The sequence below is a fragment of the Prionailurus bengalensis genome, chromosome E3 (assembly GCF_016509475.1).
Source record: "Prionailurus bengalensis isolate Pbe53 chromosome E3, Fcat_Pben_1.1_paternal_pri, whole genome shotgun sequence".
In the NCBI taxonomy this organism is placed as follows: domain Eukaryota; kingdom Metazoa; phylum Chordata; class Mammalia; order Carnivora; family Felidae; genus Prionailurus; species Prionailurus bengalensis.
The window spans coordinates 37,438,233-37,577,930 of record NC_057357.1 but is presented as its reverse complement, the minus strand read 5'-3'; the positions used below and the strand labels follow the sequence as shown (position 1 = coordinate 37,577,930).

The 139,698-nt window shown below is 48.5% G+C and overlaps 6 protein-coding genes across 7 annotated transcripts in view; 2 read left to right on the top strand and 4 right to left on the bottom strand.

Moving 5' to 3' along the window:
- SEC14L5 (SEC14 like lipid binding 5) overlaps positions 1 to 33,086 on the top strand; it is a 45,516-nt gene extending 12,430 nt beyond the window's left edge. Inside the window, exons 3-16 of the mRNA XM_043560625.1 lie at positions 4,047 to 4,196; positions 4,598 to 4,729; positions 7,381 to 7,509; positions 8,166 to 8,358; positions 12,329 to 12,441; positions 14,258 to 14,447; positions 17,009 to 17,097; positions 17,189 to 17,259; positions 18,736 to 18,907; positions 23,752 to 23,886; positions 24,960 to 25,094; positions 25,456 to 25,683; positions 26,600 to 26,778; positions 29,323 to 33,086. Of these exons, the coding sequence (XP_043416560.1) occupies positions 4,047 to 4,196; positions 4,598 to 4,729; positions 7,381 to 7,509; positions 8,166 to 8,358; positions 12,329 to 12,441; positions 14,258 to 14,447; positions 17,009 to 17,097; positions 17,189 to 17,259; positions 18,736 to 18,907; positions 23,752 to 23,886; positions 24,960 to 25,094; positions 25,456 to 25,683; positions 26,600 to 26,778; positions 29,323 to 29,431 (2,025 nt within the window). The 3' untranslated portion in view covers positions 29,432 to 33,086. The remainder of the gene's footprint in view (positions 1 to 4,046; positions 4,197 to 4,597; positions 4,730 to 7,380; positions 7,510 to 8,165; positions 8,359 to 12,328; positions 12,442 to 14,257; positions 14,448 to 17,008; positions 17,098 to 17,188; positions 17,260 to 18,735; positions 18,908 to 23,751; positions 23,887 to 24,959; positions 25,095 to 25,455; positions 25,684 to 26,599; positions 26,779 to 29,322) is intronic.
- Positions 33,087 to 39,053: 5,967 nt separating this feature from the next.
- NAGPA (N-acetylglucosamine-1-phosphodiester alpha-N-acetylglucosaminidase) lies at positions 39,054 to 47,315 on the bottom strand. The gene is made up of 11 exons (XM_043560622.1): positions 47,169 to 47,315; positions 46,627 to 47,082; positions 46,061 to 46,200; positions 45,004 to 45,112; positions 43,802 to 43,930; positions 43,098 to 43,303; positions 42,946 to 42,993; positions 41,805 to 41,933; positions 41,501 to 41,632; positions 41,351 to 41,414; positions 39,054 to 39,853 (listed from the first exon to the last, which is right to left on the bottom strand). The coding sequence occupies exons 1-11, from the start codon at positions 47,252 to 47,254 to the stop codon at positions 39,643 to 39,645; spliced, it is 1,710 nt and encodes a 569-aa protein (XP_043416557.1). The 5' UTR covers positions 47,255 to 47,315; the 3' UTR covers positions 39,054 to 39,642.
- A 3,769-nt stretch (positions 47,316 to 51,084) lies between these two features.
- CE3H16orf89 (chromosome E3 C16orf89 homolog) lies at positions 51,085 to 71,031 on the bottom strand. 2 transcript variants are annotated; one of them, XM_043560624.1, is made up of 8 exons: positions 70,725 to 71,031; positions 66,225 to 66,374; positions 65,020 to 65,170; positions 63,810 to 63,927; positions 61,407 to 61,542; positions 60,642 to 60,746; positions 59,235 to 59,321; positions 51,085 to 51,246 (listed from the first exon to the last, which is right to left on the bottom strand). In XM_043560624.1, the coding sequence occupies exons 1-8, from the start codon at positions 70,933 to 70,935 to the stop codon at positions 51,173 to 51,175; spliced, it is 1,032 nt and encodes a 343-aa protein (XP_043416559.1). In that variant the 5' UTR covers positions 70,936 to 71,031; the 3' UTR covers positions 51,085 to 51,172. The 2 variants fall into 2 exon arrangements, with proteins under 2 accessions (XP_043416559.1, XP_043416558.1); XM_043560623.1 differs by lacking the exon at positions 51,085 to 51,246 and adding an exon at positions 56,286 to 56,634 and having other exon boundaries at positions 70,725 to 71,025.
- A 4,342-nt stretch (positions 71,032 to 75,373) lies between these two features.
- ALG1 (ALG1 chitobiosyldiphosphodolichol beta-mannosyltransferase) lies at positions 75,374 to 85,650 on the top strand. Its single transcript, XM_043560619.1, has 13 exons — positions 75,374 to 75,616; positions 76,537 to 76,614; positions 76,730 to 76,833; positions 77,290 to 77,438; positions 78,920 to 79,009; positions 79,315 to 79,425; positions 79,854 to 79,975; positions 80,168 to 80,206; positions 80,519 to 80,578; positions 81,388 to 81,498; positions 82,702 to 82,816; positions 83,714 to 83,789; positions 84,869 to 85,650. Exons 1-13 carry the CDS (start codon positions 75,409 to 75,411, stop codon positions 84,998 to 85,000), a joined length of 1,395 nt encoding a protein of 464 aa, XP_043416554.1. The 5' UTR covers positions 75,374 to 75,408; the 3' UTR covers positions 85,001 to 85,650.
- Positions 85,651 to 86,191: 541 nt separating this feature from the next.
- Positions 86,192 to 100,396, bottom strand: EEF2KMT (eukaryotic elongation factor 2 lysine methyltransferase). The gene is made up of 8 exons (XM_043560621.1): positions 100,272 to 100,396; positions 97,969 to 98,031; positions 95,992 to 96,072; positions 94,749 to 94,850; positions 90,038 to 90,171; positions 89,656 to 89,951; positions 88,081 to 88,230; positions 86,192 to 86,336 (listed from the first exon to the last, which is right to left on the bottom strand). The coding sequence occupies exons 1-8, from the start codon at positions 100,365 to 100,367 to the stop codon at positions 86,236 to 86,238; spliced, it is 1,023 nt and encodes a 340-aa protein (XP_043416556.1). The 5' UTR covers positions 100,368 to 100,396; the 3' UTR covers positions 86,192 to 86,235.
- Positions 100,397 to 101,948: 1,552 nt separating this feature from the next.
- LOC122471173 (ectonucleotide pyrophosphatase/phosphodiesterase family member 7-like) lies at positions 101,949 to 133,276 on the bottom strand. Its single transcript, XM_043559464.1, has 5 exons — positions 133,027 to 133,276; positions 115,174 to 115,319; positions 107,867 to 108,493; positions 105,498 to 105,778; positions 101,949 to 102,003 (listed from the first exon to the last, which is right to left on the bottom strand). The coding sequence occupies exons 1-5, from the start codon at positions 133,274 to 133,276 to the stop codon at positions 101,949 to 101,951; spliced, it is 1,359 nt and encodes a 452-aa protein (XP_043415399.1).
- Between the last annotated feature and the right edge of the window lie 6,422 nt (positions 133,277 to 139,698).

Sequence of the window (139,698 nt, the reverse complement as noted above, 5' to 3'; positions counted from 1 at the left end):
CAGCATTTCCAGACTCTTGACGCTTGTGATGTAGCTAAAGTCCCCTGAGGGGCAGGGCAGAGTGGTTCAGGGCTGAGGTCTGGGTCAGACCGGTTGCTCTCCAAACCCACCACTTCCTGACCGTGTGATGCCTTCCCAAACCTCCACTCGCTTATCTGTAAAATGGGGAAATTCTAATTCCCATCTCGGGGCACTGCAAAGAAATGCAGTTAGCGCCCTAAAAATATCATAGCAACAATGTCTGACACTGGACCTCATAACCCCAGGGACTCTCTGGCTGGAGGTATGCCATTGGATGGACTCTGTATTTTGGGGCCCCCGCCTTCTGGATGGAGCCTGAGTTCTGGCCGTTCCCCTCACCAGTGCCTGGCATGTCTCCATCGATGCAGCAGCCATTACTTACTTGAGGAAGGTAGCACCTTCCCTTTCAGGGTCAGGGACAGTTGTGCCCACGCACCCATCTGCTGCCGCCCAGCCCTCTGCCCTCCGCTGTTATCTGGGGGCTCCAGATGGAGCTCTTCTGACAAGAGGTTTGTTACAACAGGAAGTCAGCCTTCCTTGGATGCATGCGTTGAATCCATGGCCTGTCACTCCCCTCCCAGGACACCTTTCTGGGGCTTTTTGGATCACCAGCAAGTTTAAGTTATTTTTTTCTTTGCTTGTGAGCATTTATTAGCCCTAGTGTGTCCCAAGAACTGAGACAGGCATGTGTGAGGTCAGTGCTGTGGAAAAGCATGTAGCCCAGGCCTCTGGCACACAACACACAAGCTAGTACGTGGCTAAAGGATGTGATAAATGGTATTGAGGAAATGAATGGGCTAAAAGGACAGAATAGGGAAGAAGACAGTCTTGCAGGGGAGAAGGTGGGGGAAGATGTCCCACAAAGAAGCACCAGCACAGATGAGTCCCTGAAGCCAGAGCATCTCTTCAGCCCCCTGGTCCAGGTGTCCTACCTCTCTGGAAACCCCAGTTACTCAAGCCTTCTTCTTCCTTCACTATCAAGTAAACTGATTAGTGGTCCAAGCAGACGGAACGGCCAGTGCAAAGGCTCTATGGTAGGAACAGGTGGTGGGCACATGAGTGTCCCGGGGCTGACATTAAAAAGTACCACAAAAATCGGGGCGCCTGGGTGGCGCAGTCGGTTAAGCGTCCGACTTCAGCCAGGTCACGATCTCGCGGCCGGTGAGTTCGAGCCCCGCGTCAGGCTCTGGGCTGATGGCTCAGAGCCTGGAGCCTGTTTCCGATTCTGTGTCTCCCTCTCTCTCTGCCCCTCCCCCGTTCATGCTCTGTCTCTCTCTGCCCCAAAAATAAATAAATGTTGAAAAAAAAATTAAAAAAAAAAGTACCACAAAAATAATAAATAAATAAATAAATAAATAAATAAATAAATAAATAATAAAAAGTACCACAAACTGGGTGGCTTAAACAGCAGAAACTTTTTTACTCCACAGTCTGAAGGCTAAACGCCAGAGATCAAGGTGTTGGTAGGGTAGGTTCCCTCTGCAGGCTTGAAGGAGAATCGGTTCCATGTCTTTCTCCTACCTTCTGGTGTTGCTGGTAATCTTTGGAGTCCTTGGCCGGCAGAGGAATCACCCAAACCTGTGCCTTCATCTTTATACTATATGAGTGTCTGTGACCAAATGTCCCTCAGTCATATTGGATTAGCAGTCTCCCCCCCCCCCCCCACCCTAGTATGACCTCATCTTAACTAATTACATTTGCGACGACCTATTTCCAGATAAGGTCACATTCAGAGGTACTGGGTAGGACACATGAATTTTGTTGGTGGCGGGAAGGGGGCACAAGTGAACCCATAAAAATGTGTTTTAGAAAGAACAAGGTCGGGGGCACCTGAGTGGCTTAGCCAGTTAAGTGTCTGACTTCGGCTTAGGTCATGATCTCACAGTTTGTGAGTTTAAGCCCCGCATTAGGCTCTGTGCTGACAGCTCAGAGCCTGGAGCCTGCTTCAGATTGTGTGTGTGTGTGTGTGTGTGTGTGTGTGTGTGTGCCCCTCCCCTGCTCACACTCTGTGTCTCTCTCAAAAATAAATAAACATTTAAAAAAGCAGAAGAAAAGAAAAGAAACAGCAAGGCTGGTGTGGCTGGAGCGGAGTGAAGGTGGCTAGTGGGAGAGATTGCCTGGAGCCTGGCTGGCCACAGCAAGCAGTGTGGGACACATTCTGAGCATCTAGGCCTGTTCTGACTACGTCATTTCATCCGGGGAGAAGGAGAGACTGTAGAATAGTCAGAGGAAGTGCAGAAACTCAAGGGCAGTGTGGCCGCCGCTAGTAGGAGTTGAAGTACTAAGTGTGGAGAAGGGGGAAATTGTGACCACAGGGCCCCAGGGACAATGCCTGGCTGTTTCCCAGCTGCCCAGGAGAACAAGCGAGCTGCTGAGCAAGGTGTTCCTGAAGGAGTGGGGTACTGGGCCACAATGGGATTCAAATCCACATTCACCAGTTTTCATTGTGTGACCTTGGGTTAGTTACTTAGCCTCTCTGGGTTCCAATGTTTTCATTTGTCAAATGAGGATGCCATTCAGAGGACGAAATGGAAGAAAATGCACAGCTGGAGGAGCACAGTGAAGGCTCCTTGAGTGCCAACTGCTCTGAGACAACATCTGGTGACCTCCTCACCATCCCATTTTACAGATGAGGAAACAGAGACTCAGAGAGGGCAAGTGACTTGCCCAAGGTCCCTCAGTGAGAAAGTAGAAGAGACATGAACTGAGCCTGTCCAGTTCCGAAACACGCACCCCTTTCCTTCCACATGCTTTCAAAAAATGTCAACATCCCTCTGCCTGTCACAGAGGTGGGCCCAGGCCAGCGCCTCTGGCTCCCTCCTGCATTGGATCCCAAGGAAGTACTCAGATAGGGCTGGTCAGGAGCAGTTTTTGCAGACCCGTGTTCTGCTGCATTTGAGTCTTGTTGCCTGGGGAATGAAAATTCTGGTTGTCTTCAGTGAACCGCCCGGTGAGCTTGAGCTTGGGTTTCATACTCTGGGAGGCGAGCTTGGGATATACCCATTTTCCAGGTGGTAAAACAGGCTTAGAGAAAGAAAGGATGTGCCTCTGTCGGGAGGAAGTAGAATTTGCCCAGCACAGAATTTGCCCACTTCCCTTTGTCCACCAGGCTATGCAGGCTTCTGATAAGTGCCTGCCTACTTAGCACTCTCCCCTGGGGAACAGAGGCTCCTTATTCTAACCCTGGTGTGTCTGCTGTGTCTGTACAAGGCAAGCAGCTTCAACATATGGCAGGAAGATGCACTGGGCTGGCCTTGTGGGGCCTGGGGTGACACTAAGGGCACCAGGCACAGTTCCATCTCTTCCTTGCCCCTCCCCCGCCTCTGCCCTTCTGAGCTGGGAGGAGCCGGGAGGGATGGGGGAGGAGGTGCGTGTCCTCAGATGCCTGCACTATTTTTGGAGCTGCTTTGATCCTGATTCTGGGGCACGTGGACTGTGACAGGCTCTTGGAGCAGACCCCATTTGCATACAGTCGGCTATGGATGCCGGCTTACCCAGGAGGCTCCTACCCTGGCACTTCTGGAACCGGGCACAGACTCTCGTCCTCCAAACTGGATGCCTTGTATTTCTTTTGCTTTCCTAACTGCCAGGGCTAGAACCTCCAGGACAATGTTGAACAGACGTGGCCAGAGTGGACATCCTTGCCTTGTTCCTGATCGTAGGGGGAAAGCATTCCATCTTTTGGCATTGAGTATGATGTTAAACTGTGATTTATCAGGTTGAAGATGTTCCTTTCTATTCTTCATTTGTGGAGTGTTTTTATCATGAAGAGGTGTTAGATTATGTCCAGAGTGTTTTTCTGAAAGATGCCTTCTTTTAAAATGTTCCAGGCAAGCTCACTTTTTCTTCTGAGGGTGAAGTCTCAAATGCAAATCCAAAGAGTGAGTTGCAAACCATTGCTCAGGCACTGGTGTGTCACAGCTCTTAAACAGGTGTCTGCTCTTGTAAATGAGACCACAGTCCAGCAGGAGGGAGGAGGCTAGAGCCCCCAGCCCCCTTGACACTCACTCCCCCTCTGCCCCTAGGCCTATGAGAAGCGCTTCCCCACCTGCCCGCAGATCCCCGTCTTCCTGGGCAGCGAGGTCCTGCGCGAGTCCCGCAGCGCAGACGGGGCGGTGCACGTGGTGGAGCGGAGCTGCAGGTTGCGTGTGGAGGCCCCGCGGCTGCTGCGCAAGGTGGGTGGGGAGGGGTTCCCAGAGGTGCCGGGGGACCCCACGGAGGAGGGGACTGGAAAGGGGGGGGATCTGGGGGCGGGCTCAGGTGGTGAAGCCAGTGAGTATGCATATGAGTGTAGGTGCTGGTGGTACACGTCCTGGGGTTGAGGTTGGGGCCTGCGGAAAGGGGGGGTCGTTCTAGGTCGGAGGGCAGGTCTGGGAAGGACAAAGGCCTAGGAGCTAGGGACTGGGGCTGGGGCTGGTGGACAGGCTCCGGGTGGGGCACAGGGGGTCTTGGGGTTTGTGGGTGTTGGGCTGGGTACGGGATACTGCTGGCTGGTGGGCAGGCGCGGGGTCTTGGGGTCTTGGTGAGTCTCGGTATCCAGCAGCCCCCACCCCCTTCGCTGCTCCTTCCCTTGCAGATTGCCGGCGTAGAGCACGTGGTCTTTGTGCAGAGAAACGTGTTGAACTGGAGGGAGAGGACCCTCCTCATTGAAGCCCACAATGAGACCTTCGCCAACCGCGTGGTGGTCAACGAGAACTGCAGCTACACTGTAAGCCTGCGTCCTGCCCCCTTCCTGCGTCCCGCCCTCTTCCTGTGTCCTGCAGTCCACGCATCAGCCTAGCTGCCTCTCCCCTGGCCCCAGGGCCTTGTCGGATAAATTGCAGGACACTCACTTACATCTGCAATTCAGATACACAGCTGATACTTTTCTGTTTGTTTAAATAGTCTCAAATACCGCTTGGGACATACTTACCAAAATATTATTCGTTGTTTATCTGAAATTCAAATATGTCATCCTGTATTTTATTGGGGAAAGCTGTCAACCTGCCTCCCCCTCCCTCTTTGTCCTTTTCTTCCTCCTTGAAAGGGAGGCTCATTTACGTTGTTTTTTTTTTTTTTTTAATTTTTAATGTTTATTTATTTTTGAGAGACAGATCATGAGTAGGGGACAGGCAGAGAGAGAGGGAGACACAGGCTCTGTGTCCGAAACAGGCTCCAGGCTCTGAGCTGTCAGTACAGAGCCCAACGTGGGGCTCGAACCCACGAACCATGAGATCATGACCTAGGCCAAAGTCAGACCCTTAAACGCCTGAGCCATCCAGGGGCCCCTATAGTTTCTTCATCTGTAGAATGGGGTTAATAATGACACCTCCCACAGGGGTTATGGTGAGAAGTAGGGGAAGAAAAGTATCCGAAACCCCTTAGAAGAGGGCCTGGCACATACCAAGACCTGTATGTGTGTTACCTTCTCAGATCATTAATAGTAATTATTATTATTCTTCAGTACACACTGACTGAGCATCGACTATGTGCCGGGCACCCAGCCAGATCACGGACTAGTCCCCCTGACCTTTGTTCTCACAAGGACCTCCATTCCAGTGGCAGATACAGACAAGAAAAAAGGTCAACATAATCTTACAACTTCACGAATACTAAGAAGGGATCCAGAAGACAGGATTAGGGAAAATAAGAGGAGAGGCACTCTGTTAGGTGACAGTGTCCCACTGAAGCCACCAAGCTGAGAGCTGGTGGATGAGAGGGCTGGGAACAGAGTTCTGGAGTGGGAACAGCATGTGTGAAGACCCAGAGGTGGATGAGTGAAGTCTGAGAATGGGGGCTGCAGGGGCAGGGTCCTGCTGCCCCCGGGTTGGAGTGAGGGAGGAGTCTGGAGGCGTTTGCTGGGATGGAGCCCAGCTCTGCCACCTCCTTGCTGAATGATGTTGGGCAAGTTGCTTCCCCTCCCCAGGCCACCCCTTGCATACCTGTCAGCAGAGCCCACCTCATCCGGTGCTGGCTGGAGTCTATGAGACAATGTAGGTAAAGCTCCTTTAGCCTGTGCTAGATCCCCAATGCTAGTTTTCATGATGATAACTCCAGTGTCGTAATTATGGTTCATTAGAGCCTTCCCTATGGGGGGGAGGTGGGGAGGGTGGGGCACTGCCTTGTGTATCTGTCCCATCCCCAGCATTTGGCATGGTGCCTTGTATACAGCAGGTGTCCAGTAAATGCCCATTGCTTTTTCTTTCCACACATCCAGCTCCTCTGGGAATTGGACCCAGAATATTCCAATGCTTACCTCTAGGGAGTTGTGTGGGTGGCAGCTTTTTATAAATCACTTTTAGTGCATTTATAATATGTATTTAGTGCATATTTCTCAGCATGAGTTCTACCAACCGCTGAATTAACGTCACTGAGGCTGCTTGGGAAATGCAGGTTTTCAGGCCCTGCCCTGGACCTATTTGGCCCAGGCATCTGCATATTTAAATTTTTTTTTTAATGTGTATTTGTTTTTGAGAGAGAGAGAGAGAATGAGCTGTGGAGGGGCAGAGAGAGGGAGACACAGAATCTGAAGCAGGTTCCAGGCTCTGAGCTGTCAGCACAGAGCCCAATACGGGGCTCGAACTCACAAACTGTGAGATCATGACCTGAGTCGAATTCGGATGTTTAACCGACTGAGCCACCCAGGTGCCCGTCATCTGCATGTTTCACACACTCCCTGGTAATACTTCTGCCCAGGAAAGTTTGAGAGGGACTAAGCCTGGGTCTGCATAGAAGCTCTGTCAACAAAGTTTGTCCGTGTGTGTGTGTGTGTGTGTGTGTGTGTGTATTTGTTTACAATAAATATGTAACATAATAAATACTTTAAAATATATATTTAAAATATGTAATAGTTATATATAACTTACATATAATTATATATTAAGTACATTAACTCATTTATAAAGTTTATTTTGAGGGAGAGAGATAGAGTGAGAGATAGTTGGGGAGGGGCAGACAGAGGGAGAGAGAGATTCCCAAGCAGGCTCCACACTGTCAGTGCAGAAACTGATGTGAGGCTCGAACCCACAAACCATCAGATCATGGCCTGAGCCGAAACCAGGATCCAGTCACCCAACCGACTAAGCCACCCAGGTGCCCCTAAATATATTATTCATTTAAATATATCATTATAGAACAGTTTTTAAGGGACAGGCTTGCAGATGCCAGACCCACTTCCTTCCAGCCCCTCATGAGAAGGCTCTTTGTTCTCTAACACTTGGCATTGTTCTCCGGGTGGGGTTGCTGCCCCCCCCCCCCACTCCGGTATTGCCATGCTGTCCACGGCATGCTCTGGTTGGGCCCAGATCACCAAGAGAGCCCTGAGAGAGGGCACTGCATCCCCCACAATGAGACTTGTCACTGCGGCTGCCTGGCTTTCAGGTCCACCCCGAGAATGAAGAGTGGACTTGCTTTGAGCAATCAGCCTCGCTCGACATCCGGTCCTTCTTTGGCTTCGAAAGTGCCTTGGAGAAGATCGCCATGAAGCAGTACACAGCTAACGTCAAGAGGGTAAGGGGTGGGCTCCATCAGTCACAGGGAGGAAGGTACACAGACCTCAGAGCCTGGTTCAAAACCTGCTCTGACACCTGACAACCCAAGTGACATCAGGCAAGATCGATCCTTAACCTTCCTTGGCCTCAGTCTTTTCATCCATAGAGTGAGTATCCTAACAATGACCATAACACACAAGATAATGAGTGGAAACCACCTGGCCTGAAATGGGGGCACCTTAATCATTATCCAGATGCTCCCTGATGTTTGGGGCTTGTGTAGTGATCTCTGGACAGAGGAGGGGCATTCTGTGGTGCTTTTTCCTGGTTAAAATTGGTTGCTGTGTAAAGCTCTCAGACCTGTCCCCGAGAGGCCTTTTTGCATGATGAAACGGGTGAAATTAATTTCAACAAAGTATTTTAACCCACATGTTACCTATAGAAAACCTACCAATGAGCTATTTTACATTCTTTGTTCCATCCTAAGTCTTGGAAATCCGGTTCATATCTGATGCTCACAGCACATCTCCATTTGGACCAGCCACATTTCAAGTTCTCCGTAGCTACGTGTCAGGGGTGGGGCTGCAGCCAGGTGGGGGTGACTCCCAGGCTGATGAGGTTATCCCTGCTCTCCTGCCCTGCGGCTCATGTGCCTCTGGTCTCTCTGGCTTCCAGGGGAAGGAGGTGATTGAGCATTACCTGAACGAGCTTATCTCCCAGGGCACCTCTCACATTCCCCGGTGGACGCCTGCCCCCGTCCGAGAGGAGGACGCCCGCTCCCAGGCTGGGCCGAGGGATCCGGGCTCCCTGGAGGTTGACGGGCCCATCGGTGCTCCAGGCTCTGCGCCTGAGGTGGTGGTTACAGACGGTAGGTCCCTGTGGCTGAAGCCAGCCGGCCAGGCCTGTACCCTTGTGCCCCCCACAACCGCCCCAGTCCCTGGAAACCTGCTTTGTGTTTGCTCACTCCGCGGGGGAAGCGTTGCTGCGGGTCCCCTTGGGAATGGGTCTACGAACTGGAATGACTCAGCTTCCGCCCTTTCCCGCTGCTTTACCCTCTCTTCCTTCCTTCCGGCCCAAGAGCCAGAACTGGTTTATTTCTAAATCAGGAATTGACCTGATCTGGTGCCTCAGGGCTGCCCTTTTCTCTGGTTTCATTACTATTTTTAATTATATGAGTAATGTATGGAGATGGTAGAAAGAAATATTCAAACTTCTTGGAAGATGTAAATGAGGAAGTAAGACTCTTTTCTTCTCTCTGGAGGCAATACTAATTTTGTGGTCATATTTCGTGAAACTACCTAGGCATATATATGTACATACATATACACACATGTGTATATACAGGCATGCATACCTGTATAATTTATGCTGAGCCAACATTACACATTCTACTTGATGTTTTGCTTTTTTTCATTTACTAATGTTGCTTGAACAGCTTTCTATGTCAGTGCATCTGTTTTAGCACTTTGCGGTATTTCATGATGTGGCTGCACCATAACTTATTTATTAATAAACATTTATTGTTGGGGCGCCTGGATGGCTCAGTCAATTAAACGTCTGACTCTTGATTTTGGCTCAGGTCATGATCTCACGGTTTGCAGGTTCAAGACCCATGTTGGGCTCTGCACTGACAGCATGGAGCCTGCTTAGGATTCTCTCTCTGCCCCTCCCCTGCTCGCTCTCTTTCTCTATTGCTCTCTCAAAATAAATAAATAAACTTAAAAAATAAACATTTATTATTATTTTTGTTAGTTTATTTATCTAGTCTTCTCTTTATGGACGTGAGGTTTCCAGTTTTTAAAACATAGAAATAATATAGTATATCTTTGTACTTAAGTTTACTTACTTGTTTTGAGAGAGGGAAAGCCCCAGCTGGGGAGGCACAGAGAGAGAGGGAAACAGAGAATCCCAAACAGGCTCTGCACGTGAGTGTAGAGCCTGATGTGGGGCTTGAACTCATGAACCATGAAATCATGACCTGAACTGAAGTCGGACACTTAACTGACTGAACCACCCAGGTGCCCCATTAAGATTTTATTTTTAAATAATCTCTACCTCCAACGTGGGGCTTGACCTCACAACCCTGAGATTAAGAGTCACATGTTCCACCCACAGAGTCAGCCAAGCACCCCTATAGCATAAAATTTTTACAGTTGAATTGCTGGGTCAAAGGTTATATGCAGATAAAATTTTGGCAGATTTACCAGTTAGGCCTTCAAAGATTGGTTGTACTAATCAACGTTCCCCCAAAAGTGTGTGGCTATGTCTATTCCTGACTTCACTCTGGCTCCCCACGAGACTATTATTAAATGTTTTAAACTTCTGAAAGCAAAAAGTGACCTCTAGTAAATTAGTGATTAGGTCTTTCCTCATGAATGAGGCCAAATATTATTTTCTCATGCTTAGTGACTCCATATGGCTTTTTTGTGAATCTCTGTTCTTGTACTTTGTCTGTTTTCCTATTTGCCCATTGATTTCTTTCTTTTTTTAATTAAAAAAAAATTTTATTTATTTATTTTTGAGAGAGAACGAGACAGAGCACGAGTGGGGGAGGGGCAGAGAGAGAGGGAGACACAAAATCTGAAGCAGGCTCCAAGCCGTCAGCACAGAGCCCAATGTGGGGCTCAAACTCACAAACCGTGAGATCATGACCTGAGCCAAAGTCGGAGGCTTAACCAACTGGGCCACACAGGCATCCCTGACCATTGATTTCTCATTGCTTTGTAAGAACTCTTCATATGTAAGGCAATTAGCCTTTTGTCATATTTTCGATTTTTATTGATAATGGGAAACGTTTACAATATAATTTTAAATAAATTAAAAAAAAACCCTAGGACACAAAAGTACACATACTCCCTGAGTTCAGTTTTAGCTCTGTGCATTTGTGCTCATGATGATTCATTCTTTTGGGGTCACTGAAATGTCAGGCTTGGCTTTCTTAGAGATATGCCACATAACCAGTAAATTACATCTGGGGCATTGTGTAGGGAGAACAAAATTCATTCATTCACAAATATTTATTCTGTACCAACTCTGTGCTAGCTGGCTGCTGCTGTATGTGAACTTTTAAAATATTTAAAAAATTAGGGGCGCTTGGGTGGCTAAGTCCGTTAAGCGACTGACTTCGGCTCAGATCATGATGTCACAGTTCGTGGGTTTGAGCTCCACGTGGGGCTCTGTGCCGATAGCTCGGAGCCTGGAGCCTGCTTTGGATTCTGTGTCTCCCTCTCTCTCTGCCCCTCCCCTGCTTGTGCTCTGTCTCTGTCTCTCAAAAGTGAATAAACGTTAAAAAATTTTTTAAATATTAGAAAAATTAAAACTTCTGCCTCTTCTTGCACACATTGTCTGGTGGTCATGACTTTTACCCTAATTTTGCACCAGGCTTTTCCTTCCTTCGCCCTCTGCACTGTGCTCAGGATGGCTGGAGAGAGGCAGAGTCACCCCCCTTCCACCCTGCTCTGAATCACTGAGCCTTTGTGCTCAGGAGAAAAGGGCCTTCACAGCCGCATAGAGGCCGGAAGGATGCTGGTATCTCCTGTCTCCCTTGTGTTCTCTCTCTCATCCTGTCCACTCCCCCTTACCGTCTCCAGCATCTCCCTTTCTGAACACTCTGTTTGAGGGGTCTGGACGCCACCTGTCCCCACATACCACCAGCATTCCTCCTGCTTCTGTTTACCCAGATGCCTGCTGACCTCCAGCCCTGGACTTTTTTTGTTTTAGAGGGAACCATTGGGTCCTGCTGCTGGAGGTACACACATTCCATTTGTTTTCTTATTGTGCCACCTGAACACAAAGAACAGGCTACACTCATGGGGGCTGCTCTTTGTGGACTGTCTACCCACTGCGGAGATGCTAACATGCTGGTGTGCCTCACCATGCCAGCATCTGCCACCTCAACAGTTAAGAGTGGGCAATGGTTGGGGCACCTGGATGGCTCAGTCGGTTAAGCTTCTGATCTTGACTCAGGTCATGATCTCATGATTCGTGAATTCGAGCCCTGTGTCCGGTTCTGTGCTGATAGCTGCAGCCTAGAGCCTGCTTCAGATTCTTTGTCTCCCTCTCTTTCTGCCCCTCCCCTGCTCACACTCTGTCTCTGTCTCTCAAAAATAAATAAATGTTGAAAAACAAATTTTAAAGAGTGGGCAGTGGGACCTCAGGTTGAGCCCAGCCTCTAAATGCCTGCACATGCTGACCCCCAAACAGCCCCATTGTGCAGGACAGGACTGAACAGTGTTTGGAATGATCCGTGCAGCTCCCAGGCTGTATTTTGGGGTCAGGGCTCTGTCTATAAAAGGCCTCGAGCCCACAGAGGGGCTGGGAGGTGGGAAGGCAAAAGGAACTGTATTTACTGACCATCTCTTGTATGCTTGGTGCACCACATGCATCCACTCGCTACTTAACCTGTCTTGGCCTCAGTTTTGTCTTCTGTGAAGTGGGGACAGTAGTGTGCCTGCCTCACTGGGGCGTCGGGACAGCTCACTGAGATGGTGCATGTCTAGAAACATGAGTGCGTATTGTTAATAATCTTCAGAGATTGGGTAGCTCCAGGGGGTGGGAATTAGCTTGATGTCCGAAGTCAGAGGAGACAAATCACTTGCCACTGTGAGATCCAAGCTGGCCCCACCATGAGTTTTCAGAAACCCCTTGGAAAGGGCCAGCAAGACCAGAAGATGTGGAGCCCATGTGGCTGTTCTTGGGTGAAAGGGCCACCGTACGCCTTGGAACTGCATTTCAGATCTGAGGCGGCCAATGCGGCAAGGGTTCCAGAAAGGGTAGACCATGTGGTAAAGAGAGTGGCATCGCCCTCTGGTCCTGAACGCCTCCACCTTCTCCTGCAGGGGACAAGTTAGATGCAGACTACATTGAGCGCTGCCTGGGTCATCTCACACCCATGCAGGAGAGCTGCCTCATCCAGCTGCGACACTGGCTGCAGGAGACCCACAAAGGCAAGGTGGGTGCAGAGCTGGGGCCTATCAGACCATGTTCAATGACAGCCACTCACCCCAGGCACTGGGGGAGGAAGGGCCAGGTAAACAGGCTGATGTAATCAGCAGTACTGAAAACTTGGATTTTGCCTTCTTTTTATCATGTATCGTCTCATGTATCTGTAATGCATGTTGTGCATACCGTTGATTACAGGGTTTGTCATCCTTTGCACTGTTGACATTTGAGGCCCGACAGTTCTTTATGGGGTGGGGTGTGCCCTGTTGGGTGTCGCAGCATCCTGGCCTCCACCACTAGATGCCGGGAGCTCTTCTTCCCCAGTTGTGACAACCCAAAACGGCTCCAGACTCTAAGCCCCATAACAGGAATGTCCACCATGCATGTAGGTCCCAAGCATGAACTTGACCTTCAGCTCTGTTGAATGAGAAATTTGAGCTTGCCCTTCTTCCCTATCCCCTCCCCATGCTGCGTGTGTGTGGGGTGCAGACAAGGAAGTTGCTTTCATGTTGAGCTGTGATTTAACCTGTCTGCCCATTTTCTCATCTGTGAAAGGGGGATAATGCTAGCATACATCACCTAGACTGAATTACAAGGGACGATCCAAATAAAATGCCTAGAGTCATGTCTGGCTCGGATGAGGACTCAGGGCAGGGGAGCCTTTACTGGGGCTGGATTTCTCTTGCCTGTCAATATTTGCCCGAGGGAAGGAAGGAGAGCTGGCAGGGACTTGTCACCTCGGCCTATGAATTAGACTCTGGGTTATATGTGGTAGGAACACAGCTTGAGTCAAGGCAAAAAAAAAAAAAAAAAAAAAAAAAAAGGAGGGGGCTATTTATTGGCTCATATAACAAACTGTTGAGAGGGATGTATTAATTTCTTAAGGCTGCTGAAAGAAAATGCTACAAACAACAGAAACTTATCCTCACAGTGCTGCAGGCCCAAAGCCTGAAATCAAGGTGTGGTCAGGGTTCTGGAGGCTGCCTTTTCTCCAGCCTTCTGGAGGCTCTGAGAGACAGTCTGTATCATGCCTCCGCCTTCCTGGCTTCTGGTGGCTGCCACAGTCCTTGGCTTGTAGATACGTCATTCCAGTGTCTGCCTTCACCATCACGTGGCCTTCTTTCCTCCATGTGTCCTGTGTCTGTGTCCAAACACAGGAGGGCCCACCTACTCCAATATGACCTCACTTTATCTAATTATATCCGGATAGACTCATTTCCATATAAGGTCCCATTCTGAGGTTCTGGGTAGACATGAATTTGGAAGGGACATCATTCAGCCCAGGGGGCCATGCAGCCTGTCTCAGGGATGTCCCGAATCAGGACTCCCATGCGGTCGGGGCCTCTGAGCTCTTGTATCTGTTTACTTCTGCTTCATCCCCGCCAGACTTACTTCCTCGTTGAGCTTGGAGCTGGGGCTCCCCATAACCTGCAGGCTCACCTTTACCACCGCAGAGAAAGGGCTTCACGTCCTGTTCTTCTGATTTAAATTGTCTAAATGCTCTGATTGGATTGTGCCACCGCTGAGGCCATGGGAGTGGAATGCTGACTGGCAACACCAGCTAAAACCGGCGCTGGTGCTGGGGCGTGGGGAGGACACGTAGCTTCCCAGTAGCAAAGAGATGCCTGAAGAGGGAGAAATGTCTGGCAGCCCAAACTCACAGATTTTCACTACAGCCCGCCCCTTGGCTGTGTCGTTCGCGGTAGAGTGTGTGGTCCTTTTCCCAGCTATATATTTTGCAGAGAAGACAGGAGAACTCATTTTCCACAGTCTTCTCTACTGGGTGAGGGACTACCGTTCTATAGGCTTTACCCTTCTTGTCTCAGATTCCCAAAGATGAACACATCCTTCGGTTCCTGCGGGCTCGTGACTTCCACCTGGACAAGGCCCGGGAGATGCTGCGCCTGTCCCTGAGCTGGCGAAAGCAGCACCAGGTGGATTTCCTCCTTCAGACCTGGCGACCCCCTGCTCTCCTGGAGGAATTCTATGCGGGGGGCTGGCACTACCAGGACATAGGTGCGTCCCTTTACCTACAGAACGCATAGGGGGCCACTTTTCACATTGGGATCTTATTATTTTTCCTTTTGACTCTTCTGGGCATCTGGAGATGTCCTTGGGGTTCACCCAGCCATGAGGAAAGTAGGGCTGGAAGAGACATGTGGGCTTGAGGCAACATTTCTCCATGCAGAGGCAGCATTAGCCCACCCTTACTTCTGATCATGGGGACCCCCACACATAATGGCTGCATGGGCATGCATCAGTGCCCTGGGGATGCCGTAGCAAATTACAACAAACCGGGTGCCTTAGAGTTGTATCTGGCAACAGTTCCGGAGGCAAAAACCTCAAATCAAGGTGTGGGCAGGGCTGTGCTCCCTGCGGTGAATCTCTCTCTGCCTCCTCCAGCTCCTCATGGCCCCAGGCGTTCCTTGGCTTGTGGCTGTATACCCACACTCTGCCTGTCTTCACATGGATTCCTTCTGGGTGCCTGTGTGTCCTCTCTTCTTATAAAGACCTCAGGTCACTGAATTTAGGACCCATACTGATCCAGTAGGATTTCATCTTGAGGTCCTAAACAATCTGATCTGCAGACTATTTCCAAATAAGATCACATACAGAGGTTCTGGGTGGACGTGAATTTTTGGAGGACACTATTCAACCCGCTACAAATAAGTTCTCTCTCATTTTTTTTTTTTTAAAGATAGGTCTTCTCTGTAGTTTTTTTTTTTTTAAATCTTTATTTATTTTTGAGAGAGAGACAGAGTGTGAGCAGGGGAGGAGCAGAGAGAGAGGGAGACACAGAATCTGAAGCAGGCTCCAGGCCCTGAGCTATCAGCACAGAGCCTGACGCGGGGCTCGAACTCACGAACCATGAGATCACGACCTGAGCTGAAGTCGGATGCTCAACCAACTGAGCCACCCAGGCGCCCCTCTCAGTTTTTTATTAAACTGCCCTTGATGTAAAAATTTGTATATATTGATTAGGGTGAGAGGTTGACTCTCCTAAACGACCAGTTGGAACACTTTAATATATAGTCAATTCTCATTATTCATGGATTCCATATTTGTGAATTTGCCTCCTCACCACAATGTATTTGTAACCCCCAAGTCAATACTCAGGGTGCTTTTGCGGTCAATTATGAACACGTGTGGAGTGGCAAAAAGTCAGAGTCATCTGACCTGTGTGTCCCCTGCTGAGGTTGAATGAGATGTCCTTCATTTTTTCAGTTCTTACACTGTTAACAAGAGTCCTTTTTAAAGTCTACTTAGTGCTACATTTTTTTTTTTTTTTGCATTTTGGGGGTGATTCTGGTGCTTAAAATGGCCCCCAGGCATAATGCAGGAGTGCTGGCTAGTGTTTCAAAGCCCAAGAAGGCTGTGACTCATGGAGAAAATGTTAGATAAGCTTCCTTCAGGCTTAGTGTGATGCTGCTGGCAATGAGTTCAATGTTAATGAATCAACAATACATACTCAATAAGGTGTCCTTAAATAGAAACACACAGAGAACAAGGTTATGTATTGATCAGTTGACAAAAATGTTGTGTCTAGAGGCTCGCAGGGACCTTACCCCATATTTTTCCTGGAAGCAATGCTTTAGTACTTCCTGATTCAGTGTTCAAGGTGACTTTGGAAAACATCGCTACCATGAATAACAAGAATCGATTGTATTAGTATGTAACTCCTTATTTTTCCTATTTGCTTTGCCTGATAGAAAGCTACGAACCAACGTCATCCACTCTCTCCATACTCCTTCATAACATGGTTCATATTTTCTTTTTTAAAAAGCTTTAGGGGTGCCTGGGTGGCTCAGTTCATCCAGTGTCTGATTCTTTTTTTCTTTTTTTAATGTTCATTTATTTATTTTGAGAGTGAGAGAGCCTAAGTGAAGAAGGGGCAGAGAGAGCAGGAAAGAGAATTCCAAGCAGGCTTTGCACTGTCAGCACACAGCCTGATGCGGGGCTCAATCCCATGAACTGTGAGATCATGGCCTGAGCTGAAACCAAGAGTCGGTTACTTAACCAACTGAGCCACCTAGGCACCCTAAGCATCTGACTCTTAATTTCAGCTCAGGTCATGATCTCACGGTTCATGGGATCGAGCCCAGCATTGAGCTCTGCGCCGACAGTGTGGAGCCTGCTTGGGATTCTCTGTCACCCTGTCTGTCTCCCTGCCCCTCCCCAACTTGCACGTGAGCACGTCTCTGTCCCTCTCTCTCAAAATAAATAAATAAATAAACATTAAAAAGAATTAAAAAAAATAAAAAGCTTCCAGATAAACGTGTAATGTTAGGACAGGTTTTCAGAGATGTTGCTAAGGCCATACAGAGTTCCCACATGCCCCTCACCCAGTTTCCCCTGTGATGTCAGTCTGTGTCCTTGACTCTTGAACATGTTGCTTCTATCACCATAACTGGCATCAGTCCCTCTTGGGAGTGGGTAGAGCATTCGCAAATAAACAGACAGGAGGGGCAGGCTGAGCCACAGCCTGGCACTGCCTTCTCCGAAGAGAAGTTTGGGCCTGCCCTCTCACCAGCACTCCTGAAAAATGTCCCTTCTCTTTATGGGGCCTCCCTGCAAAGACGGCCGCCCCCTCTATATCCTGCGCCTGGGCCACATGGACACCAAAGGCTTGATGAAGGCTGTGGGGGAGGAGGCACTGCTGAAACATGTGAGTAGGGGTCCTCTCTCCCCAGACCCCAGGGCTGCCTGTGGGGGGAGCAGCCAGGTGAATGTTTGCCAGCACATTCTCTACTTTCCAGGTTCTTTCCGTCAACGAGGAAGGACAGAAGAGATGTGAAGGGAACACAAAGCAGTTTGGCCGTCCCATCAGGTAAGAACCCCCGCCAGGAGAAAATGCCCCTGAAAAAGTAAAAACAGCCAAGCTTCACTGGGCATGGACTCAGCACTTTACAGGAATGTCCTCATTTAATTTGTTCAGTGATCCTGTGAGGCAGGACCTGTTATTGTCCCTGTCCTTTATGGAGGGGGAAACTGAGGCTCAGAGTGGCTGTGCTCATCCCAGGTTGTTGCCAAGTGGGTAAGTTACTGTCTGCCTCGGTCTCAAGGATGTTACGCCCTGGGCCTTGCTTTTTGAGGCCAATTCTGCCACCCCAGGTAGCACCTTGACTCTGCCTCCCAGGCAGGCGGACTCAACAGGTGTCATGGCAATCCGGTAACCCTCGTCCGACTTCCCCAGACTCCTCAGTTTCCCGCATGAGTACTTAGGGTGGCACGAACCTTCTGAACTATAGCTTGCTCGTCTATAATGTGGGAATAACATCATGAGTCCCAAGGCGTCTTCGTAGATTATCAAAAGCCACGTCTGTTGAGAGAGAACACAAATGTGTGTGTGTAACACTTGCTGTGCAGCAAGTGCTCGTTGAAGTACCTGCCTCACATCCTCCTTATTACAGTCTGGGAGGGAGGGGCCAGTGGGACCTGCCACTTTTTATCCCCAAATGGCCTGATCTTTGTGAAAATCGAGTCCCTTTGCTGTTTGGAGCCTTTCCTAAGGGGATGTACATTGACTGGGCTGGGAAATCGATCAATAAATCAGGGTCCTGATCCAAAGTGGAATTCACCTGAGATGGCTCAGATGACAGGGTGTCAGGAGGGACTTCTTGCAGTGGTGTGGATGGAAGGATCAAAGGCAGGATGGAGGGGCTCCCAGGGATTAGCCGCTGCAGTAGAACACTCATTTTCCTAATGAATTAGTCCTGAGGAAATGGAGGCACAGAGAAGTTAAGTAACTTGGCCAAGGCCGCACAGCAAACGGCAGCGCTGAGATTTGAATCCAGGGCGTCTGGCTCTGGAGTGAGTGCTCTTGGCGCTTACACTCTATTTAGCAGTCGGAGCCTTTTCAACGATTGGTAGCAATGACTTGCTTTGAAGGAATGCACTCTATGGCCTGTCCTTGCAGAGAGCTTCACATATACTATCTCATTGAATCCTAACAATTGCTCGAGATGTTACTGTCACTGCCACTGCCCTGATGAGGAAGCTGCCTGTGTCACACAGCTCTCGGGGGATGGAGGTGACACTTGAATTTGGGTGACTAGCCTTAGAGGCCATGCACTGAGCCTCCTCACCACATGGCCTCCCAGCCTAGGGTTGGGGTGGGGGGTAGGATCCACGAGAGTGTCCTACGGCCTCCGCCCCTCTACTCCCAGCCCTGGCTTCCTGAGCCTCTCTGTCCTGTCTGCCAGCTCCTGAGGCCCCCCCCCCCCCCCCCCCCGCCAACCGAGGCTGTCGGGGGCCCCGGGATGTGGCAGAGCAAGCTGCAGTGAGGGGGCCATCTCTGCCGCAGCTCCTGGACCTGCCTGGTGGACCTGGAGGGTCTCAACATGCGGCATCTATGGCGGCCGGGGGTGAAGGCCCTGCTGCGGATGATTGAGGTGGTCGAGGACAACTACCCTGAGACCCTGGGCCGGCTGCTCATCGTGAGAGCCCCCCGCGTCTTCCCGGTGCTCTGGACGCTGGTGAGAGCAGACACCTGGGCCAGACCCCTCCCCCGTGCAGGCTGAGATGGGGTGGGGGAGTTCCCTCTGCCTGCTGGTTCAGTGTCATTTCTTCTTCTTCCTCCCTCCTCCTCCCTCCTCCTTCCTCCTCCCTCCTCCTTCCTCCTCCCTCCTCCTTCCTCCTCCCTCCTCCCCCTCCCTTCTACTTCCTCCTTCCTCCTCCCTCCTCCTCCTCCCTCCTTCCTCTTCCACCTCCCCCCTTCTTTCTCATCCCCCCTCCCCCCCTTCTCCCCCCCTCCTTTCTCCCCCATCCTTCCTCCTCCTTTCTCCTCCCCCCTCCTTCCTCATCCCCCCTCCTTCTTCTCCCACCTCCTCCCTCCTCCCTCCTCCTTCTTTCTTCTCCTTCCTCCTCCTCCTTCTTCCTTCTTCTTCCTCCTTCCTCCCCCCTCCTCCCCCCTCCTTCCTCCTTCCCCCTTCTCCTCCTCCTTTTTTCTCCCCCATCCTCCCTCCTCCTTCCTCCTCCTTCCTCCTCCCTCCTCCCCCTCCCTTCTACTTCCTCCTTCCTCCTCCCTCCTCCTCCTCCCTCCTTCCTCTTCCACCTCCCCCCTTCTTTCTCATCCCCCCTCCCCCCCTTCTCCCCCCCTCCTTTCTCCCCCATCCTTCCTCCTCCTTTCTCCTCCCCCCTCCTTCCTCATCCCCCCTCCTTCTTCTCCCACCTCCTCCCTCCTCCCTCCTCCTTCTTTCCTCTCTTTCCTCCTCCTCCTTCTTCCTTCTTCTTCCTCTTTCCTTCTTCTTCCTCCTTCCTCCCCCCTCCTCCCCCCTCCTTCCTCCTTCCCCCTTCTCCTCCTCCTTTTTTCTCCCCCATCCTTCCTCCTCCTTTCTCCTCCTCCTCCTCCCTCCTCCTCCTCCCTCCTCCTCCTCCCTCCTCCTTCCTCCTCCTTCTTCCTCCTCCTCCTTCCTCCCCCCTCCTCCTTCTTCCTCCTCCTCCTCCCTCCTTCCTCCCTCCTCCTTTTCTTCTTCCTCCTTCCTCCCCCCTCCTTCCCCCTCCTCCCCCCTCCTCCCCCCTCTTCCCTCCTCCTCCTTCCTCCCCCTGCCTCCCTCCTCCTCCTTCCTCCTCCTCCTCTCCTCCCTCCTTCTCCCTCCTTCTTCCTCCTTTTCTTCCTCCTTCTTCTTCTTCCTCCTCCTCTCATCCCTCCTCCTCTCTCCTCCTCCTCCCTCCTCCTCCCTCCTCCTCCTTCTTCTTCCTTCTTCTTCTTTTCTTCAACATTTATTTCTCAGAGACAGAGAGAGACAGAGCACAAGGCAGGGAGGGGCAGAGAGAGAGGGAGACAGAATCCAAAGCAGGCTCCAGGCTCTGTGCTGTCAGCACAGAGCCCGACACAGGGCTCGAACCCATGAACCGTGAGATCATGACCCAAGCCGAAGTCAGTCGCCCCACCGACTGAGCCACCCAGGCACTCCTGGTGGCATATCTTCTAAATAATAGCTTTGCTGAGATGTAACTCATCACGTTCACTCTTTCCAAGTATAGAATTCAGTGGTTTTTAGTATATTCCCAGAGCTGTGCAACCATCCCACCTTCTAGTTCCAGAACATTCTCAGCACCCCCAAGGGAAACCCTGTACCATCAGCATCCTTCCTCTCCCGGCTTCCCAGCTCCTGGCAGCCATCAGTCTGCTTCCTGTCTCTATGGATTGGCCTGTTATAAATATTTCACAGAAGCGGAATCATGCGAGGCATTTTGCATCTGATTTCTCTCACTGAGCATAATGATTTCAGGTTCATCGTGGTGTAGCCTATCAGTACTTCATTCCTTTGTATGGCTGAATACTATTCCACCATATGGACAGACCATGATTTATGTATCTCTTGTCCTGCTTTGTGGACGCTAGGTCACACTCAGAATTGTATAGCATTCCTGGGGCTCCTGTGAGCTGACTCTGAGGAGTGTTGGGATCCTGTGCTGCAGGGATTTGAAACCTTTTTGCCCAAGACCCACAGTAAGAAATACATGTTATGTTACAACCCAACGCAAACACACACACACCTGAAACAGATCCGCAAGCGATGGTTACATTAACTATGTGCAATATCCTCTTTTCTTTCTCTCTCTCTTTTTTAATGTTTTACTTTTGAGAGAGAGACAGACAGAGCATGAGGTGGGGAGGGGCAGAGAGAGAGGGAGACACAGAGTCCAAAGCAGGCTCCAGGCTCTGAGCTGTCAGCACAGAGCCCGACGCAGGGCTCGAACTCATGGACTGTGAGATCAAGACCTGAGTTGAAGTCTGATGCTTAACCCACTGAGCCACCCAGGCTCCTCTCTTTTTGCTCTTTTATTCCATTCCATTAAAAATAAGCTAATCATGGAGGTGCTTGGGTGGCTCAGTTGGTTGAGTGTCCAACTCTTGATTTTGGCTCAGGTCATGATCCCAGGGTTGTGGGATCAAGCCCTACATCAGGATTTGCAATGAATGTTGTGCTTGCTTAAGATTCTCTCCCCCCCCACCACCACCCCTTTCTGCTGCTTGCACATACTCTCTATTAAATTTTTTTTTCTCAGATTTAAAAAAATTGGCTAGCCACACGTGCTAAATTGATCTCACAACCACTATCAGGTTGTCACTGACAGTTGAAAACCACTGCCTGGGGGCTTTGCTACTGGTCCACAGGCCAGTGCAGAGTGCCAGCCCCCCACCCCTAGTCCTGCAGACCCTGAACATACCCGGTGCCCCGAGGATTCAGTGCCCAAGAAAGCCTGGAAAGAGCTGCTATAAGTTGAGGTTCAATCAGGATAGAGATTTGAGAGTTAAGTGGATTCAGTGTTTCACTAAGCACCTACTGTGTGCCAGACACCTTTCCAGGCCCTGGGGATTTGGAGTAAACAAGCCAGCCACTGTATCTCTCCCCAACTGTGACAGGGCGGGGAGAGATAAAGCAGATAACGTCACACAAGGAAATGCTTCATGGTTCCCTGTGACTAGGGCGTGAGGCCTACAGGGTTCGTGGAGAGGCTGAATCAGGCAGGGGGTAATGCAGGTGGGCAATTTAGACTGGGAAACTGAGGAAGGTCCCTCGGAGGAGGTAACAAGTGGCTGAGACCGAAGGAAGGAGCAGGAGTCCTTCAGGGAAGGGTGGGGAGGACAGGTGGGTCAGGCAACCCACGCAGTAAGCACAAAGGCCTGGAGGCAGGACTGTACGTGATGCTTTTGAGAAACTGAAAAACCAGTGCAGGGTGGCTGGAACAAAAAGGAGCAAAAAGGCCGGTGGCCCTGGCAGAAGCTGGGAAAGTGCTCAGGGACTGGTGCCTGCTGAATCCAGGCTGTGGCAAAGGTGGGACTTCATCCTGGGGCAGTAGGGAGCCATGGAGGGTTGTCAGCAGGAGACGATGTGAGCAGACTTCTGGGACAGAACGTTCTCTGGCCACTGTGGCTACGTCAGGGCCTTGCTGGGGCTGGGCTGGAGAGCAGGAGCTGCAGGAGGGACAGGCAGGACCTGCCACTGAAGCTTTTTATCTTGAAATATCCTGAACTTTGTGAAAATTAAATTCTTGCTGTTGGGAGACTTCTAAGAAGATGTGTATTGGGTAGGGGTGGGAGCCAGTCATTCAGGGTGCTGGCCAGAAGTGGGATTCACCCCAATGGCTTAATGGGGACATAACATAAAAGAACTCCTTGCAGAGGTATGGGCAGGATGGAGAGGCCCCAGGGAGTAGACCCTGCAGTGATCCCTGACACCCGGGGGTGGGGGTGGGGGGTTGGTGGTGCCACGGGAGGGGATGGCATTGTTACCAAGCCTCATGAGAGCCAGAATGTGGCAGGGGATGGGGGGGGGGCCCAGGGGCAGTGAGGCAGCAGGGAGTGGGGGAAGAAGTACCCTGGCCTCTCTCTTTGTTCCCACCTCCTGCTGCTGTACCCCCTCCTCTGCCCAGTGGCCACACCAGATGGAAGCCAGTGGCACGGAGCCAGGTTGCCGAGGACGGCAGGTGACTGCTTCCCCGGGTGGAGGCTGAAGGAGAGTGACCACACAGGTGGGATTCCCAGTTCCTGTAGCATTACTTGCTCAATTGGCTTGTACCTTGCCAATGCTAAGTCCTTCCTTCCTTCCCCAACCGTGTGTTGAGTCAGACACCACACCAGCATCGTGGGTGGGGGGGTAGGGGTTGCCATGAGAAAAAAAAAAAAGGATTGACATGCAGTTTCGAGTTCGGTGTTAAAGTATTTTCCATCTGGGGCAAACAAAATAGGATCATCCAAAGAGTAGAATATTATTCAGCCATAAAAAGGGATGGAGTAATGATCTGTGCTACAAGGTGGATGAACCTAGAAAAAACATCATGCTGAGGGAGAGAAGCCAGGCACAAAAGGCCACATATTGGAGGATTCCATTTCTATGAAATATCCAGACAAGCAAATCCATAGGGACAGAAAGCTGACTGGTGGTTCCAGGAGCTGGGGGGAGGGGACTGGGGCGTGACTGCTAATGTGTATTAATGTGTAAAAGGAATGGGGTTTCCTTTTGGGGTGAAGAAGAGTCTTGGAATTACAGGAAAGTGGTAGTTATACAACATAGTGAGTGAAATAAAGCCACTGAATTGTTCACTTTAAAAGGGTTAATTCTTGGTTGGAAGAGCATGCGACGTTTGATCTCAGGGTTGAGTTCGAGCCCCATCCACGCTGGGTGTAGGGATTAGTTAAATAAAACTTGAAAAGAAAAGAAAAAAGAAAAGAAAAGAAAAGAAACGAAAAGAAAAGAAAAGAAAAGAAAGGAAAAGAAAATGGTTAGTTCCTTGCCACGTGAATTACATCTCAATAACAAACAAAAAACCAAAAATACCTTTCCATCTTGTCTCATCTCCCCCACTTCAGATCAGCCCCTTCATCAATGAAAACACCAGGCAGAAGTTCCTCATCTACAGTGGCAGCAATTACCAGGGCCCCGGAGGCCTCGTGGACTACCTAGATAAAGAAGTGATCCCCGACTTCCTTGGGGGAGAGTGTGTGGTGAGTGTGTGGCTGCAGGCCCTGGGCTGTGGCCTGGGGGTGGGGGTGGGGGAGCCAGGGATTGCTGGGGCAGGGCTGCAGAGGGCCACGGAGGCTGGAGTGGGGCACTCTGTCATGTGTGTGGGTGCTGGTACCTGGAGAAGCCATGCTTTCTCTTTTCGGGGGCAAGGCTTGTTTTAGACGCTTCTCCAAAGAGAAGCGAGTCCTGTCCAAAGGAGGGGCCTTAGCTTGGTTTTTCAAACATAGTGATCCAGATGGAAGTTTCTAGAAGACCAGAGACCAGGCCAGTCAAAAGTTTACCCCGGTATTCCCTATGCACTTCGTCGCTAGGCAGCAGTCAGAGTTTACCTGCTGACTTTGCGCCCTCTGCTGCTGAGAGAGGTGACTCAAACATCCCAGTGGCCTGAACCCCGGAGCCTGTGTATCCAAAGGGATTTATTCCCAACCCACATCCTCACAGAATGGTTAGATGGGCCAACTACTTCAAGGAGAGGCAGCCACAGACCCCTTTTACTGCCTCCCCTTGGGGCTGAGATGACACAGGCAGGGGTGACCCTGGGTCACAACTGTCTTATCTCATCTGGCCATGGGATGAGGGCAGGCCCCTCTTCCTTGTCTAATAGAATACCAAACTCCAAGCATACATGATTTCTGAGTAAAAAAAGGCATTTCCTAGGAATTCTGCCAATTTGAATCTCTCCACTTGTTGAGGTACATACATGTGATTTATGTTTAACAAATGGGCCTGTAAGAACCAGCATGGTAATAAGAGACTTGAGCCTGGGGGCCCTGATAAACATGGGTTTGTGCCCAGGCTCAGACACTTTCTGCTGTGTGATCTCAGGCAAGTGGCTTGACCTCTCTGGGCTTCCATTTTCCTCCTCTGTGAAATGGAAATAGTAAGAGTTCCTACTGCATTGTGGTTTTGGAGATGAGATCATGGGAGAGCCCCTGTACCGTTCTCACTTTGGGGTTGCTGTTGTGAGTGCAGTTTCAGGGGTCACAAAGTACCCTTCTGTGGGTCAGCCAGGCCGGCTGGGTCCTGACCTGCTACTTTCGTCTTTATCCCCCAGTGTAATGTCCCCGAAGGAGGGCTGGTCCCCAAGTCCCTCTATCTGACAGAAGAGGAGCAAGAGCACACAGACCAGCTGCGGCAGTGGAGAGAGACTTACCAGTCGGCCAGCGTTCTCCGAGGGGCCCCCCATGAGGTGCTGGGACCTGGCCCGGGAGGGCCCACCGGGTTGGGGTGGGGTCTTAGGTCAGGGTCCCCCAAAGCAGACCCTGAGACAAGAGTTCTTGTGCTAGCGATTTGTTGAGGGTGAGCTCTGAGGAGAAACCTGTAAGGAGAGGTGGGACAGGATGGGTACGGGGAAGGATACAAGCAAAGGGGCGGTGCAGCCAAGTCCCCTGATCCCAGGGGAGCACTGGGCTGTGCAGAGCATGGCAGATGGGCAGATGAAGACCCAGGTGGGCACCCACAGCACCTACTGCAGCTGACCTCCCCATCCCGGCTCCCCACTCCTGGTGGGATTCCGGGTCGGACCCTCAGACCGTGCCCTTCCCATGCAGGTTGCCGTGGAGATTCTGGAGGGCGAGTCAGTCATCACCTGGGACTTTGACATCCTGAGGGGGGACGTGGTGTTCAGCCTGTACCACAGCAAGCAGGTGCCCAAGCCTGGACCCCAGGAGCCTGGGGCCAGGGCCGGCGGGCAGCTGACGGACAAGGGCTGGGTCCTAGGTGTGGATTACAGCCGTGTGGAAGCCCCCCTTGTCTGCCGGGAAGGGGAGAGCATCCAGGTTCGAATTCCTTTGTTCATTCATTCGTCACTCAGGATTGAGTGTCCACTGTGTGCCAGGGTTCTGGGAGCACCAAAGTAGATGAACTGCATATGGACTTTGGCCTTGGAGCCCCTGTGGGATGGGTGGGGAGAAAGACAGACTCAGACAGATCCAGGACTCTGGGGACCTCCCAGGACCCCAGCCTCAGAATCCCTGGGACTCTTGTCAGAGATGCAGATTGCCAGGGCCCATGCCAGGGAGGGGTAACTCAGACCCTCTGGGTGTGAGGCCTGGACCCTGCATCCCTCACCCTCTCCCAGTGATTTCTGACTTGTGAGCTTCAGAAGCTATGCAGCAGAGACATGCTAAGTCTGGGAACGGAACTCAGATGCGTTGTGGAACATGAACACGAGGCCCCCTGCATTCTCCACTCTCCAGTGCTTGTAAGTCTCACATCGCTGGCCTTGCTCGCTCTCTCACCCGTACCGCACACACAAGCTCTGATGAGCACTGCAGATCTCTCTGAAGGTTCCCTGAGCAGCACACTGTCTTGCACCTCACACACCAACACCCCTAGCCCTCATTCTCAGCGTCCAGGCCCTCAACTAGCTCTAACCAACCTGCCAGCTCCCTGCCTGAATCCCTGCCTGGACCTCATCTGCAAATCACGCTCAGCAGAACAAAAGCCCAACAAAGTCCAGGCATTTAATTAAACCGCACCTGTTGCCCTGCAACTACAGCCCTCCTCTCCAGGCCTCCACTCCCACCAGATTTAGAGGGAGGCTCTCAGCCCCCAGGGATATGGGGGTAACAGCAGAGGGGCCAAGGATGACTTCGGGAGGCCCTGAGAGGAAGACTGGCTGGTGGATCCGTTTAGTAAGGGGCTCCTGTCCCCAGGAGGACCAGAGCCTCAGGCCCGGCTGCTGTGTTTCAGGGCTCCCATGTGACCCGGTGGCCTGGCACCTACTTGCTCCAGTGGCAAATGCACAGCCCCCCTGGCAATGTGGCCTGCAGCATCCCGGGTGTGGAGGATGTCCTGACGGCCCTGCACAGCCCTGGCCCCAAGTGCAAACTCCTCTACTACTACGAGGTGCTGGCGTCTGAGGACTTCAGGTAGGAGGGGCTGGGGAGGGAGAGCCTGGGCAGGAAGGGTCCTGACTTCCCTCTAGGCGAGGCCCACAGCACTCCTGAGGCCCCTTCCGTCTGGGCTGGGGGCACTAGATTCACCTCCCTCACTTGTCTTTGAGCTTATCCAGGGGCAGGTCCCCAGCATTGGTATTGTTAAAATTCTCCAGTGGTTCAGCATGTGTGTGAGCAACCAGATTGAACACTGTGTCCAAACTCTGCCTCAGCTGCAGGATCTCCCTTTAAAAAATTTTTTTTTAATGTTTTTATTTATTTTTGAGACAGAAAGAGACAGAGCACGAGCAGGGGAGGGGCAGAGAAAGGGAGACACAGAATCCGAAGCAGGCTCCAGGCTCTGAGCTGTCAGCACAGAGCCCAACATGGGGCTCGAACTCATGGACTATAAGATCATGACCTGAGCCAAAGTCGGATGCTCAACCGACTGAACCACCCAGGCGCCCCATGGATCTCCCTTTTAAATGAAATCCTGGACAGAAGCCAAACATACCAGATTGATTGGTGGGGGAAAGGGAGACCAAGGCCCTCCTATTTGGACCTCCCTGTATTCCTAGAAACCCATAAAAAAAGGATTTGGAATGTTCTAGAACATTCTAGAATAGTGTCACACAGACAACTCTCTCCAAGTGTTGCTTTCAGAGAGGCAGGAAGTGTAGTAGTTAAGGCCTCCAACACTTCCTAATTGCTCTGTGACCTCAGGCAACTCACTTAAGCTGTCTGAGCCTCAGGCTTCCCATCTGTTACATGGGGACTACTGAAATCCTGGGTCATGGGGTTGTCATGAAGATGAAATAGCTGGGGGAAGCCTGCCCTTCACCGAGGCATACAGTAAGCCCTTGATAGCAAAAATGAAACAGGGTGAGGACATGGAGAGTTTCTTCAAGGCCTTACATTTTATCTTTTAAAAATGAATGTGATTTTGCATCCTGCTTCATGACCTATCTATGCTTGTGTCCTTCTAAAAATAATGCTTTATATTCTTTACCATGGAGTCAAATTGAGGCTCCAGGAGGGTGTCACATCTGTATCCATATCCTGGGTGGAGCTCCAAGTATTGTAGGGGCACATACAGCCCCCTGTGAGAAATACCGGGCCACTGTCTTTACTCCAAGAGAGCCCCACAGCCTGGGAGGGCTGGTGATTTCCTCTTTGGGAAGTGGCCTGCTTTAGCTGCTGGGCACCAGTGCAGGGGAGAGACATGCAGACACAAGCATTGGGGGCTGCTGGCCTCCAGGAGGGCAGGTGGGGGCCTAGAGGGGGGCAGAGCAGATGCTGCTTGGCAGCCTGTCTGGTCAGCTTGGGGTAGCCTTGCTGCCCTGCCCTTCAACAGCCTCGCAAGAAAACCAGTTCAAGGGCTATTTCCTGGGTGTCCTCAGTAGGCAGGCATTGGGCTGGGCCCCGAGGGACCAGACAGATAGGGCCTGCCATCGTGGAGCAGGAGACCACATGATCACACCTGTGCATAACAGGAGCAGCAGTGGATGCCATGAAGGCATTCCAGCCTGGGGTCCTTGCCCAAGGTCAGATAGCTAGGAGGTGTCAGAAGCCTCAACACAGGGTGTTGTCAGAGCCTGGCACAGGCCTGGCACAGAGCTTGGACAAGGGGCCTGGCACAGGGTGGGCATGGGATGTGGGGGAGGTACCTGGGAAGAGACACTGGAGTTGAGACCTAGGTGGCGTGCACATACATCATCTGGGGGGTGGGGGGGGGTTGTCACAATGCAGATTCTGCAGCTCTGGGGCGCAGAGAGTCTGCAGCTCTAACAGGCTCCAGGAGGGGCTGGTGGTGCTGGTCCCCACACCACACTTGGAATAGCCAGATCCTAAGGCTTCACTGGCCAACCAGGTAACTACCACCCACAGGTAGCAATTTAAACGTAGCTATTACAGTTCAACAAAAATAAAAAAATCAGTTCCTCAGCTGCACGAGCCACATTCTGAGTGCCCAGTAGCCCCATGAGGCTGATGGCTGCTGCAGTGGACAGCACAGCTGTAGGACACAACTGTCATCGCACAAGGTTCTCCTGGAGAGTGCTGCTCTGAAGTCTGGAGTAGAAGTTAACTAGAGGAAGCAGGGGGCAGAGAAAGTGCTTCTGGCAGCAGGTGGAGACCTTCACGGCTTCCCAGACAGGGGAGGCGAGTGTCGGAGATGCTGAGAGGAGGCTGCAGGGGTGGGGTGGGGTGAGGTGAGGCTAGAGATAGGGTCAGAAACTGCCCAGGCTATACTAGATCCCCAGGTCAGGGAAGCCCCTGAATGGTGTGTAGCAGGCTGGGCTCTGTGTGTGGGGGTTGGTTGGGGGTGGGGCTGGAAAACGGGTGGAGCCTCGTTTCTCACCATAACTCCGCTTGCGTTTTGCTCTACACTTGCCCTGTGCGCCTGGGGTGGTTACCAGCCTGGTAGAAAGAACCCTGGGGCCTCATTTGCAGCATCACCAGCTTTTCCACTGCTGTGCGTGGGCCCCAGGGCCGTGTCACCCCAGAAGGTAATGTGCACACAATGCCCTTCCTCCCCAGGGGCTCCATGTCCAGCCTGGAATCCTGCACCAGCGGCTTCTCCCAGCTCAGTGCCACCACTTCCTCCTCTTCTGGCCAATCCCACAGCAGCCCCCTGGTCTCCAGATAGCTGGGACTGAGCCCTGTGGGGCAGCCCGCTCGCCTCCCACGTTTCAAGTGTCCGTGAGGTCTGGGACCACGTGGGCTTCAGCCCTGGGTCTGGACACTAAGTGGGGGCATCTGGAGCCGATGGCAATGATCCAGCTCATGCACTCTTCAGGATGCAAGACAGAACCATCTCCTTTGGGCTTCATGTGAGGAAAAGCCAAGGAATGGTTGGGCCACCTTTGGGCCTGCCTGGTCTGGGAGCTCAGGGATGTCATCAGGCTCAGCACCCCCTCTCCACCTCTGGCTCTTTCCCTGGGGCAGCCTCCTTCTCAGGTGCCTTCCCCACGCAGAGGGCCCCATCACCATTAGGCTCCCTCTCTCCTCCCAGCTCAGCTGTGGAAGAGAACCTCTCTCCCCCAAAGTTCGATCCAACCTCCCAGAACTGAGTCTAATCAGTCCGTCTGGGTCCCACACTAGTCCTTGAACCAATCACAGTTGCCAGGGGAACAAAGAACACAGACTGGCCAGTAGGTTTCTGTCTACGATCTGGACCAATCACCATACAGGGATGGGGTTTCAGTGATTGGCCTACCTGGACCACATGCCTGTTCCCGAAGCCAACCACCTGGTTTGAAAATCATAAGGAGGTTGCCTCTAGGAATACTGGGGTACCCGACAAGAAGAGGGAAAGAATGCTGGGTAGGCAGAAATGATTGGCGTTCACATCTGATTCCCTAGCGATGCCCTGTGTCCCAGACATGCATGGTGAACAGTTATATGAGTTACAGGCTCCACTATCTGTGGGGAGCAGCCCACCCTGGATCTGAAATCCATTTTCCCAGAGCTTGGCTAGGAAGGAAACCTGACCACCATTGACTTGAGGAGGGTGGAGAGGCCCAGGCAGTGATGAAGTGGCTCTAGCTGTCTTTAAACTCCTCTGGAGGTTCTTTTCTTTCTTCGGAGCAGTTTAATTATGAGTTTTTTGGTTGTGAGTCACAGAGACCCACACAAAAGGGTAACCAGTCATGAGCACATGTAATTGGCCAGTCCAGGATCTCTTGCTTCAGGTAAGGCTGGATCCAGGACCTCAACATGGCATCAGGACTCCCCTTACGGGGAGGAGGAGGCTGTGACTTTGTTGTGTCTGCCCTATGGCAAACCCGACCCCTGGAACCTGCTACTGATAGACAGACGTTCCTTGAGTTCTGCATGGGAGAGTTTTGGGTATGCTCGGGGCTTGAGGACACTTCTCCTTTCCTTTCCTGGGCTCCCAAAAAGGTAACAAGTCACAGGTTACCAACTGGCCGACGGCAGTCTGATCTGGCTTTTGTTTTTGCCTATAGAGAGATTGAAAAATTAGGGCATTTCACACAGAGATCAGGATGTCTAGTTTCCCTCAGGCATTTGGGACTATTGGCAAAATGGGGCCACTGTTGCCATGTAAAGGCAAGACAACTGTGTCTCCTGGATGGGGGCCACCCCAGTCCTCACCCGTCTATCAACCTAGTCCACATCACTCACTCACATCAGCCTAGGAGGGACCTCACTGATAGGGCTCCTTGGGGGGGCCAATGTGGGGCTGAATGACTCAGTGTTACTCTTCTCTCATAGCCTTGCTTATAGCTGGGGGCGGGGGGTCATCTCTGGCCAACACCTGCAGTCACTGGGCCTTGCCTAAGGGGTGGGTTTACAATCATGGGGTCCACGCCTCCATGCAGTCTCAGCGTGACAGGGCAAAGAGCAAGGACTTCCTTGCATACCAACCTCAACCCCAAACCTGGAGCAGAGGGAAGGAGTCAGTTTCTAGAGACATCCTTCTCCCTGCAGGGAGGGAGGGTTATCCACTTCTGTTTGCTCCTCAGGTATAGGAACAACACCCAAAACTGCATCCTGCATCCAGGTGTGTGTGCACATGAGGGAGAGAGGTAGGGGGAGATTGGAGACATTCTCATAGCTCCCATGTCACCAGACATTTATCACTGAGCATCTGTGATATCTTCACCTGTCTTGAGATGAATTTCTAGCTTGCCTCTAAAACCCAGGTGTGCCCTAGAAGCATTTTTGAGCAGGCTTCCCTGGCATTCCCCACACATGAATTGTCTAGGAATGGCACCAGGGAAGGATGGAGAAGCCTTTCCTTGACTTGGGGTTATATGTGGCTTGACAGCTGTTACCTGGATCTGCTCTGAGCAGTCCAGCCTTGACAAAAGGGATTGGACTCAGACCCTCTCATTTCTCCCCTTGAGAGCTCCTTCTTTCTCCCTTGGGAAAGCTGCAGCTCAAACTTCTTAAGCAACAAAGGGAATTTTCCCTGGGTCCTGTAACTGGGATGGCTAAGGATGTGCTTGCTGAAGGTATTGCTGGATCCAGGAGCCCAGTGTCCCCAGGCCCACGCGTTCATCCTCTCAACCTCACCCAGGCCGCCTGGCTCTGTATCTCTTCTCACACTGGCCTCATCCTCTCTTCCACCTGGTGGGAAAGGTGGCTGCCAGAAGCCCCAGCCTACAACCACAGGGCTCACAATCTCTAAGGCTGAGAGAGACGTTCTCTTTCCATCTCATCCCACAGAAGGCTCTGACTGGCCCTGTTCCAGTCGAGTGCTTGCTCCTACGGATGTACCAGCCACGGGGCTAGGGGTCCTGTGATTGACATTTCCTCCAGAAGCAGCAGTGGGATACAGGTCACCCCAGGACAAGGGGAGCTGGGCCAAAGAAGCAGCAGACGGCCATGGTGGCATCTTCTGCAGTGCCCCTCACTTGCTGGAGGTCTCTGGGGTCCATGCTGGAGCATCATTAATCAACAGGTTTCTCCTACCTTTGGGAGGCTTGAAATTAAAAGCCTAAGGAAGGGCTGCTGAATTCCTGACTTCTGCATTTCCCTAGACCCCAGGGCTAGAAGCTCCTTGGCTTGGCTTCTTTATCTTGTTCATTAACCTGTGGTGAGCAGGACAGAAACAACCCACTAGCAATAGGACCCTGCCCATGCACTGTGTTTAGAAGCCTGGGTCTTAAAACTTAGACATGGTGAGGTTCAAGCCCCAGCCTTCTTTTCAGTAGCTGTGTAACCTCCAGCAGGTGACTTAACTCCCCTGTGCCTCAGTTTCCTCATCTGTAAAATGGGGGCATGCCTACCTCATTCACTGGGCTGTAGTGGAACAAAAAATACCAGCTGTGGAGTCCACAACCCAGTGCCCAGCACACAGAAAGCACACGGTAAGTGTCAGAGGTTATCCTGATGATTTAAGGCTTCTCGTCCAACACTCCAGACTCCTTCCTGAGGATGCCCGCCTGTCACTGTTTTTCACGGGACAGAAGGCTCAGCACCATGTGCATCCGGAGGAAAGCGGGTGTCAGGATATTATTTCCCTCATTTCCCATTTAGAAACTGCTTGCGTTTTCTGGGCAAATCCACTAAAATGGAAGAGCATCATTTGGAGTGCTATTTCCCCCAACTAGCTGGAGAACGTTCTCTCTACAGGCTCAAAGAAGGGGATTCTGAGACATTTTTCCCCCCTACCCTGCACTCTGGAATTGCTTCTCCTGTAAAACGAATTGTTTGATGAGAATATTTTTAATTCTGTTCTACACACTCTATTTTAGTCAGTAAAACCTGATGTTCCTTGTTCGCCTGATCATTTGCTCTAACCAAAAGCATTAAACGTTTTAGATTTGGGTATACCTCAATTGTCTACTTCCTGAAACCCTAGAGGTCTCCCTGGGCTTGTTCAAGAATTACTCTGCTGTTGTTTATAAGACACAAAAGCATTTTCAACACGGGTGATATCACCTTCAAAGTGTTGCAAGTCGGTTCTTGGCGGTGGGGGAGGGTGCACACATAATATCACATTTTTATATATAAAGCACAGATATACAGTAGTTTTCTAAGGCTGCTGTAAGAAATTGCCACAAACTTAGTAGCTTAAAACAGCAGAAATTAATTCCCTCACAGCTCTGGAGGCCAGAAGTCTGAGATCAAGATGTTGACAGGTGTTCCCTCCTGACACTAAGGGAGGATCCTTCCTGTCTCTTTGAGTTTCTGGGGGCTCCCAGAACCCAATGGCTTGTGGCTGTATTGTTCCCATCCCTGCCTCTGTCTTCACATGTCTTCTTCCCTGTGTCTCCTTTCTTATAAGGACACCAGTCACTGGATTTAGGGTTCACTCTAAATCCAGTATGATTTCACCTTGAGATCCTTAACTGATTATATTTGCAAAGACTACTGTCAAAGAAAGTCACCTTCTAAGGTTCTGCGTGGACATTAATGCTGGGGGGACACTATCCAAACCAATGCATATGCATAGGATGCATAAACAGATAAATGTGCAGTTCATCAGTGGTATGAAATGCAGATCCCTGGGCCCACTCAGCACTGCCAACTTGCAATCTCTAGGATGGGTTGCTGGATTCTACCTGCCAGCTATCCAGGTGAAGTTGAGGGCCCTGCTGTCCATCTTTCTGGGCCACTCTGCCCTGTTCTCTGGGGTTTAACCCAAGTACTAGCATTATTTCCAAAGACATCCACAGTCCTGAGGTTGGGCATGGGTTTGGGGCCCTGACCAGGGCACCACCTGTCTTTCCTGTGAGCTTCCTTGAGACACAGAGCTGGGGTGCTGGCTGCCACATACATCATGGGATTCTGAAAAGGCTCTCTTGTTTTGGAGCAGGAGACCAAAGACTCACTTGGGAGAGCAGAGGAGGTGTGGCTCTTTTGTGTGACTGAACAGGGCCCACCTGTCTACACCGGCTTCAGTTACCCAGCCCTGCCAACACATCCAGTTGATGGAGAGGAAGCAGCCTTTGCCTGCTTTGGTACAGTGAATGCATTCATTCTCTGGGACTTTTCCATGATTTCTCTTTCCATGGGCGAGAGCTCTCAGAGGACCAGCCAGCTGACTCCTGCATGCATTGGGTGTTGAGAAAGACAGAGGTCCCTAGGGCAAGCCAACTGGGATCAGATCTGAGCCCTGAATCACTGCTGACGTCTGTCCTGGGCTGAATCGCCTCCCAGGAAGCCCCCTGGGGTTTGGGTGACACCCAGAGAGGGCAAAACACACCTGGGCTTCCTTGTGGCTCAGAAGCTGCCTCTGGGACCCATTCTTCCTCTGAGGCCAGGGGCCAGGTCCAAAGCAGACCTCTGAGGTCTCCATAGAGGCAGGTCTCAGGGCACCAGAGTTGGGAGTTTGGGCAGGGCCTGGAAAGAGCTGGAGGAAAAGCACCAGATTACTCTCAGGGACACCAGAGGTGCCTGCGGCTTTTAAACTTCTCCCCAGCCCATTTTCCCCTCCTCCACTCAGTGCTCATCCCCAAGGCATTCCTGAGGAACGTGGGTAACCAAAAAGCATAACTTGAAACCTCTGACTTAAGAATTCCCTGGAGCCCAAAGTTTTCTGGGACACAAATCCCATTTGCAAATACAATGAAAGCTGTGGGCACACTTGAATGGTTTCCATTTCAGGGCTCCTAAGAGCCCTTGAAAGCCTACCCACTGAACCCAGGATTGGAACCTTTTTCTGGAGTCTTTCCCGATGCTAAAGTTTTATACAGAGCATCCCAGCAGCCACATGTCACCATGGCAACTTGCCCAGCACACAGGACTCTGGGGGTTCCAAGTCAGGCCACCAAGATATCTGGTCCACATTCTGTGCCCAGGGGCCTTCCATCACTACCATGGAGGCATATGGGGAGAGATCCTTGCCATAACTAGTCCATGTTAATCCCCAACCAGCAATCCCAAAGCTAGATGACTAGAGCTCTTGTATATTTGTGTCAACACATGTCCCTACCCACTGCCAGAGGAAGGCATCAGAACCTCAAACACTTTTCTGCCTCTGGTCCATGTCCCATCTAAGCTCCGCAAATGCCAGAGTCCAAAATGTGCCTTTCCTGGAACAGTACATTATGGGTGTCAGACTCTTTGGGTTGCCAGAGACCCCCCAAATCTAACACAAATTGCCTCAAGCAAAACAAAACAAAAAACAAAAACAAAAAACACAACAGTGCCTTACTGGTCCATGTAATTGGCCCCAAAATGATACTGGTATCAGGTATAGCTGGATCCAGGGGCTTAAATGATGTCCTCTCTCTGGACTCGATTCGGTTCTTGTCCGTGTTGGCTTCACTCTCTTTCTCCATGTGGCCCACACCATGGCAGGTGGGCAATCTCAGCAGAAGTGTCTTTCCCCAAATTCTAGCATTAGTTCCAGGGTGGGCTGTCATGAGTTGACTGGGATAGATGTCTATCTCTGACCCACTCATGCCATCTGGGACTTGAAGGGAGGGGATGGTACTTGCCAAACCACAAGGATAGAGAATGGGGGAGAGGTAGTACTCTACAGGCAATGAGAGGGAGGCTCACAGCCATGGCTCTCTGTGTCCTGCCCACCTTCCCAGGGCATTCTCATTACCACTGGGAGGCATCTGGATGCAAGAAGCTGCAAGTTTCTGATGGCTACCTCTGGTTGAAGCATCCTCAGCCCCTGTGTCGGGCAGGCTGGAAGTGCCAGAGAGTTACCCCCCCAGAAGGAGCCCCGGACCCAAGATGAGTGTCAGCTGACAAACACCCCACAGGAAGCCCAACTCCAAGATGCCCTCTGCATGCCCCCCGAGTCTCTGGGAATCAAGCCTGGCTGTCCACAGTGGGGGGCTGCTCATTAATGCACTGACTGCCTTTCCTTCCCCACCTCACTTCCCTGTCCCCCATCAGGGCTTCTTGCGGTCACCTCCCAAATAGACTACTTCCCCTCACATCTTTGTCTCAGGTTCTGTTGCTGGGAGGGATCTAGCCCAAGACAGGGCATTTACTAAAAGGACAGGCCTAGATGTTGGGCAGGCATGATAGATACCCCTATACAAACAGGGAGGGTGAATGTATCCTAGTCACTGAGCCAGGGACCCCTCTGGCTCACCACAACGGACCCTCTTCAGCTCCCTCTGGCCTGAAATCCACCAAGCCCATGCACAGTACTGTACCTTCCCAACTCAGCTGCCAGCAAAGCCAAGGACAGATGGAGATGCCCTCTGAAGAGGCCAGAGGTTTCCGGACTAGGGTTTCTACAGCCTGTTGCCTCAGAACCCCTGGAGGTGCTCCCAATAGATTCCCAGACCCTCTGCCCCCAAGATTTTGATTCGGTGGGTCTGGGACAGGATCTGCAATCCTAGAACATTCCTGGGGACTACCCTCTGACCTGCATCCACGCTTGGGAACGGTCTTAGGAATATGCCACTGTGATGCGAAGGTGTCTGGGAAGTCCTCCATCCTGTCACTACTTCCTACCCTTGAACACTGGGAGCCAAACATCCAAGTGGCCCAGGGGCCAGCTGTGCACTGAAAGAAGGTAAAACACACAATGAGACTTCCAGGTGGAGTTGAAACACATGGGCCCTGGAGGAACATGTCAAGTTGGTTGTTTACATTTCTGGAAGGAGGAGTTAAAACTTGAAGCTTCCTTCAATTTGCCTGCTTCCCTGGATAAGCAGCTACCCTCGAATTCCTGCACATGCTGTGAATGCCGCCCCTCCCTTCCTTCCAACCTGGGTCACAAACCCAGAAGAGGGGCTGAGCTAAGAGGGAGAAATTACAGCAGCCTGGTCAGGGGTACCATGGCCTTTGGGTGATGGTTCACTAGGTGTGGGTTCAGCTATGCCCAAGAATACCAACAACTTGGTCTGTGGCTCCCACCATAGAACCCAAATGTAGCATCTTGGAAGAAGTATCACAGGCTGGCACAGCGGCTCTCAACTCGTCCATCCCTCCATCTTTGGGGGAGAGACAGAAACACACACAGGCCCACAGACACATCCCTGCAGGAACTTGGGAGTCTGGGAACTGGCCTGTGATACTTCACTTCTCTGAACCAAATTCTTCCTTTCTAAAGTGAAACTAAACCAGCAGTACAGTAGATGGACTGCAGGATGGGCTCGATTAGCCTCCTGGACTCATGTCCCTTGGTATCTCCTCTAAGGGGTGGAGTCTGTCTCCTTTCACCTTGAATCTGGGGACTGACAGAACGTGGTGAAAGTGAGGTCACACCAGTTCCGAGCTGAAGCTTCAAAACACCTTGCAGGATCCTCTTCCAGGATCCCAGTCCCCACCTGGATCCCAAGGCTGAGCCAGCTTCCTGGAGGATGAGGCACCGGGGGGCACTATGTCATCAGCTGGGGCCACCCCAGACCAGCCCCCAGTAGGCCCATTAGCTGACTGCAGACAAACCAATGAGCCCAGCTGAAACCACTGATCAAGAGAATCCCCTAGCTGGCCCTAGAATCATGAAAAATAATTCTTCTTCCACAAGAAACAATAACTGGTTGTTGTTTTAAGCTGCCAAGTTTTGGACTGGTGATGCAGCATGAAGTAACTACTAAGTTATACCATGTCTCAGTCTGCTCAAGTTGCTATAACGAATACCATACACTGTGCGGCTTGAACACAACAGACATCTATTTCTCACAGCTCTGGAGGCTGGAAGTCCAAGAGCAGGGTGCCGGCAAATTCAATTCTCGGTGAGGTCCCACTTCTTGGCTTGTAGACAGCTGCCAGCTTTCCGTGTGTTTACACAACCTCCTCTTCGTGTGCATGTGTGGAGAGGGTGCTCTTCTCTTTCCCCTGTAAGGGCGCCAATCCCGTCACGAGGGGACCATGCGCACGACCTCATCAAAACCTAACTAAACCAAAGGCCACCTCCTAATACCATCACATGGGTGGCGGGGGCGGGGAGATGTTAGGGCTTCAATACAGGATTCTTGGGGAGACATATTCAGTTCCTAATGTGCATGAGTCTACTTGAGGATCTGCTGAGAGCACATCCCCCACCCCCAAAATATCTGCTGAACACAGTGTAATGTATATCTGGGGGGAGGGGGTCGGGGGGCTGCCAGACACTTCCTGGAAACCCTCTGGGGCCACAGGTTACAAACTCAGATACTCACAGGGGTGGCAGGTCACAGGCCGCTAAGGTGGTGGTGAGCTGGAGAAGGCAGGCCCAGATGGGGACTGTGGATTCTCAGCTCTGGCAAGATGTTGCCCTGGAAAGGCTTCAGCAGGGGCTGCTGCCTTGCCCTCTTTTAAAAAGAATCCAGGAACACCTGGGTGGGTCAGTCGGTTAAGCATCCAACTTCGACTCAGGTCATGAGCTTGAGGTTCGTGGGTTCCAGCCCTGTGTTGGGCTATGTGCTGACAGCCTGGAGGCTGTTTCGGATTCTGTGTCTCCCTCTGTCTGCCCCTCACTTGCTTGCATGCTCTCTCTCTCAAAACTAAATAAACATATTAAAAATAAAAAGAAATCATAAATCTTAAGTTGTTAATCTCTTGATTTTTAAATGCTGGTAACTATTAAATCACAGTGGACTAAACCTTTTCCTTTCAAAGTGTGGTCCAGACACCCAAGACCTCGTCTTCACCTGGGCGCTCGTCAGAGATTCAGACTCCCGTATCCCACCCTGGGCCAGAATTGGCACTTGAACAGTATCTCCAGGTGACTTGTGTGCACCATAAAGTGAGAAGCCCTGAATTAAACAAATAGATCAGGGAGCTCGAAGTACTTTGGGCTGCCTTTTTATGACCCATGAATCAAGTGAAGTAACCCTACATGTTAAGACCTAGGAACAACCAGAAGTCTACAATTCAGGATTCAGATGCCACCCCGGGGATCCTTTAATTACATCAATTTATTCAAGTGGTAGAAAAACTGTCTTGGCGGCTGGATGCCAAAATAGAAAGCTTGTAAACATGATTTCATCCCCTGTCCCCTCCAAGGAGCTTCCTATGATAGGAAACAGAATTCTAATTGGCAAATTCCATGATGAGGTCTGTGGAAAAGGATCCTGTGACGTAGCCATCGTCTCTTTAGTCCACCCCTGCCCAGGGGGGCTGGCTGGACCCTGCCACTTGGACATGGTGCGGTCATGGCGAGTTCCATCGCTAACAGCTCCTGCTTCAGGAGGCCGGAGGCTCTTGGGCAGCAGAGCAGCCCTCACAGGCAGCAGACACAGGCAGGCAGGGAAGGAGCAGTCTCTCTCCAGGGAGCACTGTATTGCTAGGGTTGCATGGGTCACAGCAGGTGACCAGGTGAGAGCCCAGGGCCAGATGAGGGGCTGAGGCACAGGTGCTATCAGAAGCTTGGCTTGGCACCAGGGCTGAGATCACCCAGATGGTCAGCGGTCCTGAAACGTCCCTTGTGGCAGTCAGACCGTAACAAAATGAGCCTTCAGAGCAGGCTTTGACGGGAAGCTGGAGGCTTCAGTCCTTGAAGGGGTTGTGGGCATCACCCTGCTGTTCCTTTTCCCCGGCCAGGAGCTCCCCATTCATCTCCTGCAGTGGGTGGTAAACATAGGCCCCATCCAGATGCCGGCTCCGCTCTGCTCTTGAACCAAGGAGCAAGGACACGTTCACCACCGTGCTGATCAGCAGAAGGAAAACTAGGGCCAAGGTGAGGGCCAGCCAGGTGGTCCTGGGTGCAGAAGAGAAAGCCAGAACAGGCGGTTGTTGAGGAGTGCTGCAGGGGTTTCCCTCCCTCTCCTCCACCAGAAGGGAGGCACAAAGTCAGGGACCTCCAGGGGACTGTCCAGGAGCAAAATGGGCCTGGTAGGGCCAGGGGCACATTCCAAACCCATGCTCCAGGAGCAGCAGTGACAATCACCGTGTGGGATGCAGGCCAGCACTGCCACATCCCCTGGTATTTCAAGAGAAACCATGAAAACAATTTTTTAATATCAATGTTACTGATTTTCAGATATTGTAATAAATCTTAAATTTTTTAAAATTATGCAGGCCAAATAAAAATACAGTTGGGGATCTAATGATGATGTGGACCACAAAGGCTGGTCTCCGTTCCAGACACCTCAAAGCAGAATGTGGAGAACAGCACCCCTGCCTCCCTCCTGTGGAGCTGGCGAGGGCTTCCAATGATCCTTGCATTCCTTCACGTGAATCTGTGGCCAAAGCCCTCAACACAAAAAGAGACACACGCAGATTGCTGGGGGGCATGGTCGTTAGCCCCCCATGGCTCCCCTTCCTTCCCCAACAGCTGCCAATGGGTTCTATGTCTGCACTGGGGAGGAAGAGCTCAGTCTCACAACTGCGGAGCCCGAACTTAAGACTGAGGCCAGGGTGCTCCCAGGGCCCCTGTCCCCGCTCTGGGTGCATTTTCAAAGCACATTTCTATGTTTTTTGTTTTTTGTTTTTTTCAGGTGTGGCTCTGGCCTTTCAGAGCCTCACCCCAGACTCACCAGGTCAGGACCTCCAGGAGGGACCTGGGACCTGCATTATTGATGAGACTGACCCAAAGGACAATGCCAGGAGATTTTCATTCATACCCACACTTGATTCTCACCTCCAACGCGGGTGGGGCTGGGCTGGCACCCAGGACCATGAGGTGAGAACTACCTTTGGGAAGTTCTCAAAGCAGGGTCCCCATACCAGCAGCATAGCATCACCTGGGATAGCACCGGGAATGCAGATTCTCAGGCTCCCCCAGCTTACTGAAGCAGAAACTCCAGAGACAGAATCCAGCAATCTCTTTTAATGCACCCTCCCAGAGGTCAAGTTTGAGATCCACCTCACTAGAAAACAGACATAAAGCCCACTACAAGGAGCACCCGGAAGTGCCTGAGGAAGTATGTGAATTCCTCAGGCTTGGCACTTGTGTACCAGGAGCTGAGAAAATAGGCCATGAGTCTCACCGCCAGGGAAAGGAACCCCATGCCCTGCCCCACTCAACTCCAACTGGGATGATGACTGGGGTCCTTCTCACCATTTCTGAGGACCACTTCAGTGGCTGTGAGCATCAGCTGTGACACCCTCTGTGTTCACAGTGGAGAAATGTCATCTGGGTGCCCAGCGGCCACCTCCTAGCCCTGCCTCATCCCTGAGCAAAGGCCATACCTCACAGGTGGAGGGAGGGGGGATTTCTTCCATCCCCGCCCCCAAGTCCCACCTAATCTCCTACCCGGTGAGAAGGGAGAGTTCTCCTGTCCTCAGGGTGGCCTCGGATGGCCGGAAACACTGCTTCACTGTAAGACACCAGGTAGAGGCTGAGAGGCTGGGAGGGGAGGGGTATGTCCCCTCCTGCCCCCCGGGGATCTGGGAGGAGCCGCACCTTGGGAGAGGATGCTGTTAAGGGCTGGCGCCTGGGCCAGGCTACAGCTGCCGGTCTGGGGGTCACACGGACACTGGTGCTCACATTCGCAACGCCTCTGGCAGCCTGGCCCGTGCCAGCCGAGGGGACACTCTGCGGAGAGGAGGTACAAGTGGAGGACGCCTCGGTGGCAAGGCCTCTCTCTGCACTGACAGAATGGACCCCAGGTGTGCACAGAACTGGGCTGAAGCACAAGTGCCCCCCAGGCGCCCCCAGGCTAGGCCCTGGAGGTACCCCTGGGTGGCATGGGGCCCATCTAGCTTACCCTGCTCACAGGTATGTCCAGTGAAGCCAGGAGGGCAGGTGCATGTCCCCCCAACTGGGTCACAGGCAGCTCCATTCTGACACTGGCACCTCATGGCGCAGTCCTCCCCGAAGGAGCCGTTGCTGCAGGCTGGAGGGGGGAAGGGGGGAGTCTTTTCAAAGTCCAGCCCTGCCTTTGCTAGGCTGGGGGCCAAGACTGTAGACAGATTTCAGTCACACCCAGGACCTGTAGGCTCACGTATTCTTCCAACAGAAAGTTACGGACAATTCTACTTCCAGGCAGGCCCTGAGGCTATGCACTCATGGAGACTCTCGTCTAGATGGGCAGATGGCCAGTGAGCCGCAAAGCAGATATGGAAGTACAGGTGAGGACAAGTGCAGGAGGGATGGGACCAAGCGCAGCAGCAGACCCCGGGAGGGGGTGGGATGGGCAAGCCCCCGAGGGCAGGGCACTTAAGCTGGGGGTTCGCAGAGCAGAGCTGGGTCAGTGAGTAGAGGAGGCTCTGGAGCACCCTGGCAGGTCAGGCTGAGGAGCTCATTTCTTCCACTTACTCAAAAGGAAGCCCTGAAAGATTTCAAACTGTGGATGGTTGCAGTGGGTTGAACTGTGCCCCCAAAAGATATGTCCTAATCCTCAGAACCTGTGAACATGACCTTATTTGGAAATGGAGTGTTTGCAGATGTAATTAAGTTATAATCTTTAAGAGATGACAGCATCCTGGATTTAGGGTAGGCCCTAAATCCAACGACCTGGGATCCACGTAAGGAAATGGACAGACACAGGGAGAAGGCCGTGTGAAGAGGCAGAGACTGGAGTAACGTGGCCGCAAGCCAAAGAACGCCTGGAGACACCAGGAGCTGGAAGGGGCAGGAAGGAGCCTCCCCTAGACCTTTTGGAGGGAGTGCCGGCCCTGCAGACACCATGAGTTTTGCAGTTGTGGCCTCCTGAACTGTGAGAGAATGAATTTCTGTTGTTCTCAGCCATGCAGTTTGTGGAATTTGTTGTGGCTGCTGCAGGACATCAATGCAATGATTTAGTCAGGTGAGAGGAAGACATAGGGAGCAGGATAAAAGCAGCTGCCACACTTGCCCTCTCCCCATGTGTCCAGGGCCGGGGAGGCAGCTGGCCTGCTGGCTTTTACCTTCACTGCAGTTGGACCCCGTCCATCCAGCTTCACAGCGGCAGCCAGCTGCCAAGACAAGACCAAGAAGGCCAGGTGAGGGATCAGGCAGGGCCAAGGCAGTGAGAGCTGGGAGCCCCGGTCACAGCTGCCTCCCCAGAGACCCCACTCACTCTCTGTGCAAAGCCCGTGCTGGCTGCAGTTGGAGGGGCCACAGTCCAGCTTGTTGCAGGCAGCGCCCTGCCAGAAGTGCCCCGTGCACTGGCAGCGCCCCTCCACACAGGTCCCATGGCCGCTGCAGTCAGGCGGCTGGCAGCGGGGCTCGTGCAAACACACCACAGTAGACACGCGGCGCGGACAGCGCCACATGTTGTCCTGGCTGCAGGGGGACATCGTGTGTGAAGAGAGGCCATGGTGCTGGTGAGCCCCAGCTAAACCTTCTACCACCTATTGTAGCCCCTGGGGGATGCCTCTCTCTCTCCACTGCCCCTTCTCCAGCCGCTTATAGGTTCATCCCACCCTGACAATCTCTTCCAACCCCAGGGCCTTTACACATGCTGTTCTCTCTGCCCAGAAGGATCTCCCAGCCCAGCCCTGCCACCTCCCCAACCTTTAGATCTCAACTCAAGTTCCATTACGCTCAGAGAGGTCTTTCCTGACCTATCAACCCCCTTTCACTGGTGTGGATAGTACTCATACACTATGTATGATTCAACACTCTTCTTGTAAGCAGTGAGAAGCAGGGATCTTGGCTCTTTCTGCTCACTGCTGAATTCTCAGGGCCTGGCACATAGTAGGTACTCAATATTTCCTAAATGAGACAGCTGGGGAGAGACCTGGACTTAAGACCTCAAGAAGGGGGCTCTGGCATGCTTACCAGTGATCTGATGGGTAACTGGCCAAGGTCCCATTGAGCACGAAGGTAGCGGAGCCCCCTCCATCGAGGTTGATGGCGTTGACCACATCCTGTTTCAGCAAAAACTCTGCCATCTCCCATAGGTTAATGCTGCAGCATAAGAGCATTAATGCTGACCATGTCCACCAGCGTTTCCAGTTTAACTGGTCTTACTTTCCATGGTGAACAGTATCACACTTGCTATGGCAGACAAATTTCTAAGTGGGCTCCCCCCAATAATGGCCTGTCTTAATCCCTGGGAGCTGTGAATATAATGGGAAATCACTCCCATGACTGTGTTATCTTGTACGGCTCAGCTGTCTGCAAGTAGGGACACTGCCCTGGATTATGGGTGGGCCCGATGGGATCACAAGAGTCTTAAAAGCACACCTTTCCCTGGCTGGTGGCAGAAGGTGAAGTGAGAGGTTTTAGAAATACAAAGGGGACAAAGGGATGGGACACATCTTTGCTGGCGTGAAGACAGGGAGGGTACATGCATGGGAAGGAATGTGGGCAGCCTGAAGGAGCTGAAGGTCCCCTGGCCAACAACCAGTGAAGAAATACAGACTTCTGTCCTACAACCACAAGGAAGTGCATTCTTCCAACCCACCAAATGAGCTGGGAAGAGGATTCTTTCCCTGAAGCTCCAGATGAGAGCCTGCCTGGAAAACAGCTTGATTTTGTCCATGGGATACCTCAAACACAGAACCTAGTTGAGCCCTCCAGACTTCTGACCTACAGAACTGTGATCTAACAAATGGGGGCTGTTTGTGCTTGTGTGTTACTCAGCAATAATAAACTAATACACTCTCTTCACAGAGAAAGAAACTGGCTCAGAGAGGCTGAGCGACTTGTCTGTGGCCACAGAGCTAGTGGACAGCAGAGCTCAGACTGGAACAGAGGTCTTCTCCCTGCTAACTTTGTAATTACTTCCTATTACCCCATCTGGAGCGCAGGAGAGAGGAGGCCTAAGTTGGGGGGATGGAGAGGAAGAGTGCGGAGGATGAGGAGTTCTCAGAACTGGGGCAGATGTAGGGACTCTTTTCGTGTGGGAAGGCAGGGGACATATGGATATGAACATCCCCAGGGAACAGCTGGGAGTCAGAGTGGCAGTTGTTGGTGGGCTGAAGTCCCTCAAAGCCGGACTCAGCCCAGGCCTGGCATTCCCAGTTTCCGGCACTCACCCCCGCTGCTCCGTCTGCCCATCTGCGTGGAAGAACACCAGCTGCCCCTTCCGGTCATGTCCCACTGCCGTCCTGGCTGACATCACATTCACAAATTTGCTAAAAGAACCTACAAGAGAAGAAGCCTGGCTGATGACCTCACCCTGTGGGAAGCCTCCTGGACTCTGCCTGTAGTTTCTGCCAGTCTAATGCCACTCTCCAACAGTTCACTTAGATCGCAGCTTCTTGCCTCCCATCTGCCCCATCCCACTCAGTCTCCACATAGTAGCCAGAGGGCTCTTCTCAGGTGAAAATTAAGTGACATCAGCTTCCAGGGGAAAACCCTCTAATAGCTTCCACTGTCCCCAGCACAAAAATCCAAGGCCCTTGCCTGCTTGTTCCACCTCATCTCTGGGGGCTCCCTTCTCACCACCCTGCAGCCACTTTCTACTTTAGGGCTTCTGCACCTTCTGTTCCCTCTGGCTGGACTGTGCTTCCCCTCAGCTCTTCCCATGGTTTGCTATTTCCAATCTAGGGCATCTCCTCAGTGAAGCCTGCCCTGACTGCTCAGTCTAAAACAGCTCATCTCCACATCAGGGCCATAGCATCCTTTCACACCCCATTATTCCACTACCTTGGTGCTTCTCAAATTGGAGAGCCCATCAGAATCACCCAGGGGGGCTTGTTAAAACACACATTCGGGCCTCATGCGCAGGAAATCAGGATTCTGATTCAGACCTCCTTTCCTCTACCTGTCCCCTTTCACCCAACTTTACTTTTCTTCCTCAGCACTTACCACTTCCTTTCATCTTCCTTTCAATAGAAAGAAAGCACTTACCACTTCCTTTCATCTTAATTTCTGTAAAAAAGAAGCACTTACCACTTCCTTTCAATAGAAAAGTTATCTATTTTCTTTCTTAAGTATGCCCCAAGAGCAGAGACCTTATTTTGTCATAATCACCATGGATTCCCTGTACCTAGAATAGTACTTGCTCAAAGACTTAAGAACAGACTCCTGCTCCAGCTCAGTGGTCCTGGTTCTCAACAGGGCTGTGCCACAACCTGTCTGACCCCAAACCTGTCTCCTGTGTCTCATCACACTCGGCCGCCTGGCTCTCGTTGATGTAGACACTTCCATTGCGGATCAGCCACACGACCCCACTCAGCAGTTGCACAAATGGGTTCTTAGTGTCCAGCACCTCCTCTTCAGACAGGTACCTGGACACAGAAAAGGCAAGAGATTCACTCACCAGCAGGGACAGCTGCGGTTAGTAGGGGTCCCACTACCCTTCCCTCCTTGGCTTGGCTGGTTGACTCTTCCTGGTTTCCCAGGAACCATCCTGGCCCTTAGTGCAGCCCTTGTAAATAGTCTACCCATCCCAGTTAACACTTCATCTAATATAAACAACCATTCTCAGCAGATCTCAAGTTCATCCTATAGCCCTTAATTTCCTAGGCCATCACTCTGGCCAAAATACCACCCGATGCCTACTGACGAACCCTGCAATTAAAGTGCCTATTCCCATTCTGCAGAATGGACACCGAGGCTCAGCTTTGGTAAATGACCTGAACACACCACCATGGCCACAACCCAAATCTCAGTTCCTCTGCCTTCGACAGTAACGAGGTTCCCTGTTTTCTCACCCGGTGACCAGGGTCCCGTCGCGGCGGATCCCGAACTGCGCGTTCTGCAGCCCCCCGGCGCTGCTCACCGGGCGCCCGTCGCTCACCACGTTCCCCAGGCACTCGCCCGTGTCCATGCGGAAGAAGCCGCCGTTCTGGGCGACGCTGCAGCCAGCCGCCCTCGCCGTCTCCTCCACGGTGGCGCGGCGCCTCGAAGCGCAGCCGCCGGACCCACCGGGCTCCAGCACCGAGAAGGTACGCAGGGGCTCCGCTGCCCGCGTCAGATGGCCAGCCACCGCGCGGTCCGAGAAGTGTGAAACGAGTGTGCGCACCGCCAGACCGCGGGGGCTGGGGGTCGCCGGGGTAGGTGGCCAGCTCTCGTGCTCGCGGCTGCCGGCGCGCACCCTCGTGCAGTCCCGGGCGAAGCGCGCGCGCGCGTGGGAGTAGGGCAGCAGCAAGTCATCGTCGCGGGAGGCCCTGTGGGGACACGGCTGCCGTGAGCTCGGAGGGCTCAGGGGCGGAGTACTCCCGAACCAGGCTCAACCCTCGGGAGTTGTACTCACCCCGAGCCGAGGCTGCTGGTCGCCTCCCGGAGGAAGCCGAGCAGCGCAAAGAGGAAGACAAGCCAGCGACCCATGGAGGCCGCCATGTTGGACCCGGGACCTCCAATCACGTGGGACCACCCCACGTGACTCAAGACTTTTGGTGGCCGCTTTCAGGAGGGACAGAATAATTTAGGGTCCTTTGGATATCGCGAGATCCGGTCCTATCACTTACTGTGGTTTTTTTTTTTTTTTTTTTTTGGTTTGGTTTAGTTTTTTTCAGAAGAGGCGTGGCACTCGTGGTGGTGGGAAAATTCGTGTTTACGTAATTTCAAAGATACCGGAGGTTGTAAGAGTAATGTAAAGAACTCCCATATGCCTTCTACTTATCTTTACCAATTGTTAACTTTCGTCTCATTTGGTTTATCATTTCAACTTTATTCGTATACTTACCGCCCCCGCCCCCGCCCCCGAACATTTGCAACCAAGTTGCAGACATCTTTTACTAACAAGGACATCTTCTTACATAATCACAGGCCGAGTAAAATTAAGACATTACATACTGATAGTTTGTGAACCAATCCACAGTTCACATTCAAGTTTTTCCAATTTTCTGTATGATGTCCTTATTTCCCCCACGTCCAGGGTCTAATACAGGAGTTGCATTGAGTTGTCATGTCTGTTTAGTCTCCCTGATTCTGGAACAGTTTCTCAGCCTTGGTGTTCTATGACCTTCACATTTTGGAAGAGGACAGACAAGTTGCATTGAGAACATAATCAGCAGGGATCTTTATTTAAAAATTAAGAATTTTTTTTTTTTCGGGGGCGCCTGAGTGGCTCAATCGGTTAAGCCTCCGACTTCAGGTGATGATCTCAGAGCTCAGCTGGTGAGTTCTGCCAGCTTAGAGCTCTGTGCTGACAGCTCAGAGCCTGGAGTGTGCTTCAGATTCTGTGTCCCTCTCTCTGTCCCTCCCCCCCTCAAGAATAAACAAACATTTAAAAAAATTTTTTTAAGGAATTTCTTTTTTTAAATTTATTTACTTAGAGAGATAGACAGAGACAGAGAGAGAGAGAGAGAGAGAGAGAGAGACAGAGAGAGCACGAGCAGGGGAAGGGCAGAGAGGGAGAGAGAGAGAGAATCCCAAGCAGGCTCTGAACTGAGCCTGATGAGGGGTTCAGTCTCACAACTGTGAGATCATGACCTGAACCGAAACCAAGAGGCAGACATTCAACCGACTGAGCCATCCAGGTGCCCCTAAAAATTAAGAATTTTAAGATGGAGACAGCAGAGTGTGAACGCAAGCATGGGACCCATCCTTGTGCAGGCCCTCTGTACCTGCACAGGTCAGAAGTCCACGAAGCTGGCCAGTTACTTTACTTCAAACTTCCTTTGAGGGAATACTTCTCTTTGGGCTTCTGGTCCAGGGCAGTGGCCAGAGTTAGGTTGCCTTTGGGTGCCAGTGCAACGTATAGGCCACCTTGAAGACAGTACGAGTTGAGTTAGCCTTTGGTGCACAGGTATTCAGGGCCATACCAGCCACCAGCCACCAGCCTGTTTTGGTTCACAGTCAGCGTGGTTAGTGCCTGAACTCAGACCCCTCTTTGAACCACTGCCCCCTAAAGCCAGTTAGGGTCAGTGTACTGGATTCGATAGTGTTCCCCCAAATTCACATCTTTCCCAGAACTTCAGAATGTGACCTTTGGAAATAGGATCTTTGCAGATGTAATTCATGAAGATGAAGTTATAGTGGAATTGGGTGGGCCCTAGATCCAGCCTGACTGGTGTCCTTGTGAGAAGACACACAGAGAGAGGCATGCACAGAGGAAAGAAAGCCATGTGAAGAAAGAGGCAGAGACTGCCAATACAACCACAAGCCAAAGAGCACCAAAGATTTCTGGTAACTACCAGAAGCTAGGAGAGAGAAACATATTCTTCCGTCAAGAATTCAGAGGGAGAATAGCCCTGCTGACACTTTAATTTTGGAACTGATACAGTCAAAGCCCTCACATGAACCCCCGAGAGTGGCTCTGAGGCTTGTGGGGGAACAAGTTAGTTCAAGTCAGTTAACCACATTCAAAATGACTTCCTTTCTGGGGTTAAATGATCCAGCTTGATGCAAATATATTGATGGGAAGGGATTATGTCTTTCTTATCTTTACATCCAGGAGTCAAAAATCATTAGCAAACAAACCCAGACCTGCCACCAGCTTCCTTGCCCTAGGAAGTCTTCTTTTCTCTAGATCAACTGGGCGATGTGGGTGCAGGCAGTCTCTAGTGAGTTCTGACCTTTGGTCTCCTCCCAGCTTTGTCACTTCTTTAACAAACACATAATATGCACATAATATCTAAGCACATATGTGCTATTGAAATTCTCCATTTGCTGAGAAGCCTATGACATTAATTAAACAAGGAGGCCATCGGATTGATGTGGCTTTATGCCAAGGCTGCTGTTAAAAAACAAAATTCAACTGAGTAAATGTAAAGATCAAATTGACTTTATTCAACGACTCATGAACTAAGCAGCATTCCATCTAGCAAATAGAAAGGAGCTCCAAAGAGCCGTACAAAATGACAGGCGTTTATAGGCAGACAGGGAGTGAGACAAAGAAAGATTGTTTCTGGCAACTTAACCTTCCTTTGGGGGAAGGGCAGGGGCGTATCTTGTAGATGACTTCACTAGTGCTGACCAGGTTACTCCAGACTGGAGTTAAAACTTTCATTCCTGGAAGAGGCTGAAACTGCAGTTAAGTTAGGTATTAAGTCTTGGTTTGCTGACGTGGGGCTTGGCATATGTGACTCTATTTGGGACCCGTTGTCTCTCTTCTTTCTTCCTTCCTTCCTTCCTTCCTTCCTTCCTTCCTTCCTTCCTTCCTTCCTTCCTTTCTCTCCCTCTCTCTCTCTGTTTCTCTGTTTCTCTCTTTCTTTCTCTCTCTTTCTCTTGTTCTTTTTTTCCTGTCTCCATACAACGTGAGCCTCGAACTGAGGATCCTGAGATCAAGAGTTGCACGCTACACAACTGAGCCAGCCAGGTGCACCTCTTTTTCTTTAACACTGCTTACAGAAGCAAACGAGAACCCAAGACTGTAAATGCCTCAAGGTTATGAAACCAAAATGCTAAGAATGGCCATTTACAAAGAGCTTTAATTAACAGCCAACTAGGCATTAAACTATAGGCAACCAATTTCCTGTCTTTATTTTCTCGCTTTCTTTGTTGAGGTCTTTCCCCTGGCTCCTCTCCACTTCAATTTGGTACTGCTGGATTTGAATTGATTTTTGCTCAAATTAACCCTTAACATTTTTAATATGCCTCAGTTTATCTTTCAACAAGCCCGAACCCACAGTTCAGGCCATACCAGCTAACTAACTCAGGGATGTCTCCTCTGCTCACATTTATCCTTCCTTAGGAGTACCTTTGTCTCTTCTCAACATCCTCATCTGGCTGTATAGTCACTTGGGTATTCAACAGATTGAGCGCCTCCTCTGTGCTAGAGGCTGATGAAACAGACAGCTTGGCCCTGCCCTCGTGGAGACACACACTAAACAACCCAAGTGTGGTGGGAAGAAGCAGGATGGAGAAAGAACCATGTCTTAGGGGGAGGTGGCAGGGAAGGCCTCTCGAAGCCCATTGTAGACTGAGTAATAAGGGACCAGAAAAAAGGGACAGCTGTGGGAGATGCAGGGCCAGAGCCTCACAAGCAGAGGGCACTATAGAGCCCGGAGATGGGCTGGAGCTTGGTCGGGGAGGGTAGAGGAGGAAGGGTCAGGCCAAAGCCAGATCCTGCAGGGCTCCAGGGAAATTCATTTGGATTTCAGCCTAAGTGGAAACAGGAAGCTACTGGAAGATCTTGGGGGTTTTTTTGTGTGTTTTTGTTTTTGTTTTTTTTATATAGGTCAGAAGTCCACGAAGCTGGCCAGTTACTTTACTTCAAACTTCCTTTACATACCATAAAATTGAACTGTTTTAAAGTGTACGTGTCAATGATTTTCAGTAGATGTTGCAGAGATAGCATATCTTAGTCCAATTTTAGGACGTTTTCATCACCCCCAAAAGTTCTGTTGTGTGGTTCCACTTGTTTTCAGTGTCTGGAAAAGGCGAATCTGGAAGGACAGAAAGCAGATTAGTGGTTGCTGGGAGCCACAGCAATTAGTTGTGGCTGGGAGCAGGGAGTGACTGCAAATAGCATGAGAGGGTTTGAAGCTAGACGCTGAATGAATGGGGGTTGGGGATTGGACCTCTTCCTCTGTCCTCTGTCCACATGCTGCCTGTGAGTTTATCCACTTTTTTCAGCTTTTGAGCACACATTTCCCGAAGATGCCTCTTCTGTTGCTGCTTATTTTTTTCATGCATTCAGCAGTCTCTGACTGAGAGCTCTAAGCTCTGGCAGGACATGGAATATAGCAAGTATCTTGTGTTTCTTTCATCCAGAGCATGAACAATGCTTATGCATTACTGTCAGCTTATCGATTGAAGGAAAGAATACCATGTCTAAGCAGTGCATCCCGTCTTTCCCACCACAAGTGCAATCTTATTGATTATAACTGTTTCTTTTCTTTTTTTTCCCAAGTTTTATTTTTAAGTACTCTCTGCAACTAACATGGAGCTCAAACTCAAAACCCCGAGATCAAGAGTTGCATGCTCCACAAAGGAAACAATCAGCAAAACTAAAAGGCAACCGACAGAATGGGAGAAGATATTTGCAAATGACATATCACATAAAGGGTTAGTATCCAAAATCTATAAAGAACTTATCAAAAGCAACACCCAAAAAACAAATAATCCAGTGAAGAAATGTGCATAAGACATGAATAGACACTTCTCCAAAGACATCCAGATGGCCAACCGACACATGAAAAAATGCTCCACATCACTCATCATCAGGGAAATATAAATCAAAACCACAATGAGATACCACCACACCCGTCAGAATGGCTAACATTAACAACTCAGGCAACAACAGATGTTGGCGAGGATGCGGAGAAAGAGGATCTCTTTTGCACTGCTGGTGGGAATGCAAGCTGGTGCAGCCACTCTGGAAAACAGTGTGGAGGTTCCTCAAAAAACTAAAAATAGAACTACCCTACGACTCAGCAATTGCACTATTAGGTAGTTATCCAAGGGATACAGGTGTGCTGTATCGAAGGGACACATGCACCCCAATGTTTACAGCAGCACTATCAACAATAGCCAAAGTATGGAAGGAGCCCAAATGCCCACTGATGGATAAATGGATAAAGAAGATGTGGTATATATATACAATGGAGTATTACTCAGCAATCAAAAAGAATGAAATCTTGCCATTTGCAACCATGTAGATGGAACTGGAGGCTATTATGCTAAGTGAAATTAGTCAGAGAAAGACAAATATATGACTTCACTCATATGAGGACTTTAAAAGTCAAAACAAATGAACATAAGGAAAGGGAAACAAAAATAATATCAAAACAGGGATGGGGACAATACACTAGAGACTCATAAATATAGAGAACAAACAGAGGGTTACTGGAGGGGCTGTGGGAGGGGGGTTGGGCTAAATGGGTAAGGGGCATTAAGGAATCTACTCCTGAAATCATTGCTGCACTATATGCAAACTAATTTGGATGTAAATTAAAAAAAAAAAAAAAGAGTTGCATGTTCCTACTGAGCCAAACAGGCGCCCCCGATTTCTTAATGTCTCTCCCACCTTGGCTTTCATCTCTTAGGACAGAGACTATGTCTGCTTTTCACTGCTTTCCCCTGGCACTTGGCACAGTCCTTGGAGCAAAGTAGGTACTTCATGGATATTTCTTAAATAAATGATGGGAACAGGGTCCTTGTTTGTTCTCAGCTGCATCTCCCTTGTCCAGAGGACAGCTTAGCACACAGTAGGTTATCAGCTACTATTTATTGAATGCATGGATGTGGTATTTCACTGGGAATGACATCATTTGCCAGTAAACCCCAGAGGTGGAGGTGGTGTGGATCCTGGGTTTTCTGAGAAAACTCACTCACTGCTAATAGTCACTGAGCTCATTTAAGTCTCAGGCAGCGTGTGAGGGGCCAACCTGCACCATTTTATCAGATCTCCTCCTGAGTCCTAAAGGTGGGTGTTATTATGATACCCATTTTACGGAAAAGGAAATGGAGGCACAGAGAGGGCAAGCTATTGACCCACGGTCACACAGCTGTAAGCAGAGGGGGCAGATGGTTCTGAAGCTTGAGCTCTCAACTTTTCCTGTACGTATTTACATATTAAAGGGAAAAGCTTAAAAAACACAATGATTTATTAACCAGAATTAGTCTTTTATAGTGAAATTGTTTATCTTGAACAGGGGGCCTATGTGGAACACACTTTTGACAGGAATATCGCTGGAGCACCTAAAGTCACAGTGGATGAGTGTGAGCACTGAGGAAGGTATAGGGGAGCAAATCTTGCCACCCCAAGATATGCCTCTTTGGCGCACTGATTATTTTCAGCTGGTTATTTTTAAGAAACTGCAGACATGAGAGATGCTCTGAAAACTGAGAATTTACCCTTTTGTAAGAGATATTCATACATATAAGGGAAACACCCTTTTGTAGGGATGTCTCTCTCTGTCACAAGCAGAAAGAGGGGGATGGATAAATAAATCTCCAGAAACTGTTATCAATAGAGACAGCATGGACTTAAATCTACTCTTGCTTCCTGTGCTTTCCCCGGGAGCCTCTCATAAATGAGAGGCTCATCCCCAACACCTTCTTTTGTCTTTAGCTGGAGATGGTATTTAAAGTGATACCTTAGATCATTGTGGGGAGTGGGTCTCTCTCACATATACAGGCAGTATGCATGTTATTGAACTTTTTTTTTCTTCTATTAATGTCAACTTAATTTCTAGACCAGCCGAAAGAATCTTGCAGGGTAGAGGAGCATGTGATGGAAGAGACATTACTTATGCCTCTGGATGTACACGATCAAGGCCACCACCCTAGATGTGCCCCTTATCTAACTGTAGATATCCCTTGATATCATACAGGTCCAGGCCTTGGAGACCCCACTGTTCTCAGCCTTGGCGAGCATCAGTGTCCCTTAGGAGCTTGTCAGAGAGGCACGTTCCCAGGCCCCCTCCCGGTGGCTGAATGAGAATCTCTAGAGGCAGGGTGGGGAATCTGCATGTTTAACAAGGCTCCCCAGCGGGTTCTGATGCCAGCTGCACAGGCCACACATTGAGAAACTCCTCTGGGAAGGCAGTGCCCTGGTACTGGATAGAACAACAGTGTTCAGAATATGGGAGGGGCACCTGGGTGACTCAGTCGCTTGACTGTCCGACTCTTGGTTTCAGCTCATGTCATAATCTCACGATTTGTGGGTTCGAGCCCTGCGTTGGGCTCTGAGCTGGCAGCGCGGAGCCTGCTTGGGATTCTCCCTCTCCCCCCACCTCTGCCCCTTCCCTTCTTGCGTGCTCTCTCTCAAAATAAATAAACATGAAAAAAACAAAGAATGGGAAATGAAGGCCCACCTCCACATCATGTTACGTGCTCATGTAATTTATCTTCAATAAGAGGCTGAGGTGTGGGGTGCGGGAGTGATAAAGAGATTCATCCTTTGGTGTTTTTACCTCTTCTTGGTGCCCTGCAGCAACCGTAATGCAAGGAAGTCACAATTCAGAGGGGGTTCATCTTGCAAATTTTTCTTCCCATGTCTCCATTCTGCACTAGGATTCTCTTTTCCTGAAAGTGACTTACAGACCCAGATGTCTGCTAGAGTCCTCCTCCTTTCCCCCCGCCCCGCCCCCGCCCCCCTGCCCTACTTTGGTAATTTAAACCTTCTAAACGTGTTTCAGCGTCAGGCCCCAGTGACTAATCCAGCCTCAATTCAGGAAGGATGGGGGTGGGGCATAATCCCCCCCCCCTAATCCGGTTGTGTGCCCCCCACCTCTCTCTAGGCTGTGTGCCTGTCTTGGTAAACTTTGGTTTGTGGGATAGTGTGGGAGAAATCCTTGAAGCATATGGAGCACCAGGTGGGTATTAAATTCTGCCCCTTGGTTCCCCAAGAAAGCTAGCAACTCGAAAGCAAGTCAAACTTGTCAGCGAAATCCAGGACCGTTTCGGCGTGCCTGACAATTTAAGAGCACTTTGAGGAAAGCATCCAGGGGCACAAGCAAAGAGGATTAGACAGAGGAGACTAACTCCCAAGAAAAAGATTTAGAAGAACCACTGCCCCCACCAGGTTATTCAGCTGAGCACAGAAGGAGCCTGGGTGTTTTAATTCAGGTTCTCAAATACAACTAAATAATCACATCAGGACAATCAGTAGCTACTTTTCACTTTGAGGCAAAACAAGATGATGGACTTAAAGACACTTCAGCCCAAGGACAGGGTTTTTAGCTGATTTTTCTACCCCAGAGTCTCATTTTGACATGCGTCTGCACGTAGCCTGAAATCTGCAGCATAGACAGCACCACCTGGACCCGTGGTAATGTTCCAAAGGCCTTTCCTTGAATACTAGATGAGTGTTAGAGCTTCAGCAGATTGTATGGCAGCTGTACTTCAACAAAATAAATAAATTAATTGAAAACAAAAAGGAATTCTAGCTAACATGTTTAGATATACTCACAATGAAGCAGAACACGAGGGAAGAAGTACAAGCAGGGAACACTCCCCTGCCACTTATTATGTTACAGGAATTGTTCTTAGGACACTAAGAACATGATTCTCACAGCACTGCAAGTAATCCGGAGGTAGGTGCTGTAATGATCCCAACTGTCCTGATGAGGAAACAGAGTCACAGAGCTGCTAAATGACTTCGCCCAAGGACACGGAGCTACTTGGTGGGGCAGCTGGGATGTGGACTCAAGGCAGCCTGGACACAGAACCTCATCTTTAACCATTATGTCACACTGCCTTCTGTAAAATGACAAGGCTGTGACAGGCTGTGACATGATAGCGTAGAGTTCCTTGCATGGGTACAAAGAGTTTATGTGTTGCTTTTCGTGGTCAGACCTCAAGTTTGGTCATGACTCCAACTGTCAGGTTCGGAGACCCTCATTTCTCCCACTGGGAAAGACACAACAATTGACATCTACATAAATTGCCTTTAAGACTCAAGTTTATGGGTCTCCTTGGAATTTGTGTTGAAACAGAAGCTGTCCACACGGCTGAGAAACAACACTCGACTCCCCACTCGACGGCACTCTGAATTTATTTCTCTCCTTCTACGCCTGGATCCATCCCAGCCTCACCTTCCCTGGCCCTGCTCGGTGCGGAGAAGCTGGGTTGCTCGGCTAGTCTGCGTCTTCAGCTACCTCCAGGTCAAGGTATGACCCAGGCACCCAGGATTTAAGGGAGGAAGGACTAAAGGCATCTGTCTTATCTTCCAGTGGCAGGAGTGGAAGCATTTGTCTCAGTGGCCGCTGGGTCGTGCCAGTGTGGACTGCCACAGCTCTCCATTTGCTGGGGGTATTCTGCCAGCACGTAGAGGAAGCCACCCAGGGCTGCGACAGCCATGGCTGTGTTGTGGGAGGAGCAGCCATCTGGGGAGAGAGAGTCCTCTTTGTGAGTACTGTGTGGTGGCCACAGTTCCATTATGAGTGCTTTTCAGATACTTTCTCAGCCAGCCAGATCCCCTTTGCTGGCTGGCCACCCATCCCCCAGCTGCTATGAGTGCTGGTCACTAATGGCTCCCTTCTCCAGAGAAATGACTTCAGCCAGTTGGAGCCTCCTCACTGGGGACGTCATGCCTCCTTCCAATGACTCACTTATACAGGACACAAAAGCCTAGCCCTCCATCTCAGGGGGGTGACTCAGGTCTGATTCCCACTCCAGAGCCTCCTTCCCCTGGGATCTGACCAGGAGCCACATCGTTGTCCAGCTCCTTCCCACCTTCCCTTGTTCTCAGGCCCTGCATGAGACCTTCTAGGACAGCCCCCCATGCCTGTTTTGCATATAGGGAAACTGGGGCTCAGGTAGCACAGCCGAGCTCCCCAGCTCTGGCAACTCCACAGCTCATTTCTTGACCCTGACAGCCTCCTGCATTGCTGCCTCAGTCTTGCCCATTCCCAGGTGACCCTGATCACCTGCCTGAGACAAAAACCCCTTAGATGTTACTTAGCTCTCTGAACTCAAAGTGGGATGCCCACCTTTCACTCCTGAATAGAAGGAGCCAGGACTTTCCTCTCCCCTCAGAGTCTTGGAGAAGGGACAGACCCCAGCCAGGTCGTTTGGCGGGGGAGGGAGAATGCAGGTTTCAAGGAGCCTAATTACCAACTCTAGCAGTCCACATTAACATATGCCAAGTTCCGTGGGGAGTGCTTTGCACAGTGAACTGATATTAACCCCCAATAGCTCTATGAAGGAGGCACTGCTAGGTCCCTATTTTACAGATTAAGAAACTGGGGCTCAGAGAGGTTGAGTGACTGCCACAGTGAGGAAGGAGCAGAAGCAGATTCAAACCCTGACAGCGTCATTTCAAACCCTGTACTCTAAACCTCCACGCCAGCTGCCCCCCTGCTCCACAGGTGTGCAGCAGAAGGAAGGAGAAAACACCACTCCCACCTGGGCAGCTTCCTAGACTGCTGTCGATCTGCAGGGGCCCAGGAAGGACCTCGGCCTTCAGAAATTCTGCAGCTTCCTCTCCAGCCCTCAGGACAGTCCTGGGGTTCAGCTGTGTGCCTCTAGGGAGCAACCAGCTCTCCAGGGTGTGCACAGCATACCCCCTACCACCTGGTCATAGGTAGCCCCAGCCCCCTGTGTCAGGCCGGCCTAGTCTGGGCAGGGGCCTCTGTAATCTCCAGAGAACTTCTCTCCTTTCCCCAGCCCAGCCTTTGGTGACAGCTACAAAACAACCCATTGGAGTTATGCTTCCCTCTCTTGTTTACCTGCAGGCAGATGATGCGGCTGCAGGGGAGCTCATGGGGAGGCATTTAGTTATTGGGATCATTCACCAACATATGCTGGGCATCTACTCTGTAAGCTGGCTGTTCCACCTCCTTCTGCATCTGTCTTGCAGTTATTTATTTTTTCTGAATAAAAAAATGGGCGTGCCTGAGTGGCTCAGTTGGTTAAACGTCTGACTCTTGGTTTCGGCTCAGGTCATGATCTCACAGTTCTTGAGTTCGAGCCCTGCGTCAGGCTCTGCACTGACAGTGTGGAGCCTGCTTCGGATTCTCTCTCTCCATCTCTCTCTCTGCCCCTCCCCAGCTTGTGCACACACACTGTCTCAAAATAAATAAATATTTTAAAACATGAAATCGAGTTTTCTCTTCCTTCTTTCTCTCTCCCTCCTTATCTTTCCCCCTCCCTTCCTCCCATATTAAACCTTTTCTTTCTTCCCTTCTCAATACAATTATATCTTATTCTCATTTTCTCTACACTGGTGGACTGACCAAATAATTTATTATCTCAATCAGGACACTTTGGGGAGGAAAGGGGGCACTATTTATAATGGCTCCAGGAAGAGATGGAAGCTGGGGACATCTGGACATGTGGTCACCGGGATTATACTGGTCACTTGCCTGCTGGCTCGAGGATTTCCTCCTGTCCTTTCTTGCTTCAAACCACAGTGCACTGACCCTTCCAAACTACATTTCCCAGGATACTTCGCTCATCATCTGGTCAGGTTTGAGCAACAACATCCATAGGCTGAAAGAGTGGAGAAGCCGGGGTATTTCCTCCCCATCTCTGCCTCCTCCGTGTCTAGCCCCTGCAGGCTCTGCTAACCCCACTTTGCTCCACAGTCTCTCCAGCTCTGCCTCGAGGGAGGGTAGTGGCTTACTGCAATGATTTATCTCTGGGTTTTCTCACTTTTTTGTGTTCAACTCTTGCAAAACCTCTGAGAAGAGTTCCCTATATTAAATTCCTTCTGCCTCAAGTTCCTGGTGCAGGTTCTGTTTTCCCGACGTGACCTTGTCTGAGAAGGGCTATCTCTGTGATTTTCAGTAACACACTGAAAATTCCTTCATGTCCTTTCACTGGAGACAAGACCTCTGGATTTCCACTTCCTACCCTGCCCTCTACCTCCCAGACCTGGCCCTTCAGGGATGCCAGGGGACTTTTCCACTGAGGTCAACCTGTGTGCACTCTTTCCAGGGTGTCCTGGTTTCACGCCCAGAAGGTCCCTGGGTATTTTCATTACCTGTAAATTGTTTTTCTCGCCTCTTCACTCTTCTTAAAACGTGCTGTTGGTGTTGAATGGCTGTCAATAATTCTTCATCTTCAGCAGCTGGGAGAAGGGTGAAACGTGACCTTCTCATGATGGATTTTCACACATTACTCACCAAACCTCCTCCCCCTCACAACACCTGAAACAACTCAGATCTTCTCCTGAATCTGGAGGTTCTTCCAGAAGGTTCCTTGAGCACCCATCTGCAGATCCTTACCCACTGTCTAAATTTGTCATCTACTGATGTTTCTCCAGTCGTGGTCCCCCAACCACCTACATCAGAATGGCTGGAGGATCTTGTTAAAAATGCACGTTCCACGGGCCTACCTTGTATCTGCTGTTTTAAAAGCAAACTATCTTTATTTCAGAAGCTTTGCCTTGGGGCGGCTGGGTGGCTCAGTCGGTTGAGCTTCCGACTCTTGATTTCAGCTCAGGTCATGACCTTACAGTTGGGTTCATGAGATTGAGCCCCGAATCAGGCTCTGTGCTGATGGTGTGGATCCTGCTTGGTATTCACTCTCCCTCTCTCTCTGCCCCACCCCCACTCATGTGTGCGTGTTTTCTTTCTTTCTTTCTCTCTCTCTCTCAAAAATAAATAAATAAACATTAAAAAACCAACCAACCAACCAACCCTTTGCCTCCTTGCAAAACATCCCAGGCTTCTCTATTTATTCGGAACCTCCTCTGTACCATGCACAGGACAGGAGGTTTCCTATGTTTTAAGTCTACTCCTCACAGCTCAGGAAGGAGATTATTATAGTCATTTATTTACAGATGAAGAAATCAAGGCTCAGAGAGGTGAAGGGACTTACTCCCAAGAGGATCAGCTGCCCAGGGTCACACGGCTGGAAAGGGGCTGCCTCTCTTGTCTCCCTATCTCTGCTTCTGTGTCACCCTCTCCCAGACATCTCCCCTGACCACTCTTGCCCAAAGAACTGTCTTCCATAGTCTTTTCTTTCTCAGCCTGTTGTCTCCTTCACAGCCCTTATCAGAACTCACCATTATTTCACTTATTGGTTAATTTAGGTAGTTTCTGCCTCTTTTCTTCAGACCCTAGTTTCCCCTGGAGCCTAGAACAGTGTCTGGCACAGAGCAGGTGCTCAGGGAATACTCATTGAAGGAATGGATTTGTTAATGTAGGTCACGGGGCCAACATCTTCCAATAAGACTGTCTCCCCTCCTGCAGAGTTTTGGCTTTTTAAAAGGTCTGACCTCATTTCCGTGTATGTGTGAGTGTTCATGTGTGTGTTTGCACGCACATACATGTTGCAAATCTCTCTCTGAGCCCTTAACACCACCGCATCACCTCTCCTCACTTGGCCTAGAAATCCAGCCCCCAACCACCCGCCTGCTCCCAGCCAGGGTACAAGTGCAGCTCACCAGGCCTCCCGAAGCATCCTTCCTCTGGCTTCTGCCAGTTGAGAATGGCCTCCAGCCACCAGAGCTTGTAGAAGTCTGAGAAGCCACTGATTCCACAGAACATGACTGGAAGCAAAGACAGAGGACCTCCTACAGGCCTGTCCCCCAAGCCCACCTGCTTCCACTGCTCAAAGCTGCACAGCGCCACCTGTCTCCTCCCACCAAGGTGAATAAGCGCCAGGAAGTGGGTGCTCAATGCAGTGGCTGGAAGAAGGCAGCTCCCAGGCTAGGTCCTGCCTCCCATTTAGACCCTTCATTACAGTCACTCAAGAGTTGGGGTCAGTAGAGGGATCTAGACACCAAAGCTAAGGAGCAGCCACCCAGAGACCCCTTTTCTGCCTCATCTCTGAGGCTTCAACGTCTGTTTGCCCATCAGCTACTCAGTCCAGAGCTCCATCACTGAGTCAGCCTTTGGGGGCAGGAAGCAGTCACATAGTGACAGATAAAATATGGGATGACAAGTTAAATTTGAGTGTCCAATAAATACAATTACAAATTTTAAAGTATATGTATAGCCCATGAAACGTTTGGGATATACTCATACTAAATACATAAAAATGTATTTAGTTTATCTGAAGTTTGAATTTACCCTGTATTTTTATTTGCTATATCTGGCAGCTCGTGTGTGTGTGTGTGTGTGTGTGTGTGTGTGTGTGTGTGTGCGTGCGCCCTGTGAATCAGGGACACCCAACTGCTTTGTCCCTAGAGTGCAACGCCAGGGCTCACTGTTCTCCATGAAGATGTCCCGGGTTGGGTATGCATATCCGATAGCCTCAGCTCTCTGGTTCAGGTCCATCATGTTGGCACAAAAGAGGTTCATGTAGTGCTGGCTGTGGCGGAACAGCCCCTCCGTGCATCCCTTCTGGGGAGACAAACACCCGGAAATAAGGAAGTCAGTGGCATGGGTGACAGACTGGCACTGTTACAGAAGACTTGCAATTCTGAGATGGTCTGGCAGGTGGTTGCCTTTGGGGAAGCTCTTTCCCTTTTTCCCAGAATTTCTTCCCCATCTACACACCCCACCTGCTGGGGGCTCTGTCACTGGGGGATCAGAAAGAGCTGGGTTTGAATCCAGGCTCTGCTACTAGGAGCTGTGTGACCTTGGCTGGCTAAGTTAACCTTTCTGAGCCTCGAGGGTCTACACAGGGAAAGGGCAATGCTGCTGGGAGCCACACCAAAGGCACTCACATGGATGGGTGCTTCCATAGTTAGGAAGGCCCCGACACAAGCCCAACACTGAAGGACACACTATAGCAGTAGCTGCTGTCACATTCAGATTGCAGGCTAACCAGCTGGCAGCTTCAGGGCTGCTCAAACTGTGAGCCATGGACTGGTCTCAGGGACAGGTTAGGAGATGAGAAGAGACTTTAGAAACTTCTGTAACAATGTGTCAGAGTGGCTTTCTATCCGTCCAACCTAATAATTTAAAATAATTTAATTTTAAATAATTTTAAATTTTAATTTTTTTAATTAAATTTTAAATTTTAGTTTAATTTTAAATAATTTAATAAAAATAATTGACATTATATTTAAAAAATAATTTTACTCGTAATCTGATTTTTTTTTGTATTTACAGAAATACTGGACTGTGACAGCCTGCATATAAATAACATTTTTTACAAAACCTGACAAACAAAAATATTAAGTCCCTTTTCAGCTAAGGATTTCTGGTCATGGAATAACATCTTTCAATAGAGATAATGAGGCTTACTTTTCTATATAAGGAAACATATATGTTTAAAAATTATTATCATTATTGGGGCAACTGGGTGGCTCAGTTGCTCAAGAGTCTGACTCTTGATTTTGGCTCGAGTCATGTTCTCATGATTTGTGAGATTGAGCTCCGCATCAGGCTCTGCACTGACAGCTTGGGATTCTCTCTCCCTCTCTCTCTGCCCCTCCCTCATGCTTGTTTCTCTCTCTCAACAATAAATAAATAAACATTTAAGAAATTATTATCATTATTTAGCAAAGTTTGAGCTCCTGGGCTTGGAAGAGCAAGGCCGGCTGCAGAGGTGGGGCGGGGGGGGGGGGCTGGCTTGTCTTGGTTTTGTTTTCTGGAAGCTGCTATGGACCAAATATTCTAAATCCTTTTCAATTTGTTATTGTTTACTAAATTCTTTCTGCTGCTTCTCTTTTATTCTTTCTCTTTTTTTTTGGATGCCTATGATCCAATTTAGCATGCAAAGCTATCTAACAGAATCCCTTTACTAAATCGTTTACAGAATCGTTTACTAAATTCTTTCTGCTGCTTCTCTTTTATTTTTTCTCTTTTTTTCCCGGATGCCTATGATCCAGTTCAGCATGCAAAGCTATCTGTCCAACAGAATCCCTTCCCCCCATCCCCTCCAGTTTGGTTCAATGTTATAGTGGGCAGATGGTAAGCTACTCTTTTTTTTTTTTTTAATATTTATTTATTTTGGGAGTGAGAGAGAGAGAGAGTGAGAGCATGAGCGGGGAATGGGCAGAGAGAGGGAGACAGAGAATCCCAAGCAGGCTCCGTGCTGTCAACGCAGAGCCTGATGTAGGGCTCGAATTCATGAACTGTGAGATCATGACCTGAGCCAAAACTGAGAGTCAGATGCTTACCCAGCTGAGCCATGCACACGCCCCTATGGCAGGCTACTTTTACTACTGCTTCCCAATGCTCATAGCACAAGTCCAAAAACCTGCTTATTTTCCTGGTAGGTACCATATAAAACCATGCCCCGCGTCAGGCTCTGGGCTGATGGCTCAGAGCCTGGAGCCTGTTTCCGATTCTGTGTCTCCCTCACTCTCTGCCCCTCCCCCGTTCATGCTCTGTCTCTCTCTGTCCCAAGAATAAATAAACGTTGAAAAAAAAATTTATTTTTAAAAAACCTTTTTTTAAGTTTGTTTATTTACTTTGAGAGAGAGAGAGAGAAAACACAAGCAGGGGAGGGTCAGAGAGAAGGAGAGATAATCCCAAGCAGGACCTGCAGCGTCAATGCAGAGCCCGATGCAGGGCTTGAACTCACGAACCTCATGAACGGTGAGATCATGACCCAAGCCGAGATCAAGAATCAGACACCTAACTGACTGCGCCACCCCAGCCCCTCTTTACCTTTTTTTCCCCCTCTGAGTGTGAGGCTAGCCCACATGGGCACTCACCAATCTGGCTGAGAGGAAAAAGAGCAGCTGGTGAGACAGGCAATAGCCTGAGCAGCCGGGCTTGGTCATGAGGGTCCTGCAGAAGTCTGAGAGCCTGCAGGGCTGGCCACCGTCAGTCCTGGGGGAAAAGTGGTTCAGGCCCTAGAGAAAGGGTGTTCTAAAGGAAGCCTGGGGACATGGAGACTTCCCTGGTCCCTATTCCCCCACTAGCTATTAGAACCCCGGTAGTTTCCAGGCACCCAGCTGTGCACAAGGGGTTGCTGGATAAAGCACAGGTGTACTGTGACTTGATTTGCTAAATCAGTATCCCAGCACAGGGGAGGTGACACTGGAGTTACCCTGGGTTGGAGGAGCTCCAGGAGGCTGCAACTTCTTATTGCTCCTTGGAACCCCCAAGTACAACCTTTCCACCCTGCCCTATACAGCAGATCCCTGAACCTCAGACTGATTCAGGGCTTGCTCCAAGCTCACGAGCCCATTGCACAGCCGGATAAAATGGTAAGTTAACTGGGATCCAGTCCTGCTTTCAGAGACCTACAGCCCAGTGAGAGGGGCAGAACCATAAGACAAATGTAAATTGCACCTATGGCTACCAGTGGTCCTAAGAGAGCCAGCCCACCATGGGAGGTCAGCTTGTAGTGAGGTCAGGGAAGGTTCTGGAGGAAGGATGCTGGGGGTGGCCCTAAAGTATGAGCAGAGTTACTTAGGCATGGGGGAAGGGTGGGGCAGGGTGGGAGAGGCCCACAGAGGCCAGATGGGCACAGGCGCGGGTTTAGAAGTGGGACAGAGTAGGCACTGTCTGTCTGACAGTGAGAGTCTGACACGAGCCCCAGGGGCTGGACTAGAGAAACATGGAGACCTGGAAGGGCAGTAGGACTTGGGGCTTTGTTCTGAGAACAATAGGAAGCATCACACAGCAGGCAGGAGGTTCAAATGTGGTTTTTGAAAGGATTCCTCTGATATGGGAGACGGGTGGGGTGTGGAGTGGGGTGGGATGCATGGTTGGACCAGGCATGAAGTATTGAGTGGACAGTGGGGGCCAGCTCAGATGCCATGGGGAGTGGGAGAGGTTGGTGTCTGGGGTGGGGGGGTGGCTGTACCTGGTTTCACACAGACCCTTGGGGACTGGGAGAGTGCGTGGAATGAGAGGACAAGCAAAGAGCAAGTACTTTGGGGTTTTTTGGAAGCAAGGAAAGTACAGGAGGCCCACCCTGTTCCCAGCAGCTGCACCAGACACGAGTCACTGCTTTCCTCTGAGAAGGAGTCCTGAGTCTCAAACGTGGGGTAGACCATGGAGGCATCTGTGCAGGTCCAGGCACGCGGAAGCTTCCAAAACCCAGGCTGGATGGTTGATTGGAACTCTGGCAGAGAGGTGGGGGTGGGGGGGAACACCCAGAGGCAGTGGGCCATCCCCTACCTTACTGCCCCCAGGTTCCTCTAACTCCAAACCAAGCAACTAGGTGTCCCACCCCCGTTACCCCTGACCACACACAAGTGCGTGCTCAGGGCTTTGAACCTTGTCTGCTGGTTGCACATTGTGTTTGAAACACTCAGGAAACGCTTCTCAAAAAAAAAAAAAAATTTTTTTTTTTTAAATCCATAGGAATAGTGTTGGGACAGGCTTTGACCAAATCTACTGCATCCCCTGGAAGTTTGAGACACACGAAAAGGGTTAGTTGACTCCTTTGGTTTGGCTAGAAAGTGGAGCTCTTGCAAAAAAGATGCCCAGCTTAGGGCTTCTTTAGGATGACACAGGTTGGGATAGTCCCAAGGGCAAGGCCTGGGAGAGGGTGAGGAACCTGGATGTTGGAGGTAGAGAGGGCTGGGTATGGTCACATGCAACAGGACTTTGAGAAGGAAGGGAGGACTGGCCAATTATCCCCCACTCACTCCCACCTCTGACTGGGAGCTGGGAGCCTGGGAGGCAGGACTGGACAAGTATGAGGGGCTGCCCCCCTCCACCACCCCCAGCAATGATTCACCCCAGGTTTATAGGGTGGGTCAGAGACTCTTAGCATTATAAGGCACAAGAGAGATACTAGCGAGAGGCTAATATTGGCAGCACAAAGGGCTGAATTACCTTTGAGGTATCCCACTCTCTGGGGCAGACCAGACCCTCCCTTCCGGTCTAGGATGAAGGGTCCCAAGCCTGGGGGGAGCTAAACAAATGAGGGGGGACATGTTCCCTACTCTCAGCCCTCACTGCGCCACTCCCTGTGTGGGTGGGAGAGGTCATCTCAACCCAGTCAAGGATGCCCAAACATTCCTCAGGGTCAGCCTGTGGTGTGCTTCGCCCACAGGACCCAATTGGTTACAGGTTGTCCCAGACCATCCCTTACACTGGGAGGAGCACCCCCAGCTGCTGTGTTCTTGAAGAAATGAGATCAACACCCCCCCCCCAACCCCTGCTATTACCTCTTAGGTACTTAGGGTCACTCAGCTCGAGGTAGAAAATGGATCTGTGAAGGAGAGGTGCTAGTTTTTCCACCAGCTTCCCCACACTCAGGCTCAGCGGCTGCAGCTGGGGGTCCCGAGCCCATTTTTCCTGAACACCTTTTAGCTGCACTGGAAAGGAAAAGAGATCATTCATTCCATCATTTGGCAAATCATTTGGACAGGAAAAATTATCCTAAGCTATAATGCTTACTGAGCCTCTCTGCCTCCTCCAGCTCCTGAGGAGAAGGAATTCACTGAGCTTATTGGAAATTAGACCTTGTGGGGCTCAGCTGGGTGATGTTGGTGGGGGCACTAGAGTGCTGGAAATTGGCAGCCAAGAGCTTGATTTCTGGAGGTGAGCCTTCATTCAGATCCTGACTCTGATACTTTCTTGTTGGGTGACCAGAGAAAGATATTTAATTTCTCTCCATTTTACATTCTTCATCTATAAAATGGGGGTAATGATGGCCCTTACTTCTTGGAGTGGGGAGTTCTAAGGACTAAATGAACTAATGCATAGAGAGGACTTACCATTGTCCATAGTACAGAGTAAGCACTCAATAAAGTTTAGATATAAGTATCAATTAATCATTTAAGGCTTGCTGTCCAGGAGAAAAAAAAATGAGGGAGGGATTCAGATGCAGTGTGGAGAGCTGCTGTATACAGTTGAACAGGTTGTACATTGCACAAGAACTGCACACAATCCTATCATGGGTTTGTGTATGTATTAAGCCAAGTTTCCAGCAGATGGCAGGCAAATGACTTGAGGAAAGAGACATCTTTTTCTAATTTTCACAAAGGTGCCTTATGGATTACTAGTGGCCCTACAGGGGTCGGAGAAAATGGTGGTGGGGGGAAGGTAAGAGGTGGTCAAGAGAGGAGATGGGAGGGAAAGCCTCAGCACAGGGCTGAGAGGGTAAGAAGTGGCCTGAATTGTTCTCTGCTCCAGGAAGAGAGCTTTGATGGGGAGGTTGGGCGAGATTTAGGAGGGTGCTAAGCAAACCTTTCGGGGTGATGAGCTCTGTAGCACTCTTCTCCAGGCTTGGCTCTTTCCCTGCCCTTGAACCTAGGCCATCTGCTCCTGAAGCCTTGTTCCAGATTGTTTGGCTCTACAGCAGAAGGAGGGTACTGTGCTGGCACCCAGAAGGGGTAGCCAAGTCATCAGTGAGATGAACCCAACCTGGCCTTATGGTGGTGCTGGGTCCTGAGTCGTGTTTCTATCTCTCCTATTCCTCCCTGCCTGTGTGGCTGCTGCTGCCACCTTCTGGATCACCCTCTTGGTGGGTGGAGGTAGTTGGAGGGACCCTTTTCTCTTTGAAGGTCAATGTCCACCTGTCTACCTCTGAGAAGAAGGATTCAGAAAACCAATGGATATCCCATTACTATTGGGCCCCCCAGAATGTGAAATCCTTCTCGCTCTCCCAGGAGGCTGAGAACGAAGGTAGGACCCTCACAGTGAGTTCTGTGGCAGCCAGTGTTTTTCATGCCCTTTCAAGCCCTTCCTGCATTGTATGAGCTGACCCTTGAAACCAATAAGAAATTGGGGAAATGGTGTGTGACCTCCACGGCTTGGTTGTAAAGACATTGAGGCTTCTGTCTTGCTCTCTGTGAGGCCACTTGTTCTCAGGGAAGCCGGCTGCCATGTTGTGAGGGCACCCAAGCAGCCCTATGGGAAGGTCCACGTGGTGAGGAACTGAGACCTCCAGCCACCTGCCAGCACTAACTTGCCAAGCCTGGGAGTGAACAGGGGTGGTTCCTCCTGTCCCACTCAAGCCTTCAGATGATCACAGCCCTGGCTGACATCTTGACTCCAACTTCATGTGACACCTGAGCCAGAACCACCCAAACTGTTTGCAGATTCCTGACAGAAATGGTGACATGGTAACTGTTATGTTGTTTTATGCAGTTAAGTTCGGGGATAATTTGTTAGGCATCAGTAGGTTACTGTAAAAGGAAAGGGCAAAGTTGTGGAGAGGAGAGAAAGGAGGAGGGGGTGGCCCTGGTCTGAGGCTGTTGTGTGGTGTTGGTGCGGGCCATCACCTCCCTCCTTCCCAGCCACCTCTACCCTGTAATGATTCAGAGAATGGGAGCTCAGTCAGAGCAGGGTTCTAAGCCTGCCTCCTACACTTATTCACTATGTGACCTTACTCGCTATGTGAACTTGGACATTCTCTCTCTCTCTCTTTTGTGAGAGAGCAAGTGAGCATGGGAGAGGGGGAGAGAGAGAGAGAGAGAGAGAGAGAGAGAGGGAGAGAGAGAGAATCCTAAGCAGGCACCATGGCCAGTGCAGAGCCCAACGTGGGGCTTGATCCATGACCCTGACATCATGCCCTGAGCCAAAATCAAGTCAGATGCTCAACCAACTGAGCCACCCAAGGACCCCTTCTCTAAAGTCTGTCCCTTCATTGGGAAAAAGAGGATAATCATAATGAACTTACTTCAAGGGTTATGTGGGGTCAGCGAATTACCCCATGCAAACATTTACATTATGCCAGGGCTTGGTGGGTACTTAGTGAACCTTATCTTTTATTATCTCACGGACCCCAGAAAGCACTCCATCAAGGGAATCACCTGTCCCTCCCTTCTCTCTTCATAAGGAACTGACAGACCCATGGGGCTATTATTGACAAAGGTCTGTTGCCTTGTTTCAGGAATGTTTATTCAACCGCTGCTCAGAGGGAGCCCAGTGCTGTGTTTCACCTTCAGGGTGGTCAGGAAAGTCAATGTGTGCCCACCCTGCCCTCAAGGGCTGTTAGAGCAGTTAGATTTGAATACTAGACCCCCTGCCTATCAGCTGTGAGGAATAAGGAGTCTACTGAACCTCTCTGTGCCTCAGAGTCCCTACGTGCTGAAAGAACAAAACAAAGCACTACCAGCTCTGGGCGTTTGGGGATTACAGCGGGTACCCAGGTAACATCCAAGGCATGTTTGCCGGGCCACATGCTATGGCTTTGTGGGTTCCTTCCTTTATTAAAAAAATAGATTGGCGGCACCTGAGTGCTCAATCGATTGAATGTCAGACTTCAGCTCAGGTCATGGTCTTGTGGTTCGTGAGTTCAAGCCCCACATTGGGCTCTCTGCTGTCAGTGCAGAGCCTGGAGCCCACTTCGGATCCTCTGTCCCCTTTGCTCTCTGCCCCACCCCTGCTCATGCTCTCTAAAAAATAAACATTAAAAAAGATTTAAAAAATAGATTAAATGTTATCTCTTACAGGGCACCTGGCTGACTCAGTCGGTTAAGCGTCCAACTTTGGCTCAGGTCATGATCTCATTGTTCATGAGTTCAAGCTCTGCATCAGGCTCTGTGCTGACAGCTCAGAGCCTGGAGCCTGCTTCAGATTCTGTGTCTCCCATTCTCTCTGCCCCTCCTCTACTCGTACTCTGTCTCTATCTCTGTCTCTCTCAAAAATAAATAAAACATTTAAAAAAAAAGGTTATGTCTTGCAACTGCATTAGTATAAAGACAGATATGTTTATGTTACATATTACAGCATTCTTTTTGACCTAAAAGTTCATTTTTATTCCTTTTGACTAAAAGAGAAACGAAAACATTTTCCTGGATCCCTGAAAGTATTCTGTGCCTAATGTGGTAGCCAGCTCTGTGGTTTATTACTATAATTCATTTCTAGAGGTATTACAGGGTGTGCCTGGGATTAAATGGAGACCCTGGTCCTAGCCTGAGAGGATCTTGGATCTTAGGGGTCTCCAGGATGCCACATGGGGGGTCAAGGGCGTAGGGAGGACACTGGGGTGCCAGGCATGGAAGCAGACCTGTCTGGGAGCCCCTCCTTCCACTGGGACTTGGAGGCTGGGTGGGTGGTGTGTGGCAAGTTGCACTGGCCACCCAGAGGAGGGTGGTGTGAAAGGGGGGCCAGCCAGAGCCCCAGGCTGATTCCAAGTCAGCTCTGTCATTTAGGTCAAGGTGGCCTTCTTAGAGGGGCTTCCTGCAACTCGAAGTGAGTGTGGAGTGGCTCCTTGCTTGCATTGGCCTGTCACCAGCTCCCTCCACAAGGATCTTACATCCCTGAAAGCTGAACAAACACTTGGCTTTTTTTGTGGAGGCTTCAGATGGCTTTGGCTAGAAGTAGGGGGAGTGGAGTTGGAACCTGATCTTGAGAGTTCCTGGCTTTGTTCACAGGCGCCCTCCCATACATGCCTCTTGAAAGGGCACCCTCCCTCTGCCCACCTGGTTCATGGTGTATCAGGAGAGGGGTTGTCACATGAATCATTTCCTCCTGGGAAAACAATAAGGTCCCAATCTTTTCTCACGTGGCCTCTGAATCCTTCTTGCTTCCAAAATAATTGAGTAGAGCAGGGTCCCAAGACACCCAAAAGGAGCAAGCTGCCCAGCCCTTCTTTCCTTATAGTTAGAGCAGGATACTTCAGTGGCCAGGAAGTGGTCAGGTCCCAGGGGTACAGAGCAGAGAGGTGACAGGCTGGTATTCCAGGGGTCAGTCTAGGATAACAAGAGTGCACCTACCTTCCAGCACCCGGAACCCCACCACGCCATCCAGGTTGATTTCAGGCAGCCTCTTCTCCAGGAAGGAAATGGCTCTCTCCAGCGCGGAGAGGATGAGGCCTGTGATGGTGGCTTTGCCTTCTGGGGTTTCCGGCGGTGCCAGCGAGGAGGGTCGCAGCGGTGGTGACGCTGACAGCAGCAAGAGCAGGAGCAGGAGCCCTGGGCTGGACATGGCTGGCCCTCTGCCTGAGTCTGGTGCAGTGCTTCAGCCATGGGGCGGCCCGCCCCCACGTACCCTCCTCCAGCCCCTTCCTCCTTGCCCCTCCCCTGCAACTCTGCAGACGAGTGGCAGGCAGGGCTGACCCAGCAGGCTGGGCTGGCCTGGCAGAGGTGTCTGGGAGGGGCAGCTGCAGGGGTCTGATTGCCAGGGGGTGGGGGATGGGGCAGTGGGGAGCAGGCCAGCCCTGGAATGGAGCCAGCTAGAGCTGTAACTTCCCACCCTTTCCTTCTCAGTCCTGATTCCCCAGGCTTGTGGTCTACATTTTGGATCCTCCAATTGAACTTACACTCTAGATATCAAAAAACACTGAAACGCAAAGGATTTTTTTTTTTTTTAGTGTTTATTTTATTTGTGAGAGTGAGAGACAGAGCGTGGGGAGGGGGGTGGTGGGAGGGGCAGAGAGAGGGAGGGAGACAGAATCTGAAGCAGGCTCCAGGCTCCCAGCTGTCAGCAGCCAGCACAGGGCCTGACATGGGGCTCAAACGCACAAACACGGAGATCATGACCTGAGCTGAAGTTGGATGCTTAACCGACTCAGCCACCCAGGTACCCCACTTTTTTTCTTTTTTAAAATAAGTTTGGAATAAGCTTGTTTGACTGCACATCTGTCAGAAGAGACAGAAGACTCCTTAGGGCAGTGCCTGCCTGCCTGGCCACTAGAAACAGAATATGAGCTGCAAAGACAGAGCACATGGGTACTGAAAAAATTTCCTAGATAATCACATTTAAAGAAAAATAGAGGGGGTGCTTGGGTGGTTCAGTCGGTAAAGCATCAGACTTCAGCTCACATCATGATCTCATGGTTTGTGAGTTCAAGCTCCGTGTCGGGCTCTGTGCTGACTGCTGACAGCTTGGAGCCTGGAGCCTGCTTCAGATTCTGTCTCCCTCCCTCTCTCTCTGCCCCTCCCATGCTCATGCTCTGTCTATCTCTGTCTGTCAATAATAAATAAACGTTAAAAAATTAAAAAAAAAGAGAGAATGTGTACCTGGGTGGCTCAACCAGCTGAGTGTCAGACTCTTGGTTTTGGCTCAGGTCATGGTTCATGAGTTTGAGCCCCACGTCAGGCTCTGCATTGACAGCGTGGAGCCTGCTTGGGATTCTCTGTCTCCCTCTCTCTCTCTGCCCTGCCCTCATGTTCTCTCTCTCAAGATTAATAAATAAACTTAAAAAAAAAAAAAGGTAAAGAAAAGCAGGTGAAATGAATTTTAATGATCTATTTAATTTGAGCCAATGGATCCAAAACATCATTTCAACTTATAATCAATATAAACATGATCAACCTTGTAACATTTTTAAAAATATCAGTTTTCTCAAATTGAGTCTTTGAAATCTGGCATTTTACACTCGAGGCACATTTCAACTCAGGCTAGCTTCATTTCAAGAGCCAAGCAATCACATGTGGCTTCTGTATTGGACAGTGAAGACCCTCAGCCCTTATTAGCTCATTCAGTGTGAAAGCACATCTGTTTTCCTGTGGGAATTTTAATGTTCATTTACTAGGTGCTATCCTGAACCTTGCTGGATGGTTACGTGATGTGCACCGTAATAATGTTAAAGTCCGAAAAATTCTGAAGTTAGAAACATATCTGGCCCCAAGGGCTGCAGTTAACAGATTACAGATCTGTAAAAATAATAAAAATACCATCACCAAAATGTGCATCTTGATGGTCTCCGTGGGCATGCTGTAGGCCAACCATTTAATTTCATTCTTGTCCTTCCTTCCCCCACCCCCACCAGCCTTTTTATACATTTTTCCTGAACATTTAAAAATGACAGCTTTATTGAGATGTAATTCACATACCATAAAATTCGCCCTTTTAAAGTGTACAATTCAGCAGTGTCTTTTAAAGTATATTCACAAGGTTGCTCAACCAATGTCTGATTCTGTCTGATTCTGAAATATTTTCCTTCCTCCCCCTCCCCCAAAGAAACCTGTAACCATTAGTGGTCACTCCCCATTGCCCACCACCCCCGCCCCAGCCTCCTCAACTCTCCAGCCCCTGGCAACCACTAATCTACTTTCCATTTCTATGGATTTGCTTATTCTGGACATTTCATAGAAATGGAGAGTTATTCAATATATGATGTTTTGTGTCTGACTGTCTTCATTCAGCATAACGTTTTCAAGGTTCATCTATGTGGTGGCATGAATCAGGACATCATTCCTTTTTATGGCTGAATAACATTCCCTTCCGTGTCTAGATCACATTATGCCCTATCCATTCATAAGCTGATGGACATTTGAGTTATTTCCACCTTTGTGCTATTGTGAGTAAACATTCATTTACAAGTTTTTGTTTCAAAACCTGTCTTCAATTTTCTTGGGCACATACTTAGGATGCAGTTGCTGGGCCCTGTGGTAACTCTATGCTTAATTTATTGAGGAACCACCAAAGGATTTTCCACAGGGGTCGCATCATTTTACATTCCTACCAGTGATGACGTATGAGAGTTCCTCATGCATATGTTTTTGTGTGGTAACCCCATGATACTGCAGTTATACTGTATATTTTTGTGTGTACTGTATCTATATTGTGCCTTATACATAAAAAGAGCTAGATTCCCCCCCCCCCCAACTATTTTTTATTCCTTTGGGTGTACCATTGAGAATGAATGTTCCAGGTAAGAGTTGTCACTAACACCACTTCAGTTAATCCTTAAAACAACCCTGAAGTGGGTACTTTTGCTATTCCCTTTTATAACTTAAAATCTGAGGCTCTAGGGGACGGGGTAAGTGACTTCTTGTGACATATTGCCTCACAGCTAGTATGAGGTGTGCAGGAATTCCGATCCTTGAATCCACAGCTTAACCATGAGGTGATCCTGCTAGGGTTCAACCTCCCATCCCTGGAAGGGGAAACAACCCCCTCCTGACCTCTGGAAGGACTGAATTTTCCATGTGATGTATGCCAAGTGGGCAAGGAGAACAAGCCAGGGCTGGCTGAGCTCCAAAGCACCCCAAGCTGGTGATGCATCTTGTCCCTTTCTCTCTAGAGAAACAATCCTCACTCGTTTTCCAACTGGGAATTCAGCTTCCAGAATGTGACATTTACTCTTGGTTTGTCATATCCATGGCACCTGGTCCTTATCCTCATAGATCATCAGAACAGGAGGGGCTGAGCTGAGAAGTCCCCTGTTTTAATTATAGGTCAGAAAAGCCAACTGATTGAGAGTGGCTTATTCCAGATCATGGAATCCATGAAGCTGAGGTCTCAGACCCCAGCCCCATCTCACCACAAAAGGGTGCAGAGAGTGGGCAGGGCATGTGCTCCAGCCTCTCAGACCCTGCACCTGCATCTGAGGGATTAAGGAGGCTGCCCTCAGTGTCTATTTGCTTCTCTCTCCCATCTGTACATATGTACTCATCTTTCCTTTCCCTCTTTAACTAAAATTTCAAGCCCTGCCTCTGTCGCATACTGACTAATGGTGTGACCTTTAATGTCCTTATCCATAAAAAAGGAGTCACAAGACATGGTGGGAAGCATATGCCAAGTCTTGACCTGGGCTCTAGGGACTCGGGAAACACATCTGCAAGGTGCTGCCTGTCTAGGCTCTTATTGAAGGAGGAGAAGCTGTTTTGTTTCCTCGTCCAATGCATGAGTGCGTTAGACAGCTGGCGGGCGGGTGGTGCTCTGCAGGTTCTAGGGCAGCTCCCACCCAGGGCAGTGAGGGTGGCTTCACCATCCTGCTGTCGATGTTTCTTAGCAAGGGGACCCATTTCAAAGTGAAAAGGCTATCACGTGGACACACACTGAACTCTTCGGTGTGACTACTTTCGAAGGTAAAATGAAAAGGTCAGTGGCAAAATTTCCCTTCTTACGACATAGACTTAAAATCATATTTTTTACTTCCTTCTCTGTCCTTTTCCTTTACATTTTAAGTGTTTCATTCAAGTACAACATAACATCCTGAAAAATGAACAAGTTTGTTGCTTGATGAATTGTGTCAAAAGGATCACTCCCACCTTATCAGCACCCGGGTCAGTAGAGAGAACCCACCAGCTTCACTTTGGCTCCCTCCCACTCACTCCCCGACCCTCGAAGGCAGGTCACTCTCCTGACTTCTAACAGTTAAAGTGTGGTTTTGATTATATACATGTGGAACCAGCCAGTGTGTACTCTGGCATTGGCCTCTTTTCTTAACGTTATGCTGATGAGAGTCATACAAATTGTTGCTTCACTGTATTTTGAAGTTATCTTAGAATTTTGAAAAAAATTGTTCCTAGATCCTTACATGGAAGAAGCTTTACCTTAATATCACTAATTTTTGGCCCCCAGAGGCTCCTGGGAGGTTCAGTGGGCCGCCACTTAGGGAACCACTTCCCCACCTTCCTTCTCTCCGCCCACTTCGGAGGCTGGGTCTTTGCGCGTTGAGCACCAGGCCCACAGAGGGCCGTCACGTGACTGCCATCCGGCTCGGCCAAGATGGCGGCCTCCTGCGTGGCCGTGTTGGTGATGGCCGCATCCCTGCTGCTGCTGTTGCTGGTCCTGTGGAAGCGCTGGCGGCGGGGGCGAGCGGATTGGCACGTGATCATTGTGGTGCTGGGCGACGTGGGCCGCAGCCCCCGCATGCAGTACCACGCACTGTCGTTTGTCAAGAGCGGCTTCTCCGTGACCCTTATGGGCTTCTGCAGTGAGTGCTCGGGGTCTGGGAGGGAGGCTGAGCTCTCAGCCTTTAACCCGCGGCTTTGACCTGCCCAGGGGGGCCGGGACGGGGACGTCCCTTTTCTCCCTCCTCCCTCGGACAGCTCTCCGAGATTGGGTTTATCTAGTTCTGGCCAGGTTTCTGCCCAGCTTCTGCTGGGTGGGTCTCTAGGAACAGCTGGCGTTAATGGAGTGCCTGCCGTATGCCAAGAGTGTGCTAAATTAAGTGAACTCATCATATAGTCTCACTTAATCCTCCTAGTGAGTGCAAAGACGGACTGGAATCTAGTGTGTGTGTGACTCCGGGGCCAGTGCTGCTAACCATAGCTCCTTGTGGCTACTTTTGTCAGGCTGTGTCTCAGGGGACAACTTGTCTCCTCTCCATCCCACACCCTCGGTGCAGAGCTGTGCAGGCAGGAGAGGTTTCATTGTGCTGCATTTCCACCTTTTACTCTCAGTGTGCAAAAGCAGGGGTGTCTGCTCCTTCATCCTCCTTCAGGACGACATCTTTAGAGGGTAGCTCAACCGTGTATCAGGGAAAAGGGGGAGTAGCACTGGTTGCCTTTGGTCCCTGTTTAGATTCTGCTGTGGGAGGGTGCAGGAGTGGGGTGAGACTTCCTAGGGGTCTCCCTATGGTGGGATAAATCCACCATTCAGGGACTCTAGATTATTTTGAGTGCCTACTATGTGCCAGACATTATGTTAACTAAATAAAGGTGGACACCATTGAGGCCCTCCCTCTCTGGGGGAGACTCTGGACAAGAAGTGTCCTCATGCTCTGTTCTGGCTATGGAGGAACAGAGAGAAGTCTTATTTTCCAAAAACACTCTTCACTATTCAGCCTGAGCTGGGGGATCATCTGACTTTATATTGCCCTGTCTAGTGCATTGAAGGGGACATTCTTTTCAGACTCCAGACCCTATGATGAGCTCTTGCAGAACAACAGAATTCAGATTGTGAGTTTGACAGAACTTCCGAAACTTGCAGGTAGGATGCTGTCAACTCCAGATTCCTTTGAATCTGTGTGTGTGTGTGGGTGAGGGGAGGACCCGCACATTGCCAAGAATTCCTTTTGGAGTAACGGGTGTTTTTTGACTTGCAGTTGGGCCCCACATTTTTCAGTATGGAGTCAAAGTTGTTTTTCAGTCAGTGTACCTGTTGTGGAAGTTGATGTGCAGGGAGCCAGCAGCCTACATCTTTCTCCAGGTAAATGTCAGTCTCCTCTTGCTCTCTCGGAACCATTGTTAAGTTTCCTTTACTGTCCAGCCTTTTATTTTATTTATTTATTAAAAAAATTTTTTTAATGTCTCTTTATTTTGAGAGAGAGACAAAGTGTGAGTTGAGGAGGGGCAAAGAGAATCTGAAGCAGGCTCCAGGCTCCAAGCTGTCAGCACAGAGGCTGACCCGGGGCTTGAACTCACAAACTGTGAGATCATGACCTGAGCTGAAGTCGGACACTTAACCAACTGAGCCACCCAGACACCCCTTCCTTTATGACTTTTATACTTCTTTTTTGGTGAGAAGAGAGTCTTATTAATTATCAGGAGGTTTGTAAAGATAAATTGACTCTTTGTTATGTATGTTGCAACTGTTTTCACTCAGTTTATTATTGTTGACCATGGTATGGGTTTCCTTCTCTTCATTTGAGTGTCTCTTTCCCAGAACCCCCCGGGCCTGCCTGCCATTGCTGTGTGCTGGCTTGTGGGCTGCCTCTGTGCAAGCAAGCTCGTCATTGACTGGCACAACTATGGCTACTCCATTATGGGTTTGGTGCATGGTTCCAGCCACCCGCTTGTTCTGCTGGCCAAGTGGTAAGGGTCTTGGAAGAGGGTGCAGACACCTTCCCTGAACCTTGCTAGGAAGAAGGGCCAGTGCAGAGACCTGGTGAAGCTGTCCCCTGTGTGCTCTTTGGGGGTGAGAGCAAGGCTGGGGAATTAGGCTGACTTGGGTTACAAGTGACAGAAATAGCCTAAGGCAAGGAGGGCATTTGTTGGTCCCTAAAACTGCAAAGTCCAGAGACGTGGCTGACTTTAAGCTCAAAAGGGTGTTGTCAGGATCCCCTCTCATTTCTCTCTCCACACTCCGTCCTGGAGGTGTTTCTTAGGTGCTGGGAGCTCTCCCGGCACTCAAACCCCCACTGACAGGCTCAGTGGAGACAGGGACCCTTTCTGACTGGCTTGTGCTCCTCTGCCAGGCTCTGACACCCCACTGAGGTAGGGGGGCTGCAGTAACCCGATGTCTCAGGCTTAGGGGAAATGCTCTTCTGTGAGACCTGGGGTCCCAGGTGAACCCAGACCACATGCCCAAATAAAAACTGAGGCTGCTGTTAGACAATGGGACTCAGGCAACAGCCTGCTGCAGTCAGTGAGACAGGGAGAGGGAAGAAGGGCCTGTGGGAGCAGGTTGGACATGGAGCAGGAAGAGTCATGTTCTCAGCCTGAGTGGGTGACATCTGCTGCCTCTCTCTGAGGGACATTCACTGAGGGTGGTAACAGCTGCCGCAGCAAACGATCAGTGCGTACATGCTGCATGTCAGGCTTCAGGCCAAGCCCTTTATCCTGTTCAGTCTACACTCCCCCTGGTGAGAATGTCCTGTGGTCACTCTCCATTTACAAGCCAGGAAACCAAGGTCGAGCACCATTTTGCTGCTTGCCACACAGCTGATATTGTTGCATTAGGATCAAAATTCAGTCCCAGGGTGTCCAGCTCTCTCGCCTTCTCTGCATCCTGAGTGAGGAGCTGGCTGTGATAAACCAGTGGCATTGAACAACCTTGTGTGCTCCTTCCCTTTCTGGTTCTCTTTCAGTTCTTCCCTCAGATCAGGGCTCAAGTCTCAGGTGGGAGTTAATCTGTCACTAAGGCCTCTCTAACATTTTTAAAACCATCCCTTGGTAACGCACAAGCCTCAGCCCCACAGCCTTTGCAGCAAGAGCACAGTGTGGCTAAGATTAATAACGAGGCCTTTACTATATTTCTTTCTCTTGTGGCAAGAGAGACTAGATTTTCCCTTCTTTAGAGATAAGGTTTCTAACCGTATTTAAGCTGAAAAGCGATATGACTTAAAGAAAGGGGTAGAGGAAATAATAGTACAGATGGAACTCAGCACAAACTCTGGGAAAGTGCCTCACCAGAAACCCGATTTGGGAGACCCCAGCTCTGTGTTCTTCTGCATCAGAAGGTGTCAAGTCATGTGGAGGTGGTGGTGGTGGTGGTGGTGGGGCCCAAGGCCCAAGGCCCAAGGCCCAAGGCCCAAGGCCCAAGGCTCTGGGCTGACAGTGATACGTCTTTTCAGGTACGAGAAGCTCTGTGGGCGCCTGTCACACCTGAACTTGTGTGTGACCAACTCGATGCGGGAAGATCTGGCACAGAACTGGGGCATCAAGTAGGTGCCTGGGGAGGCGAGGGGTCCCAGCTGCAATGCCTACTATGTCCTATTGGCAGGGTGTCTAGAAATCCCTAAGGGTCTGGGAGAGGGTTCCTGGTTTGGGAAGCCGAGGGAGCAGGAAGAGGCCAGATGGCCCATGCACTTTTGGTCTTAGAACATGTCTCTGTGCTTCCCCAAGCAGGTCTTGTCCTTGTCTGAGACTTGGATCTTCTGAGCGCTCTTATTTTCTTGATCCTCTTGGATCATGTATTCCGTAGGCTTTTCTCTGGCTCTCTCTAGAGCCCTCAACGATCTCATTGCAGAGCCGTGACCGTCTATGACAAGCCAGCATCTTTCTTTAAAGAGACGCCCTTGGGCCTGCAACACCAGCTCTTTATGAAGCTGAGCTGCACCTACTCTGCATTCAAGGCCTGGTAGGTCTCCCATCCCGTCTTTATCTCCCTTCTCTTGTGTTTGCAACTGTCTGGCCTCTCCCCCATGTCCTTGCTGCCCCATGTCCCCTGTCTGCTCACTGCTAGCCTGGCCTCTCTCATCTTCTGGCTGCAGACCTGGGAATCCACTAATCCAGGGGTTGGCAAACTATGACCACAGGCCTGCCACCTGTCTTGGTAAATAAAGCTTCATTACAGTGCAGCACATGCATCCGTTTTTGCATTGTCCCTTGTTGCTTTTGCACTGCAACAACAGAGGAGAGTTTGCAACAGAGGCTGGATGATGGTTTTGACATGGCCACGTCCTGACCTTTGGGAGCCTGTGGGCTTCACTCTGGTAGGAGATGGCTCTCCTGGGGCCCGAGGGCCTGCTTGACACCATCTCATGGGATCTGTTTCTGTTCCCTCAGCTCAGAACCCCTGGACCCAGACACAGAGAGGTCGGCCTTCACAGAGCGGGATCCTCAGAGTGGGGTGGTGACACATCTTCGTGAGCGGCCGGCCCTGTTGGTCAGCAGCACGAGCTGGACAGGTCTCAGGACCCTTCTGGACCCTTGGGGCTTGTATGAGCACCTGGCTAAGCCTGCATTATCCTTGCCCTTGCCAGGCCTGTGCCCCACATGTATTTAAGGACATTGGGCCCTGATGAGAAAGGGGGAGGTATTGAGTTGGGAGGGAGGCATCTAGAAACCAGCCCATGACATTTAGGTTTCTTTTCTTACAGAAGATGAAGACTTCTCCATCTTGCTGGCAGCATTAGAAAGTAGGTGTGTGGCTTTGATCAGGAGCTGGGCTTGTTGGCTCTTGAGCTGTGAGGTGCTCACCTGGCCTTGCATGGTGTCTTTGGCAGCATGTTCCTGCCCCCAGGGCCACTGGGTAGGCCAGCCTAAGAACACGGTGGTGGAGATGGTGCCTCTGATCCCCATTTGGGTTACTGAGTGACCAGACCCTAGGTCTGAAGTGCCACCTCTGGGAAACTGATCTTGTGGTTGGGAGAGGCGTCGCCCCAGTGCTCCCCCAACCGCTCCTCACCTGACAAGATAATCCTGGTTATCATTTATTTTTTTATACACAGAGTTTGAACAGCTGATCCTGGATGGAGAGAGCCTTCCTTCTCTGGTCTGTGTGATAACAGGTATTGCCAAGGATCTTCCATGTTCCCATATTAAAGGGGGGCAGTGGAGGGGGATGAAGGCATCTCCCTTTATTGTGTGCCTTCCCCATGCCAGGCATGTGATGTTGTTGTGTTGTTAATTCTGACCACACTTCTGTGATACAGGATTTTCTATACCAGCTTGACAGAGAAGGAAACTGAGGCTCAGAGGGGCCTGACAGCAGGGCATGGTTTCTAGTTGAATCTTGGATAGCATGGCCTCAGAGATGCTGAGCTTTCCACTCTTGCAGCAATTTCCAGGCATCTTTTTTTTTTTTTTTTTAATGAAAGAATCCACATTAAACTAAAGAGTTCAATGTAAAATTGCTTCCAGAGTAGCCCAGGATGGGAGATAGAAGCAGAGAGCTGTGGTTGAAGCAGGGTCCTGGGCCTGCTGCCCCAACTTGCATACTCCCCTCTTCCTGGCCCCAGAGCTCCCAGGGGTGGCTAGGAGCCCACTGCACACACCATGCCACCTGGGGCATCAAGCAAGACACAGGGCTGTCTGGGTGAGAAGTTGTATCCAGCTGGCACTCTGGTGCCTCGCCAGAGTTTATCTTGGCCACCTTCCCAGCCTGAGACCCACTGATGCAGGTTGCTGGGGGAAGGGCCGTGGCCTCACTGGTCAGGGTGCATACCCCTGAGGGGTCTGGAAGGGGCCACATGGGGACCTGATCACAGCTGTAGAATGTGGGCCTTCTCCTGACACCTGTGCAGGGGTTCTGAGTCCCAAGGCCATGGGATGGAGCCAGAGATGGGCCCAGTGCAGTGACTCAGATTTTCTCTGCAAGGCAAAGGGCCTCTGAAGGAGTATTACAGAGGCCTCATCGGCCAGAAGCATTTCCAGCACATCCAAGTCTGTACTCCGTGGCTGGAGGCTGAGGACTACCCCCTGCTTCTAGGTAAGGGCATTCAGTAGGGGGACTGCAGGGAGAGAGCTGAGGGTTAAACAGGAGTATCTTATGGTACGGGGGACAGAGTTTTCCTGAAAAGGGCCAGATAGTAAGTGTTTTATTTGCCTCTGTTGTATATTCTTTGTTTTTATAACCCTATACAAATTAAAAGTCATTTTTAGACCAAGGGCCATACACACACAGGCCTGAGGCTGGATTGGGTCCTGATCAAGGGCTACGTGGGGCAGGGGGATGCCATGTGCCAGGAACTTGTTGGAGGAGCTCTTGGCTGTACTTGGGGGAGATCCAGGCTGTTTCTTGGTGTGCCGGTTCCTCCTGCCTTTGGGGCCTGGACCTCTTCTCCACAGGTCTGGGAGGGTTCTGTCCTCTTATTCTCCAAGCCCTCCATTTAGTCCTGCTTTTCCATCTGGGCAGAAGGGCTGGTCCTGGGCTTGGGTTGGGGTCCACGTTCCCCAGGTCTGGGAGGGCAGTGGCTTGGGAGGTGTAGAAATAATGTGTTAAATAGCATTGACTCCCCTATGTCTCCCTGGCTTCCTCTGTCTTCCTTTCTCTGGGAGGGGTGTGTTGGCCTAGTGCTGATGTATCTCCAAGGCCTCATCTTCCCGCAGCCAGTGAGCAGTCTCCAGCGGAAAGCCTTTGGTTGGCAGGGGTTTTCTAGCCAGTGTTTAGTGGTGTCAGGTTGTTTATTTGGCTTTATTTTCATAGAGACAGCTGGTTTTCTGTTACGTTTTTTCCCCCCCTCCTTACTGTGATAAAACATACAATAAAAATTTGCTATTTTAACGATTTTCCCATTTTAAAGTATATGTACAACTTGGTGACATTAATTATGTTCAGTGTTGTACATTCATCGCCCTATTTCCAAACTGTTTTCATCATCCCAAGCGGAAACTCTGAACCCCTTAAGCAATAATTGCTACAGGTTCTTTTTAAAGAAATTGTGGTTAAGTAGACAAAGGGGGTCTGACTAAAGAAAACTACTCGTGACAGGCAGGTAGTTTTCAAACAGGGCCGAGTGGCTGGGAGTGGCAGTTGGGGAGGTCTGCTGTGTACTTGGCCTTCTCCAGCCTGTGGCATTATTACCCACGTTCCATTCCCCACTTGGGGTGTCGATCCACAGTCCTTTCAGGGTTTGTGTTCCATGGGTGCATGGGTGGTGCTCTGACCACTCCCTTTGCCCCCACCTCGCAGGGTCGGCAGACCTGGGTGTGTGCTTGCACAAATCCTCCAGCGGCCTGGACCTGCCCATGAAGGTGGTGGACATGTTCGGGTGCTGTCTGCCCGTGTGTGCCGTGAACTTCCAGTGGTAGGAGCAGAAACTGAATCTTCCCGGGGTTCGGTTCTCAAATCAGCTGTGGGGGTGGAGGGGGGGTGTTGCCAGTGAGGTCAAAATTGCTCAAGGAATTGCCCTGGAAGATTGTGCAGCATTGCCAGGTGGTCTTCTGGGGGGAGGGCCCTTGGGGTTTCTGTGGGCGGGCTGCACCCTACTGAAGGGGTGGGCTTCCACGGAGAGCTGACGTCCGACAGAAAACATGTGTCTTCTCTACTTAGGGGGCATTTGCTCATGGATAGACGGGTGGCTGGTATTGACCGCACAGTTGACCTGGTTTTATTTCTCTCTTTCTGAGCTCATACAGTTGAATTGGAATCCGTTAAATGAGTGTAATTCTCTGTCACCACTTTTCCTGGTGAAGATGGTGTTTGGAGAGGGTGGTGTTACAAGAGGTTCAGTACAAGAGAAATAGTAGCTCCACCACTAGCTCAGGAGCCAGCCTCTGAATGGGAAATAGCCTCTGTTAGATCCTGAGCTCTGGGCACATTGGCATCAACTCCCTGGTGACCCAGCAAAGTCATCCTTAATATGTGAAGTCTACCTCCACTGGGGTTGCCTTTCACCTTGTTTCTCTGCTGTGCAATTAAGGAAAACATGGAGAACTCGCTGAGCACATAGTCACTGAAAAGAGCATAGAGCAGAAAAGGTCAAATGTGTGTTCACTGTACCTCCTCTTTGGAATCATTTTGGATTTTTAATGTGTATCCCTGCAGGCCTTTTTTCTATTCAGATGCTAAATCTGAGACTCACTGAAAGCAGACTGTTCTGACCCCTGCCTGGCCTGTGGGAGGGGTGGTGTGGGAGGCTGGGTGGGCACCGTAGGGTTCGGGTTTCTCTAGGCACCTCTTGGTTCTGTGATTCCCTCTGCAGCTTACACGAGCTTGTGAAACATGACGAAAATGGCCTGGTCTTTGAGGGCTCTGAGGAGCTGGCGGCTCAGCTGCAGGTAATCACGTCTGCCCCCATGCTAGGGCACCGACCCACGCCCCCCGATTCTTTGCTCCTGTGGCCGGCCAGGCTGGATCCGAGAGCTAAGGCCGGGAGCAGTGGTCTCAGAGGCTGGGCCTCAGTGGGCTCGGGGGTCTGGACATGCTCTGACTGCCCTCTGGGTTTGTGGAGCTTACACCACACAGATGATGCCAGAGCTGGTAGACCGTGTGCTCTGTCTAGGGAGCGACTGGTTCTGAGTAGGAGGGATGCGTGAAGGGGGCTTCCCAAACTTTCCCTGAGGGTGGGTGGGAGTCTTCAAAGGGCACTTACTACAAAAGTAATACATCATCATTCTTCGCAGTTGAGACCAGGGGCAGCAAACTTTCTGGGAAGGCCCAGATAGAAAAAGTTTTAGGCTTTGCCATAGTCTCTGCTGTAACATGAAACCAGCCACGGACAGCCTGTGAATGAAGGGGTGTGGCTGTGTTCCAATAAAACTGTACTTACAAAGACAGCTGGGGGCCAAATTTGGTCCACTGGCTTAGTTTGGAGACTCCTGATAAAGTTTAGCAAAGCTGGAAGACTGCCTAGTTCCAGCATGTGGGCTGGACGGTGCTGGGCAGAGGCTGAGGGTGGGTGCTCTTGGTGGACAGAACATTGCTGGAGTGGCCTGTGGCTGAGCAGGGCACAGTGGGTGGAAAATGCTGCAGCCTGGCTGCACTGTTAAGTAGGAGCAGAGAAGGGGAAGGAGCACGGGCCAGGGTGTGAGGGTTTTCTTGTGCCCCATGAGGAAGGGGCTTGCTGGGTCGGGGATATTCCGGGTCAGAGCTGTGTTTTGAGAACATTTAATTAGCCAAGCCTGCCATGGAGGCTGGGTCAGAGCAGGAGGCCTGCTGGGGGCTCCAGGACACTGACAGTGGTTCTTGAAGTGCAGTGACAGAGGGTTTCAGTAGCATCACTGGCCTGGCTGCCTGTGATTGGAGTGGGACCAGAATCCAGGCTGCTGGGAAGGAGGAGGGACAGCTCTCTGGTGGGACCTGGGATAGGGGTGGGAAGCAGTGATGAGGTAAGTTCTGGTCTTTATTTTTCTTCTAGATGCTTTTCTCAGCGTTTCCTGATCCTACTGGCAAACTAAGCCAGTTCCGGCAGAACCTCCGGGAATCAGAGCAGCTTCGTTGGGATGAGAGCTGGAAGCAGACGGTGCTGCCTTTGGTTATGGACACATGACCCTTTGGGCCAAATACTGAGAGCTCCTGAGCGACGCCCAATTCCTTTTAGTCTCTTCTAGCCTATCTGGCCTTGACAAATGCTTTAGAGCAGTGCCTCCCAGTGGACAGCAGCTGGAATGACGGCTGTGGAATGAAGTGTTTTTATGACCCAGTTTGTGGCCCAAGAAACTGGTTCACCCTGGTTTCCTCCCTCGAGGCTCTCAATCACTCCTCTCCTCCTGATCTGAGTCTTTCCCCCCAGTATTATTACTTTCCTGTTGTTTGCACGTGGCATCGTCAACATCTCTTAGGCCTGTTATGGTGTCTGCCTTTCCCAGCATCTGCCCTGTTGTGTCCCTAGTATTGTCTTTCCTGCCTTGAGGACAGGCACTGCAGTCTGCTGCCTTGTAAGAGTTTAATAAGACGTGCCACATGTACAACAGGGTTGGCTTCGTGATGGACGTGGGTCCAGGCACCGGTGGGGGGAAACATACTTGATCTGTTTTTATTTGCCCAAATGAAATGCTTGTTTCTGAGCCAAAAATTCATTTTTGATTTATGGAGGTTTGTTTACTTAAGAGCCAGAACTAGTGATAGAAAGGGGCACCCACTTGAATGTATTTTATTAGAACACAGTTTGTGGTTCCTGATTCTGAATTTAACATTCTTTTTTTTTTTTTTTTTTTTTTTAATTTTTTTTTCAACGTTTATTTTTGGGACAGAGAGAGACAGAGCATGAACGGGGGAGGGGCAGAGAGAGAGGGAGACACAGAATCGGAAACAGGCTCCAGACTCTGAGCCATCAGCCCAGAGCCTGACGCGGGGCTCGAACTCACGGACCGCGAGATCGTGACCTGGCTGAAGTCGGACGCTTAACCGACTGCGCCACCCAGGCGCCCCTGAATTTAACGTTCTTAAAAAAATTTTTTTCTTTCACGTTTAATTATTTTTGAGAGAGAGACACACAGAACGGGAGCGGGGAAGGAGCAGAGAGAGGGAGACACAGAATTCCAAGTAGGTTCCAGGCTCTGAGCTGTTAGCACAGAGCCTCATGTGGGGCTCGAACTCACAAACTGAGATCATGACCTGAGCCGAAGTCGGACGCTCAACTGACTGAGCCACCCAGGCGCTCCCTGAATTTAACATTCTTCAAGCATTCAAGTCCAGTGGAAATTTTACCAGCTTTCCCACATAAAAATTCTTTCCAGGATGGTGATTTAATTTTAATGGTAATCTTTAAAACCATTTGTAAACCTACAGAGTTAGTTTCAGAATTGCCATCTCTGAGTGCTCTTCATAGGGAAACAGCTTCTGGTTGTGATGAGGCACTGCTTCCCATGGGATCCCAGCAATGCCTGGAAACAGAATATGTGTCTCAGGAAGGTGGGGTTTGGGGACACGACACCACCCGATACAGGTTAGGACTGCAGGACAGGCCTACAGGTTATATACAAACCACAGACTTCCAGGCCCCAACCAGACACCTAGAGGCATTTCAGGGATGGACCAAGAACTGAGTTTTTAAATGGCTCACAGCAGCCAGGTTTGTTGCCCCTGCCTTCTGGGCCATGTGCATCCCTGGAAGGTCACAGACCTGTCTGGGTTTCTTGCCCACTCAGCCTGGTGCCTCTTCACACAGGCTAGATGTGCATCAGAAGGGGTTCATCTCTTCATAAGCACAGATGTCTCAGAAGCCCTTGGCAAAAATCATTTTGTCATCAGGTTTTTACAAATGAAAATAATTATTTATAAAAATGAAATCTTAGACATAAAAGTACAGAAGTGTCAGGGTACCTGGCTGGCTCAGTCGGTGGAGCATGCGACTCTTGATCTTGGGGTCGTGAGTTCAAGCCCCATGTTGGACCTAGTGGTTATTTACAAAAAGTGTGTGTGTGTGTGTGTGTGTGTGTGTGTGTGTATCTATAATCCTGCCACCAAGTGTAACTACTGTTACTTGGTACGTGTTTTTCAGATTATCCCCTAGATGCAGATTAACACAAACATGATTATTTTTAAAAATACAAATGGGCTTATACACGTATGGTGTTTGGTACTTTGCTTTCTTCCCTTAAACTACAGCGTAGATAATTTTCACATAGTGTCTGAAGAAGGACTTCATTCTTTTTCAAGGTTACATGCACCGTCTGGGGCATGAGCACACGTGGTGGGTGTTTGGGTCGTCTCTGTGTCTGCTGTGACAGCAGAGGCTGCTGTCGGTGGGGCTGCGCCTGGGGGCGTGGATCAGGGCAAACCCAGTCCTGCACTGCTGCCCGGTCATGTGTGGAAAGTCCTGGCTGGGCCTGGCGCGTGTCGGGGATTGCAGGGCAGTGGTCGGTGGTTGTGGGGTGGAGAATGGTGAGCGGGACTCGGCTGCCTGACTCCACCCTGGAGCTTGGGGAAACAGCTCCCCTGCACCCCAAAGTTTCCATGGGTGAGAGCAGAGGATGGCAGCACACCCCTCCCTCCTGACAGGTCAGGTCTGAGGACAGTGCCTGGGCGCAGCAGTGCTCGTTCAGGGTGTAAATGGCAGAGGCCTCCCTCCTCTTCTTCTATTTACTGGATGCTTGCTGTAGTGACAGCAGCAGCTACCACGTTCCCGAGTGCTCCCTGCATGCCAGTCCCTGTGTCACCTCCCAGGGGGATGTTCCCACCATACCGATGAGGACAGGGATGTGAGTAGTGGCCCGGCTTCACCAGAGCAGGTGGTGGGATCTGCTCCAGAGCCTGACCTCACCGCTGTGTGGACAGAACTCCCCTACCCTGACACCCACTGGCATCCGCCATCCTCTCCATTTTACCAGGAAAGAGGCCTGCACGTCCCTGAAACCTGCTCTAGGGCTGCTAGTCTCTGACCTCTGGGACTGCTGCATAAGTTGCCTCCTTCCAGAGCACAGCTCCCCGGCCCTGCCTCCTCTGCAGACCACCCAGGGGGGTGGGGGGGGTGGGTGGATGGCCCAGCACATTGTGTGTTCTGGGGCTTTCTGGTTTGTTTCCAGGGCTTCATTCTTTTACTTTGCTTATTTCTGCCTCACCAGAGTCCCGTGTGGGGCCCAGGTGGCCTCTCAGAGATAGCAGCCCCTCCCAGGGCCCAGGGCTCACCCAGCTCACTAGTGAACAGCTGGCATGTCTCTGGGTTGCGGACGGTGAAGGCAATGTAGGCGTCAGGAGCCTGCTGGTTCTTCAGGCAAGCAGAGAGCCTCTGCAGGACTCGGACCAGGGAGAGGACAGTTTCTGGGCAATATAGCACATCTGCAATGAAAAACCTCAGGTTACTGAAAGGGGCTTGGTCTAGGATTCAGTGCCCAGAAAGCTTGCCTGGTTGTGCTGACGTCAGCAGCAGGGTGGGAGCCTGGAAACCAGCAGTTTTTTTTAGACTCGCCCTATTGGATACAAAGAAGATGATGTGGGTAAAAAGGAAAACTCTTAGGAGAGAAAGAAAGTTGCTGAAAGACCATGCAACAAATGGAACATACCTAGGACCTACTGATGTTCCTTTTAAAAAAAATCAGGGGCGCATGGGCGGCTCAGTTGGTTGAGCGTCCAACTTCGGCTCAGGTCATGATCGTGTGGTTTGGGAGTTTGAGCCCTGTGTTGGGCTCTGTGCTGACAGCTCAGAGGCTGGAGCCTACTTCTGATTCTGTGTCTCCCCTCTCTTTGCCCCTCCCCCACTTGTGCTCTTGCTCTCTCTCTCTCTCTCAAAAATAAACATTAAAAAAAATCAATTCTTTGCCTGTGGTCTATTTAGAAGATGCTTAATGAAGCACACCTTGACTTTATCTCAAACCTTGCTGCTTTGTTAGCCGTATGGGGGGGGGTGGGGGACAAGCTCGCTCCCTGTTGGCATGCTTACATGGGAGGGTGCTGCTCAGGCTCTGTGTTCTGACCACTGTGGGTCTCCGAGTCACAGCCCAGGACCAGAGGCACAGCACTGTCAGCTGGATAGGGGACTGGGTGAGCTTGGTGGAGGACAAGGGGCCCGTTGGCCAAACACTCCTCTCAAGGACCCTGTCCAAAGACATGGGCATGGACCTGGGATACAGACATGCAGACATGTGACAACACAGCTGTGCGCAGAGCAGACAGAAGCTCCCAGGGGTGGGGGACACTCAGAGCTCTCTGCCTGACTCAGACACCACTGGGGCCTGACGCTAGGGCTGGCCCGGGGCTGGATGCCCATGACATGGTCCTGGGAGAATCACACTGTCCTTCGCAGCCCTGAAAAGTCAGGGCTGCCATGGCTATGTCTTCCCCACATCTGAAGATGGGGTGATGGTACAAGTGGGGCGGGTGTTCAGCTGCTCTGGCCATTTCGTTTTGGTTCTAGAGATGGACATAATAATCTCTCTCCTCGGCTGCAGCCGGGCTAATAGGTCAGACTGGTTTGGTGCCCTGGGGCCTGTTCTTTCCATGTCAGGCTTTGCTGAGAAAAGCTGGGCTCATTTATCTAATGGGACCATTTGCACAGGAGTACATGTGTCCACTATGTCAAATGGGAGGGCTGTGGCTTTATGGCCCCCAAGGGGCATGAGCTATGCTTTGATGTCACCCTGGAGGCCCACAATGGCCCTTCTAAAAATCTCATCACTCCTCTGCCCTGGCAGCACCCACTGTCCCCTTCCCAGAGCTGAGAGCTGGGTGGAGCCGCTCCAGTGGCCCGGGGATGGGGGGCAGTACCTGCTGCGATGAGGACTTCTGGCTGGAAGGCAGCGAGCTGAGGGGCCGTCACGACGTCCCAGTCCAGCTGGGCCACCGTCACCCTGGGGCTCTCTGAGTTGCAGGTGTTGTGTTCTGGGTGCCTTGCAGAGTCAGTGACGTCTGCCTCTAATGAGAGGCCGTTGAGAAGGATGTTCCCTCGGAGCTGCTCAAGGACGCAGCTGTGACAGTCACTGAAGATGTATGCACTGGGACGGCATGTCTTGCAAATGGCCAGGCCCGTAAGGCCAGCTCCGCTGCCGAGCTCTAAGACAGTCCTGGGTTGGGGGGAGAAGGGGGCCTGTGTGTGAGACCGTGCTGGGGAAAACCTGCCCTGCCGCCCTGCCCCGCACCCCGAGGGCACCTGTGAGCAAAGGCTGCTGGGTTCTGCATGGCCCATTCTGCAAGGTAGAGTGCAGCATCCCATGTGACCAGGCCGGTGGTGCCATGGGAAATGATGGCTGTGCTCTCCGAGAGCGTGACTGAGTCTCCGGAAGGCTGAGCCAAGAGAGGGAGAGAGAATTAATCCAGCTACCAGGAGACAAGGAGCTGATTGTAAAAAGAAAAACATCACAACAGGTGGATGGCCACATAGACTATGGAACATCCTGCCTCAGAGCAATCACTGTCTGTGCCAACCTGGACGGGTCCAGAGGGCGTGACGCTGCACAACAGAAGGTCAATCTCAGAAGGCCACACATGGTGTGATTCCATTCACCTAACGTTCTCAAAAGGACAGGATTGTGGAAAGGGAGAACAGATCAGTGTCTGCCAGGGTGCGGGGGGGGGTTCGAGGGCCACTACATAGGCATGGTGTCTACATCAGTGTCCTGGTCGTGATGCTGCACAAGTTGGGTCACGTGTTTCCAATGGGGGAAAATGGAGAAAGGGCACCTCTCTGTACTATGTTTGCCATTTCTAGGAATCTATAATATTAACAACAAAAGAGTCACAACTCTTGGGCATCATGAGCTAGATGTGAAAAATTTTAGGGTGGGGGGCCTTCCTCAATTTAGTGTGACATTTAGGGCTTGGGAATTCTCTGGCCTTTGAACTTTCCCATCGCCCCCAGAGCAGGTGGTTTGCTGGTAAGTGCTTCATGGAACATGCAATTCTGAAACGTGTTCTTTAATATGGGGCTTTTGAGAATGGTGCTTCCAACATGCAGTCACCCAGGGGTGGTTTCTGGCTATCTCTGAGCTCAGAAAACTCACATAGGGGACTCAGGTCTCTGGGGTGTTGTGAGCATTCATTTGTTCATTCATTCATCCACACATTTTTCCTGAGCATCTACTATGGTGCCGAGGATTCAGATGTGACAAGATGAACTCGTTCCCTGTTCTTACAGAACTTACGTGCCAATAGGGGATAAAACCATAATAAATGAAGTAATTTCACAGTTTTTCAGTGCTATGAAGAAAATAGAAAGGATTACACAATAACAGAAGACTGGGGGTCTATTTCAGATAGTTTGGTCAGGGACAGCCTTTTTGAGGCATCACGTGACCTGGGATGTGAATAAAAAGGAAAGGTGAGGCATGTGAGGTTCTGGGGGAGAGCATTCCAGGCATAGCGAGTGCAAAGGCCCTGAGGCAGCAGCGTTTAAGTTTCTGAGTTCAAGGAAGACAAAGAATGCCAGGGGTCTGGAATACAGGGAGAGCAGGAAGAACTAAATGAGAGAGAAAGGCTGGGGCGGGGCACGCAGGGCCTTGAAGGCCACGCATGGAATTAGGAATTGAGTCTGCATGCTAAGGAAAGGCACTGCCAGGTTTGGGTGGTCAAGTGACATACTCTGATTTACCTCTTAAATCTAGCGGAGCACTCGGAGGATTCTGGGAAGATGCTGCAGTGTAGTTCTGAACCTTCCTGAATCCCCACATAAGAGGAGACAGAGCAGCAAGATATGGACAACATTTAACAAAACTAGGTGACAAGGCATCTCTGTGAACCCCAAACGTCAATAAGTGGGGGGCAAACCGCCAAGAGACACAAACTCATGTACTCCATGTGTGTGTGCAATGGGGTGTGCAACAGGCCTGCGGACAGAACCCCAGGAGCCAACAAGTGTTTGTTGGAAATGCGGGTGCCAGCTGCAAACCATGGCCCATGGAGGAGAGACCTTGCTGCTTCAGTCATCAGGGGTGTGAGGGACCTGGGGCAAGGCCTCATGGCAACTAGAAACACTCAGAAATGTGTGATGACAACAGAAAACATTTCAGACATCAAGGAACAGGAGAATGGAAACAAAACACACAAACAGATAAGCCCCTTCAAAAGATAGGACGTGAAGGAAGTAAAATTTTAAATATCAAGAAGAAATTAAGGGGTGCCTGGGTGGCTCAGCCAGTTGAGTGTCGGACTTCAGCTTAGGCCGTAATCTCACGGTTTGTGAGTTTGAACCCTGCATTGGGCTCACTGCTGTCGTTGCAGAGCCTGCTTGGGATCTTCTGTCCCCCTCTCTCTGCCACTCCCCTGCTCGTTCTCGCTCTCAAAAATAAACATTAAAAAAAAAAAAAAGAAAGTAAGAGATTGTTTGGGGTGAACTGTACCCTCCCCCAAACTCATGTGTTGGGACTCCTAACCCCTAGGACCTCAGATTGTGATCTTATTTGAAGAGGGGGTAAATAAGAGATCTTATTTACAGAGAGAATCAAGTTAAGATGAGGTCATTAGGTGGGCCCTAACCCAATAGGACTGGTGTCTCTGTAAGAAGAGATCAGGACACATACAGGCATAGAGGGAAGATGATGTGAAGACACAAGGAGATCGCAGCCGCTGGCAAACCAAACAGACCGGAAGCACATCCTTTCCTCTCTGCCCTCAGAAGGAACCAGCCCGGCCAATGCCCTGATCTTGGACTTCTGGCCTCTCCAACTGTGAGATGATAAATTTCTGTTGTTTAAGGCATCCATTTTTAGGTACTTGTTACAGAAAATGAAGGCAAAGAACAAACTTTAAAAATTATAATTCAACAGGGGCGCCTGGGTGGCTCAGTCGGTTAAGTGTCCAACTTTGGCTCAGGTCATGATCCTGCGGTCTGTGAGTTCAAGCCCCACGTTGGGCTCTGTGCTGACAGCTCGGAGCCTGGAGCCTGTTTTGGATTCTGTGTCTCCCTCTTTCTCTCTCCTCCCCCGCTCATGCTTTGTCTCTCTCTTCTCAAAAATAAATAAATGTTAAAAAAAATTATAATTCAACAAAACATTCCTGAAAAAACAAAAAGATGTGAAACAAACACTGAAGGGGTACACAATGCATCTGAGATCACTCACCCAAAACAATCAGCTTCAAGATATATTCTACTAAAATTCTGGACTTTAAAGGGAAGAGTCCTTTGGCCATCCAGGAGTAAAGAGCGTGTGGCATAAACAGGAAAGACCATTATTACCAGGCTTTTCCACAGTAACACTTCATGCCTCAATAAAGATACAATTTTCAATGGATTGTATCTCTTCTGGGGATGGCAGGAAACCAATTCACCTTGTTGACAAGGAAGGAATCAAGCTAGTATCCTCCCTGTCCTCAGTGGGCCCTATCAGTGGGTAACCAAGCAGCAGATGAAGGGAGATAGCTCATAAAATTTCTCCAACCAATGAATGAAAGAAAACAAAATGAAAGAATTAGAAAAACACCCTTTTGTACCCTCCAACGAATCAAAGAATCTAAGCTTTGAGCATCTATAACCGCTATCATAATAGATATGATGTGCCTCCTAGAACCTCATGTTGTGTTTCTGCCAAAGGGATTAAGTGGATGCGAGTATGAGCTGGCCTACTGAATCCAGCCAGCAATTAGAGGGAAACAGAGGATGGAAGAACGAGCTGAACAGCACCATGCATATGTGACCAAAGCTAACCCGTGGAAAGCTCCCTAAGCCTGTTCGACACAGGCAGGTCCAGAGAAGAAACAGCTACAGGGGGGCCTGCAGATGAAGAGACACTTGAAACCAAACCTAGTTAATGGGCAAGAAGACTAAATGCTGGTGTCTGGAGGTGCACATAGCGGGAGAAAACGAGAGTGACTACTCCAAAGGCATGGTGGCTACTTTTGCTGGGAGGGGACAGGTATGATGGAGGGCTTTTGGGCTCTGTCCCTGGACTGGAGTGGTGGTTACCTTGGTAGGTACCTTGCAACAATTTGGTAAGCTGTACATTCATTTTATTATTATTTATTTATTCATTTTATTTAAAACATTTAAAAAATGTTTATTTATATTTGAGGGGGGGGCACAGAGAGAGGAAGACAGAATCTGAAGCAGCTCTGTCAGCAGAGAGCTCAACACAGGGCTCAAACTCATTAGCTGTGAGATCATGACCTGAACTAAAGAAGTCGGACGCCCACTGACTGAGCACCTACGTGCCCCTATTTTTTATTTTTTATTTTTAAAAAAATGTTTATTTCTTTTTGGGTGAGAGAGAGGCAGCGTTGAGCAGAGGAGGGACAGAGAGAAGGAGACACAGGATCTGAAGCAGGCTCTGTGCTAAGAGTGGAGAGTCCGAATGGGGCTTAAACCCATGGGCCGTGAGATCATGACCTGAGCCAATGTCAGACCTCAACTGACTGAGCCACCTAGGTGTCCGTGTACATTTATTTTGTGTGATTTCCCATATCTTTGTTTTACTTTATAATAAAAGGTCCAAAAAAAAAAAAAAAAACCCAAGACTTGACTGTTCTGTGCAGAATGTATTTTTGTCGGCCAAGAAGCTGGAAGCCAGTCTGAGAGCTGTGGCATTTGCCAGGCCTGTAAGGATGGTGGCAGTGGACAGCAGAGAGAGACTGCTGTCCTATAACACCCATCCATCAAGTGTTTACTGAGGACTGAGCACCAGGTGTGCGATAATGTATATTGTCTGATTTAACCCTCAGCTACTCGCATAAAATAGGTACTGTTATGTGTTGAAATGCTTGGTTTACTGAAGGGGAAACGGAAGCTCAGGGTGGTTAACTGACCTCCTCTAAGATCTCAGGAGCTGATGGGTCAGGATTTGATCCCATCTGAGACTGACTGGAGCCTGAGTTTCAACTCTGTGTGCAGGGGCAGATGTCTGGACTTTGTAGGGAGGGTGCCCGTCTCTTACCAGCAGATAGCTCCGGTGGCACTGGGTGGGCTCCGTGGTCCTCAGGACCTCTGCCAATGCCTCGTACAGCTCGTCCAAAGGCTCTGTGTGGACAGCTTCGTGCTGGGGGTGGGCAGAGCAAGAGCTTCATCCAAGAGGTTTAAGGTGACCCTCATGAACCAAACAGACGTTCCATGTATTTGCTTTTACTCTGACTTGTAAAAAATGGCTGGAGGATTTTTACCAAATTTTGATGGGAGATTTGGGATGGGTTGACTTAATATAGGCAACCTGGCCTATAAAAAAATTCATTTGGTAGGGGAGCAGAGGGTATCTCAGAGAGGTACAGAGAGGGTGAGGGTGAGGTAGTCTAGGGCAGCAGGAACGGGACTGTGTGAGCTGCCATGTGATGGTGACAGAGAGCTCTGCCCTTCTATCATGATGTTGTACATGGATCAAACAATTGATGCTTTTAAGTGAGCTAAGGCAATAGCCACAAGGACGGGCACTCTACATGGCGTGATGTGGCTTCGTCAATGGGAAAGCATCTGTTGTGCAACTCATGGGGGCAGCAGAGAGTGGGCATGCTTCTGGTGGTTCTGGGGAGACCTGTGGCCACGACTAGATGCACATGTTGGGGAGAACTAGGTGGGGAGGTAATGGAGAAGCTGGGATTGTTTCACATGCTAAGCCTGGGTGAGACACAGCCCTTGCAATTGGTGACCAAACACAGGAGGTCTGATGCTGACCACTAAGGAATCACCTCTCTGAGGTCCAGTCTAATGTGAAACCCAGCAAGTGTGGGCTCATCCTTAAAATCCATCCTGTATCAGTCAGGAAAAGAGCCCACATCCGGTAGTTACTGAGGAGAAGATGATAAAGGGAACTAGTTACAAAGGTACTGCAAGACCTAAAACCCTCAGTAGAGGGCAGTGCGGTAATCCAGAGACTGGCAATGGTAGGAACGGGTCAAAACCCTGTGGGCTGGTGGGCTAGGGGAATGGCGGTGGGTGGAGCTGGGACCACAGAAGAGAGAAATACCCTGGCATCTCTTCCACTTGCCTTCCATAGCCTCTCACTGACCGAACCAAGATGGGAACAGTTACACAGGGAGTCCACTGCCATATGGGGGTTTGCAGAGCGGGCAAAGGGTATGGGATAGATCTGAGCTCCAACAGGCAAAGCCAAGCAGAGTCCACTTCCGGAGAGCCAGCCAAGTCCCAGGTGCTGTCTGGCTACCAGATGGACAGTGCCCATTACTGACCTTTCTGATGAGCTCCGAGAGAAAGCACCGGGCGTACTTCACTGATGGCGGATGCTTCACACACAGAGGATGTTTCACGGTCTGTGACAAAGGACACAAAGTGGGTTGCTGGAAAGACCCTGTCTTAAGACTCACACGAGCTTCAAGTGAATACAGGGCATTCCTCATTATCTGATCCCTCAGAAAAGATGTGTACAGACACAAGGGTTCTGGGTTCAGGTGACCCTCATGCATCTGAAAAAGTTAAATCATAAGGTTTAAGTCCTTTCCTAAAAAAATCTCTCCACTACAGTGGCACAGACTGACAGAACATTCTGGGCAGAACATGGTGCACATGAACCCAAGCTAACACCCTGTTACAGACTGAATTTTTGTGTGCACCCCCCCAAACTCAGTTCATATGTTGAAGCCTCACCCCCAATGTGATAGTATCAGAGGGCAGGGCCTTTGGGAGTGATTAGGTCATGAAGGTGAAGCCCTATGAATGAGATTAGTGTCATTATAAAAAAGACCCCAGAGAGCTCCCTCGGCCCTTCCACGGTGAGGACACAGCTGTCTATGAACCAAGAAGTGGGCCCCCACCAGACGCCAAACCTGCAGGCACCTTGATCTTGGCCTTTACAGCCTCTAGAACTGTGAGAAATAAATTGCTCTTGTTGTAAGTCACCCAGTCTATGGTATTTTGTTATAGCAGCTGGAATGGGCTATGCTACCCCTTCCCAGAGCAGGCAGCATGAACTAGTTTGTAGTGGGGACAATTGTGGGATTGTCTGGCTCCATGGAAAAGGTGAGAGCCTAAATAGTGGGAGCATGCATAGTGGGAGAGCTTTTGCTCTCCTGGAGATGACATGCCAGGCTGAGAATGAGGACTGTAATGGTCAGGACAGAAGAAGATGGGGACTCTGACTGGGATGTGGTGGAGGGGAAGGGGTGACACTTCAGCTGAAGTCTAGAGAAGCAAAGAGCAGGGGGAGCAAATCATGGGCAGAGGGGATAGTTTGTGCAGGCTCCAAGGTGGCCATGGCCTGGCATTTTGGGAAGGAGTGGGGCAACAGAGGCAGTGAGAGGCCAGGCTGGGTCACACGGGATCTGCTGGCTCGAGGAACACAATTTTACCCAAGGTAAAATACCCACACAACCCTTCAGGGGGTTTCTAGTTGGCTTGTGTCAGGTTTTAGCCTCAGGGTGAAAATCAGAGTCGGCTGCCTGAAAAGGACCCCAGAATCTCTGAGCTCGCAGTCCTGAACCACTGGATGGCCCTGCAAGCTTCCCCTAACTATGGCTGCATTTTCTTCAAGTGGTGGTCAGACAATCTTGGTTCACTCACCTCAGAGGAATTCTTAACCTAGCCTTCTTGGATGGGCTTGGTGGTTGGAGGGGTGTCTACGGCTTCCCCGAATTTGTACAAAAAATGTATTCTTCTGGTTGTTTTTTCTGGGGGGGGGGGTGCATAGCTTTGGGTTTTCAGAAGGGTTCATGATCCTTAAGAGGGTTGATAGCCAGGATGCAGTGTGATCTCCACCTGATCCACGTGGCAGTGCGGTGGCCTCACCGCTACTCTCGCCCAGATGTACCTTAGAATTCAAACCCCACCTCAGAAAAGCAGGACACATCTACATCTAGAAGAGACACGAGTGGGTAAGACTCGCCTCCTTATTTTTTCCTTAAATGTAAAGAAGAAAGTCTTTGAGCAGCTACCAAATGCTAGAAGATGTTCCCACAGCTGTCACTTTGGTTTTCATTGTGGATGGTTTCAAAAACATCCCCCAGATTCCCTCCTCTCATGCAGATTTTTGTATATTCTGATGTCTTCATCTAAGAAAACAAAAGAGCCAGAGCTGTCTGAGGCAGTGCCACCCAAATGCAGTGTCTTTTTTTTTTTTTTTAAAGGATACAAGTGCGTCTGCTGTGCTTCTGTCATGTCTTCATGGGGAAGTCAGGAGGCTGGTGACGCGACCTGGTTATTCTGATTCTCACCTTCTGCAAAATATCCAGCAGCAGCTCAGGACCTGATGAGTCCCGTAATTTCTCTTCTAGGCTCTATTCAGAGAGAGACAGTGGGGGGAGAAAGAGAGAAATCTCAAGGGCATTTTCACAGGAACATTAAACATGTAATAGGACATGTTAGCAAAGTGCTAAGTGATCTCTCCCCAGGGACCTGGGGCCAATTGGAAGTGGAAGCCACAGGCGGGCTGAAAGCCTGAACTTGAGAAGTCCTGGGTTACACCTGGATCAGTCAAAGAGAGAACATCAGAAGACAGACTGTTGGTTTGCATTAGCCCTGGATGCTTAGGCTGGCCTGGGTCACAGACCAGCTCCGTGGCTGAAATGGTCAACCAGGAATTATGAGGGGACGCCATTACATCAACACCGATGGGCTCACCTTAGACTTGACATCTGAGTTAAAATGGACATACAGGCCAGGCCAGGTTATGCTGTTCTCTCTGACAGGGAACTCCAACCCAGCAGTGAGCTCAGGCTCTAGAAGCAGGCAGATTGGTCCTGGCTGATGTGTGACACCAGGCAAACCATTTCATTTCTCCAGAGTGACTTATCATGCTCTAAAAGGCCTATAAGCCCTGGCCCTTGCCTCTCTTTCTGAGCTTATGTGCCATCACCCCTGGCCTCCTTGCCGTTCCTCAATTGCAGCAGCTTGTTCTCACTGGCAGGGCCTTGCCACAGCTGGCTGCTTTACCTGTTCAGGTTCTGGCTCAAATATCACCTCTTGGGGGAGGACTTTCTGACTCCTCTACTTTGATACATATAGTTCCCTGTTTTACTGACTTTACAGCCACTATCATCTCCTGGTGTGTTGCTTATTCATTTACCTGTTTATTCTCTGGCTCCTGCATCCAAGCAGGCCCTCATTTGTAATGTGTGCTGATTCCTGGGGCCTGGGTCGTGGAAGGCATTCAGTAAATATTTGGTGATGGAATAAAAATACTGGCTAACACATTCACCTACCATGAGCTAGGCACTGCCTCAGATGCTTCATACTCCTGTAATTCCGACAAGAGCCCTATCATTATATCCCCCACTTTATAAGAAAACTAAGGTGTAAGAGAGATGCAGTCACTTGCTCAAGGTCACACAGCTTGTATGGGGTTGGGCCAGGATTCAAAGCAGGCATGCTTGCTCCCAGGCCTGGTCTCTCCACTGATGCACGCTACTTCTTTTTCTAATCAAACCTTTCTGGTCAAATGTGAATGGCAGTAATAGTACCCACTGCACGGCTGTTGTGGGCCAGCCTAAGTAAGCATTTATCATGGGCCTGGTACAGAGTAAGCGCTTATTTCATGTGAACAATCATAGTCGATACTGAATTGGGACCCATGGATGCTGTTACAAAGGTTTACGTTTTGGGTTAAAAAATGTACATATTCCTTTCTGACGGGAAAGACCACTCAGAATGCTAAATGGGTTAGGTCAATGAGACACAAATGACTAACCACTGCCCCTTAAGATGGGGCAAACTTGGGGGGAGGAATATGTACCCAATCTGAGTCATCCCAGTGAGCTCACTGCACATGAATTATGAAGGAGGCAGCATCATTAGAGACCCTGCATTGGCAGAAGGAAGCTGCCGCCATGGCCATTTGCCTGTGCGAGAAGGGCAGGTCTCCAGGGCAGGGGAGGTGAGACTTCTTTCGTCTCTCTTCTGGCCTGTTTTGTACTTCCCTGTCTCTTCCATCACAGGCCTAAGAGGCTTAAACTGCTTCTGAGGGGATTTTGTACAATGCTCATGGTACAGATGAGAACACCGAGGCCTGGCGGGGGAGGGGAGGTGTGGTGTCTGTGACTTGGTCACTGCGCTCATTGCAACGTGGTCTCCCGCGGTCTTGCGGACGTTGACTATTTAAACGGGAAGCAGCAACTGTTACTCAATGGCCAGGATGACAACTGACTAAACAAAGTAATAGAATTTTTCGTGAATTGTCCCTGACCCTAACCCCCAAGTGACAAAGGGAGTTGGGAAGAAACCCCGCATTCCTTAAATTCGTGGACTCAGTCGGCAAAGGCACTTGAGGGCGGGATGGGCCAGGGGTGGAGGGAGCAGACGGCAGGCTGGGCCTCCCCAGCGCGCGCAGGTATTCTTTCTGCCCAGACCGCGTGGCCCCCGGCTAAGCCCCAGGGACGAGGACCAGATGTGCCGCCCCTGCACACGAGAGAGAGCCGAGAACATCACGTGGGGGGAGAGAAGGAGGTGGGCGCCGGAACCCGCCCCACCCCCACCCTGCCCAGCCGCCCCCCGCCCGCCCTTCGCGCGCCCCACCGCCCACCTGCCAGGGGAAGGAGCGCAGCGCGCGCGCCGCCAGGAAGCGGCGCTCGAAACTTGGCAGCAGGCGTACGGCCTCCGTGCTCTCCTCCGGCGCCATGGCGGGGCGGGGCGGGGCCGCGGCGTCGCCCGGGAGACGGAGCGGCAGTGGGGCGGGGCCCAGAGGACTTGGGGCGGGGCTGGGGCGGGGCCGGGCCGGGGGCGGGCCAGGCGCCACTGGGCGCGTGGGAGGCGGGGCCAGGGTCGGATGGGGGTGGCCTGGGGCTTGAGAGGCGGAGTCAGGGCTTTGGCGCCAAGTGAGGGCAAGGCGGGAGGCGACGGCTCTGTGGTATAGATAGCGTCCAGTCAGGCGAAGGGTCAGGTAATCATTCTCGCTGTTCCCGCGTCTTCACGAGGCACTTTTTGGCGGACGCGTAGCTCCCTCCCTGTTGCGCAGCTGGGAGGGAGTGAGCCTGACGGCCCTCACGTTTCAGGACCGCGTCCCCAGACCGGGGTTAGGAGCCTCAGGCCTTTTCCGCCCCTTCGGGTCGAGGTGCGAGTTCGCCGCTCCGGGTAGGGTAGGTGGCTCAGTCAATGGGCGAGGAAACTTAGACACTCAGGCCTTACCTACCGGGCGCTGCAGGATGAGCTGCGCCCCTGTGTCAGAATCTTAAACGTTCGCATGGAGGCCGTGGCGGGGTTTAGTCCCCTTTGTGGTCCGCGTCCTCTCCACAGCGCGGTGCTCTGGGGTGGTGACCCCGAACCGCCTCCCGGGTGGAAGCCCCACCCGTGCGCTGAGGTGGATTCCAGGGCGGGGAAGGGGCGAGGAGCTTGGCGAGGTCAGCCTGCGGTCACGTCCTCTCCATGACCTCTTTTAATACCAGGCCACAACCCCCACTCCCCCGGCCTCGGTCCGTCCCTAATCCAACCAGCCTTGTTTTCACCACTTATTAAGCACCTACTGTGTGCCCGGTGAGGGAAACCCAGGTGTGGTCCCTGCCCTTCAGGGGCTCAGGGGGAAGCAAGCGTGCAGGCGAGCTCCCGGAACTAGGAGGACTTACAGCAGGAGTTTTGACTTTGTAGGGAAAGGAACCTGAAGAGTAAGGAAGTTCCTGGGGGTGGTTGAGGAGGGGGAAGAAAAGAAAAAAAAAATTATTATTTCCATTAGACGTTATTATGTCTTGAGTGAGAGGCAGGATAGACAGCAACCCACCGGTGCTGCCTCTGGAGTTTGAACTGTGTTCAAAGTCTAACACATTTACTTTAGCACATCTCTCATAAAACTCCATTTGGAAGAGTCTTGAGAGCTAATTTGCTAAATATACTTGCAGAAGGTAGATGAGGGGACAGATTAAATCTTATTACCCCTTTCAGATGAGACACACTGAGCCCTGCTCAGCTAAGAGAACAAGAGAGAAGAATTAATTCTAATGGAATGCATTTATTCTCATATCTGTTGTTCTTCCACCAGTACCAAGTGAGCACAGGATCTGACACAGGAACGGTTTGTCTTATTCTCTCCACACTGTTGATTTAAATCAAGAGGGTGGGCCGTGATTATTGCTGTGTTTATACACGGAATTAATGGTTTCTGGGTCTGATGTTGCAGAAATCCTCTTCCTCACGGTCTCCTGAGGTAGAATCATCTGAGATATGATGAGCCTTAACCAGGGCCAAGGCTTGGTCTTAAGGGAATGATGCTTCAGAACTGGGCCAGGCCGATTGGTCCACTTTTGCTCGTTTGATCAGCTCTCTGCCTGCAGTAGACAATGAAAACCAATGGGAAAGGGTCAAACTCATAAATACTAGGCTTATTTTGTTAACACACAAAGTAGCTATTAATTGCGTTTCTTCTGAGGAGCAAAAGGGCATGTACAGTCAGTGCCATAATAAGTGATACTGTATGACGTTATACTAAGATATTAATAAATCTAGGCTGTTTTAGCCTTTCCTAATGCCAGATGGGATGTAGTTCCGGAAAGGACCCCGAGTGGTCTATGACACTGACTTGCACACAGAAGAAACCTTTATTTTGGTGTGTGGGCTCTAGGGAGGGACAGAGTTCATAAGGCCACATATCTCAGATCTGCATCTGGAAGAATTAAGACAGTGAAGGGATTGTTAACATCCCAGGTGCCTCACAGGTGTGTGTTCAGGTGTAAATGAAGATTAGGTACCACAAAAAGTAAAACTTCTGGAGAGTGTTGATATGGAGAGAAGCATTAGGACCCATCCCATGGTCCTGCCAGTGGCGAGAGGGGATGTGTATGTGCCCACGCTATATTAAAGATTCAACTTCTGGGGGCGCCTGGGTGGCGCAGTCGGTTAAGCGTCCGACTTCAGCCAGGTCACGATCTTGCGGTCCGTGAGTTCGAACCCCGCGTCGGGCTCTGGGCTGATGGCTCAGAGCCTGGAGCCTGTTTCTGATTCTGTGTCTCCCTCTCTCTCTGCCCCTCCCCCGTTCATGCTCTGTCTCTCTCTGTCCCAAAATTAAAATAAACGTTGAAAAAAAAAATTAAAAAAAAAAAAAAAGATTCAACTTCTGGATTGGAGGTTTTTAACAACAACAGCAACAACGTCAACAACAACAACCATCTCATATATTTTAACCGTACAGAATAGTTGCCTTTTAGAAATTATGCTGTGGGCATGGCAGTTCAATCAGTACATTGAAGTTTTTCCTTTAGCTCTCCTATAGCTGATGGTTTCTGTAGAAAAGGACCAATTGATTTCTTTTTAAAATGTTGCTTCAGGGCATAGAGACCTTTATAGGTCATGTTTCAACTTATAGGAAATTTTTATAGTTCAAATATAAATTACATTAAATGTGGGCTTTGTAATGGAGTTAAGGTTAAGTAAAGTTCTGACTTCCCTTAGGCTGTTTATAGTGTTCAGGAGGCCTCCATTCTATTGAGACAGGAGCTATGTTAAAGCAGAAGAATGGTCAGGGTTGGGTATAATAAGGAATATGGGAGGCTCAGTCTAATGATATAACTATTGAGATATAGAAAGAGGTGCACCAAGGCTCTGTAACACTGGCAGAACCAGTGTTATGGGTTGGATTGTGTCCCTCCAGAGAATATGTTGGAAGTCCTGACCCCTGGTACTTAGGACCTTATGGTATTGGTGACCTTATTTGGAAATAGACTCTTTGCAGATATAATTAAGGTGAGGTAATCCTGGAGTACAGAGGGCCCTAAATCCCATGAGTGGTGTTAAGGACACCAGAGAAGAGAACACCATGTAAAGGCAGAGACACACGGCGAAGATGGCCATGTGATGATGGAGGCAGAGACTGGAACGATGCATCTATAAACCAAGGAATACGAATGATTGCCAGCAAGTACCAGAAGCTAGAGAGGAAAGGAAGGATTCTCCCATACAAATTTCGGAGGCAGCTTTGACCTTCTAGCATCTTGATTTTGGACTTTCCCCTCCAGGTCTGTGAGACAATAAGTACCTGTTGTTTTAAGCCAGGTACGTTGTTGTACTTTTTTATGGCAGCTGTGGAAAACTAATGCAACTGGTATTTAATTTTGGAGGCCCAGTACAAAATGAAAATGCAGGGTCTTTGTTAAAAAAAATCAAGAATTCTGGGGCACCTGGGTGGTTTAGTCGGTTGAGCTTCTGACTTTTGATTCTGGCTCAGGTAATGATCCCAGGATTGTGAGAATGAGCCCTGAATTGGGCTCTGTACTGAGCATGGAGCCTGCTTGGGACTCTCTATCTCTCTCCCTCTCTCTCAAATAAAATAAATAAAAAATCAAGAATTTTGAAATGGTGACAGACTAGTAGATTATTAAACCAAGTTGAGGGCTCTTTTGAGCCCTGGGCCTTGAGTGACTGCTCACTTTACAAGTCATGAACCTGGCTCTGGTTGCTGGGTTCTCAAAGTGCTGGATCCCCTCTGGCATGCAGGAAATGGTTGAAGTGGATTATTATAATGTACACTGATAAACCCTGGGAAACCCAAAGAATACTCACTTCTTTTTCCGACGAATGACCGTGTATGTCACACTAGCAACACACAGAACTGCAAGAACTCCTGTCACAATCCCGAGGCCAAATGCTATCTTCTGGAGAGGGAATGTCTTCTGTGTCTCTGCTCCTGATAAAATATAAGATGGTTTTTTAATTGTCTGATTATTAAGAGGCTGTTCTCGCTGCTCCTGGGTCTCTGGGAAGTTTTTCATCCAAGCTCTGGTGAATATTAATTATGGAAATGAAATGTACATTTAACCCAAGAAAGTGTTCACTGTAGAGAAACCTCATAGGGCAAGTCGTTGAAAGGCGATTTACTAAATGACCTATTCGCCAAATGACCCATTTGCCTAATGACCACTTTGCCAAGTGACCAATTTGCTAAAAGCCAATTTGCTGAAAATCAGTTGGTGGGACATCCTGCTTATCAATAACTGACAGCAGTCAGATACCTTACCCCAGGTTCCCAATGGGCTATGAGACGGGGTAGGGGCCAAATAGTTATAGCAAAACTCTGAAACTTAAAAAAAAAAAATCCCAATAATTTCCTGAGTTGGTCATTCATTTAAGTAGTTTCCTACAAAATGGCCTGCATCCTGTAAGTTCACAAGAAAATTGTGTGCAGTGGCTTAGAAGAAGGGAAAAGCGTGTCCTTTATACTCTGTTTTGATTGAGTGTAGTTGCTTTAAGTATGATAAATCACTGAACAGCATCTAAGTCTCTCCTGGCAGAAGAAAAGCTGGCCACTGGTTGCAAACAACTGCATTCTTAGAGACTATACCATTCTTCCTTTATATCACCCAGGTTTAAGGTTTTGAAGTCTTAAGAATTAGCAACCCCATTTACAGAAACACCTCCTTCCTTCTTTTTTCAGCAATGAGTGGAATGGTAAGGTTTCTTCCACTGTGAGCAGCTTTCTTCCAGGCACTAGCAAAGGCTGAGTTGCTGAAGGAAGACTGCTTTTCTGTACTACAAGGGACATCAGGGGGGCAGACTGCATGTGATTTCTAAGGATCAGAAGGATTATTGCTTGACTGTCTACGGAGAGCCTTCCTTTGGCCCCAGAGGCACTGTATGAAATGTCACCAGCACGTGGAGGGATTCCCTGTTTCCTTTGCTACCTGTTTAAGAGCTGCTGCTATCTTGCCCTGCAGATGCTGAAGCTGTTGGACAAACAGGATTATTCTGCTCGATTCTACCAGTGGCCCCCTCACTCCCCCGCCCAACCTCTTTTTCATTCTTTTGTATCTCAGGACAGAATAGATCAGACTGCCAGTTTTCTGGTGGTTGCTCTTGTATCTCACCTGGCTGCTGCTGCTCATTGTGCTCATGTTGCACAAGCATTTCCTGGGTGACTGCCAGGGAGCCGTTATGGGGTTCAGGGGTAACCCCCAGGAGCTTACACATGAGTGGGTAGATGTGGATGCTGTCAAAAGGCTCAGCTAGGTGATTCTTTTTGAAATCTGGCCCAAAAGCTCTGAATATGGTCTTCATGTCCATGTAGACATTATCAAAGCCATGATCTCCTTTGTTGAAATATATTATTAGTTGCTGAAAAATAATAATAATAAAAAAGCCATTTTAGACTCCAGTCCACTGAAAGAAAACTGTCCCTTAGTTATTGTCATGCTTGTCAGATCCCTGAAACCTTTGAAAATTTAAATGACAAGGAAGGATACTGCTCTGCAGTGCCAAAGGGAAGAGCAAGGAATGAAAGATCTTTAAGAAAGAGAATAAAGAAAGTATACCCATTAGACACAGCAAGAAGGTAATACTGACAATATAAGCTGAAACGTAGTGCCTCTGGTGATAGCCTCCTGTGCTTTGCAAGTTCCTTAATCCTGAAGAGAGAGGAGTAACACCCACTTCACATTAAGTCAGGCAGGTGGATGGGGATCTGAGAAGTGTACTCAGTGAGAGGCACTGAGACCCAAAGGATTTTCTAATGGTCAGTTCAGAAGTTTCCCTATTCCCTCAAACCTGGTTGGTTATGTTGGGAATGTGACTATTGCATTAAATTCCTTCACATCACTTTCAACTTGTTACATCATGAACCAGGTTTAGAAAGAGGCCAGTGGCTGTGGAATTTCTCCTTGGCAAGAACTTAGCTTTGGGCATGCATCCTCAGTGTTCTGGGTCATGTGAGGGATTGCAAAATATCAAGTAATTGTTGCATTTTACTGTGACTATTTCCACCAATGCTAAACAATAACCTTATGAATTTTCCTATACCTATTATACTCTGAACAGATTGCAAATATAATGTTTGGCTCATGTCCATAGCCTAGGACAAGTGTTCTTCAAACTATTTCTGGGATGGTCTTCTGTCATGCAGTGTTTAAACATCACTTACATTTTGTTCTGCCATGAATTATTGGTTGATAGTTAACAAAAACCAGACCACCTTAAATCTATCTCACAATTAGCATTGATTTTGGTATTTTCTTCTTTAGTCTTGCTTATTTTTTCATAACTGCTTTCTTGAGATATAATTTGTATAATTACCATATAATGTGCCCATTTAAAGTGTACAATTCAATGATTTTAAATTTTTTTCACAGAGGTGTGCAACTATCACCACCATCAATTTTCATCACCCCAAAAAGAAACCCTGTACCCTTCAGGAGTCACTCCCCATTTCTTCCCAACATCTCTCCCCCTTCCCCATCTGACAATCACCAATCTATGTTCTGTTTCTATAGATTTGCTTGTGCTGAACATTTCATTTAAATAGAATCATACAAAGTCTTTCGTATCTACTTTCTTTCAGTAAATATAGTGTTCTCAAGGTTCATTCAAGTTGTAGCATGTATCAGTACCTTGTTCCTTTTAATGGCAACATAATATTCCATTGTATGGTTATATCATATTTTGTTTATTCATTCATCAGTTGATGGGCAATTGGTTTGTTTTCACTTTTTGATTTTTATGAATAATGCTGTTGTGACCATTTGTGTATAATTTGTGTGTGTGTGTGTGTGTGTGTGTGTGTGTGTGTGTGTATGAACAGGGCTTCTCCTTCTTCTCCTCTCCCTCCCCTCCTCCTCCTTCTCCTCTTCCTCCTCCTCCTTTTCCTTCTCTTTCTCCTTCCCATCACCCTCCTTCTTCCCCTCCCCCTCCCTCTCCTTCTTCCTCTCCCTCTACCTCCCTGTCCCTCTCCTTCCCCTTCTCCTCCTCCTTCTCCTTGATATGTGTAAAGGGGAACCAGCACATGGTTATTTTTGGTGAATCTACTGGTGATCTGTGCATAATGATCAAGCAAGCACACAGGCTTGGATTCAAACATTAACCTTATAATCCTGAATCACTTCTCTCTATCTTTGGCTTATTCCTTATTAAATAAAACAAGGGAAATAAGAGTATCTATCTTTGGGTTGATGGGAAGAAAAAAATTAAACAACTCATGTTAAATTTTTAGTACAGTGCTGGACAGAGCTTTGGTCGGGGATGTTTGTCATTATAACTGCATAGCAGTAACACGGGACAGGGTTGGTTGGGTGAGACATGGGGTGAGGGTGGGGAACACTTAGAACTAACAGTGGGTTACAACTTATGTTTTAATTTTTTTTCAGAACCGTTTCTCTCTAGAGGCTGTCTCCCAGATCCAAGATGACTTCATTCATTTTAGAATCGACTCACCCCATTGATGTTATAACCAGAGTCAGCGTACATCACAATTGGCAGCACCCGCTTGTGTTTAGCAAAATGGAAGCGTTCTGGGAATTCCTCCTTCTTGTACACATTGAGGTGAGGATGTGCATTCTTCAGTGCTTGGTAAACAGCTTCCTCTTGCCCTGGTTTGGGCAGGATCATCCCAAAGCCACCATAGTCCACGATATCAAACTTGACCAAGTCCTTGAACTTGATGTAGTTTGTCAAGAGGATCTCAGTGACATTGGGGCTCTTTTTTACTGTGGTCATGCCATGGTCTGATGTGATGATGACATTGAGGTGCTTGGTCAAGCTGTGCCTTTTAATGGCTTCCACCAGGTACCCGATGGTTCTGTCAATTTGCTGAATCATCACCCTTCTGTTCTCCGTCTCAGGCCCAAATTTGTGTCCCACGTTATCTGGCTCTCCATAGTACAGAGTCACAAAATCAAAGTCTTCCTTAGTGAACCAGTTCATGACAATATCGATGTTCTCCCTCCACTCTGTCTCATTGCTGTCTGGGTGAGTGTGAGACTCCACCAGGGACCGCTGGACAGCCTCCCCTTTGTACTTTGCACCTCCCCCAGGATAGTGGAATGATGCTGTCTTCCTCCCCTGCAAGTACAAGAAGAAAATTCTATCAGGGTTGTATCTTATATCTTTTATAAAATAAGCAAAGCCTGACTTGTTGACATCTCTGCCCTAGTCCAGAGGCATAGAGAACATGTGAGCTTTGGAGTCAGATGGGGTTGGATTTCATTCATCCTGGCTTCACCAGGATCTCATCAAATCTAAAACACTGTTAGTTGCAAGACATGTTATTATTTTATGTGCTACTGGAAGAAAAATGCTGCCAGTTAAACCATGACTCTCCACTGATTTTAAGATGCACTCCAACTTTAGAGATGGCAAAATGAAAAAAAAAAGTCCCTTGGAATGGAGGAAAAAGTTGCTGATGATGAGTGTGTTCTTTAACCTCTTATGTTTCAGGGTTTCTATATGTAAAATGCCAAAAAGTTGATGGTATTTTTGTGAGGATTAAGCCAGATAACTTTAAGGTCAAGTGTTGGGTATTGTGTTTTGGCATGTGCTAGGCAGTCTTTTCTTTGCCTCCAAGTATAGCAAATCACCATAAAGCCTTCGCTGAATTGTATAGTGGACAGTTTGCTTGCCTAGCACCCAATATCCTTCTGCTGGTTCAGAGAGTGCTGACTTCCCCTAGAGGCTCTCCTCTCTGCCCTTGCTTCATGGCTGGTTTGGGATGTATTGGTTCCACATCAGGCTCCAGAAGTGGGATGTGGCTGTGGCCTGGCCAATTAGAGGACACTGCATCCATTGGCCACAGCAGTTGGTTCAGACGTGGGCCCATGTCCCAGTCAGAGCCAACGAGATTTGATCTTGGGACTTCTGGGGAGGAGAAGTAAGGGCTGAGGAAAGCTTTGAACCAGAAATAATTCAATATATTGTTTTAACAACACATGTGATTGCAAAGTTATGAAATATTCTTAAGTAATCTCCCCAGTAGAAAGGTGGCTGTTGACAAAGTTTGGGAAAATTGTTAGGAAAAAAAAATTATATATGCTCTTTAATGAGTTCATAACAAGATGAACACATCTCACTAAATAAGTCCTGTTGTTGGAAAGCATCTACTCAACCAGGACATGGCACATAGTAGGGGCTCAATAGATTTTTGGTTCAATGAATGAATGACTTGTGTATTTGGGGAGCAAGTATTTTCCTTTGCCTCAGCAAAGCTATTAACTTGAAGGCTGTATTGTGGCACTTGCTGTGTCACCCAAGGTTTGAATGTTCTGAAAAACACAAAAGATTTATTGGTTTTAGTAGAACCAAGATTGGTGTAACTATGTTGATTTGGTATGGAGAATAAATGACCAGGAAGACTTTGGAGATAATGGCACCTGGGTTGTGGCTGTCTGATTAACAAATGAACAGAAGAGTATAAATAGAGAGTAATGAAAACTTCCTATATACTGTTTAAGAGAGAGAAACAAGAAAGCAATTTGGAAGTTGTAGGAGATGCTGTTGTTTTTCTACCCAGATCCCCTTACTGGGCCAGTGAACTCACATTCACTTCAGCTGCTCCATGTTCTGGAAAATTACCTTTAGCCAAGTGGCCAAATCTTGCCTCACCTGGAAAGTTGTTCCATACTGCTCCTTCACTCCCAGCTGCCTATGGCCAGGAATTGAGTAATGGGAGGACAAAAGACCAGCTTACTTGCTTCAGGCTGGGATAACATGGGGTGTAATTCATGCGCCAGAGCTCCCTGTGGGATCATGCTGAAGCTGGTATCCAACTTTGGGGACCATTTATCTTTCAAACCCTGCCCTGTCAGTTTCCCTTACTCCCATCTCCTGAGAACTCTCCCTCAATGCCTCACATGCACTAAACCCCTGCCTCAAGCTCTACTTTTAGGAAATTTGAAGTAAGACAGAAGTCTTAAGGTGTGCCTGGGTGGCTTAGTCAGTTAAGTGTCTGACTCTTGATCTCAGCTCAGGTCTTGATCTCAGGGTCATAAGATCAAGGCCTGCATTGGACTCCCTCCATGCTGGGTGTGCAGCCTACTTAAAAAAAAAAAAAGGCAGAATTCTTAATACTAAATTTTTCGCAAGGCTCCAGAAGCTCTGCTATCCATAGTTATAGGTGAAATATTGTGCCCTCTGCCCTCCAGCATTCATTTTCTATTATGTGATTTAGTTTTATTTTCTATAAAACACTTTACTAAATCTGAAATTATCTTACTTTGTTGACTTGTTTACTATCTGTTTCCCTCCCTTAGAATGGGAGTTCCAGGAGATCAGGGGCCATGTTGATTTTGTTGACCACTCTTTTCCTGGGACCTAGAATGGGCCTGGTTCAGTGTAGGTGGTAATCGTTGGTTAAACGCATGTTGAATGAATGTATGAATTGCATCTCCTTTAGTGGGTGCAAAACCCATCCTATTCTCACTCCTGATTAACTTATGGAAATAGTTACAGAAGCTCTTCCTTTTTTGGGTTCTAGCATCTTATTTGTAATCTCTTCAGGCAACACATTTTCATTTCTGATAATAGAATTTATATGGTTGCTTTAACTTGCAAATCCTCTAATATTTATTTATTGCATTTCTGATTGGCATTACTCATAATTCTTAGTTTTTAGCGATGGTACTTTGTTTAACTTACATATAAATTGACTTTGCTTTGAAGTATGGAATTGGCTGGAAGGATAAAACTTTCAACGTTTTGTACAACATAGTTTGGCTATTTTATTATCTAGAATAAGCTGACATTGACTTTATGAGGGACTTAGGCAGCCTTGCCTATCCATTTGTGTTCTTGATGTTTGTGTGTTAAATCTCACATGTTCCCAACTTGAAATTGTTTTCTTGTGCTGTGTTCTCAACATACACTTTCTTTAAAGATATCCCAAGCTGTATGATTTTTTTTTTACTTGGTCCCATAGGAATTTTAAGAGTTACATTACTCCATGAAAAGAGCTCCAGAGATAAATGTGTATTTGAGTGTGTACACACACACACACATACAAACACACACATACGACTCTGTTTATTTGGGACCCATGATAATCAAAAGTGCTATTTTCAACAAATACTTCTGAGAAATAATCTGAGCACTTAATTGGATGCAAAAGAGTGGGTATTTACTATTCTACCCTTTAATTAGCATAATCAGTGTTTCCAGTAGCAATAGCAATTGGAAAATCGCTGGTTTTATTAGGTTCATTATTCTCCCTTAGTGTAGTTTTGCATCAATGTGGCTATTATTCTTAAGTTGCTTTTTTAAAACAAGAGTTGGTACTTACTATGGGAAAAATCCTTGTACAGATCCCACCAAACTCTTCAGAACAAATCATTAGAGCAGAAGTTTCAGTTTGGTTTTGTATTTTGTTTTATTTCTTCCTTTAGGTGACAGAGTGAATGTCACAAGGTGCACATGTTTTAGGAAGGCCCTTGAACATTTTATCATGGTTGTGCTTTGGTGGGAAGTGTGTGTGGTTTAGGGAAAGGAGTTAGTTCCTCCTTCTAGGGAGTGACTGGGTGGAAAGAGATGGACTGTATGTATGTGAAATTCAGAAGTCTGAGCGTTTTCATTGCTTTTCTGTGCTCCAGAGGAGTCACTGAACAGAAGGAGCCAGACGGCCAAGATTCTATTTTCTCCCCATCCCACACCCTTTTGGAGGTCAGATTATTATTCTTAGAGCCTTTATGATACATTATAAAAACATGGTTTGGGCCAATATTGGGATGAATTATTCTGTTATTAACACTCTAGGCAAAAGTACCTGGCACCATCTTGCTCACAGCTCTTCCAAGTTTGGAAGCTATTGTCTAGGAGACTTGGCTTACATTGAAAACCATAGCTAAACTCCCCACCGTCTCTCTGAATCCCCTCCTGGTAAAATAGCCTACCATGGTCCTGATACAGACTCTTGGCAGCCATGGGGATCTCACTCGGATCATCCTCTGCCATTTCACTCCTTAATACACTCTATAGCTCCTCCATAGAGAGGTGAAACGTGCCCTTAGGTTTTTATGGTTTTCTTGGATCTTATAGTCATGGCTGTCTGCCTTTCTCTGAGGATTAGGACTTCTGAACATGGTGAACCACCTCAGCCATTAATCATGTTCAGTTATCAGGTATGTTCATTTAAAATATGAGCTTGCTCTAAATGGAGCTTCTCTGTTCATACCCTGACCATTAGTGAAGTCCTGCTGGAGTGTGGGTATGCTCATGGACCATGACTAATGGACGCAAAGGTGGCCAGGAATCCCATCTTTTAGGCATCATGTGTAAGGCATGTCAATGCTTGTGTATCTTGATGAACTCTGGCAGCATTAGTGTCATGGAAGGAAAACATTTTAGTCCTATTAAAGGTGAATGCATCAATCTCCACAAAGCCTGCCTGGAAGAGACTCAGGAGAACGATGGATTTTCCCAGTGATGGATACAGGCCAGGCCACCCCCCCCCCCCCCCCCATAGCCCTGCCTGGCAAAACATATGGGCTCCTGAATGACATTTAGGGCCAGTTGGAATCCTGTTACTGGGGAGCTGACCTGGGGCCACAGGTCTGCCTTGAATGCAGTGGTTTTCCTGCTATCTCTTCAGGCTGCTGGGCAACGGCTCTGTCCCATGGCAGGAGATATCAGTGGTAGAATGAGAGATGCACCAACATGACTTTCACTTGCTAAATGAATGGCGTGTTTTCAGTCGCCTGGCCCTGAACCAGATCCTTTTTCTGCATAACCACTTATGAATTCAGCAAAGAGGAAGAACACTCTGATTATGAGTTGAGCAGAAGGAAACGAAGTCCTGAAAATAAATGGCAATGAGACAAGAACTGTGAATAAGAAAAACTGCAGGAAAGAATGCTACCAGAACCCTCATGCCAATGAACAAATATCATAGCAAGTTGAATAGTGAATTAATGAAGACTGCCCAGATCTCCCTAGCAGTAAGATTCACTATCAGATCCATGGTTAAATGTTTTGGCCAAGGAAATAATATTCTGTTATGGTTAAGAGTTGCTGAACCCTGAGTGAATTCAAATCTCAGCTTTGCCTTTTGCAACCTTTGTGACTTTGAGAAGTTATGGCACTGCTCTGTTTAACAGTTTACTTATCTGTTAAGTGGACATAATTGTAGCACCCACCTAAGAGCTGTTATAAATTAATAAATGTAAAGCACTTAAATCAGTATTAGACATGTAGTGTTATGAATCTTATTTTCTTGGGAGGACAGAATTTATTTGCATGGTGGCCTCTGCCTCAAAGTTAAAAAATGTGACAGAAGGGGCGCCTGGGTGGCTCAGTTGGTTAAGTGTCTGACTTCAGCTCAGGTCATTATCTCGCAGTTTGTGAGTTCAAGCCCTGTGTCGGGCTCTGTGCTGGTAGCTCAGAGCCTGGAGCCTGCTTCGGATTCTGTGTCTCCCCTTCTCTCTGCCCCTCCCATGCTCATGCTGTCTCTCTTGTTTCTGAATACTAAATAAATGTTAAAAAATTTTTTAAAAAATGTGACAGAAGAGGAAGGAATCTAGAGCCCAACAGTTAGGGGGAAAAATGAAGCTAAGGTAGAGTCATTGACAACTCCCTGTGATTCATCTAGAAGCTACATTGTCCAATATGGTAGCCCTTAGCCACATGTGGTATTTAGATTTAAGTTGAAATTAATTAAAATCAAATGCAGTTAAAAAGTTGGTTCCTCAGTCTCACTACCCACATTTCAAGGGCTCAATAAGCACACATGGCTGGTGGCTTCCATTTTGGAAAGTACACAGTAGAACATGTCCATAATCAAAGAAAGTTCCTTTGGTTAGTTCTGGTTTAGAGCTGTAGTGACCAGCTGAAGTGCTAAGATGATTCAACTTCCTTTAATGACTAATAGTTTTTGAACATTTAGTTTTCAAGACATGTGCATTATCTCAGTTCACCCTCCCAATGGGCTTAAGAAGCAGGGACTCTGACAGTTTTCATTTTATGGGTGGGGCAAATCACACACCCAGAGGAGGTTGTTGCCCAAGGTCATGCAGCTGGAGAAGGGTGGAGCTGGCTGGATCCTGCTCCAGGTGTCCAAGTCCGCAGCCTGCATTCTGAGCTGCAATGGCACCATCTTGCAACATGACACACCCAGTGTACCTTGGAGCATAGAGGTGAAGCGCCAGTGCCAAGGGGATCTTTGGAGCAAAGATTGGTGTCTTGGGGAAGACAAGGAGGAGGTCCTACTCTGAAGTGATGACTGTGGAAGCTTATTAAGAAAACACAAAGCTGAAAAAAGGTTTTGGGCGAGGACTTAAACACAGAGCTCTGATTTCTGCCTTTTTGAAGCAATAATAAATGGCTACCAGAATCCTTTCGAGTGAATGTTCTCTTAAGAACTTTCTGTGGTCTGAAGATTCATTAAATGGTCAACTTCATTCCTAAGGGCTTTTATGCTTAAGTCTGAGACAAGTGTATAAACAGACATTTATGAAAGTGCTGCTGGGTTAAAAAAATGTGACAGAGCCCTATGGTGAGCCCTGGAGGTACAATTGTGATTACGCCAGACTCTGCCCTCGTAGAGACTTATCAATCAATAATGGCTAAATGCATATTTCAATTAATACTTATGTAAAATCTATTAAATAAGCATATCATCATTATTCCCATTACACATTTAGGGAAACATGCTTAGAGAAGTTAAGTCACTTACTCGAGGTCATAGCTTCTAACCCCCGTCCCACATGCTTAGGAATGAGATGCGATGTCCCTGGAAGCCAAACCAGGGTTTCTGAAAGTACCTGTCTCTGGGCTGTGATCCAGAGGGGGAGAACACCATTGTCCCACCATTCAGTCTTATTCTGTGTGGTCTTGAAGGAGTACTTCCAGTGTGTCTCTGTGTTAAACATCATGTTGTGAATGACTCCATGATCTTCAATCCAGCGACCTTGGGAATGAAGGAGGGAAGGTACTGATAAGTTCAATGAATGGATACTGCCAGCGGTGTCAAAGTGATCTTAAGACCTCCTCCAATATCCTTCTGGTTGGCCTACTTCTTCTGGGGGACTGTCACTCTGGGTGGCCACCCTGGGGCTTCAGATTTGGTTTTCTGGAGGTGCAAACATTGGTAGCCATAAGGAAAGGGCTAATAGAATCTCACACCTGCCAGATTGGATCTGCTGCCTGGAACAGTCCTGGAGGAAGCTGGGGTGGGCTGTGGAAACTGATGGGCGAGGAGGGAAGGCTTAGGGAGGCCAGGTTACTTAGGTTATTCTGTGTCCAGAAGGCAAGAGCCTGGGATTTAGATATATCCTGTGGGGTGATATTCCTTATCTTCTGTTTGTGACGGTCTGATTCAATATTGAATATCCAGTGGGCCTAATTCTTGGCAAATATCCCAGGGTTTTTCCTAGGACTCCCATTGGCTGTGCTGTTTGAGGAAAACAATGGAATCAATAAAGATTTCTAGACATAGATGGGTATAGACTTATTTCTCTCTACTTAAAGAAGGAAAGTGGATTTTGGGGAATGTGAGTAAGCTAGATTATTCTTGAAAACATAAGAATTGAACCAGATATAGAAAGTACCTGTGATCTTACACTGTACTGGGGGAAAAGGAGAGTGCATACTGGGGAGTAGTCTAAAGACTTAACCAAAAGACCCAGGGAACAGCTGAGTGTCCACTCCCCCACCTTCTGGAACAGATTCCTCTGGGTGACCCTACTGATTGCAATAAGATAGTGATGATTTCTCCTATTTCCAAGGTAAATCAAGACAGGACATTCTGTGACTAAAACTTGATTGTTACAGGAATCGAGAGGGGAAAATTCTCCACTGGCTTAGTCGTTGCCAAGCTGCTGGTGGGTAAAGTCCTCTTAGGATGGCCAAGTTTTTCATCTGGGAAGAAGCAAAAATAGTTGTTGCTCTATCATTTCTGCCTTGTAGGTACACCATGCTTGGAATCACTGGGAAAAAGTTGCACTGCTGTCAGGGACTGGGGTCTTGGTATCAAGGTTCCTGGTGAGGGATCAAATTGGATGGTCAATAGGGGAAGAGCATGGGCTTAGAGTCCAAAAAGAGCTGGGTACCAACTCTGAGTTAACTTCTGAACCTGTTATGTGAACTTGAACAAGCCCCTAACCTGCCTGGCTTGGTTTGCCTGAATAATAGTGGGTAGGGTTTGTGTGATGAAATCATGGCACATATTTATTGTCCTGCCTTTAGAGATTTTCCCCTTTACAGGAATCAGGCACAGAGTTTGCTCAAGATCATGTAGCAGTACTGGGCTTTGAACCCAGGAGGTTTGGTTACACCCCACTTTTTTTTAATAGGTAAAATTTGCAAAACATAAAAATAACCATTAACATTTTAAAGTGTACAATTCAGTGGCACTTATTATAGTCACAATGTTGTGCAATAATCACCTCTTTCTAGTCCCAAGGTATTTTCATCACTGCAAAAGGAGACTGTACCCATTAGCAGTCACTCCCCAGTTCTCCATTCCCCTACCTGCTACTGGCCGTTAATCTGCTTTCTGTCTCTATAAATTTAGGTATTCTGGACATTTCATAGAAATGAAATCTCACAATACGTGACTTTTTGTGTCTGGTTTCTTTTACTTAGTCTCATGTTTTCCGGGTTCATCCATGTTGTAGCATATATCTGTACTTCATTCCTTTTAATGGCTGAATAATATTCTGTTGTATGAATAGACCATAATGTGTTTATCCATCTATTAGTTAGTGGACATTTAGGTTGTTTCTAGGTTGTTTGGCTACTGCGAATAATGCTGCTATGAACATTCATGTACAAGTATCTGTTTGAGTCCCTGCTTTCAATTCTTTTGGATATATACTTCAGAGTAGAATTGGTGGGTCATATGGTGACTCTATGTTTAACTTTTTGAGGAATTGCCAAACCATTTTCCATAGTGGCTGTACAATTTTACATTTCCACTAGCGATGTCCAGGAGTTCCGAATTCTCTGCATCCTCACCAATACTTGTTTCTTCCTTTTTTTGATTTTGGTCAACCAAGTGGATGTGCAGGGGTATCTCATTGGGTTTGCTGTGCATTTACTGAATGACTTATGGTGTTGAGCATTACAACCTGGGCTTTTAATCTCTCCATGATACTGTATGTCACGAGGGGGGTTGAATAGCACAAGTGAGGGTACTTTGTTATGGGTAGGTGGGGACCAAACGGACAAGAACTTTTCCTTTTTTGAAATCTACAACAAATCCTCTCCTTGTTGTAGTGTCCAAGTTTTCTCATGGCTGAGCCATGTCATATCACAGCAGATGAAATGGAAGCACAGAGATAATTCACCCAGGTAGTAGCTTGCTTTTGTCTTTATCTTTTTTACCTGCAAATCCTGGATTCTGTTCTGTGTGACTCTTCCTGCCCAGTAAAGAGCAAATCACCATGGAATTATAAATGCCTGCCACTTCACCTGTTCTAGTATTTATCCATGGTATCTATACCACCAACATTAGAATCAGTTGAACTACTGTTAAAAAACACAAATTCTCTGTTCTCCAATCTAGCCCTTGCTCAATCCACACATCTAGGGTTGGGTCTGCGAGTTTGCATTTTCATAAGCCAACTGACATGTCAGAGCCACTGGTTCAGGGACTGTTAGTCATTCACACATGTATGTGGATTAGTTCTAGCAGACTACCCATTACTCCAAAATCTGGGTTGATAGCAGCTTCCCTGAGAGACCAAAGGGAAGGCTGGCAGCTGTCAAAACCTGGAGTATTCCAGTATCTGGGGAAGCTTGGGGGCTCAGAGACATTGGGAGGATTTGGAGGAGGGATAGGAGGAAGCAAAGGACACCGTGGACATGGAAACTTCCCCTCCCTGGACCTTAATGATTCTGGTTTCCAGGCTCTGGGACCAAGAGGTCAATTATAGTATCAGTTAAATAGACTAGCCTGGGAACCCATCATAGAATCCCTTTTCTCCTCAAAGAGATGTTACCCAAGTTTCAAACAACTAATCTAAAATGAGTTCAGGGAGCATGACCCTTCCATTTTGTGGCATGGCTAGTCCCAGTAATTGCAAAAAGGGAACTGTCTTCATGGTGTTTGTGTTATTTCCACCCTGACACTTAAAGGTATGTTCTAAATCCAGCCAGTGGCTGGGAACCACTAATGACCCAGCAGGAATTTCCATTGCCCCTTCGGTTCCTCCTTCCTGCTGCTCAAGCCTTTTATCATGGTTAAGGCCCTGTTCTGGAATGTGGGCAGAACAAGACGGGTAGGTGGGGGGAAAGCTAAGAAATGAACAGCTGTAGGGAGCAGCAATCAGTTTTACTAAAATTGCATTTTGTACTCTGGAGACAATCAGGGACTGGGCTGGGAAAGCTGCGTGAAGGCAACAGTGTTGGCCATGCCTGGAGTTCCAGTAGCTGCAAAGGAACTGGGTTCACTTGGGTTGGGTGATGCTGCCGTCACTGCAGTATGATGCTACAGAAGCAGGGCTGCTTTCAGGAGTGGGACACCTGGGTTTGGTCTTGGCTCTTGAAAGCACTTGTTCTTCCCTTGGGCTTCATTTTCCACCTTCATAAAATGAGAGGATTAATGATTTCCAAGGTCCTCTCTGGCTTTATCCATTCTGAGAGTCTATTATCCATGTCATTTCAGTGTCTGTGATGTGGGTAATTATGCAAGTTAAACAGGAAGTAGGATGAGCTCTCTCAGAGAGCGTGATTCCTGCTGCTTGCTAATTATGCTTTAATCAGGGTACAATGCATACTCCCACACCATACCAGTTATGGCAAGATGCGGGTAAATTCTCCCAGCCGAGCATTTCAGGTGTGGGAATGAACCCAGCTAGATTCGACTCCTTTCTCTTGATTCTCAGAAACTGACATTTATTTATTTCTCAAATACTTGCAAGGTGAATTTAGAGAACCATCAAATCCAGCATTTGATCCAAACCCTCCCCTTCAAACATTGTGACCCAAGTACTATCCTCCATTGTCCCATGGTGTTCATAATCTAGGGAACAGGGGAGAGAGTTAATAAGAGAGCATGTTCTGGGGGTGCCTGCAATGCTCACAGTCACTCAGTCTTAGGATTCCCCAACTTACAGGCCCTGCCGAGAGGCAGGTCTGGGTACCATATTTGTACCATGTGATGTCTCCTCCCTACATTCAGTTGGCTGGCGAGAAACCCAATTCTCTCTCAAGACTTAAACGAAGAGATGCAGTAACTAATCAGCTGGTGGTGGGCTCCCAGTAGCCTACCATGATAGGTCATGAGCAAAAAGAGAAAGCTGGTTGTGAGTGAGAGAAGTAGAGATCAGAGAGTTCCTGGGGCTGATTAGAAGGAGCACTGGGTTTCTGGATGTCTTCTTTGGATAAGTGTCTATTCATGTCTTCTGCCCATTTCTTCACTGGGTGATTTGTTTTTCGGGTGTTGAATTTGGTAAGTTCTTAACAGATTTTGGATAGGGTTGATGGGGGGGCAGGGGAGAGGGGTAAATAGGGGATGGGCATTGAGGAGGGCACTTGTTGGGATGAGCACTGGGTGTTGTGTGTAAGTAATGAATCATGAGAATCTATCCCCAAAAACCAAGAGCACACTGTACACACTGTATGTTAGCCAACTTGACAATGAATTATGTTGAAAAAAATAAATAAAAAAAATAGGGACCACTGGGTTTCTGAGAGCCAGAAAAGTGGGATCTGGTTTCTCTAACTCCATTTTCCATTTTTCCTAATTATCCCTCATTTGGTTCCCTTGCCCAAGTTTGCCTGTTAGAGTCTTGCAAGGTGTTCCTTTCCCTTGAGCTAGTGTGAAAGGATTTCTGTATTTTACAGCTGTTGTTCCCTGACATAGCTGGAGATCAGTGCTCCAATAGATGTTGAACAAAGTGCAGTGGGAACACCGAAAAGAGGGTATCAGGGAAGGCTGCACAGAGGAGGTGACACTGGAGCCTGGTGGCAGGTGAGAGTAAATGCAGTCCATCCTTGAGCAACATGGGCTTGCATTGTGCAGGTCCATTTACATGCCAGATTGTTTTTGACAAATACAGTACAGTACTATAAATGTATTTTCTCTTCCTTATGACCTTCTTAAAATTTTTTTTTAACGTTTTATTTATTTTTGAGACAGGGAGAGACAGAGCATGAACAGGGGAGGGTCAGAGAGAGGGAGACACAGAATCTGAAACAGGCTCCAGGCTCTGAGCTGTCAGCACAGAGCCCGACACGGGGCTCAAACTCACGGACCGTGAGATCATGACCTGAGCCGAAGTCGGCCACTTAACCGACTGAGCCACCCAGGCGCCCCTCCTTATGACCTTCTTAACAACATTTTCTTTTATTGTGAGAATATAGATTATAATACATATAACATATAAAATATGTGTTAATTTACTAAGTTATCAGTAAGGCTTCTGGTAAATATTAGGTTATTAGTTTTTAAGTTTTTGGGGATTCAAAAGTTCTATGTGGGCTTTTGACTGTGTGTGAGTTCACCACTACTAACCCCCATGTTGTTCAAGTGTCAGCTGTATTTGCCATGATTTTTAACTATTAAAACTAAGCAGTTCACTGCTTGGACAGAAGTAGATAGTGGTGGTTTTATAATACCCTGCTCGAGTTGTAACCATTGTCAGTTACCTCCCTTCAAGGATTAGGTAGCTCGAGTTTGCCTAGTTCTTATTTGTTAATGACCTAAACTTACATGATATGCCTTGGGAAAGAAGTGAGCACTGTTCTATTCTGTTGTTGTGGACAGATCACTATTTTGGCCATTGTTAGATGGCTTGAGAGTTTAGTTCCATAGTTTGAATTAAGATAGGGTCAGGCGTCTACCTGGTAAGACTGCTGAAAATCTTTCCTTTTTTGATTATAATGACAAAATGGTCGAGATGGTTCACGACAGGCTTATTGTTGTGAACAATAACAAACAACAAAATTGTTGTGACTGACTTATTGTTCTAGAGCAGAAGCCCTGCTCTAGAACCTGCAATTTTTTCAGTTTTTGCCAGTGTTTTAGGCTATTCCTTGGCTTGTGATGGATGAAAACCACTCCTAAGGTTAGGACTCGACCAGACGTAGACTCTAGACCTATATTAGATCTGCCAAGGCTCAAACCTTCATGGGCCTTCAGATCATACAAGAAATGGATATCTGTGCAGTATTGCCGTTGGCTGTCAGGGAGTGTCATTGGAACTGGGCACACATGGCATTAATGCCATTCCATCCTGCTTATACTTTGCATTCAGCATCCATCTCATTTCCTCTTGAATTTCAGGTGATTATCTATAAATATGTTTTCTCCATTAGTTTAAAAGCTTCCTAAGAGTAGGGCTGTGCTCATTTATTTTGGTATCAACCTGGCACAAAGCATAGGGCTTTACCCTTAGTAGGCATTCAACAAATGTTTGTTGAGTTTAATTGAAAAAACTCCCTCTTACTTCTGCCCCATTTGCAGATGGCCAGGTATGCTCTGAACAAGTAGGAAGCAGAACCTGATTTAATCCAAAGTCAATTTGGGAAAAAAGATATTTTAGTGGGATTAAAATAAACCATACCATAACTTAATAACTCAATAAGGGCATTCCTCTCCCCCACCCCCCCCAAACATTTGCTCTGTTCCTATCTACTAATTTTCAGGTGGAACAGTGTATATTTACAGATAGTCCATCTGGGTGTAGACACACTTTAATGCTGAGAAACTGCTTGTGTTATTCACTAATTCCTTTAAACTAATCTACCATATAAACTATAAGCATATCTTCATTTTCCTCCCGATTTGTGATTCATTAAGTTCACATTCCCAAAACCAAAGAAGAAAATGTCTTGTTAACCAGCTAGTATGAAGTCAGGAAGAATGGTTGCCAAATCAGGTCAACTAACCACCTTAAATCCACCCCACATTCCTTTCTCAAGCTAACAAGCTCATTCAGAACCACAGCCAAGACACTGATGGGAAAGCAGCCTCCACTGATGCTGAAAACCACATTCACCCAAGTTTACACACCCAGGGTACCACCCATTGATAATACACTGGACCCATAACTAAAGTACTTGAAATGAGAACAGGTGAACCAATCAAAATTTAAAACCTTATCAATTCCTGCTATAGAACTGAGGCTTGTCCCCAACACTAGCACTCATGATGGCAGCCCTTGTCTGGACAGAGAATATAAAACCCTAGCATGCCCATTTTACTAAACCACTCTTGCTCATGTGTAAGTGCGAATGAAAAATGCTGATGCTGCTTCTTTTTGACATTGCTTTTTAATTATGGCCATCAATAAATCATTTTATCCTTGAACAAGACTTGAGAATGGCCCTAAGGCAGAGGCACGATTCCTTAGGAACTAGGCCAACAGAGAATGGTCTTTCACACTCTATACCTCTTCCTTTAATCTGCTGTCAAAAGCAGAAACGTTCTCTCTTTGAGTAGCTGGAAGCAGACAGCTTCTTGAGTTCCATCTGGAAACTCTATTAACACACAGTTCTACCCTTGACCTGCCTTACTAGCCACTGTCATGGAAATGGGATCTCTCCGCTGTATTTTTTTTTCTCACTTTATTTTCTCCTCTTACCACTATAGTGGACTGAATGGTGCCCACTGGCACCCCCTGCCCCTCCCCCCATTTATATGTCCATATTCTTTTTTTTTTTTTTTTCAACATTTATTTATTTTTGGGACAGAGAGAGACAGAGCATGAATGGGGGAGGGGCAGAGAGAGAGGGAGACACAGAATCAGAAGCAGGCTCCAGGCTCCGAGCCACCAGCCCAGAGCCTGACGCGGGGCTCGAACTCACGGACCGCGAGATCGTGACCTGGCTGAAGTCGGACGCTTAACCGACTGCGCCACCCAGGCGCCCCTATATGTCCATATTCTTATTCTCAGAACCTGTGAATGTTGCCTTATTTGGAAACTAGGTCTTCATAGTTGTAATTAAGGATTTTGACATGAGATGATCCTAGATTATCCATGTTGACTTTAAATCCAAAGACAAATATCCTTACAAGAGGCAGAAGAGGAGAGGACGCAGACGGAAAAGGAGAAAGGAGACAACATGATCATGGAGGCAGATACTGGAATGATGTGGCTACAAATCAAGGAATGCTGGTAGCCACTAGAAGACAAAGTGGGAAGGAAAGATTCTCCCCTTGAACCTCTGGAGGGAGCATGGCCCACTGATACTTTATTTTGGGCTTCTGGTCTCTGGACTTTCAGTTGCTTTAAGCCACCCAGCTTATGGTACTTTGTTACAGCAGCCATAGGAAACTAATACACCTGTGCTGTTACTCTCAAGTGGTTCCAGCTTTTCTCACTCAAGACCTTGGAATCCAGAGCAGTCATGATTTTTTTTCTCAGTTGCTGTGGTGTTTTGGGTGGACACGTTCTCATGTGTAATCCATAGACCTGAAGCATCAGCATTACTTGGGAGCTTCTTGGAATGGCCCCACCTCAGATCCTTTGAACTGGAATCTGCATTTTAACCAGATCCCCAGGTGATTCATATACATATTCAAATTTGAGAAGCACTAATAGGAGAATCTCTAAGGTGGCAATTAGATCTTTTCTCCACCTGGAAGAGTCCTACTTTCTTCATGTTAATTATGGTGTGGAGGTTATATAAAAACAAAACCAAATCAAATTCTTTGGTTAGAAATTTACACTGATGTGTTATAGATGACATGGCATAATGTCTGGAATTTGCTTTACAAGGTTCCAGAAAGGGGACACCTGGGTGGCTCAGTCGGTTAGGTGTCTGACTTCAGCTTGGGTCATGATCTCACATAACCTGCATTGGGCTCTGTGCTGACAGTGCCGAAACTGCTTGGGATTCTCTTCTCTCCCTCCCTCTCTGCCCCCCTCCATCGTTCATGCTCCATCTCAAAATAAATAAATAAACTTAAAAAAAAATAAGATTCCATGATGTGCCTGGGTGGCTCAGTCACTTGAGCATCGAACTTCAGCTCAGGTCATGATCTCATGGTTTATGAGTTTGAGCCCCACATGGGGCTCACTGCTGTCAGTGCAGAGCCCGCTTCAGATCCTTTGTCCTCCTCTCCCTTTGCCCCTCCCCCACTTGAGCATGCTCTCTCTCTCTCTCTCTCTCTCTCTCTCTCAAAAAATAAACATTAAAAAAAAAGTTTCCAGAAAGAAGGGCAGGCAGGCAGAAAAGAAGAAAGAAAAGTCCACTGAGTGGAGACAATGGAACAAGATTGGCAAAATGTGGAAAAATTCTTACAGTTCGGTGATGGGTATAGGGGGTTCCTTGTGCAATTTTCTCTGCTTTTTCTACACTAATTTTAGAAATTAGTGTACTGAAAAGTTAGGGAATACCCTGGTTTTCCAGGCTTCCTTATTTTCAATTATTTTCTTTTCTTATTTATTTTCTTAATAATAAGAAATATTTTCTTATTTCTCCACTTTTCGTTCCTTGTGGAAATGATTAGTGTTGGAAACACGTCTTTTCTGTATCTGTGGTTTTCTTTGCTTTGTTTCATCTGTGTTTGGGGCTTTGTTGACTTCCAGGACTTTTTCAGTGGAGAGTGGTTTCTGGGGGAGAAGGATGGGAGCTGATTAAAAGGTTTACATCTTCTAACTAGGTTTCCAACAACGTCTGCTGGGCTTGTACTGTTAACCAGCAGCAGGGATTTAATTTCCTTTTCCTTTCCCTACCTCTCTTACCTCTTTCAGACTCTATTTTTTTTCACTGAATAGAGTGTCACATGGGTGACCTTTGGCCCTCTGATTTATATGTGATTTGTGTATTATACCTCTAGTTCAAGGGTTCTCAAGTAGGGGGTGATTTTGCCCCCCAAGGAACATTTGGCAATGTCTGGAGACATTTTCGGTTGTCACAACTGGGAGAGGGGAGGGATGTTGCTAGCATCTAGTGAGTAGAAGCCAGGGATGCTTCTAAGCATTCTACAACACACAAGACAGCCTCCCCAAAGACAAAGAATGATTTGGCCTAAAATGTCAGTGGTGGGACATTGAGAACCCTGCTCTAGTCTTAAAGATCATCTAAATGCATTTGGCCATGCTTCTTTTGCTCTTGTCTCAGGCAGAAGGAGAGGTGGATTCATGACTGGTTACGACATCTATGAGGACTTTTTACCTCTTATAGGTTGATTTTGGGATAGAATGTAAGTAACTGATCATTTGTGCAAATTGTGCCCTGCCCACCTCCAGGGGGCACCACCCACATAGCATTCATGAAAACAGTTCTTCCCAGAATTGTGCTGTACACTGTCTACATGGTTACAAGTGGTGGTTCTGATTTTGGAGTTGTTCTGGTAGGGTTCTGGAATTGGGAGAAGCTTAATTTCTGACTGGTAGGGACCTTGAGCCTACCATCGAGTGTCCTTCCAAGAAAGGAGGAAATGAAGAGCAGAGAGGACCTCACTGTTATTATCCTCCACCATCATCTCCTTACGAGCATCCCCCTTTCACCTCTGATCCATATCTATTTGACTAGATTTAAAATTGTTAAATTATAATATCACAGCTTACATTTTCTATAGCCTTTGTCTGAAGCATGGTGGTGATAGCTTCTTATTTTCAGTAGGTTCCTTGGGGGAGAAAATATATGCTGCTGCCATAAGACTTCCTATCCACCCACAACTTGCTTGGCGGGATTTCCTTAGTTTCAGCAGCATAACTTATTCTCACTGGTCTTCAATCACTTTGCAATAAAAACTGAGATTGCAGAAATGTTCACTGTCATTACCAGTGATGGAGCAGTAAGTACAGGCTTCTGGAGAGGGAGAAGGAATTGGGTGATTTAAACTAGCAGAATGAGCTTCTAACCCTCAGAGAATGGCTTTTCATTTCAGTGAGATCTGAGGGGAATTGGGACAGTTCAGGGAGACTGGGGGGACCATGCTGGGATGTGGCTGTTTGCAGGTGTGGGTACTGTATCCACAGGGTGCCCCATAGCTGAGGCTGTGATTTCTTGGGACTGAGTACTGGGCCACTGGACTGTACACCCCCATCCCTACATCGTCAGCCCCAGGCTGGCGTGGTAGACCTCAGCACTTCCTGCCAGTTATTCCTCTGTTGGTCTTTTCTCTGATAACAGTCCTTGACTTTCCCCTGGGAACCCACCAGCCCCTGACTTGCAGTCCACCTGGTTTGTGTGAGGCTTGCCACCCCCTTAACCCCAAACTGGGGGTGGACACGTAGTCTCAGCTTGGGTGTTCAGCATTGTTCCACTCTCCCCCGGGCCATAGCGATTGGTTCTGAGAAGTAAATTGGTCCATTGAGAGCCAGTCTTGGGAATTTTGTGGTCACTCTTAGAGAGAGACAGAGAGAAAGAGAGGGAGAGGGAAAAGGAGGGAGATAGATCATTGTGATGACACAATATGAGGATCTGGATTACTAATGCCTGTAGTTATCAATTAATTATGTCTTACGGTACTGTTATCGGTTGAACTGTTTCTCAAAAAAGATGTTGAAGTCCTAAGCTTAGATGCTCAGAATGGGACCTTATTTGGAAATAGGTCCACTACAGAGATGAGGTCATGCTGCAGTGGGGTGGGCCCCTAATCCAAATGACTTGTTCCCTTATAAGAAGATGACTATGTGAAAACAGAGACACAGGGAAAATTCTGTGGATTGGATGGAGGATGGGACTGTGGCATCTACAAACCAATGAATGCCAGAGATTGCCAACAAACTACAAGAAGTGAGGAAGAGACAGGAAGGATTCCCTGTGGATTTGAGAGGGCATACAGCTCCATTAACACCTTGATTTCCAACTTCTGGACTCCACAAGTGTGAAACAATAAATTTCTGGGTTTTTTTCTAAGATTAAAAAAAATCTTTAAGCAATCTCTACACCCAACATGGGGCTTGAACTCACAATCCTGAGATGGAGAGTCACATGTTCTACCAACTGAGCCAACCAGGCACTTCATAATTTTCTGTTGCTTTAAACTGCCCAGTACTGTTAAGTAAACTCTGGTACTTTGTTATGGCAGCCCTAGGAAATGACTATAAATACTTTCAATTAATAATTCTCCCCTAACTTCTTGTCCTCCTCCTCTTTGTCCTCCTCCTCCTCATTTTTGCCTAAGCAACAGAAAGTCTAATACTGATGTGGTGACACACTATGATTGGACAGCCCAGCCTCCATGGACATTTATTGCCCCTCTGACATCAACCCTTGGGGTTCAGGGGTTAGCCACAATTCTGCGGGCTTTCTGGAGCTTCACTCTGGGGCATGATCCTGTTAACTTTTGCCTTTACACAAAGACTGATGCTCACCTCCTGTTTATCTAAGCCCCATCAGGGACCTGTTTGTGCTAGGCAGAATTCCAAAATGGTTCTCAAGGTTCTTGTCCCCTGATATATATGCCTGGTATAATTCTTTTCCCTTGAACATAGGTAAGACCTGCGGCTTGCTTCTAACCAACAGAACATGGAAAAGTTGAGATTTTGCAGATCCTTTGAATCCTCATCAGTTCATTTTGAGTTAATCAAAAGGGAGATTATCCAGCATGGGTCTGACTTTATTAGGTGAGCTCTTAAAATAGGATCTAGAGCAGAGAGACCCTCTCCTGTGGCCTCAAAGGAGCAAGTTGCCATGAATTCTACAGTTGCAGGGAAATGGATTCTTCTAACAGCCATGAGAGCTTGGGACACCATCCTAGCTGACACCTTGATTGTGACTTTGTGAGACACTGAGCAGAGGCTCCAGCTCACTGGTGCTGACTCCTTTCCCATGGATACTGAGAGATAATACATGGGTGTTGTTCTAAACTGTTAAGTTTGTGGTAATTTGTTCTGCAGCCACAGAAAAGTAATACATCATTCTATTTTAAGAAACTTCCAGGTCCTGTGGCCAAGGTCCCCTGTGTGTGTGTGCGTGTGTGTGTGTGTGTGTGTGTGTGTGGCATGGAGTTTGGGGGTGGGGGTTATGAAGTCAGGTGAGAAGAAGGAAACTATGTTGGAGGAAGTAATGGCCCATTCACTGGGGGAGGGGCTGAGCTTGATTAATGTGCAGGCCTACCCAGTGCCCGTCTTTGGGGAGCTGGAGGGAGAATGTTTCCTCCAGAGCCAAGGCTTGCTTTGCACTTGGGATCTTAAATCCTAGACAGGGGCTCTACTTCCCCGTCTTGTAGGTGGTGCTGGGGGAGCCTGTACTTGGAGGAAAAATTTACATTCTTTGTAAAGATGTAAAGATTTTTTTGAGTGTAGAGGTGATGAAGTAGGATATTTTGAATTAGTAGCCAGTTTTCAAGAAATCTTCTTTCCTTGAGTCTTTTGCTCAGGACTTCTGCCCTTCCCGCTTCAAGGAGAGGATGCTATTGGAGAAAGCATGGAAAGTGGGTATTCCTCTTAAGCTCTGCCCCTTATGGTAGCCATAGAGGAGCTGTGGTGCAGAAAAAGGCTTATGGGGGGGACACAGCCAAGTGAGAACACATCTCTCTGTCTGATTCCCCGAGCTGTCAGTGAAAGGAAACACAGAGGCAGAAGGATCCACAATAAAGGGGCTCTTCATCTTTCTCCCTAGCAGAGCTGCAGAGAAAAGGAAACAACACCTGAATAGATCTGTGGGACCTGGAAACAGAGGGGACATGAGCCTGTGTCTTGGGACAAGTCCTAGGAAGTGGCAAGACCTTGGAGTCACTTAAGTGTATAGTTGGCCATTGTTCCTACTGCCAGGCCCAACAGAGATGCTAAAATAATTGTTGAGTGGAAGAATAAATACGTTGGAAGCCCCCTTAAAAACTCTCCAGGAGGACTTTCTTTACCAGCAGCAGGGAAAACTGATGAAGGTCATGTGACTCTGGTTCTGGGGTGAGGGCTGAGATACCCACACATCTGACAGCCCCCAGGTATGAGGAGGCCCTGCTGCCCATATCTGGTCAGCAGATTCTCTGGGGGGCCCAGGGTTCTGACCTTGGGCAGCTGAGTCAGCTGTCTTAGGGAAGCTTGCTCATGGGTCCTTGTGCCTGGGGCATGGCTTCTCCTGGCCTGGGACCACCTGGCCCCTGCTCCTTGAACTCTGTCTAGGAAGCTCAGGGAGGTGGCCACATGGCTTCTTGGGCCTGAGCCTGTGTTGGAACTAGGATGTGAAGCAGTGCAACAGGCTCTTCCTCATCACCTCTCTTCTGTGTTAAATTGCCCAGAGGTGTTCGTAAGAACACAAGTTAATTAGTCATTGAGCTAGGAGAGCCCCCTTTATCATAGTTTGTGTCAGGTCTGTACCCTAGAATCTGATGAGGTCTTTGGGTGCTGGCAGCACACATTTTAACCATTATTTTTTCTATTACGGATAATTCTTGCGCACACTGGAGTCAGACAGAGGTCGGCTTGAGCTCAGCTCATGAAGACAAATGCTGGGGGTTTTGCTGGGTCTGGGGTGGTCTCTGTTTCATTAATACAACATATTCAGGATATATACTCGTTTCCTGGAAGCTCTGGGGATAGACAACATTCAGAGGGGTTTGGAAAGATTACTTAGAATCAAAGACACTGACAGGCTGTAGTCATGCTGGAGGGTAGGGATTGAGGAGCCAGTGTCTGGAACCATCCAGGACTGAGTTTGAATCCTGCCTCTGCCCCAGAAAAGATTTGTACATCTTTGAGCCTCAGATATCTCTGCCCTGTAAAGAGGGTAACTGTCCTGACTTCATATCACCGTTAAAATTATTGAAAGATCTGATGATCATGGTACCTGCTTGGCCTATTCATAAGCAGGTTCAACCATTCAAGGCAGGGGTTTTCATCTGGGGCCAATTTGCTCCCACAGCAGACATTGGGCAATGTCTGGAGACGTTTTAGGTTGTCATATCGGGAGGAGGGGTGCTCCTGGTATCAGGTGGGTGTACAGACCAGGGATGCTGCTCAGCATTCCACAGTGCACCGGATACCGCCCCTCCAACCCCAGCACAGAGAATGATCTAGTTCCAAATGTCAATAGAGCTGATGTTGAAAAACCTGTTTTACAGTTGAAGCAGAGTGAATGTTCACTTGCTCAATAAATGGCAGGTCTAGTTATAAATAAGAGGGTTAAAAGGAACATGTTTTTTCCACAGTGGGTGAATTAAAAAGATTATTTTGTATACAATGCTTTGTTATTTATAGGCAATACGTTTCACATGGTCCAAGATCTAAAAATTATACAGGGGGTACAATCCAGTCTCCTACCCTGTGCCCTCCTCGGAGGAACCAGTATCGCCAGTTTCTTGTGCATTTATCCAGATTTCCTCTATGCATCTACAAGTAATTGTATGCATATATATACACATCCATATTATACGAACACATATATTCATGCTACACACATTCTTTGCATCTTGCTTTTGTCACTGAATCCATTTTGGAGATAACTTCCTATCAGGACACAAAGAACTTCCTCATTTTTCTTTTGAAGGTAACAGACTATGCCATTCAATGGGTGTCTGGTATTTTATTTAGCCATTCCCCTCTGGGTGAATAGTTAGGTTGTTTCTGTTTTCTTGTGGTTACAAATGCCAGTGCAATGAATAACTTTGCATGTACATCATGCATCATTTTCCACCCAGCAGATATATATCTGTTGGATAAAGTCCTACAAGTGGAATTGCCAAATAAGAAAATTTGTGCAATTCTGATTGTATTGGGTGTTGCCAAATTACCCTCCGTTGAAACTGTACCCAATTCCATTTCCCACTGGCAATGAATGTAGATGAGGAGGTGCAGTAATTTTATAATTTTTAAAATTTGCTCTCACTGTTTATATCTTCTCATCAAGAATCTTCTGGGAATAAATAAAAGGTGGGCATGCCTTATAATATTTTGTGCCCATCATATTCTCAGTGTTCAGGGACCCAGAATCTGCCCATGGGAGGTCTTTTAAGTGTTGCAAAGTTAATGCCACTGGGATACTTCCCATTCTTTTTCTCCAGAAAAGGGCTATTTAGTTCCTGCTTCCTGGCACTAATAGTTCCCAAATGACTTGCCTCTCAAAGAGTTTACATGTAGGAAAATCTCCCTCTGAGTGGTTGTTCAGCTTTATTTTTTAAGTTTCTGATTCAAGGGCCCCTTTGAGAGTCTGATGGAAGCGACAAAACCCTCTCCCCGAAAAAGGTACTAGCAGTTTGTGTATCATTTCAGAGCCTCCCAGAGCTGCCTTGGACCCCAAGGGAGTGGTTTTCTGGATAGGGGTGAGGCTCATACTGCCAGGCACCATTCCATACCCCACAAGAGGGGTCTGTGGATTCCAGGCTCAGAGCTGGGCAGAACCAGTTCCATGTGGCCAGGGACACCCTGGTTCCAGGCCTGGCTTCTTCCTTGCCCATTTCTTGCCCAAGTGACTGATGAGTTATTTGGCCTCTCTGAGCCTTCATTTTCTCATCTGTGGAATGAGGACAATACTTGCTTTGCAGTATTGTTGTATTGGAGACATTGAAGCCTAAGCACCTAGCACATGCCTGGCTTCAGGCCCATGTTGGAGAAAAGGAAGCTGATGTTATTCTTACTATCGTGGAATCCTTTGCATTTTGGTATTTGGGATTATGGAATGACCACATTCCTTCCTATCACAGACACCTGGAACATACTCTTCCCTATGCCTGAATGCTTTTCCTTCCTCTTGTCTCCTGTACTCTCTTTCAATTCTCAGTTCAACTGCTCCATCTCAGAGAGCCTTTTCCTGTTTCCAATTTCAAGTCAATTTGCCCTTGCTCTCTTCTGGAGAAACTCTTCTCTTCCTTCTCAGTGACTTTCCTAGTTGTAATGAGATCTGTTAGTATCTTTTCTTGTCTAATGTTGTGTCCTCCTCTTGAGCTACACGTTCTAGGTAAGCTGGGGAGACTGGCAAGGGCAAAGGTACTAAGACAGGTGGGGACTGGGTGGAGGCACAGGCAGGTGACCTTTGTGATCTGGAAAGAACCGTGTAAGGGAAAGAGAAATAAGAGAAGATAGGAGAGAGTGGATCAGGGGCCAGGTCATGGGGACTTTCTGGGCCACAGAGAGACAAAATTTGAATTCTCTTCAAAGAGTATTGGTGTCCCTCCAACTCTTCAGTAATAAGCCAGGGAATCCTCTAATCTAATTGAGCTATTTAAACTTTAATGTTTTACTATTTTTATAAAGTTCTTTTAATAATTTACTTTTGTTTTTTTAAATCATTATTTTTTAAAACGTTTATCGAGAGAGAGAGAGAGAGAGAGAGGGAGCATGAGTGGGGGAGGGGCACGCGCACACACACACACACACACACACGCACACACACAGGGAATCTGAAGCAGGCTCTAGGCTCTGAGCCATCAGCACAGAGACCCATGTGGGGCTCGAACTCATGAACTGCGAGATCATGACTTGAGCTGAAGTCAGATGCTTGAATGACTGAGTCACCCAGGCGCCCCTAATAATTTACTTTTGGAAAAGATCACCAGCTACTGTGTGTAAGGCAAGGTGCAGGGTGGGTGGGTCTGGGGAACAGGGAGCAGGGGCTAGGGAGGCTGCAGCTGTGTGGTCCTGATTCTGTCTGCAGACTGGGGCTCTATAGCAGTGGGGTTCTAGAAACCAGAATATTCTTAGCTAGTGCTTCTTCCATTTGCATGAACTGCCTCCATCTCCCAAGAGCTGGTTGAGAATGAGCTGTATCTCAGGGAATGACAGACACTGGGGCTTCCACTAGCTTTGGCAAATTGGCTGCAGAGTGGAGCTTACCTGAGATGGTGGTGAAGTGAGACGGGGACGTCATTGTCACGAAGGGTGGTGTGAGGTACTTGGCCTTCACGCCCTCCTGGGCCAGGCGGTCCATGTTGGGGGTGTCCACATCCTGGTCATAGTTCCAACGGAAGCCATCGAAGGAGATCAGCAGCAGCTTGTTGAAGTTCTTCCTTCCAGGGACAGGGTGGCAGCTGGCCCAGCCCAGCAGGACGGGCAGCAGCAGCGTGAGGACCCCAAACCCTGTCATGCTGCGAGCACCAACATCACAGAGTTTGTGGGCTGGCTCCCATTTTCTCCCTTTTTTATCTGCGATTGAACAAAGTCCAAATTGATAATTCTGCCTGAGCTCCGCTGTGGATCAAAACACCTGGAATGTAACAAGATGTCATGTTTTACGTGATGGAAAGTTCTGGAAATGGATGGTGGTGATGGTGGTACAACCTTGTGAATGCATTCAATGCTACTGAACTGTACACTGTAAAATGGTAAAAATGCTAAATTTTATGTCATGCATATGTTACCATGATAAAAATAAGTCAAACCATGTGAAATATTTTGGACTTTTATATCAATTCCGCTACTGTGAAGATTTGGGGAACAAATTAGATTGGTGCTTTCCTTTGCTCAGTATATTCTGTTTTTATAGGGAGAACAAATTATTGTGAATTATGACTACAAACGCAGCCACCATGGATTGAGGGCTTGTGAGGACTAGGAACTGTATATACATTATCTATTCCATTTAACTAAAAAAAATCCTAGGTAGGTTATTAGTTGGAAATGCCCCATAAGAAATAAAAAAAGAATACTGTGGCTAAATACACATAGGATAACACCATTTTAACCATTTGAAAGTATACAAATTCAGTGACATTTGGTGCATTCACAATGTTGTAAAGCTATTATCTCTATCTAATTACAGAACTTTTTCATCCCATCAAAAGGAAATCCTATACCCATTAGCAGTCACTCCTCATTCTTCCCTTGCTCCGTCTTTGGCAACCACTAATCTGCTCTTTGTCTGAATTTGCCTCGCCTGGACATTTCATACATGGAATCATAAAGTATGTGACCTTTTGTGTTTGACTTCTCTCACTGAGCATGATGTTTTCAAGTTTCATCCGTGTTGTTATATGCATCAACATTTCATTCTTTTCATGGCTTATTAGTGTTCTACTGTATGGATATGCCACTTTTTATACATCCACTCACCAGCTGATTGACATTTGGGTTGTTTCCACCTTTTGGCTATTGTGAATAGTGCTACTATGAATATTTGTTTGAATACTCTCTGCTTTCCACTAAATTTTTACAGCATATCTATCAGGTGGTTTTTACTTATTATCTGCTGCATAAATAGTTCAGAGAGACTATGGAACCACTTCAAGGTACTACAGCAGATGTGAGGCTGGAACTTCAGTTTTTATGCTTGGCTACATGTTTGCTGGGCATGGGAGGGGTGTATTAAATTTCCCAAGGGAACAAATTGCTTTGTATACTATTCTTTTTTTTAAAACATACTATTTTTTAATGTTTATTTTATTTATTTTTGAAGGGTGGGGAGGGACGAAGAAAGAGACAGAATCAGAAGCAGGGTTCAGGCTTCAAGTTCTGAGCTGTAGTGTAGAGCCTGATGTGGGGCTCAAACTCATGAACCATGAGCTGAAGTCAGCCACTTAACTGACTGAGCCACCCAGGCGCCCCACACCCCACATTTGTTGAGCACATATTCTATCTTAGGGGTAAGAGACATAGAAAAATAGATGCAGAGGTTGCCTGTGGGTGGCTCAGAGTCCAGGGGACAAGCAGACAAGTAAAGTATTACATGCAATGGAAGGGCCCTGCTGGAGGTGTGCATGGGAAGTGATGTGGGAGCAGAGATAGAGGGTCCCAACCTGGAGAAGCTGGGTAGGGGAGGGTTCTTTGGAGGAGGTGGTGCTAGATTTGAGTTTTGCAGGCTGGGTGGAATTAACCTGTTGGAAGAACCATCGCTCAGCCATCCCTCTGGATATGACAACATCTGCTTCTGACCTCTTCCTGTAGGTATATGGATGACATTTACCTTTGCTCTTTTAGAAAGATCTTTGCATTGTGTAAAGATGTCACCAATGGGTTTTTCTGTGACAGGAGTTGAAGGTCTGCTCAGGTATTTAGGGGAAGTTTTTGGAAGATTTTTATCTTGACATGGGGGCCTGAAGGCTGGATATCAGACCCCACATCAATGACTCATTTCCCCCTTGCTGAAATTGCCTGGAATTCTGTTCCAGGTATTTGCTTAGGTTGAATCTTTGGGGTGAAGAGGTGGTGTGTTGGAGGAGCTCCATTGTGTATTTGCATAACTTGGCTTCTCCTATTAATTAGCGTGGTGTTTTGCTATTTGAGGGATTTCCATAGAATTTTGTGATGAGTGTGCAGCATTGTGGTTGAGTGTGTTTTGAAGTTTTCCAGGTTGAGCGTGTTTTGAAGTTTGGGTTCATATCTTGACTCTGCCACTTACTGTTTGTGACACCTTGGCACAAGTCACTTAACTTCCCTATTATTTCTGTTTTCTTCTCTGTAAAAAGGAATAATGATGTATTTTCTAAGTTTATGAGACTTTGATGAGGTACTGTACATTGGTAGGAATGCTTACTGCTCATGGGCTCTCCATCTTCTCCCCCTCATTTCCCAGCCCCCTTGGAATTATAACCAATGTACTATGAGTGGAAGCCACATGCATGACTTCCAGCCTGAAGGTATCTAGAGCTGGTGCCTGACCATCCCATTCTCTTATCCCCTGCCACCCCATTAACTGGAAGTTTTGTGTTGAGGTGTTAGGCTTCCCATAATTCTGGGTCTCTGAGTGACCCTATGGAGCATATTCCCCAGCCAACCTATGGTGCACATGGAGTGTGGGAAGTCAACCTTTGTTGCCAAGCCATTGAGATTTTGGGGGTTAATTTGTTGCTGTGGCATAACCAGTGTATTGTGGCTAATACAGCAGGTAAAGTACTTATGTTGGTCCCTAACAATGTAAGTGCTCAACAGATGTTGGTTACTTGTAGCATGATGATAAATTGCCACTAAAAATTTTGTTATCTGATCTGATGATGCCAATGATGCTATTTTGTGCTTGGACAAACTGGACTTGGCGTTCCTTTCCACATGTGGAAGGGACAGATGATTGAGGAACAGTAAAGCATTATTATCTTTAGTTTGTGTCCCTGGATACCCTTGGTGGCAATGAACAATGTATGCTACCCTGAGAAAGCTGGACCCAGAGGAGAATTGCTGTTGATCCCAGAATTGGGACTATGCAAGGAGAAATTATTGAGTCTTGGTGTGTAGATTCTCCAAGGGAATTAGAATACTTGTAGTAAGTGGTTTGGCCCTTTGAGAATTGTATACAATTGTATAATTGTAATCACTTAGGCCCTTTTTGGGACAATCTGTATGCATCTCTGTATTCTGGAAGCACAGAAAACATAGCTTTCAATAATGCAACAAACAGTCTGCCATGTCCACTGAAACATCCCTGAAGTGCCACATTTGGTGTAATCAGCAGAATTTGGTGGAGGTAGTTGACTAGAGAAAATTCTCATTATGGTCAATATGATGCTTATGGTTATAGAAGTGTCTTGTTTTCTCTTTGGTAAGTTCTGGTTTGAAAGGCATAAATCCATCACTTGTTTATCAAATATTTATTGAGCACTTTTAATGGGGTGGAGGATGAAATATGGAGGAGAGAGTAAATCTCTTCTTGCCAGTATGTTTTCAAGCTTCCTAGTATTCAGCTCTGAGGCATGCAGGCTTGAGGGTCCCACAGTTCCAGAAGCATCTTCCAGCCATGCCCTCTTGATTGTGCCATTCTTCCTTGCAAGTCCAGTAGAGCCATCTCTGGCTCTTACTGTCTTTTGAATTTCATATATCAGTTATGGAAACTTTTATAAAATTTCAGGGTGTTGTGTCAAACCTAAGGATACCATTAAACTTTGTGAAGTTATAAGAATATCATTAAACTTTTTAAAGAAATCTGTATATTTATGACATAGTTAATGGCGTGGAGATGGGGAATTCCAAACACATTTTGGGAATTGTCCCAGAAGGAGGTAATAGATAGAACTCTTGGTTGAAAGTGGCAAAAACCCATATATTATTAGTCTAGGTAAGAAGAGGGACCATGTTTGAGTCTGGTTTCACCCTGGAGCAGACCCTGAAACAAGGATGGGGGTACAAGAGTTTATTTGAGAGATAATCCCAGGAAGCACCACTAGGGGAGTGGGGAAGTGATTCAAGGAAGGGAAGGGGGCCAACATGGGGTGTTTCAGTCTTGGGTACATGCAGTTCTAGAATGATGAGTACGGATATGCTATGGGCATGGCCTCTGCTATGGGTTTTTTAGGGAATGATTTCCCATGTCACTGAAATCATTCTGCAGAAAGGCAGGGATTCAGCTGAGTTTCACAAGCAGGTACTCACATACCACCAGATTTCTCTTTCTATCTCTGTGTCTGCCTTTGCGTATCACCTTAATTTTCTTTCATTCAGGACTGGTTTTCTCCATAAGGTGAGGAATGTGACCACAAAAGCTCCTGTATTTCCTCATTCCAGAATTCTTGTCATCACAGAAGATGACTATATTCCAGTTCCAGTTAGGAAAAATAATCCAAGGGAAGAACTCTGATCGGCCTACTTGGGTTAGATGCCCATCCCTGGACCAATCAATGGTGACCAGGGGGCAGGGCCATGTAAGCTCATGGCAGCCTTCACTAGAGCCACATGGCTGAAGTAGGAAGAGGTACAAGTCTCAATAGAAGAGAGGAGTGGTAGGATGAAAAAGCTACATGTTTGTGAGGAAAGGAAAGGATTAGGAGATGCATCCTGTTAAACCTAGTAATTATTGGGACTTAAACTTTTTGAATATCAAGTTTCATTGTGGTCCTCTCAGGATGATTCCCTAGAAAGGAAAAACCTATATGAGCTGAACATTTCCTATGCACAGGCTGTTGCTATGGGTTCAAGTTCTTATTGATAGATCCAAAGATCAATTAAAGTGTTTCTCAAGAGATGTAAACCATGTTAGGCACTGCTTATGATGAGGCCAAAATTAAGGAAGAAGAGAACTGGCATGTAGGACACTCTAATTTCTTTCTGCCATTGAGTACTGTCAGGTTTAGATTCTGGCTGGCAGTGGATGCACCTCAAGGGAGGGTTGCATATAAAGGTGTGTGTGTGTGTGTGTGTGTGTGTGTGTGTGTGTGTATGTGTGTGTGTGTGTGTGTGTGTGTGTGTGTGTGGTAGGTAATTTCCAAACATGAGTCCAACATGCCACAAATGCTCTTTTGCAATGTGACTGCAAACCCTTCCATTAGTAAGTGGAGTCAACAGGGCACCTGGATGGCTCAGTTGGTTAAGCATCCAACTCTTAATCTCAGCTCAGGTCCTGATCTCAGGGTCATGAGCTCAAGTCCACACCCAGTATGGAGCCTACTTGAAAAAAAAAAGTGGAGTCATTTCCTTTCTTTTGAACTTAGACTGGTCTATGACTTGCTTTGACCAAGAGATCGTGGCTGAGATGATGGTCTCTGACTTCTGGTTCTAGGTCTTGCGAGCCCTGTAGCTTCCCTTATTTTTGCTCTCCTGCAAGCCAGCACTAAATAAGCCTTGCCTGTCCTGCTCAAGGGGCCGTGTGGAGAGGGGCTCTAGAGGATAAGTGGCCATGTGGAGGAAAACCAACCTGGCCAATAGCCAGCATCATCTGCCAGGCATTGTGTGAGGCCACTGTCAACCTTCCAGCCCAGCTGGGCCTCAAGCTGCATGCAGCCACACAAGTGAGCCCAGGTGAAACAAGCAGAGGGAAAGACTGGCCATCTCACAGAATCATGAGAAATAATGAGCTGATGTGGCTTAAAGCTACTTAGTTTTCGGTGCAGTAGGAATAGCTCATGAGGGGATGAGCATGTAGGATCTGCATTTCCCATCTGCTGAAGACCCATGAATTCATAGGATTCAACCCAGAGCTGACTTATTTCCTCAATGTCCTCTTGCTTGAAACCTCTGTGAATATTTTTTAAAGACTTAAATTTTGAGAGCAGTTTCAGGTTCACAGCAAAATTGAGAAGACACAGAGATTTCCCACACACCCCATGCCGCCACACATGCACAGCCTCCCCTATTATCAACATCCCCCACGAGAGTGAGACATTTGTTACATTTGAACACATCACAGTCACCCAAAGTTCATAGTTTATATTATAGTTCATTCCTGGTGTTGTACATTCTGTGGGTTTGGGCAGCTTCTGTGAAATTTTCACAGGTTTGGACCATCTCAGGGAAATCTCAAAAGTCAAAAATTGTTTTACCTCCTGGAAATATCTCCATGTGGTTGAGCCTTACAAATTCCGAGGAAGGATTTTACATGAAAGAAAAATTTTAAAAACGTATTCTTGTGGCTTCACTTCAGCCAGATTCATGCCACATGCCACATGAAATAAGTGCTGGTGTTATTCTTAGGTCATGTTTTCAGACTCACACGGCTTCAGGGTTATCAGGATCAGAATGACCTCCCAGTGTCTGTGACATACCCAGAAGGGTTGGTTCTTCTGGAGTGGACCTAGGTCTCTGGGGGCTAATGTACTATTTCTTTAAGACAAATGCCACCACTCTCCTCTAAATTTCCACAAATGCAAC

Excerpts from the sequence above, each read along its gene's own strand:
- NAGPA (XM_043560622.1), bottom strand. The coding sequence starts at position 47,254 with ATGGCGGCCTCCATGGGTCGCTGGCTTGTCTTCCTCTTTGCGCTGCTC. Across the intron at positions 46,201-46,626 it reads GACGGGACCCTGGTCACCGG|GTACCTGTCTGAAGAGGAGG; the intron begins GTGAGAAAACAG and ends TTCTGTGTCCAG. Across the intron at positions 41,415-41,500 it reads TAACAGCATCCTCTCCCAAG|TGAAGCAGTGTTTCCGGCCA; the intron begins GTGCGGCTCCTC and ends GGTGTCTTACAG.
- LOC122471173 (XM_043559464.1), bottom strand. The coding sequence starts at position 133,276 with ATGACAGGGTTTGGGGTCCTCACGCTGCTGCTGCCCGTCCTGCTGGGC. Across the intron at positions 105,779-107,866 it reads CTGGTTATAACATCAATGGG|CAACTAATAATATATTTCAA; the intron begins GTGAGTCGATTC and ends ATTATTTTTCAG. Across the intron at positions 102,004-105,497 it reads CAACCACCAGAAAACTGGCA|GCAGAGAGCTGATCAAACGA; the intron begins GTCTGATCTATT and ends TGTCTACTGCAG.
- CE3H16orf89 (XM_043560623.1), bottom strand. The coding sequence starts at position 70,935 with ATGTCCAGCCCAGGGCTCCTGCTCCTGCTCTTGCTGCTGTCAGCGTCA. Across the intron at positions 60,747-61,406 it reads GGACATCTTCATGGAGAACA|TCATGTTCTGTGGAATCAGT; the intron begins GTGAGCCCTGGC and ends CTTTGCTTCCAG. Across the intron at positions 59,322-60,641 it reads AGGATGCTTCGGGAGGCCTG|CTGCTGAAGATGAAGAATTA; the intron begins GTGAGCTGCACT and ends CCCTTCTCCCAG.
- ALG1 (XM_043560619.1), top strand. The coding sequence starts at position 75,409 with ATGGCGGCCTCCTGCGTGGCCGTGTTGGTGATGGCCGCATCCCTGCTG. Across the intron at positions 79,426-79,853 it reads TACTCTGCATTCAAGGCCTG|CTCAGAACCCCTGGACCCAG; the intron begins GTAGGTCTCCCA and ends CTGTTCCCTCAG. Across the intron at positions 82,817-83,713 it reads TGTGCCGTGAACTTCCAGTG|CTTACACGAGCTTGTGAAAC; the intron begins GTAGGAGCAGAA and ends TTCCCTCTGCAG.
- EEF2KMT (XM_043560621.1), bottom strand. The coding sequence starts at position 100,367 with ATGGCGCCGGAGGAGAGCACGGAGGCCGTACGCCTGCTGCCAAGTTTC. Across the intron at positions 96,073-97,968 it reads TGCTGGATATTTTGCAGAAG|ACCGTGAAACATCCTCTGTG; the intron begins GTGAGAATCAGA and ends CCTTTGTCACAG. Across the intron at positions 90,172-94,748 it reads GCCACCGGAGCTATCTGCTG|CCTTCCGGAGACTCAGTCAC; the intron begins GTAAGAGACGGG and ends CTCTTGGCTCAG.